The 109,445-nt window shown below is 39.5% G+C and overlaps 1 protein-coding gene across 3 annotated transcripts; it reads left to right on the top strand.

Moving 5' to 3' along the window:
- The first annotated feature begins 14,176 nt into the window (after positions 1-14,176).
- On the top strand, positions 14,177-64,206 carry RNASEH2B (ribonuclease H2 subunit B). 3 transcript variants are annotated; one of them, XM_025364327.1, is made up of 11 exons: positions 14,177-14,561; positions 31,721-31,792; positions 33,805-33,912; positions 35,005-35,081; positions 39,530-39,644; positions 50,730-50,803; positions 52,749-52,854; positions 55,290-55,371; positions 56,758-56,800; positions 61,312-61,392; positions 63,799-64,206. In XM_025364327.1, the coding sequence occupies exons 1-11, from the start codon at positions 14,498-14,500 to the stop codon at positions 63,913-63,915; spliced, it is 939 nt and encodes a 312-aa protein (XP_025220112.1). In that variant the 5' UTR covers positions 14,177-14,497; the 3' UTR covers positions 63,916-64,206. The 3 variants fall into 3 exon arrangements, with proteins under 3 accessions (XP_025220112.1, XP_025220111.1, XP_025220114.1); XM_025364326.1 differs by having other exon boundaries at positions 50,739-50,803; XM_025364329.1 differs by lacking the exon at positions 63,799-64,206 and having other exon boundaries at positions 50,739-50,803; positions 61,312-61,533.
- The last annotated feature ends 45,239 nt before the right edge of the window (positions 64,207-109,445 follow it).

The raw sequence follows: 109,445 nt of genomic DNA on the forward strand, positions 1-109,445 counted from the left end.
TCCAATGTCTCTGAAATGTTCCTAGAATTTAACTACTAATCCCAGGGACTGGGCCAGAAGAAGCTCTGAGTAGTAAACAATATAACTCAATGTTGTCCTCTTTTTCCAGTGCTAGAGCACTGTGGTTGACCCAAGGGTGTGAGCTCAACTCTTTTAGTGGGTTATTCTCCCAAGAGAATTCTTGGGAGAATTATGCAACTAGACTTTTCCTACCCACCTGACAAATAGGCCCTGTTATGCCCTACAATGTCAAGCTAGGCTCATGCTGGAACTCCCAAAACATGAACAAATGTAGTTTTATAAAGTTTGAGCTGAAAAATGTTGTGGTTTTCTTTTAGTTTATTCAGCTTAATCCCCTCTTTTTAGGTAAACCTACAATGGGGAAATGACTAAGAAACAATAGACTAGACCTAGAGATAGGACAGAGCCCAAGGCTTCAGTTCTGTGCTTGACCTGCTGTCCTGGTACACTGAGGCTGCACACTCATTTCCAGCACCTCTTCTCTATGGCACATGAGCATTATATAAACACTGTATTGGGAATCTGAAATAAAACTGTTAAGAGTCTATAGTTAAGACGTCAGAATTTTTTATTTTTGCCATATTAGGTGTTATTACTGTTATTGGTGTTTTCTGAGAAATAACTAGCTCACAGCGCTCAGATGCAGTGAAAATCTAAAGGACAAACCATTTGGGAAAGAGTTTAAAGCTCCAAGTTAAGGTTCAGCATCAGTTGTCCTACTGATGTTGAGTTTATCTGATTATATTTAGGCTTCTTAAGTGTGTTATAAAATAATCAAGTAGCCAGTTAACAAAACACCCTACATTTTAATATGAAAAAGCATAAATAGCAAGGTGAATTTTATTTTATGCAGAATCCATATGAAATAATTGTGAAAGTTGCGGCTAAAGAAGACTTTGAAATGTCATTTTCAATATATCCTTGACCTACTTAAGAACAGACACTTGTTTCTTTTTGCCGTCCTCAAATTTAGAATTCTCTGGCTGATTTTTAAAGTATTTTGTAGATCACATCAAGTTAAAAAGCTTCTGCACAGCAAAGAAAACAATCAACAAAATGAAGAGAAAAACCATAGAAATATTTGCAAACTACCCAACTGACAAGGAATTCATAAGCAGGAAATGTAAGGCACTCAGACAACTTTATAGGAAAAAAAATCGAATAACCCAATTTAAAAATAGACAAAAGATCTGAATAGACATTTCTCAAAAGAAGACATGCAAATGGCAAATAGGCATATGAAAAGGTGCTCAAAATCATGATCATTAGAGAAATGCAAATCAAAACTACAATGAGCTATCATCTCACCCCAGTTAAAGTGGCTTATATCCAAAACACAGGCAATAACAAATGCTGGCGAGGATATGGAGAAAAGGGAACACTCACACATTGTTGGTGGGAATGTAAATTAGTACAACCACTATGGTGAACAGTTTGGAGGTTCCTCAAAAAAACTATAAATAAAGCTGCCATATGATCCAGCAATCTCACTGCTGAGTATAAACCCAACAGAAAGGAAATCAGTATATCAAAGAGATATCTGCACTCCCATATTTATTGCAACACAATTCACAATAGCCAGGATTTGGAAGCAACCTAAGTGTCCATAGACAGATGAATAGATAAAGAAAACGTGGTACATGCACACATTGGAGCATTATTCAACCATAAAAAAGAATGAGATCCTGTCATTTGCAACAACATGGATGGAACCAGAGGTCATTATGTTAAGTGAAATAAGCCAGACACAGAAAGACAAACTTTGCATATTCTCACTTGTTTTTGGGAGGTAAAAATTAAAATCACTGAATTCATGGAGATAGAGAGTAGAAGGATGGCTACTAGAGGCTGTGAAGAGTAGTGGTGGAGGTGGCGGGCAGTGGTGATGGTTAATGGGTAAAAAAAAAATAGTTGGGGCCGGGCGCGGTGGCTCAAGCCTGTAATCCCAGCACTTTGGGAGGCCGAGACAGGTGGATCACGAGGTCAGGAGATCAAGACCATCCTGGCGAACATGGTGAAACCCCGTCTCTACTAAAAAATACAAAAACTAGCCGGGCGAGATGGCGGGCGCCTGTAATCCCAGCTACTCGGGAGGCTGAGGCAGGAGAATGGCGTGGACCTGGGGGGCGGAGCTTGCAGTGAGCTGAGATCTGGCCACTGCACTCCAGCCTGGGCGGCAGAGCGAGACTCCGTCTCAAAAAAAAAAAAAATAGTTGGAAAGAATGAACAAAACCTAGTATTTGACAGCACAACAGCATGACTGTAGTCAATAATGATTTAATCATACATTTAAAAACAACTGAAAAAGGATGATTGGATTGTTTGTAGCACAAAGGATAAATGCTTGAGGTGATAGGTATTCCATTCACCTTGATGTGATTATTACACATAGAATGCCTGTATCAAAATTTCTCATGTACCCCATAAATATATACACCTATGTACCCCCCAAAATTAAAAATTTAAAAACAAATAAATAAAAAGCAATCTGTGACCCCCAATTATTCAGCTATTTCACTTCATCATCTCCTGTATTCTCTAAAACATCTGCACTATAGCCAGAAACTTCCATTTAACAACATGCTCTGATATTCAGAAGTACTCCTCCCTCAGGTTTTAGCCTGTGTTTTATAGGTTTTAGCCTATATCTGAAATGCCCTCTCAACCAACTTTCCCATGACTGTTAAAGTTCCATTCAACCTATGGGGCTCTTTATAAATGCCTTCTCATTCATGATGAGTCTAGCCCATACTGATTGTCCTTACCTTTTCTTGCTTTCACAACTGTGCCACCAATTGTTGTGTTACAGGTTGTTTTTTTCAGTATTTAATGTGTGGATCTTTTCAAATTTGATTATAAGCTGTTTAAGAATAAGCAATGATGTTTTTCTTTCTTACATGCATTCTACAGAGCATCTTGCACATATGGAAGATGAAAGCTCCTCTACAAGCTTACTGATTGATGGATAGAAATAACTGGAGTACAAGTGAAGTGGTGCCCTCTTTGCCTTCCTCCTCTCCCCAGGGCCTTCATTGCCACTGTCCTGTTAGAGTACCATTAGCTTCTAATGTTAGAACAGGCTCTTGATGGCTGAGGACCAAGTTTTTTTGTTTGTTTGTTTTAGTTCTCTTCCACTTCCTTCTTTCTGCCTTGCTGTAGAGTCTGAGTAGATCAGTTAAGATCTTCATGCCTATAGAAATGGCAGACAGAATCTCAAATTTTAAAGGACCACTAGGACACTGATAATCTCTTCTAGTTCCAAGTAGGATAGGGCCTAAGCTGTTTAAGCAAAGTTCTTGTTCTCAAAATCCCCAGGCAGTCTTAAGTGTCTTGCAGAGATATGAAGTTATTTCTAATATCTAATCTAAATCTCTGTCTGCCACTCAAGTCTGTTCCCTTTATCACAGCCCTAAGTGAAAACAGGAACTAGGGCTTTCTTTGCTGAAAACTGTGTCCACACCATATAACTGTTTTTAAAAACATGTATTCCCAGCTTATCTTCTTTACAAGTTAAAGACATGGTGTTGTGTTTTATATCTGGTCTCTGTTTGAAAATAAATGACTATCTACAGTACTGACTATAAGGAAGTAAGCTCTTCTTGAAACATACAGAAAGTAGAGATAAATTTTGTCACATTTGCTTTAAATATTTTCTTTTAAAATTTGAAATATTATAGATAGAGGTGAATGATGCCTTTGTACCATTGCCTGTTTTCCCTTCCAAAGAGTAATGACTATTTGAAGTCAGGGACATTTTTTTTCCTGGCAAGTTTAAAAATAATATATATGTATATTCACAGAAATATATATAATGAACATATCTCATATACACATATATATCATATACATGTTTATGTCATGGGATATCTACATAAATTCCATATACAATATGCACCATTTTTAAGTGTTCATATTCTTTATGTAAATCATACCACAGTTTACGTATCACTCTGGAACTTTCTTATACTTAAGACAGTATGCTTTTAAGGTTTCTCTTATGGATCTACAGTAACGTGTTACTTAACAACAGGGACACATTCTGAGAAATGCATCATTAGGTGATTTTATCGTTGCGTGATTATCATAGAGTGTACTTACACAAACCCAAATAGTGTAGCCTACTACATACCTAGGCTGTATGCTGTAGCCTATTGCTCTTAGGCTACAAATCTGAACAGCATGTTACTGTACTGAATACTGTAGGCAACTGAAACACAATGGTCTTTGTGTATCTAAACATATCAAACATAGAAAAGGTCCAGTAGAAATACAATATTATATTCTTCAGGACTGCTGTCATATATGCAGTTTGTTGTTGATGAAATGTCATCATGTAGTACATGACTGTATTAAAAAACTTGAACCCATCTTATGGTAAATCTAAGAACTTTCTGCAGCAGAAAAAAATATCTAAAACCAGAATCTAGTTGAAAATGAATTTTGAGTTTTGAAAGGGCAATTTAACAGTTTGGAAAAGTACCAATGCTTATACACTCGTAAAATCATGCTGCTTTCAAACATTTTAAGAAACTCTCAAAATATTTTGAGACACGGCTGTAAAGTTTTCACTGTTTTCTAAAAATAAATATATCTAAAGATTGGTGTGGAGATAATGAACCAAAATCTATTAATAAATTTACTAATTAGGGTCATGTCTATGTGTTTATGGAAACATTAAACATTTGTTTATTTGAAGTAAAATCTCTTTAGCCAACTACCATAAATTTGGCTGCCTGTCAGAAATGATGTACCCGAATTTCACATGTTTTACATTTCCTCATGGTAACCCAGCCCACACAATATTTTTACATAATGACAGCTGTCAGGAAAGCAGAATATCTTATATATACATTGTATTTTGATTAATGAGCTAATGGTGGTTCTCTGTTTAAAGTAATTAGCCCCAATGTGGTTTTTAGCCAAAGTGTGCTCAGGGTTGACAATGATGTGATTATGTTATCCAGTTAGCGTATAGCCAAAATGATCACATTGCCTATAGCAATGCTTTTTGAAGTGTCATTACTAGGTTATAAAATCAATTTAATAGATTTTATTAGGGTTGAATAAAGAAAAGAAACCTAATAGATTAGAATAGTACCAAAGATATTAGCATACATTGGGCACAACGTGTGTAGGTTTATGAAACCTTTGTTTTAATAATGTGTGTATCTTTTGTGTGACTGCAAAGTCATCCTAAAAATGTATTTCTGACTGTGGATTACAGTAAAAACATTTTGAGAAACCCCAGGCTTCTTTCGGGTTTTTTATTGCAACTGAAGTTGTTCTAGATTTGGCCCTTGGCTGCATAATGATTGAAGTTGTTCTCCTATACACACATATGCTTTCTTACCATCCCTTGGCCAGCCCGTTGGTGGAGCCCATTTCATCCCTGCCAATGGCACGTGAGGTCCTCACTTCTCCAGCCTTACCTCTTACTGCTCTTTCCCTCTTGTTCAGTTCACAGCCTCCTTTGCCGTCCTTGAACGTGCCATGCAGGCTGCAGCTGCAATGCCTTTCCACTGGCTGTTCCCTCTGCCTGGAACACTCTTCACTCTGGTATTCACACACCTAACTCCTTTTCTTCCTTCAAGTCTTTGCTCAAATGTTAGCTTCTTTATGAAGTTCACTGTGACCACTTTATTTAAAACAGTGACCCTCCCCTTTTTTCTCACAGACCTCCTTTTTCTGCTGTATTTCTTTCCTCCACAGCACCAGCCACCTTCTATCACATTGCAGAATGTATTTATTACGTGTATTGTTTGTCTGGCTCCCTCTACTAGATATAAACTCCAGGAGGGTAGGTATTTTAATATGTTTTATTTATGGATGTAATTCAAGCAACTAGAACAGTGTCTGGCACAAAGTAGGTATTAATAAATATTGATGAGCTAATTCAGATTGGTCCAGATCATGAGAGAGAGAGAAAAAGAGACTGGCCAAGCATCAAATACAAATTTACAGGAGATTCTAGTACATTCTTACGTTATGTCCTACCTTTTATGAAAAACTTCTAACTCTCATTTGAAGTAGCTATTCTTTTTACATTTCCTCCTTATAGGGCCCATTCCCATCTGGCTCTACAAGATATTAGAGCAACAGCTTCTACTGACTTCTAGGAATTCATCCCAGAAGAGTGTATTGAAAGTTTAAAAAAAAAAAAAAGGAGTCTCTTTACAATTTATAGTCTTAATATAGCAAATCTAGGCAAAATCATCAAAACATGTGCTTCTGCTGAACTTACTTATCCAACATGGAAAATGAAATAGTAAAAAAAGATCAGAAAATAAATCTCAGGGATAGTTGGTTTACAACATAAAACTAAGGAAGAAAAGTAACAGGATCAGTGCAATGGGCCCAGAGGTGCCCCTGCCCCTGCTGGAGTTACCACATTTAGTGAATAAACTAAACTGTGGAGTTGGCTCTGCTGCTGAGGCAGGAGTGTTATGTACTTGGGCCATCTCATTATTTCCTGCCTGAAAATGTCCAGCATACCCAGAAAGACAGGCTGCTATTTGCACCTAATGAAGTCAACAATGCCTTTGTGTACTGACTCCAAAAATGATAGCTTGATTTGGACATTGCTATATGAAACATACGTAAAGTAGCTTCTGTTTTTCAAGAGTTTATTATTAAATAAATCATTCCTGGAAAAAATGGTAGAAAATCACTTCTGAGTTGTACATGGTTACCACAGTAATGTCATTTGGATGTTTGCTCAGAGAAGACACATCTGATGTTAGAAATAAGAAACGGAGGCAACTTCAAATACACTGACATCATAAAATAGCAAGCAAACAAACAAAAAATGCTCAAAAGCTCAGCAAGGGATGTCTAAAGATTTGGCCACTCCTTTTAATCATTGTCCTAACCTCTACTGTTCAGATAATGTAAAAAACAAAAAAGTATTTTTTTCTTCTATCCCCAAATTTATACCTTCTTTGTCCCAGTCTATACTTACGGTCTGAGCAATTTGAACATCAATTCAGCAATAAAGCTCCTTTTAACTCAGTGTTTAACTCTGAAACCACAAATGTTACGCCATAGCTTGTTCATACTTCTTAATTTTCTAAATCTTAATCCACATTTTAATTAGATAGCAATGTCTGGAGAGTGCCCATCCACAAGCAGGTGACAAGGAGTCTGTTTCATTATAGGCTTGCCACTTTTTTGTCAATTTAGTTACAATTTAATCAATTACTGCCATTGCTATGGAAATTACTACAGAACGAATATTGTAGTCCTTAAGTACAGAGCAATCCTTTTACATTTTAACTCAAAATTAATCCTACAGAACGAATATTGTAGTCTATAAGTACAGAGCAATCCTTTACATTTTAACTCAATATTAAATCCTTTTTAAATCTCTGGTTTCTTTCCAAATCCAGAAAAAGGATGCTTGCTTTGTTACAATCTTCACCTCTAGTATAATCTTAATAAGAAATACAAAAGACTCATTTACTCTGCCTAAAGGTTTTGATAAAGATATTTTTTTAAATGTGCTGCATGTTTATGCTAAAAATAGAGAAATTATACGGACTTTTAAAGAATAATCTGTTTATTAATTGAATTACATTCTTAAATAATTAGAGATATGTAGTGAACAAATGAAGAAGACTAAGTTTCAGAAATGTTGCTCTTTCAGGATCAACATAATTGCAAAAGTCAACATGAAATTGACATTATTCTGTAGAAGTTACAACACTTTCTCTTTAAATACTCAGTCAATATTACCTGTTTTTGCTCTTAAGCAAAACATTGGGTGAAATGCTCACATTACCAGAAAAATTTGTTAATCTTTGGCAAGCAACAAACCATATTTAGTACTTGCATTTCCTGTTTTACAGATGTTTTATTAGCATGAATTAATAAAATATCTTATTACTATTTGAAGAGTATTTTACTTACAGTGAGAAAGCAGCAGATATGAACAGCTTTGATTTTAGTAATGCGTGTCTCCTTAAGCCTCTTAATTGTAGAGACTGTTGGTAAAAGTAATTAAGATTTGCCAAAAGCGAATCAGGATATCATTGTTTAGGCACCTAAGAGGAAGAACAGGGTAAAATGAAACCAGAAATTAATAGTATTTCCACCATCAAATTAAAAATATTAAAAATGTTAGAAAATATATCACAGTTGAAATGATTCAAGTGCAACTATGGTTAGACTTTAGTAATCACCCTTTTATTCTTATTATTCTTTTTACCTGTGATCATATTTTCTATAAAAGTTTATATCCTGCTTTGAAAAACAATTTTTTTAAAGTAACCAACATTTTGATTTCTCCATTTATTATCATGTTAAAAAATGCATAGCTTGAAAAAAATCTCAAACACACTGCATTGTAGAAAATATTAATAGCATATATAAAAGCAAATTAGGTGAGAATAACTAGGACATCAAGTTATTAAAATTATATGAATTGTATGATGGTTACTAGGGTGCCAGGCAGCAAAATATGTAATTATCTGATTATCTGATTTAATTCTGGTAGTCTGTCTCTACAGATACTTCAGCCAGAAAAGTATACTTTGGAGTTTGAATTGCCTGAATTTCTAGTTACCTTGATTTTATATAAATAAATGTAACACTTATAACTCTATACACACATATACGCATATGGAAATGTGTAAACATAGCATCAATACTCTCCAGCCAAGGAAGCCAGGAAGTCACCTGTAGTTGAACACGTTTGGTTCATTACTTGTTGCAGCGAGGGAGAACACACGTCACGGGAATCACGGGTGTTTCAGTAAGAGGGTGTTAGAAAGGACCTTATAGGATCTGGGCTTTGATTGGGTGATTTGAGGCAGAGTCAAAGGCAGCAGGGATTCCCTCTAGATTGGATGCTGTTAGAAAGCGGAGTAATTCTGTAATAGGGGATCTCACTTACTCTTATAGGAAGGGGAAATTATAGTGAGAATAAAGTTGTCATTGGTAAAGAAGTAGCACTCATTTTGGCCAAGAGATAGGGTGTTTGGTATTTCATGGGTGGTACAGTGACTTGCTTTTGTCTGTGCTTAGACAAAATTATGAATTGGCCTTGCTTGGTCTTATTTAATCATAGTCTCAAAGTAGCCTGGTCAGAGGCTGGTTTTCTGTGAGATGGTTCATGTCTAATAGGAGAATCACAGGGTCTGCCTATGAGAGCCAGGCCAGCTTCTGGGTGTCAGGGGCTGCCCTTTTTCCTTCCTCAATAGCTTCAGTCATTCTTATCCTATAATGGGCAGAGCTCACAGGTTTATGTGTGCCTTTTTGTCACACTGCCAACTACAGTTCAATTTTAGGTTGGGTTGGTTACGAGAGAACAGAAAGGGAATATTCTTCCCAGAAAGAATGATTCAGTGCTACTCATACTCCCTGGTCCCCTTTCTACATAGTAGATGCGCTTGAGAGCGAACTCTTCTCCCAATCTGATGCCTGAGGACTGTGGTGCTTTCTCTGTTGTCACTCGATGAGCATTTGATGGCAGGAAAATTTGGTAAAACAGAACAACCATTTCTCCTGAGAAAAATGGTGATAAACATGGATTTTAATTTTAATTTTGTTTTGAAAGAAGCAATCTTACAGGTTTCTAATAATACAGAGGAGAAAATATTATTCCACTACCTTTGATACAATGTCTGCTCTAATTACCACTAAGCATTCCTAAAGGTTATTTGGCACTGACTTCTTCTCCTGTGCTCCACCCAGTTTTTCTTTTTTCTCTTTTTACTAAAAACCAAACATCTATTGTTTTCAGCATTTAGAAGAGTCGCAAATTTTCTACTCAGAGGTGTTAAAGTTGCTGCTTCCTTTTTATTGTTTGAAGAACAACCTGCTTGTCTCTTGTTAGACTAACTAGTACAGACTAGCACTGCAAGTAATTTACAGACTATTTTATGATCAACTGGATATAATCAATTTGTTTTGATTTATAAAATTGGGAATACCACAAGCCACGACTGCCTAGCTATCTACATAAATATTTACTCAAAAAATATTTGCTGAACACACGCTATGTTTCCATATTACTTTGTCCCAGGCATGGGGACACCAGGGAGGGAAGGAAGGTGAAGAGCTCAATCTCTGGAGTCCTAAGGCCCAGGTTGGAATTCCTGCTCAGCCACTTGCTAGTCATGTCATCATAGGCAGGTACTTGATCTCTCTTGACTCTACATTTTTCCTCTGTAAAATGTGGGTGACTCAATAATACTTACCCTTAATGCTGTTGGAGGGCTGAAAGAGGTCATTTGCATTAACTGCTCAGTCCAGTGCTCAGCATAGTTAGTACTCAGTGAAGCCATTGTTATTTTTTGACAATATAGTGGTGAATTACTAGATGCTATTCTTCCCTCAAGGAACTGACTGGTTCCTCTAGCTGGTGAAATTGGAGGCATCTCACTTATTCTTGGGGAGGGTATTAGGAGGCAGGAAGAGAAGGCATTTAGTGAGACCTGATGGATCAGTGAAAGTTGTCCTGGCAGTGGTAAAGGGTAAGGGAGAAAGGAAGGAACGAGGCTTGTGGAGAACAGAATGGCCTCAGCAGTGGGGACACAATACCAAGTGCTAGATGTGACAGAGGAGAGAACCACAGGCAGTTCCTTGTGGCCACACTGTGGACTGGATGGAGAGCAACGTAGGTAGTGGGAACTGTAGCTGGGGATTCCAGCCAGGACCGGATCTCAAGGGCCATGTGTTCAAAGTTTAGCACCTTAGACTTTACCTTGAAGACAATAGGGATCTGGAGTCAGTCTATCAGTAATGATACCCTTTTCAAAAAGGTACTTACATAATTTTTTTTAATGATAAAGGAAATTATTTACAGAGAGGGCAGAGTTCATTGTTTTCTCATTCACAGAGTATAGTGACCATTACCCGTATGAGCCTGGCCCTCTCATTTAATTTCTCCTGCCCCTCATTCCTTACCTCTTCCTTTCTCCCATTCCTCTCCATATTAAAGACACCCATTTTTTTTTGTTGTTTTTTATTATTTTATTTAAGTCCCAGGGCAGATGTGCAGTATGTGTAAGTTTGTTACATAGGTAAACATGTGCCATGGCGGTTTGCTTCACCTATCACCCTATCACCTAAGCATTAAGCTCAGCACGCATTAGCTCTTTTCCCTAATGATCTCCTCCCCCAACACCCTCCCCCTACAGGCCCCAGTGTGTGATGTTCCCCTCCCTGTGTCCATGTGTTCTCATTGTTCAGCTCCCACTTATAAGTGAGAACATGCGGTGTTTGGTTTTCTGTGTCTGCATTTGTTTGCTGAGGATAATGGCTTCCAGCTTCATCCATGTCTCTGCAAAGGACATGATCTCATTCCTTTTTATGGCTGCATTGTATTCGTGGTGTTTACGTACATTTTCTTTATCCAGTCTATCATTGATGGGCATTTGGGTTGATTCCATGTCTTTGCTATTGTGAATAGTGCTGCAATAAACATATACATGCATGTATCTTTATAATAAAATGATTTCTATTCCTTTAGGTATGTACCCAGTAATGGGATCGCTGGGTCAAATGGTATTTCCAGCTCTATATCTTTGAGGCATTACCACACTGTCTTCCACAATGGTTGGACTAATTTACATTCCCACCAACAGTGTAAAAGCGTTCCTATTTCTCCCCAGTCTTGCCAGCATCTGTTGTTTCTTGACTTTTTAATAACCACCATTCTGACTGCCATGAGATGGTATATAATTGTGGTTTTGATTTGCATTTCTCTAATGATCAGTGATGCTGAACTTTTTTTCATGTTTGTTGGCCACATGTATGTAAAGACACCCATTTCTTTATGTGCTTGACATGGTCTTAAATACACATGTATCCTTGCAAAATACATCATATTGTTCTTTATGCCTTTTAAATTTACCTACATGGTATTCTGCTAAAAATAATTTCCTGCATCTAAATTTTTTTCTTTAGATACAAAGCATCTGTTTGTATATGTACATCAATCACTGTGTCAAACTTCTGTATACATGGCCCATATACAATACACATTGTAGCATTATTTATAATAACAGCTTGAAATAACCTAAATACTGCACACTAGGGAATGGATAACTAATCCTGGTACACCAGCAGTGTTAAATATCATGCCTCCATTAAGAATGATAGCTCTCAATATGAAGGGGCACATGCTTCTGACAATGTTAAGTGAGAAGAGCAGACAAAATAGTCTAAATTGTGACAACAACCACAAAAATACACATTCATATAGCCAAGGGTTGGAAAGGATCAGAGAAAAATGAAAAAGGTATGTATGTCTGAGCAACGGAATAATGGGTAACATTTCTCATGTACAGTTGCTCCCCCTATTCGAAGTTTCGCTTTCCAAGGTGTCAGTTACCCCCAGTTGACCTTGGTCCAAAAATATTACATGGAAAATTCCAGAAACAAACAATTCGTAAGTTTTAAATTGTGCAGTGTTCTGAGTGGTGTGAATTCTTGCACCATCCAGCTTCATCCTGCAAAGGACCTGAATTCTCCCTTCGCCCAGCGGATCCACACTGCAGAAGTCACTTATGAGTCACTGCAGAAGTCACTCCTCATGAGCCACTTAATAGTTGCAAGAGTAGTGATGCTGGCATATTGTGAAAATTCTTCTATTTTATTATTGTTGTTGTTAATCTCTTACTGGGCCTAATTTACAAATTAAACTTCATCATAGATATACATGCAAAGGAAAAAACAGTATATATAGGGTTTGGTACTATCTGCAGTTTTAGGCCTTCACTGGGGGTTTTGGATCCCATCCTGCAGGAATAATGTAGTGCTTCTGTAGGAATAATGGGGTGCTTCTGTAGCTGTTAGTAAGATGATGGTGTACCTGGGGATTTGCGCTATACACCACAGCATCTTCTACCGTAGTTTTGGGGAAGAGGGAAGATCAGAGCGGTACCAATCTGCTGCTCCTTGCCCCAAAACTGGCAAGAGGCGCCTTTCCTCAGCCAGAAAGGCCTCTTCTCCACCAGCTATGTCCTGCAATCAACTGCAGCATATTTGCCTCACCCCATGGGAAACAGGTTTGAAGTTAAAAACCTTTTCAGAGGGCCGAGATAAATTTAGTGCTGCTAAATTTAACTACTTTCAAGATTAAACATGAAAAGCAAAGTGCATGAGTTATGTATATTATTCTTTCAATTGTGCAAAAATAAGATATTGACTCGTTTTTGCATGGAAAAATTCTGCAAGAATAGACAAGAAATGTTAACAGTTACCCCTGGGATCTGGGATAAAAGAGAGACATCATGCTTTTCTTTAAGAAAAAAAAAAGAAAAAGAAATTTAGGTTTTCGTGGATTTTGTGTGTGTGTGGTTTTTTTGACAGAGTCTAGCTCTGTAGCACAGGCCAGAGTGCAGTGATGGGATCTCGGTTTACTGCAACCTCCATCTCCTGGGTTCAAGTGATCCTTGTGCCTCAGTCTCCCTACGTAGTAGTTGGGATTACAGATGTGTACCACTACACCCAACTAATTTTGTATTTTCAGTAGAGACGGGGTTTCACCATGTTGGTTAGGCTGGTCTCGAGCTCCTGACCTCAGGCGATCCGCCTGCCTTGGCCTCCCAAAGAGCTGGGATTACAGGCCTGAGCCTCTGCGCCTGGCCCATGCTTTTCTCTAAAGTATGAAAGGAATATGTACTTTCTTCTTAAAACCCATGTACCAAACAAACATCACTTTTCAATTAAAATGTTATTTTTAAAAGTTTAAACCCCCAAATTTCGTGGTTCTAACTTTTTAAATAAATGTCTAAATTTTTACCTCATCACAGCGTTCTCCAAAACAACAAATTCATATTCTGAGCCTAAAACTGTGCGCCTCTTTTAGTGATGAGGACGGAGTCCAAATTGAGGACATCCCTTATAACTCACAATGCACATATATTCTGACATCAATAGCAACATAGAATGCAACTGATGACCAATATATATTCACAAATAATTGAGGACCATGCCTAAGAGTTGGATTCGGATTCCGACGTGACTGCTAATGTCCCTAACACGGACTAGCTCCAGGAGAGTCCCCCGGCCCTGGGGGTGTGGCGGGCGTCACCCGTTGTCCGGGCCCACACCACGCAGACCCAGTCCTAGCTCGCTCGCTAGACCACGGAGGGCCGCTGGGTGCAGCGACAGAGCGCGGGGCCCCGACGACCCCGCCCCGCGCCGCGTCACTCCGCGCCCTGCGGCGCGCTGTGAGCACCTACCACTAGCGGAGCTGCGAGGGAAAGGCCGCGGCCCCTTCCAGTTGCCGGCGGCCCTGCGCCGGCATTCAGAGCGCCTCGCCTGGCGCTAAATTTAAAAACGTAACACCAGCAGCAGGCTGGTCCCGGAAACGAAACGAAACTCGGCCCCCGGGCCTCCTCCCGGGCGCTGCCGGTCCCTCAGCGCGCAGCGCCACCCGGAACAGACCCTTCTCCCGCCATTTTCGGCGGGGCTGGGAGACTGAGGCCCGCAGCGCTGGGCCTGCGGCGCCCCGGAAGAGGCGGGCGGCATGGCCGCCGGCGTGGACTGCGGGGACGGGGTTGGCGCCCGGCAGCACGTGTTCCTGGTTCCAGGTAAACACGCGCGCCCGGGCGGCGGGGACTGCCCAAGAGCTGGTGAAGCTGCACGCCACCCCGGGCGCGCTGCCCCCCACCGCCGCAGCTCCCATTCCCCGGCCTGGCGCGGGATGGGATTCTCTCTGGGACAGCTGGCCCCGCATCTCGGTCACACGTCATAGCAAACCGCGGTTTTCAAACCCGGAAGCGCCGAAAAGGACCGAGAGTGTTTCCTGGGCCCTGATCCCCGGTAGCTCGGGTGGGCGGGTGGAAGCCGACTCAGCCTGCGGGGAGCCACGCGGGTTCGGGGTCATAGGTGCGCTGCGGGCCCCGGAGGTTTCTGCCCTTGGTGTTCCCCACCTGGCAGCTGGTCCTGCTTCTGTGATCCTACTGGGTTGGAACCAGGGATCCAGTAGGCTCGAAGTGGCCCCAGACGGTGCGCCGTTTTAACAAGAAAGCAGAGGGACAGGCCTGCGGTGGGGAGGCAGGAGGGAAGCGGGGTGGGAGTCGCTGTTAGGCCAAGGGTGGTTCAAAGCGACTCAGCAGGATAATGACCACAGGAGTGCTGGAGCCGGGCCTTTCAGCCCCCGTGTGGATGATGACCGGCCATCCAGGACATGCGAGGGCTTGAGACAATGGACAGCCAGTGCCACACAAGGAAGGATCGATTAAATGACACAGTTAAAAGAATTTGGCCTACGGAATGCAAGCCAGAAAGTTTTGGTCTTTTTATATATGTATAACATTGGAAAAAAGGAAAATCTCCTGTTCCCTGTATTAAATTTTGAGTTTAGCTCAGCAAATGCAGCGTGTTCGTTGCCTAAATATAGTCTGATACCAATATTCTTTCCCAGGAATTCAGAGTTTTATGATGGTTATTGAAAATGTTTACATGACAGGCTGTGAAGAATATTTTTTGCCTCTAAAAAAAATATATAAAGTGTACGAATTTTACGTATGCAACTCATTGAACTTTTCATACGTATACATCACCCTAGTAACCATCCCCCAGTTCGAGATGTAGACTGTTTCCACTAGGTCCTTATGCCTATTCTTAGATAGCCCCAGGAACCTCTATGCTGACCTTTGTCACCAGAGGTTACTTTTGCCTGTTTGGATAAGAGTGTACCCCTTTGTGTCTGGCTTCTTTCACGCTGAAAGATTCATCCATGGTTTGTGAAATTCATTCATGTTGTAGCAGTTGTTTGGTTGGTTAGTTTTTTCATTGCTACTTCTGTTTAATTGTATGAATATCCAAACTATCTGCCCTACTGTGGATGAACATTTGAATTGTTTCCAGTTTGCAACTATTACAAGTTACACTTCTCAGAGCATTCCTTTAGGCGGCTTTTGGTAGACATAGGCACTCATATCTCCAGGGTGTATACCCTGGAGTGGAATGGCTGGTTCTAAGTACTTGCGTGTAGAGCTGTAGTTGACACTGTTAAATGGTTTTCCAAAGTGGTTATACTGATTTATATTCCCACAAGCAGTGTATGAGAGTTCCCATTGCTGCACATCTTCAGTAAAGACGTTTGGGTGGTAAAACAGCCAATGCAAAATTCAGAATTTTGACAATCTCGCAAAGGACTACCCGTATACATGCTTTTCATTAGAAAAATCATCCTTCTCACTTTGTCACTTCAAGACAATTAGATTTTCAGGGTAGGAACTCTAATCATTCTTTCAGAATCAAGTGCATTATTATTATTCAGATATACACAATAGCTGATGATAATTTGAGCTTCTTATTTTGTTGTTCTGTTTAATCAGTATTGACATCGTCGTTTTAAAAGTGTTTGTGTCCTTATTGTATTAAACACAAAACCCTCAAAAGAATTAAATATTGATTGTATCCCTGAAAAATGTAGGTTTTAATATATCTACTGCTGGGTTGTGAGAAGAGTTTCTGTTGAGTTTCTGTTCAAAGCTGAGATCTACTGTGACCTTTTAAGGCATTGGCGGAGGCTGAGCAGCTGTTGGGAACTGCTAGAAAGAGCTGTGTGGTCAGGCGGGCAGGAACTCTTAACAGTTAAAAACTTGGGCTGCCAGCTCCTGCAATTCTTCCTTCTGGCCTTTAGTGCCACCTGCAGGCTCTGAGGGTACAACACGGTTTAATAGCGACTGCAGTGCAACAGTAGTTCTCAAACTTGAAGGCATCACTCACCTAGGGAGGTGGGCCTCAGCCCCCACAGGTTCTGGTTCAGTAGGTCCTGGGCTGCCGCCAGAGAATGTGCATTGGTAACAAGTTCCCAGGAGATGTTGATGCTGCTTGTCCGGAAATCTCGGCCCCACCCCAGGAACCACTGCAGTAAAGACTTTGGGAACTAGATTGGGATATAGGAATGACCAGCCTCATGTTTGGCCCTCTTTGTGGTGGGCCAGAATTGAAATGGTCAGGGAAATGCATGTAAGTGCAGAGTATGAGGTTCATCTTCCCAGTTGTCTTTTCCAGAAGGTGAGAAATCAGCCTGCTTAGTTACACATTTGGGAGTTGGAAACGATATGCCCTCGGCTGAGGGAGCACCATACCCCAGTAAGGTTGGGCCCTTAATAAAGAAACCAAAGATTATTAAACATTTTTCAAAAGTATTTGGTGGAGGCGGCCTGTATTCGGTTTTAGAAAACTTGGGATCTGAAGAACTTACTCTGTGTACTGAAAAGTGAGCACATGAACCCACAGGCCGACAGAACTTTAAAGGGATTTATCCATGAGACAAGGGTAAAGCTGCCTAACCTTGCAATGATACATTTTTTCAACATTTAATTCATGCTGTTCATCGAGTTGCCTGCCACAGCACTGTGTTATATCTTGAAGGATATATTTAAATGTTTGGTTTAGGTATGTTGCCTCTAGTTTTCCATTTGTTTGGAGAAGCTGACTATCTCAGATAAACAAATCTGGGACTTGGAAGAGATACTTGTGAGATATTCAGACTTGGGACGTTGGTTTTCATAGGCTGGTGAAGACAGAACCGTTTCCCATTTCAGCAAAGGCAAGCATTTCTTTTAGTTGGGGTTGTCTTAAATGTTTCTGTAAAATGGCCTGGGAATACTACCCTGTTTGCAGTTTTAATTTCTATAAGAGGCCATTAACATCTTTACTTTTTGGAAAGTAGTATAAGTTTCTATCCCTCATTTTCTGCCCTAAAAGTAAATGTTTGAGTCATATTTTTAATATTTTTCTTAAGTCAATTTTTCTTGTTAATGCTAGTAAGTTGGGATGTACCCAGGTGTGAGAGGTCACCTGATTCACTGTGTATAGAAGACTGCATTTATTGCTATTGGGGGCTGAACAATTAATTGGGTTCATCTCCAAGGAAATGTTAATTGGGAAACCCTAACATTGTGTATGGAAAAAAAGAAAGAAGAAGAAAAATCATTTCAGGCCTATTAAAACAAAACTCATTTGGGTTTACTTAGGCTGATTAAAATGTTCCTTAAACAGCTCCCTGATTAAACAGTCCTGAGGTGAAACTGGACCTCAACTCAGATTTTCAGTTAGAAGCAAGTTTTGCAATAAAGTTATCCCCCTTTATTTCATGAATATATATGTTAAAAAGTATTTTAGGAAAGATTGCACGTATTATTTATTTCCCCACAGAAAGCAGTTTCTTGGAGGTAGAGGATGGGTTGCTTTTTGGGAGATAAGAATCACTGTCTACCTTAGACATTTCAAATACAATAACAGCTTTTTATGTGAGGCATCATGATAATCACAAATGATTATGCCAGAGCTGTCTCTCCAAGTGGAATGCAAAAATAGATGTGGAAGGATTGTATAAATTCGTGCATTAGAACTATGTTCTAATTAAAGGATTTAAAAAATAAATTTAAAAGGAAAAACTAATTTTCTTAATGATGGAGAAAAATTTATTTCTGATTATAGTCTTGAAGCTTTTTTTTTTTTTTTTTTTTTAATCCACCAACTGGCATAATTGTAGCTTTTTATAAGTCCAAAGAAATGCCTCTTGTTTTGGGGGAGAAAAAAAAGTAAAGATTTAAAGTGTATGGCAAAGGAAGAACGACTATAGATTTAACTGACTTTTCAGTGACACTAAAAAAACACTCTTTTCTCTTCTTTACCTAATGGCACATGGTTAATCTCAGAAGAAAAACTTAGCAGGATTTTTGTTCTTTGTCAGAACGGTATGTATGTATATGTTTGTGTTTAGAAATACACCTGAGGGCCAAAAGCTTCCTTATTTTCAGAAGAGATGAACTTCACTTGGCAAATGATGGAGAGCCTGGCCAGTTCAAGTGCTGATTTTAGACAACCTCAGAATAGTTAAGCTCACCTTTTTGGAAGATGTGTCATTTACCGAATAGTCTACTGCAGGCAGTCAGCAATGCAGGAGTCTCAGAGTTTTCCAGCATAGAGCGTGTTTAACATTTTCCACACGAATCCTCAGTCTGGTTTTGTTTTTGCAAAATGTTTTTTGGTGGAACCCAACTGACCTTTCTCAGATGGCCACTGGATCCGCCCCCCTCGCTATCTATCTGAGCACGTTCTGAAGTGGATGGACTTCAGTTGCCAGTTGGTGTAATCAGGCTGTTTCCAGGGTCTGATCTTGTCCTTTTAGTAATTGTTCCAAAATACTTGGGATATTTATGAGTAAGAACTCATGACTCCCACATATTTATTCTCCAGGTCAGGAAAAAATATATTCATTAAAGGAAAGCAAGCAGTGTTCATGATTTTTTATTTGAGTAACAGAATAGGGACTGCATGGATTCTCCCACATCCTCTGAGCTTTAACTGTGATGCTAAAAAACAAACAACTCAGTCAGTGTGCTCCAAAGCCTCGCTATAATGACACACACTTAAAAGCCAGATTTATGCTATTTATTAGCTCTGTGTCCTTGGACGGTTTACCTCCTCACTATAAAGCCTCACTTTCATTATCTCTACAGTGGGGAGAACAATACCAGTCTCGTGGGGTTGTTATCTGTGGTTTGAGTTACTCATAAGATTTCTTACACCTCAGGCTTTTAGCCCTGGGCCTCGGACAGAGTAGATATTTCAATAAATATTTACTGAACGAATAAAAGTCTCACATTCCATTTCTTCCTGCAATGTCTTTGCTTATTCTGCTTTTTCCTCCCCTTCTACTTCTATCCAAATTCTACCCTTTCCTCAAGGTTCTGTTCAACTTTATTTTCCACAAAGCTAAGCCATTTGCTCCAGCTCAACTTCTCTGTCTTGACTTTGTGTCTGCCTGGAATCCTGCCTGCTCTTCACTTTATCTACCTGGCAAATTCCTACTTATCCTTTAAACCCAGCTCAAGTATCACCTCTACCAGGAAGCCTTCTCATGGGTCTCTCCTCTTGTTACTGCCCAGGTTCATGGTACCTCTTTGACCACCTACACATTTCATCATGATTATTCATTTAAGTGCCATTTTTATGTAAATACGTGTTGAACACCTAATACATGCCAGGAGCTAGAGCGAGTCCAAGTGTGTTCTCTCCCTGAGTGGCCATTTCACTTCTCAGTGTGGGCACCTCAGCCTTCAGCTTAGAGCAGAACCTCCAAACAGTAGACCATGTCACGTAGGATTTCCAGGCCTTTGTTCAGCGCTACCTTTATGACTTCCTTGTCTAAAGATGACTGTTTGCTAAAGCAGAATGGGCCACCCCGTGGCAAGGGGATGTAAGGGATTTGGGGCTACATGTTCTGGTCTCTGTTTCATTATCTCTCCCCGAAACAACTAAGCTGGAGGCTGGCTGAGGTCTCCCCAGTCAGTGCTGACTCCTCCGAGGGCCTGGGTCTCAGCATTTGGTGAGGCTCTCCTGCATGCTCGGCTGCCTTTGCCTCATTGTTTTTCAAGTTTTGTGTTGTTGTTGTTGCCCTTTTAACCAGTTAACTCTACATTTACACGTTTTTCTCCTAGAGTTTTTTTTTTTAATAACTTTAAATAATTAGAATAGTAATACTTAACCCAGTATAGAAATTGTAGTAATACAGGAAAAATAATAAAGAATAAAATAATTTGTCCATCATCCTGCCACCCAAAATAAAAATTTTGGAGATTCTTATTTCCAGTCTTTTCATGTTGTTTATATTACAAAATGAATTCCAGTGTTGTTAAATTTTTTTTCTTATTTTTCTATTTTTGCCTTTATTTCATTGTTTACTCTTGCTACTTATTTAATGTAACACTAAAACACTCAGGGAGATTGGGGTTACATAAAAGTTTATATAGTGCTGTTCTACATAAAATCGGAGACAGACAGTTCAGTTGATTTAATAGAGGTAGGGGCTGTTTTTTTTCTCTTGATTTTGGTAAGGACAGAAACTTACACAGTGATATGAACCAAGTTGACAAAAAGAATTTGTATTTTAGGCTTTGAACATTGAAGAGGTGTATTACTTATTGCTTCACACAGTAGACAGTACATATTTGGAATGGGTTATCTTTGAAAGTGGATAAAGATTGAAAATACAAATAGGTGCAAAATAGGTAAAGATACATTTACAGAGCTATGTTGGACACAATGGCAAACTAGGATGTTTCAGAAGTCATTCAAAGCAGGTTGCATTTTTGAGGACAACCATAGCCTCCTGCAAACATCCCTTGGTGTGCTTTCCTGAAAGCGGATACTGGTTTGAATAGCCTGTGAGTCTGCCTTAGTATGGAAATTGCCATTTTTTAATATGGGATCAATGCACCTGGGTTGTGTGTTACAAAACCAGACTTGAACTTCTGTGGGAGTTCCTTAGCAGGTTCACATCTTCCCAGGAAGGAGCAGGGGTGGTGGCGTGGGGGAGAGCATAGGACATCTGGCCCTAGGGTGTTGCAGCACGGGGAGTCCAGGGTTTCTGCCTGAGTGTTAACTTCCTCTTCTCAAACCGACTTCCTCCATTTAGTGGAAAACTGGTTTCACATGATTCCCAAGCCTCAGATCCCCTGGTGTCTGCTGGGAGGGGCCTCTTCTCTTAGTTCCAGTTTGAAACCTTTCAAAACAGCCTCTGACCAGTCCTGCTATGGTCACATGCAGTCCCACCCCCCACCTGCAACCTGTTACTTCAGTAATCACATACCTACTGTAGCCAGGGAGGGCAGGCTTCACTGTAAGCACAAGGTGCGAGAGGAGGACAAAGTGGGCACTTGAGGATAAAGAGTGCTTTTCTGGAAGAAGGAAAGGATCCAGGATAGACAGCAGAGGAACTAGCTACCACGTCATTCACCAGTGGGACTCTGAGCTCTGGCCAGAAACCTCAGTGGGACTCGTGAGCTGTCTTGCCTACGGCCAGCATTAGGGGTTTCTCAGTTGCTGGTTGTCTCTTTGACTGACTTGTGTATAGATATGGCAGAGGTTTATTTGTATGGAGAATTGAGTTCTAGCTGTAACTTATACTTGCCTTCATTTAGTCAAAGTTTGTATAATTTTTAGGAAGCCTAGCTTCTAGGTCTGCATCTTCTAGCTGTTATAACTTTGCAAAACACTTTCATATAATTGTGTTTGACCCTCTTGATGACCTTGGGAAGCAGTTAAGGCAAGCTTTATTATCACCATTTTGCACATCGGGAAACCAAGACTCAGAGAAGTCAAATAATCTGTCAACATACAATAGAAATCCAGTGGCAGAGACTGTCAACTCTCTCAAGTCCTTTTCCAGGACTCCTGCATGTGCCAGAGGCCACTCTGCTGACTGAATAATGATACCTCACCACTGTGGGAGAGGCCAGAGGACCAGGAAAGGCTGGTCTCAAACTGCTCTCAGTTTGATGACTGGGGACTAGATATAGCTCCTTCCCTGGAACCAAACCTGATTGCTCTCAGTCCCCCCAGTCAGGTCTGTCTTTTCTAGCATTCCAGAATTTTTCCTGCTTCCCACATAGTTCATGCTCCATCTCAATATGTTTGCTGGTCTTTGTAGCTCTGAGTTGGCTGTGAACCTGAATTTTTTTACTAGCTTCTTCAGTGCACAGGTCGTTCCTAGAAATATGGTTGTTGATAGGGACAGCCCTGAAAGAATGGAGATTTTGTCTTCTGTGGTCCTGCTGAAGGCTAGTTTTCTAATTTTTTTTTTTTCCAAAGTTTCAAAAGAAAGTTATGCTTAGAGGAACCTATTACTTCAGTAATCACATAATTTTCCTGGTGTATGTCTCTCTTGCTTTCTTGGTTGCCTCTTGTAGTCTTTGAAGAAACAAAGAGCTTCAAAGCCAGGAAAATGACCCAGATGTCTTTGACAGCAGTGCTGATGTTTTGGGAAGGGAAGGCATATAGCTATTACTGAAATTAGTGTTCCTGGAAGCTGCAAGTTACTTGAAAATTATGCTGATTTGTCTTGCATGCATCGTATTTGTGTCCTACCAAAGTGTTTCCAAGGAAGTATCTGGCAAACAGGCAGGACGGTGCCAGGGGTCGGGGGAAGGGGAGGGTCTGAATATGTTCTGATGGCTGAAGTCTAAAGAAAATGAACTGGAACCTATTTAGGACGTAGTATTGCATAAGCATGAGAGTGATAATCTCATCTCTCTTTTTCTTTTTTCTATTGGATCTTCTTAAGAAACCTGACTAGCCTTGATATGGTATCTAAAAATAAAGTGAATGGTGCTTTGATGTCTGTACTTTCTCCTCTATGTAACAGTGGGTGTATGTTTCTCAGAGCTTATCTCCTATGTGCCAAAAATCAGACAGGCTCGGGAACAAATGTCCATTGATTCCAAGTCATAAGAACAATTGGCAAAAATCACTTGTCTTTTGTCTTTGAACTTTAAATGCAGTGAAAAAAACTTGTCTTAACCAAGAGAGGGATAAGAAAGAGCTGCCAAGTTTGACAAACCTGCTTGATAAATAACTTCATATCAACTGTACAACAACCTGTACTGTATAGTCTGTAGATGAAAAATCATGTACCATTTTGGCTTATACAATACTTTGTGACTAACTTTAAAAAATACAGAATGGTTAAGTCTGTGCATTGATACGTGCTGTGTAACCTAATTTTTAAGCATTAAAATGTCACAGATATCTGGGGGTGGTGGGGAGAAGTATATACATCTATGTATAGAATATTGTAAACTCTAATAGGAAGATCAGTTTTCTTTTCTTGCCATTGGTCAAATGTTTCATCTGTTTTTGTCACTAGGTGTTTCTTATATCCCACAACCAGTTTCTCTCCCTTTATCCTTCTTATATGGATTTTTGGATCCCACCCCTTTCTCTTTTTAGCTTTCCCAGCTCTCCCTCCTTTCTCTTGCTTCTGCCCCATGGCTGGGTCTACTGGCTGGATTACAGTAGCTGGATTGCAGCTGATTAGATGACTCTGCTAGTTTTTGAGGATGAGGAGGACAGGACAAGAGAGGGAAAGTTTTAAATGTTTACATCATAGGAGAATAGTCATGTCAGGATCATTGTGTTTCCAAGCTGCAGTTTGTGCTTTTTAAGTTAAGAGGTATGGGACTTCAGAGTAAGAGTTTATTTACAGTATTATAGTTTAAAACGTTGGCTCTGGATAATAGTTGACTGAGTTTAAATCCTGGCTCTATAGTTGACTTGCACTCTGACCTTCAGGCAAGTTTTTCATCCAAAAAAGTGGAAATTAATATGGCACTTATTATGTGACCAATATAAAGGACTTAAACAGTGCCTGGTAGACAGTAAATGGCCAATACATATTAGCTGTTATTTTTGATTTTACATTCATTAGACACAGTTGTCTCTCTGTCACTAGTATGTTTTCTTTAAAGTACAGATGTCAGGAAAGTAGCAATCAGAGATTCCTTGTTTGTTGAGGGTGTTTTGTTTTGTTTTGTTTTGTTTTGACAGAGTCTCGCTCTGTCACCCAGGCTGGAGTGCAGTGGCGTGATCTCAACTCACTGTAACTTCTGCCTCCTGGGTTCAAGCGATTCTTATCAAGCGATTCTCATGCCTCAGCCTCCCAAGTAGCTGGGATTATGGGCATGTGCCACCACACCCGGCTAATTTTTGTATTTTTAGTAGAGATGGGGTTTCACCATATTGGCCGGGCTGGTCTCTTAACTGCTGGACTCAAGTGATCTGCCCATCTCAGCCTTTCAAAGTACTGGGATTACAAGTGTGAGCCACCGTGCCCAGCCTGTGGAAGTATTTAGATCAGGATAGTAAAGAGATGGAAGATTTGCTGCCAGAGTTAATGGTGACCAGTGGGACATACAATTGAATCTTTACAGGGAATATAGAGACCATGAGAATAACTATTGTGGAATCAGTTACTTTTAAGGAACCAGAGGGGCAGAGCTTGAGATAATTGGGAAGTTTAACATATTATTAAACCTAAAATGGCCAGCAAAACCGATAGCTGCTTCTCAGTTGTCTGAGTTTTTTCTTTTTTTGTGAAAATACTTTTTTAGCCAGCACGACTATATCATCTCTTAGATAAAAGAGTAAAAAAAGACAAAGTGTATAGCTACTCTTTTAAAAATAGAGTTGGAAGCATAGTTTTGGAAGAAGGTGTCTCATATGAGTAAATTTTCTAGACAAGTGAAATTTGGCTCTTTTAGTATCAAAACTCGCTTTCATAATTTCTTATTGAGTTTTTTCTAAAACTGAACAATTCATTTATGTTATGTTTATTGAGTATATCTCATGTGCCAGAAATACCGCTGGGAATTTACATTATCTTGATTTTTACATATAAAATGCATTGTGTTCTGGCTTTTAAACAAGATACGCTGGTTCTAATTTAATATTTTCTTGGAAGACTAATTGTTAAGCCCTTATGTAACTCTGTGCTTAGATTTTGTGACTTTTATATTTTGATCTTATTATTCCCTACATGTTCCTGACTTTTTCCACGTAGTTGAAGGAAGGGAAACTGATTGTTAATTGATTGCTTATTATGTGTTCTAGGCACTTTCACATACATTTCATTTCAATCTAACAGAAACATGTAAAATTATTATTATTATACCCATTGTATAGATGAAATAACTGAACCACAGAGAAGTTGAGTATCTTGCACAGAGTCACACTGCTGAGTCAGAAGAGAAACTGAGATTGGAGTATGAACCCATCTGACTCTGGGTCCAATGTTCTTTCTATGCTGACATCATTGAAGAAATAGACATAAGTTAAAAGTAGGTTTATAGATCATGACCCTTCCTCACACTCAATCTCTCTTTTCTAATTCTTTCCCATTACTCTAAAAGCAGAGTTTTCTTCTCTAATTAATTTAGCTATTCTTCACCCGTGCTAGATGCAAGTAAAATATAGCAGAAGTTAGAAAAAGGATGGAGCTTCCAAACCTGTTGGGTGAGAAGCTGGTCCATGAAATGATCCAGGATTTTCTTAGAGTAAATGGAAACTCTTTAACTTTGATAGCGTTAATTTATAGTTACAAGTAATTTTGTATGCCTAATACCAGGTATAGACTAAGGAATTTATCAGAAATATTATAGTAAATGAACTCTTTTTTCTCATACCAAGTCTTCAAAGTTCAGTCAGGGTAAATCCACCCTCCCATAAAAGCAATGAAAAAACTGGCAAAGATAGCGAAAAGCAACTTTTTCAGAACCCCTGAAATTAGCCAAAGGCTTCCAACAGTTTGAGAAGTGTTTATTCAAGAAAATCTTCTGAATCTTATTAGGAACAGCAGGGTTTGTGGGATTGTAACTTGAACTACTCCCATTTCCTCTCCTCAGCTCTGCAGTAGCCTTGAAAACCAGCAGTCTTGCAAACACGGTACTTGTAAAAACCAACAGCCTTCAACCATTGGATAGGATAGGCCTAGATGGAAGATCCTCAAGAAGTCCCATTCCCAGAGCATTGTCCCTATTTGACTTTTCTCACAGCTCCTTGGAAAAGTCTCATTTGCAGGGCATAGTTGTTATTTGACCTACCTTGGAGCTCAGAGCTTGCTCTGTTCCCACAGAGCCCTATCTTCAGGGTATTTGTCAAAAACAATCAGTGACAATCGTTTAATATTGTAGCTTCTGAGGGGTCAATACTAGTTGTGCAAATAAAAACCTGGCCAAAAACTTAAGGGTAAGATATGAGGAACAAGATGTACACAGAGGCTTTAAAAAACTCTGTCATATTCCTAGGGGATTAGAAGGCTACACACATATGCAGGGCTATGTGCATGCTCAGAAGGACCTGAGAGGGCCTCAGTGTCTCACCTCTGACTGACCATGAGGTCCTGAGAAAGCAATAAATACAAGCTAAAGCAGAAGATTAAAGTGCCCAAGTGTTGAAAGTATGCCTCAACCTACACACACAGCACCGCTCAGCAAAGATTGGATCACTTATTGGTTCACAGCATCAGCTAACCACTAAGCTAACTAAACAGAGACATCAGTGGCTGCACACTGCAAGAAATACAGACTTTATGGAATTAGTCCAGAAAGTCACTAAACAAACAAACAGCAACAACTGCAATAACTACAAAAAACAGCAGCAACAAATCCTGGGGAGTTGGGAGAGGAGAGTCTGATTTCCAGAATTGCCACATTTATTATTATCTGAAGTGCTCAGTTTTGTTTTGTTTTGTTTTGTTTTAACAAAAGCATGAGATATACATCCACAAACAAGAAGGTATGACCCATACACAATAGGGAAAGTAGTCAATAGAAACTGTTTCTGAGGGGGCTGAGATGTTGGATTTATTCTACAAAGATTTTATTCAGCTACTATCAACATAGTCAAAGAACTAAAGAACACCATGTCTAAAGAATGAAAGGCAAGTATGACAATGAAGTTTCACCAAATAGAGAATATCAACAGACAGATAAATTGTAAAAGGATCTAAATTCTGGATTTGAAAAGTATAGTAACAAATGAAAAATTCACTAGTGAGCTCAACAGCAGATTTCAGCTGGCAGAGGAAAGAATTAGAAAACTCAAAGACAGGTCAATTGAGATTATCCAGGGTGAGGAACAGAAAGAAGAAGCATAAAGAAAACTGAACCTGGATGTAGTCCCAGAGACCTGTAGGACACCATCAAGCCTACTGTTATATGCATTATGGGAATCCCAGATGAGAAGAGAAGGGTGGGAGAGGAATATTTGAAGAAATAATGCAAATACTTCCCAAATTTGATTTAAAAAATATTTGTCTGCACAACTAATGAGTGCAGGAAACTCTAAATAGGATAAACTCAAGGAGATCCATACCTGCGTGTGTCATAGTCAAACTGTGAAAACACAAGGAGAATCTTGAAAGCAGTAAGAGAAAAATGACTCATCAAATAAAAGGGATCCTCAATAAAATTAACAGCTGACTTCTCATTAGAAGCTATGGTGGCTGGAAGTGAGTGGGATGACATATTTAAGGTGCTGAAATAAAGAGAGTCTCAACAAAGAATTCTATATCTGTCAAAATTATCTTTCAAAACTGAGGAAGGAACCAAGACATTCTAAGATAAAGGGAAACAGAATGTGTCACTAGCAGACCTGTCCCACAAAAATTATGAAGGGAGTCCTTCAGATTGAAAGGATAAGGCACTAGATGATAACTTGAATCCACATGAAGAATAAAGAGCACTAGTAAAGATAAATACAGAAATAGACATAAAAGCACAAATATATTTTTGTAACTCTTTTGGGTGATAACTACATAAAGCAATAATTATAAACTGTGTTAACAGGCTTATAATACATAAAGATGTAGTTTGTATGACAGTAGCACAAAGGAGAGGAGAGGAAAAGGAATATGCAGAAAACTTACTAAATACTCTTGAAACTTAGTTAATACTAATCTGAACTACATTGTGAGTTAAGATACTAACTGTAATTCCCAGGATAACCACTAAGAAAATAACTCCTTTAAATGAAAGAAACAACAAAGGATCAAAAATGGTACCCTAGAAAGCATCTGTTTAACTCAAAATAAGACAGTAATGGGCAATCCAAAGGAATATGACATACAGAAAACAGAGCTAAATGGCAGATATAAATCCTACCTTATCCATAATTATATTAAATATAAATGCACTAAGCACTTCTGTTAAAAGGCAGAGATTGGCAGAATGCAGAGAAGGGGGGGGGAACCTCTTGACCCAACTATATCCTATCTACTAGACACACACACACTTTAAATTTAAAAACAAAAATAGGTTGAAAGTAAATGAATGGGAAAAGATATACAATGCAAACAGTAACTGAAGGAGAGCTGGAGTGGCAATACTAGTATCAGATGAAACCAACTTTATGATAAAAATTATTACTAGGTATGTAACAGTCTATTGGGAAGATACCGCAATTATAAACATATGTACCCAATGACAGAGCCCCAAATTACATGAATCAAAAACTGACAGAACTGAAGGGAGATGTAGACAATTGAACAATAACAGTGTTTTTTTAGAGAAAGAGTCTCACCCTGTCACCCAGGCTGGAGTACAGTGGTGCAATCACAGCTCACTGCAGCTTTAAACTCCTGGGCTCAAGTGACCCTCCCACCTTAGCCTCCCGAGTAGCTGGGACTACAGGCACATGCCACCACACGTGTATTTTTTGTAGAGACAGGGTTTCACCACATTGCCCAGGCTGGTCTTGAACTCCTGGGCTCGAGCAGTCTGCCCACCTTGGCCTCCCAAAGTGCTGGAGTACAGGCATGCACCACCATGCCCAGCCAAGATTTTCTTTTTATTACTGATTTCAAAGTATTATTGTGATGTATAGTTTTATTCCTGTTTCTTATGCTTTGAGTTCATTGAGCTTCTTGGATTTGTAGTTTTCATCAAATTTGGAACGTTTCAGACTTATTTTCTTCAAATTTTTTTTTCATTCCCTCTTCTCCTTTTGGAAACTCCAGTTATACATATATTAAAATGCATAAAGTTGTCCCTTAGTTTACTAATACTCTTTTTTCTTCAAGTTTTTTTCTCTGTGTTCCCATTTTAGATGGTTTCTATTACTGTGTCTTCAAGTTCATTTATCTTTTCTTCAGCTATTAATTTTATCCAGTGTGTTTTTCATCTTTAGAAATTCAGTTTAGGTATTTTTTTTTGCAATCTTCTATGTCTCTAATTAACTTGTCCATGAGGAATGTTGTTTTTAAAGCCTTTGTCTATCAATTCTATTATCTTGTATATTAATACCCCTCTTTCAGTAATTGATTCTGTTTGCTTATTATGGGCCATATTTTTCTGCTTCTTTGAATGCCTCATAGTATTTGATTAGATGGCAGACATTGTGAATTTTGTCCTTTTGGGTGATGAGTATTTTTGTGCTTCTATAACTATTCTTGAACTTCATTCTAGGACACAGTTACTTTGAAAGAATTGGATACTTTTAGGTCTTGCTTTTATAATTAGTTTGGTGGGACCAGAGCAGCAAATAGGGCTGACTGTTCCCTACTACTGAGTACCCTTTTGAGTACTATACCCTTTTGAATTGTGAGGTTTTACAGTGTGTCTGGGACTAGGCACAATTCAAGACCCTGAGGGAGTGTGAGGTACTGTTCCCTCAAATCTGTTTAGATGGGTTTTCTCCTGGCTTTTGGGTAGTTTCATCACATGCATGCACTGATCCTACTTAAGTAGGACCCTCTGCAGATCTTTGGGGTCTTGTTTCTTTTTAGCCCTCTCCTTTCGTGTGTGCTGACCCGGGAACCCTAACCACCTTGGTGTCGCTGGAATTCTCAGCATCATCTCTTCAATTCAGCAAGTCAGCGAGGCTTTACTGTGTTCTCCCTTTTTGCACTGTGGCCTGGAAACTCTTTTAAAGCAGTAAGCTGGGCAATCATAGGGCTCATCTAATTTGTTTCCCACCTCTCAGGGACTCCTGCATGGCTTGTGTGTAGTGCCTTGAGAATAGTTGTTTCATATATTTTGTCTGGTGTTTTGTGGGTTTTTGTTGTTGTTGTTTCAGAGGGTTAATTGAATTCCTGTTATTCCATCTTGGTGGAAAGTAGAAATCTCTTTTTTTTTTTTTTTTTTTTCTGTAGATACTTAATGTCACTATTAGTTTAAGAAAAAAATGGTCGTATTTTAACCATTCATGGGTAAGCCAACTTCTAAAATATGTCTGCTCTATTTAAGCTTATGAAGATCTGAAGTAGAGTAAAGGGAGTGGGGGCCATAGAAAAATAAAAGAGAGTAAAATCTCCTTTCTTTCATCCTTTCTCTTTTGCTCTTTTGGTAAATTGTTGCTATGCCCCCTTACTAATCAGAGCCCCATTGTTCCTTTTGGTAATAGGGACATTTTGAGAGTTCCATGAATATGCCACTCAAAATATATGATGAGTGTTACCAATAAAATAGTCATGGTTATTATGTTTTAATTTGTGTGATAAATACTTGATGGTTTTGGTACAACTGGTTAACTCATTGAAAAAGATATTTAAATTGGATTTCCTCTTAATATCTTATACCCAGATGTAGTCCAGATAAGTTAAAAATATAATTTCTAAATATTAGATAAAAATATAGGCAATTCACATAATCTTAAGAAAAGGCCTTTCTAAGTGTGATATAAAGGATACAACCATAATGAAAAAGATTGATATGATTGCATGAAGATTTTTTATCTTTTATATGGCAAAAGTCATTATGAGCAGGATTAAAAATATAGTTGATATCCTTAGTATATAAAGATACCTCACAAAGTAGTAACAACAACAACAACAAAGCCAAATATCCCACTCGAAAATTAGGCAAAGAAAAAAATATATAAGTTGCCTAAAAAAAAAAAAATTAGGCAACTTATATTTTTAATTGTGTAAAAAATATGTTTCAGGTAAATATGTTTATAATTCTCTACTTCATAATAACAGTAACAATTACAAATGATAGTACTACTAATAATAGCTATCATTTATTTCATGTTTCTATTTGCCTGATTATTTTAATGTTTTCAATAGATTGGTTAATTTGATACTTTGAAGAACAAGTATACTATTATTTTCATTCTATAAATGGCGTTTGAGACAGGAGATTAAGACTCTTGCCCAAGGTGACAAAGCTATCCAAGTGGCTAAGCCAAGATTATCACCCAGGCCTTCTGATTCTAGACCCCTGCTTCTCATTATTCCTCATAGAAATAAATTTAAACTACCTGAAATTCAACTGCAGCTTGCAGAGAAATTGGTAATTTGCTCAAGATCACATCATTTGTAAGTGATAAATTGAGTTAAAAATCTTAGAAAAGTTGTGTAAGTAGAAGAAAGGAAAACAGGATAAAGTAAGGTGAGCAACAAAGCAGTTATGTGTTTTAATTTTAGATATTCATGGTTTATTTTCAGAATATTTAAAAGATTCTTCAAAGAAGATGAAAAGTGGGCTAATGTTTGTAAAACTAGTTAACCCGTGTTCAGGTAAGTTCTCTTCTCGTAACTTGAATGTTCTTAAATGTTGTGGCTACTGAATATATATACTTTTATGTCTTTGTGTCCTTGCTTTTGCTCTTTCTGAATAGCTTTTAAAGTTAAGATGGCACCGTGACGAAAAGAAAACAAGCTGATGACATTACTAGTCTTCCCAGATAATTCATTTGACTTAAACAATTTAAACAATTTCTTCTCATAATTTTAATTCACAGAACTATTCAGCCATCAGAAATACTGGCAAAACAAAAAAGTAGCATGTTTGAGTCTCTTTAAAAACAGATTAATTTTCTTTGGCTTCTTTAAGCCAACTTTTCTTAGAGTAGTTATTCAACATTAGCCTCCATTTTTATTCATTTTATCTTATAAAGTAAAATAAACAACCAGAATTAAACAAACAAAAACAAAAACAGAAGGCTTTTACTTGACATGCCAAGATTTTGATTAGTTTCAGTTTTAGCTATACTTCCCTATTTTCTTCTGACCAAAAAGTAGTACATTTTTTTCTCTGTCAGGGGATGATTTTTTTTAATGATAAGCATTGTATATTGAAGAGATTCATATTTTATTGAAAAACAATTTTATTTTAACTTTATATTCAGTGCATTTTCAGTTTTGTCTTCACATTTTTTAGGCAAAAATATTAAAATGTATTCTAAATATGGAGTGATATGGGTGATAGCGTTTATCTCTGTGTGTAATTGTTTTTCCATTAATTTATAAGGTTTTGCATAGACACTTGATACTTGCCATATTAGAGGTTTCTCCTGGTGACAGTAATACTGAATAGTAAAAGTACGGGAGGGCCAATGGGTAGTGCCTTGTTGTTATAGAGACATGTAAATAGAAGCAACAAGAGAAGAAACACATTCCTGACTTTCTCCAGTGTTCTTTTCTTCAAAATGAAATTGACTGTAATTGGTCAGCTATATTTAGAATTCTTAGTTATATATCAGACTAAGTTGAGGTGAGAAATATTTCTTGAAGAGAAGTTTTAGGTAGCAGGAAAGGTTCTAAAGCATTTAAGAAAAGTACAGGTACAGAAGAAAGCCAGCCCTCTTTTAAAATTTCTGTTTTATCTAAATGCTCATAGACCACAGAGGAACAAATGTTTTTATTTGCTACATTGGCAGTGGGAAAGTAAAGGCTAACATTTGCTGAGTTCTTACCATGTGCCAAGTATTGGTTCAGGAAATTTACATGTGTTCTTTTTTTAATTCTTATAAAAAACCCTATGAGGAGGTTCAGTATTGTCCCCATTTTACAGATGTGGAAACAGCCACAGGAAGGTTTATGTAACTTCCCCAAGGGCATGTGCCCAGCATATGGTGAAGATAGAGTTAAACGCAGCATCCTTGTCTCCAGAGATTGTGCTATGGTTAAAAGAATTTTTTTTCATTAGTTGAAGTGATAAAACATGCAGATGTGCACAGTCTTCACCCTCTTCTGCCTCCTCCCTTTTTTTTTTTTTTTTTTTTGGTTAAGAAAGAAAAGGAAAAAATTCATTCAGTTGAATAAAGCTTTACTCACTCCCTACGGCTTCAAGCATGTCTGTCTTTCTCACTTAGGGTTGGCCTGTGGGGTCCATGGGCTTGGTCCCTGTCTTAGACCCTGTGTGGGGAGAGCCACGCACTGCCCAGAGGCAGGGACCCATGTGCCAGCTCATGTCATATGGCTGAACTATTGTGTTTTGATAGTTTAGGAATGGATATTCCCTCTTGATCTGATGGAGGATTTAAGGACAGGCTTTGTAGCAGTTAAGATAAATGACTTGCACTTTCTGATTTTTTGGTTTAAGTCCAGTGAGGATTATGGAGCTGGAAAATTGCCATCTATGTATAATAGCTATAAGCTTTCCTTGGAATCAAGGAAATTTTAGAATAGACCTGTGTATGTTTATGTTCATGTTCATATTAGGAACATTCCTCAGAGATACTGGATAGTCTTTTGGGGTGTGTGTGTGTGAGAAAACTTACAAATAAAAGACAGATTTGTCTTAACAGGAGAAGGAGCCATTTACTTGTTCAATATGTGTCTACAGCAGCTGTTTGAAGTAAAAGTTTTCAAGGAAAAACACCATTCTTGGTTTATAAATCAGTCAGTTCAATCAGGTAGGTGTAAGCATTTCCAATAACTAAACACATACTGCAGCTCTTCTATTCTTCACACGTGGGGTTGTGGGTCTGTCACGGGGTTTGGAGTCTGGTCACTGATTTAGCCTTCCTTGGCATCAGAGCAGGTTTAATCAAGAGAAAGGAAAGCTCATTTGAGCACTAAGGTTAGGTCATCTCCTGTGTGTCTTAGACGGTAGGAAATTTTAAGCTAGCAACTCTGATTTGTCTCCTAAAACGGTGACACGTCCTGAGTTAGAAGTTAGGTTTGTACATGGGGCACATACCATGTTGATTGGAAACTCTTTTGAGGATCTTTGTGTTTTTAACATGTTATTTCCTTGAAACTGAATACTGATATGGCTTCTAACATAGGCTCGAACTTAACAAAGTTTCTTTAAAATGCTTTGTCATATACCTGCCTGCCCACGTGCTACCCCACCCCCATACACACATACACCCCCCAGCACCAAAGTTCTGTTTCTTGTGGTGTTCCCTTAATTTGGGGACAGTGCTGACTAAAGGAAGAGTAGGCCAATAGAACTGTTCTGCCTCCTGTTCTGGGGTGGGGGCAGTTAGTGGGTATTCAAAGCATCCCACATCCTGCTGCCCACAGACTACAGAAGGGACTGTGTATAGAGAGAATGGCACTGCTTTCCCATGGCTTTGTCCTCAAAAGCACAGGAAATTACATTTTACTGCAGCTTTATAGATAGACTGACTATACAGGTTTCCTAACATTGCTGTGTTCTCATTCTGTCTGTGCTTCCTCCTAACCCCTCTTTTTGCAGGGGGTTGGGAGGCTGTGTTAAAAATGATTTCTAAAGAAGAAATGGAAAGTTAAAGATCGACTTCAGGGTCTTGATTCTCCTCTCCACACAGGGATTTGAAGCTCTTTGGAGTAAAATCTCATAGAGCACATTCTGCCTTTTGAGAGAATCACATAGACTCTCAGACCTGTATAAGAAGAGATTTGAATTTGGAATTTCACATATATTTTTCAACACTGTTTTTCACTTTGAGATTAAGGTGAAATAGCCACATTGTCTTTCCAAGACGTTTAATTCCCTTCGTCCTTTTTGTAATCTGCAGGAGGTCTTCTCCACTTCGCCACACCTGTGGATCCTCTCTTTCTGCTTCTCCACTACCTCATAAAGGCTGATAAGGAGGTGAGTTTCCAGTTTGGGGCATCCACAGTGAGGAAACAGAATCAACTATTTTTGCTTGATCTCCTCTGTCTGCTTTTAATGATCCAAAGGTGGATTCTATCTTCAGATCTAATACAGTAATTAGAAAAAAACATGAGTCATATATGGCCAGTGCAGGACAGAGCACTACTGCACAGGCCAGAGAAGCAGCACCTTACTCTTGATCCAGTCTGCCCCTGGCTTGCTTGTGACCTCTGACTTGCCTGACTCACTGTGCTGTGCACCTTACTGCTTGACAAAGCCTAGCAACTAACACTTCTTTATCATTAAGTATTCCTTACCCTTGAAATACAAAACAGGTATTTAAAAATTGACCACATGTCTTAGGAGAGGAAAAATGTATCTTCTTTAGTGAGAGACTGTGGGATAGGTAACCTGGGGCAGGTCCAGTAGAAGCTTATTAATGGGGATGTGCTAGTTGAGACTTAAGGAATCCCAGATGGATAAAATTTACCTTTGGAATAGAAATAAAGACACAGCTTACTAATAGTAATAATTTTAGCCAGAATTTCTGTAATATTTTGGTCTCAGGATATATTTACAATTAAAATTATTAAGGGTTCCAAAGAGCTTATGTTTCTGTGGGTTCTAGCAATACTCACTCTTAGAAATTAAAACTGAGAAATTTAAAAATTATTTATTTAAAAGTTAAAAATAATAAGACCATTACATGTTAACATAAATAACACATTTTTTATTGAAACAACCAAATTTAATGAGGCATGTGACATTTTTGCATTTTTGCGAATCTGTTTAGTGTTTGGCTTAACTAGAAGACAACTGGATTCTTATACCTGATTCTGCATTCAGTCTGTTTCCGTATGTTATTTTGGTGAGATTATATGAAAAATAGGCGGCCCCGTACATCTTTGTAGTTAGAAAAGGAAGAAATAATGTTACAGCCTTTTTAGATTATTGTGGATATTTTTCTTTAATACTACCTAAAAAATCAACAAGTGGTAGTTTTTTAAAGTTTAGTTGCAATGTGGAATCTGAAACTTTGTCAGTTAACTTTTTATGCTCTGTTACATTAAAATCCATTGGTCTATCTTGCACTTAAAATGGATCTTTCTTGGCCGGGTGCGGTTGCACACACCTGTAATCTCAGCACTTTGGGAGGCCGAGGCCGGTGGATCTCGAGGTCAGGAGATCGAGACCATCCTGGCTAACACGGTGAAACCCCGTCTCTACTAAAAATACAAAAAATTAGCCGGGTGTGGTGGCAGGCACCTGTAGTCCCAGCTATTCAGGAGGCTGAGGCAGGAGAATGGTGTGAACCTGGGAGACTCAGCTTGCAGTGAGCTGAAATCACACCACTGTACTCCAGCCTGGGCGACAGAGCGAGACTCCGTCTCAAAAAAAAAAAAATAAAGGATCTTTTTACCCATGTATGATTTTGTAACATCATGCTTTGGTCATTTGGAAAATATTGATTTGTTGAGTTATGCATGTCTTCCAAATGTTGACACATCTCATTTTATACACACACACACACACACACACACACTCCCTTTTGTTAATGTTACCACTGATCTCATCAGAAAGCTCTTTAGGTATTGAGAAGCTGTCATAGTGGCAGATAGAAATATTCTACAATTCTGATTTTTGCTTGAAAGCTCAAATTTTATTATTGGCTGCAAATACTGTCAATCTTTCCCTTGAAATGACAGGCTCACTTCATTCCTATTCTGCCTAATACCGGGCCTGAATCACCATAATTCATAGTGGGTTTTTCAAATAAAAATGGTATCCGTGAAAAAGCAGCTGGTTCTGCTTGCAACTAAGCCAGCCCTAGGAGAACATGCTCTTCCTGGTAATCAGCTTACCTTTGGTTAAGCATCCAAAGGCCTTTAGCCATACCTCACTTTCATCACAGATAATTTACAAGACTTGTGTTCAAGATTCAAGATTTAAGTAAAATTAATTGCTTTTACTACTTACTCAAGGATATTCTTAAGTGATACTGGCATTTTTTAAACTGCACATAAATGGCAATGAGGATCCAAATGATGACTAGGACAGTCTGGTGCCACCAGCAGACTCGGGCTAAGGAGCCAGCAGTTTTACCCACCATTGCATTTGAATCATCAGTGCAGATGTCCACACAGTGAAAATGCAGATAGCATCTTAGCAGTATTAGGAAAATAGCTTTGAGCTTGGGTACTTCATGACCCAGGAATCCATCAACCATAGTTGGAAAATCTTTTAATTAATAATTTTAAGTGATAAGTGTTACTCAAACTGCTTAGAAAAATCTGGTTTTTTTGGACTCTCATGTTTGCATAAAGTTTGAACACTTATAAATTTCTTGCTTAATCCTTAGACCAAATTCCTGAAACCTCCATTTGGTAGGTAAATTAATTTAAGTTGCTATAAATGCTGAAAGTCATAAAGTATCAATGCATGCTTTCTCTTGATGCAGCTTAGCCTCTTTTAGCCTCCTCCTTCCCTGCCCTCTGCCCTTCACTGTGGATTAGTGAAGTTTTGTCACTTCGTTTAATCATGTGTCCCTTGATCTGGAAGCTACTGTGATGGCCAGTATAACGAGGGCACACAAGCTGTGAGGCTGGTAAGCCTCATGTCTCTAAGGAACAGAAATGGTCCTAATCACCACCAGGAAGGCCCTGGGGAATATTCAGTGAGGAATTTGAAAACCTCAGTGGCTCACCTATGTGGTGTTTTCTGGGATAAATTAATGAGCAGAAAGACACCAACCAGCCTCAGCACATGTATTGATCTGCACTTAAGGCTCCCCTCCCCTTTTTGATAGCATTTCTCCATCTCCCATTAGGACCATGACTCTTGGGGATTAACCCTATCCTGGCACTCTGGGTGCCTCTGGGGTGCTATGGAACTCACGTTGACAGGTGCAGAATGAAGCAGAAATGCTGTTCAGGATGGTCTTTGGCTTTCATTTTAAACTGTCGTACTTCCCAAACACGTCTTCCCAAGTGCCAGAAATGCCCTTTAAAGTAATACTTGAGATGTTTGGGTATTTCCTTCTCTGCATTTTAGATATGATCATTTCCTATTAAGTTAAAAATTATGATACACACTTTTGAAATGTGACCTTTTCTTTTAAACTTTATTTTAACATCAGTAAAAATAACTTTTTTTCTGGGCATCCCACTGCTACTAGCTTTACAGTCAAGGCAGGTTGCTTATTGCATTTCCTTCAGTGTGTATACGGTAAATAAAAATAAGAATGAAACGCTAGTTAATTATGAAATTATTTTATATCATGACTGTGTGGTAGTCCATTACATATGAATATTGTTTTAGAGTAGTCAAATATTTAACATATCGATTGATCATGGAAGACTAAAGATTTAAGGTAGAAATCTAAAGACAGTAAGACTTGGGAAAAATCTATGCATTATTCTTACTATTTGAAGGAAAAAGAATATTTAAATTGAGATAGTTCATGGCACTAGTTAACCTAAGAGAAAGTATGGCAAGCTATCACATGTGCTCCCAAATGATTGAAAAGATTTTACCCTTAAAACCCAAGAAAGCTGCATTTGCAGAAATTGATCAGACACAGTTTTTGTGTCTTCAGGAGGAGTTGTCAGTACACGAGAGATAGAGCGAGCTAGAAGTGGGGCATGGGCAAGGCCATACATCTGGTACAGTCTGGTGTCCCCAAATCAGGGGGCTAATACCTTAATTTAGACGAACTTCACCTCTACTTGCTACTAGTACAGTTAAGAAAAACTGGACCTAATTCCGAAGAATGATGTTGTGAATCCATATGGTCTGCACTTCTGGCCCACTGGCAACCAGGCCGTATAAACTTCTGTGGCTGAGCCTGATTCAGCCTGTCTGCAGCTTCCCAGGACTTCTCCCTCTGGCTGTCTTTTCTTTTATTCTGGTCTAAATTTGGAAGCATTGTCAGGCAGCTCTGACAGGGGTAGATTCACTTTTGTATTTTCTTTTTGTGGTGGGTGCTTCTTTCATCATCCCTAGAGTGACGATGGGGAGGCAGATGTATGTCTGAGCCTGGTCTGGGCTTGTTCCAATGTGATAGTCAGGACTCTTGCTCTGTGACCACAGCTGGTTCTTCAAATTGAATGGGTTGGACCAGCCCCAGGCAGTCTCCACCATCTTTGCAAGCTTCTGTGGCTTCCAGTGCTTTTATTGATTGATTTTGTTCCCCGTTTCATTTGAGGACTGCACACCTGAGGTAGATGGTGTGCTGCGTGTGACGGCGGTGCTCACAGGCACTTCCTAAAGGGAGCTGGGGTCCGTCCTAGAGCCTGTCCCATTGTAGGGATTCCTTAGATGGAATAGGTGGCTCTGCACTAAGTTTAAAGGCCCAGTCATGAGTAAATGTGTCTTTTTCTCTTTTTTTCTGAATGTCTTTGTTGAATGAAATGCTTGCTTTCCAACTAACTAAAGTGTTTTTTCAGGGGAAGTTTCAGCCCCTTGATCAAGTTGTGGTGGATAACATGTTTCCAAATTGCATCTTGTTGCTGAAACTTCCTGGACTTGAGAAGTTACTTCACCATGTGACGGAGGAAAAAGGTATGGTATAACTTAAAGATTTATGACTGGTAGAAAGGATGGACCTTGCCTAAGAATGTGGCTGCTTACAGGCCCACTGAATGTAAGGCTTATTCTGTGTCCACCATAGGGAAAGTTGCCATTCAGATTTGCTAACACTGCCAGCACCGTTCCTCTATTGCTTTAGAGTGTTTAGTCTTTGAAACTACAACCATAGCAGTCTAGTGCTATGTCCCACAGGGCAGGAATCACAAGGTGTGCCTTCAGTCTCACCTCTTCTTTGAACTAGTTCTGTGACATCAGGCAAGTCACTCAGCTGCCTTCTGCCTCAGATTTCTCATTGTAAAATTACATAAAACCTGTACCTTAATAGATGGAAGCATTTATCGAGCACCTTCCAAAAGCACATGTTGCACATTAGTGCTAAGCTCTAGGTACTTATGAATAAGACATAATCCTTTTCTTCACTTTGCGCCCAGTCTGACAGGGGTCAATGACAAGCTGAGCAGTGCCTGCACAGTGTAACGGAAGTGAACTCTGAATTTGCTGGGGATGCACAGGACAGGTTTCTAATCTGGCGGGGTTGGGTGGGGGGTGCAGGTGGATAGATGTTGTGTTGCTTCCCTGGGGGAAATGACCGCTTTATGGAGTACTGAAGGATAGTCAGAGAAACAGTTTAACAGAAGCTTAGATGTATGGAAAAGTTTGTCAGGTTCAAGAAGTTCCAAGAAGTTCAAAGTATAGGATGCTAGGGAAGGATTTAGGTTGGTAAGGAATGAGGCGGGAATGCTGGGCATGAGTCCAGATGGTAAAGGGCACTGTGTGTGTTTGAACTTTGCTTAATGTTAGTGGAGTGTGTGTGAAGTTTTAAGCATGGCAGTCTGCAGTGTGGAGAGTATATTGGAGAAGCCAGGTCCACCGAGGCTGTTGCAGTGATCCAGACAGGAGATAATGGTGGCCTTGATCTTAGGAGACAGAACAAGAAAAAAGTAGCCATGTAGAGATGGATCCAACTGCATCTGGTGGTTGGGTGATGGTCAAGGAGAAGGAGGAGTCAAGAGTGACTTCTGGGTTTGTGCCTGACCCAAAGGATGTGTAGTGGTGGGATCCTGGACACAGGGAACATGGGCTGGAGAAGCAGGGTAGGGTAATGAAGAGATGCATTTTAACTGTCATTCATTTAATTTTTCAGAAGGGAAAGTAAGGCAGTGTGTGTGAATGTGTTTTGACAGGTTGGAAATAGTGTAAAAACTTGACTTCAGTGTCTCGAAAAATCATCCAAGTAGTTTCAGAGTTAATATGGAAGCAAAGTGTGGGAACCAGAATGTTGGGCTGATAAGTAGTGGCTGTTTTGGGTCATAGATGGTTTGGCCAACTATAACAGTTCTTCTGGGACCACGAAAGTGGTGATGCCAAGAGGAGAACCTATTGATTACATTTTATGTTTAAGGGGTCCAGTAAATTCATACTTGGCCACACTTGGAGCTCCAGTTTGGAACTGAGGGATGTGTGGTGCCAAGGTTTTATCAAAGCAGTTCCATTAAAGATATTCTCTGATGCTGAATTTGGCAGAGGACAGCAATCTTTTTGTGGGTGACAAATGAAGTAACCCATAACCACTTTTAAAAGATAAAGTAATGAAGAATAATTTAATTAAGCCATGTTAATTTTTGTCAACTTAACACAAGCTGAAAATGCAGTTAACTCATTGTCCAGAATTCTATTAGCTGTATAAGAACAATCATCTTAAAACCCAGAAATCTGGGTTTAGAAACAGTGTTAGTGCCTCAGCATTTGTTTCCTTACAGTCTGCAGCCGAGAGCAAGAAGCTGTCTCTGTCTCATCCCTTCCCTCTTGTACACTGAACCCCTGACCATTTATTGCATCATTATCTGAACTTCTGTCTTCGTCTCCTTTGCTTCTCAATATTGCCTAACTTTTGGAAGTTCTGCACTTCCATTTTCAAAGTAGCTATATTATTGGCCTTTATATTTGCCAGATTTCGAAAACTCTAGGCGTCAATTTTTTTTTCTTTATTTTTAAGTGATGGGCAAAACATAAAATATGTTAGAATAAATTTCACGCAGTAAAAGATGTATTCAATCTCTAGAGGTTTGGCAGTTTCTTTTTATCAAATTCTTCCCTTAATAAACTGCAGCCTGTGAATCTCAAAATAATGGAAGGTTTAAAAACAGAACCAAAAAGATTTTTAGTTTTATTTTTTATTTTTTTAAGACAAGGTCTTGCTCTATTGCCCAGGCTGTAATGCAGTGGCACAATCACGGCTCACTGCAGCCTCAATCTCTGGGGCTCAGGCAATCCTCCCACCTCAGCCTCCTGAGTAGCTAAGACCACAGGTGCAAGTCACCATGCCTAGCTAATTTTTTCAGGTTTTTTTTGTAGAGATGAGGGGGTCTCTCTGTGTCACCCAGGCTGGTCTTGAACTCCTGGACTCAAGGGATTCTCCCGCCTCAGCCTCCTAAAGTGCTGAGATTATAGGTATGAGTCACCATGCCCATTCTCAAAAAGGTTTTTAAATGAGGGGAAAAAATAAGTAAGATTCTCAAATGCCTCATCCTCAAAAAGACCTTTTCATCAAAATACATACAAGCATTTTCACGTTACTTGCTTTACCCCTTGACCCAAAACATAAATATGTGAAATATGTTTCTTTATGGAAGATCTGTGTACAGGGACAGTGTACTGAGATAAACATCTTTTTCCATGAAGATCTACACGGATCGGCATTCGGAAGTTTACCACTGCCATAGAGTCCAAGACAAGTGCAGTACATGCACTTGTATGATGGCAAAACTTCTGTGGTTACTGGTTTACATATGTTATGTAGTCCTTGCAGTAATTTTCTTTCATTATATATTATAACCTGCATTCTCACAAATGAGGAAACTGAGGCTTAAAGAGTTGAAGTAACTTGACTGACACTATAGAACTTGAAGTGGTAGAACCAGGATTTGAACCTATGTCTGTCTGACAGCAACTCTTTTGCCTTCCTTCTTATAGCTGTGTATGTAACACTTCCAAAGTACTCTATATATAAGCGTTTGTGTGTGTGTATGTGTGGTGTTTCATATGAAAATAAAAACTTGACTCTTTTTTTTTTCTTTTTTTTTGAGACGGGGTCTCACTGTGTTGCCCAGGCTGGAATGCAGTGTCATAATCTTGGCTTACTACAACCTCTGCCTCCTGGGCTCAAGTGATCCTCGCACCTCCGCCTCCCGAGTAGCTGGGACTACAGGCGGGTGCCACCACGCCTGGCTAATTTTTGTATTTTTAGTAGAGACAGTGTTTCACTATGTTGGCCAGGCTAGTCTCGAACTCCTGACCTCAGGTGATCCACCTACCTTGACCTCCTAAAGTGCTGGGATTACAGGTGTGAGCCACTGCACCCAGCCAAAAACTTGACTCTTTTAAAATTTATTTTTCTTTAATTTTTTTTAGAGACAGAGTCTCACTCTGTCACCCAGGCTGGAATGCAGTGGTGTCATCATGGCTCACTGCATCTTTCAACTCCTGGGCTCAAGTGATCCTCGCACCTCAGCCTCCAGAGTAACTGGGACTACAGGTGTGCACCACCATGCCCAACTAAGTTTTTTTATCTTTAGCAGAGACAAGGTCTTATATGTTGCCCAGGCCAGTCTCCAACTTCTAGGCTCAAGCAATCCTCCCACCTCAGCCTCCCAAACTGCTGGAATTACAGGCATGAGCCACCATGCCTCGCTTTGATTTTTCTTTTTTAATCTCACATATTCCCTCTTAATATTTTCCCTTTGTGTGGCAAAAGGAGAGAGAGACAGGGAAGGAGACAGAAAAAACTTCCATAGCTTAAGGAAATGTCCATTCTTATCCCTCCAGGGAACTTCCTAGAGCTTCTAGGCACTATGTGACCCCACAGGCCTTCTTCTAGTGATTGCGTTGGGTACTGGCTACTTATTTGAATGTGGATTATTGTCCATTTATAAATTAGTGTTTGCTTCCATTCTCTGTAATTTATTTCTAGATTTCTAAATAAGAAAGACGACTACTAAAGAGTGGTCAGTTACTATCCATGATGGGGAGTAAAGGTAAAGAAGAAAGCGATGTTTTCTAACTTCCATTCTCTCCATAGGCACTTGTGCAGATAGAGTAAAGCCTGAAATACTCAAATTCCCCAGCTAGCTGTTTTGATATTAAACTCCAGATGCTGTCTTAAACATCTGTGGCATTAAAGACCTGGTAAAGGCTGCTAGGCCTGTGAGAATCTTCCCCTTTTGCCTTCTCTCTGGTGAATGAACCTAGCCACGGTTGTTTGTACCCTGAATGATGATGGCTGTGACTTTAGCCCTGCCTACTTTATTAGTGAAAGAAATGATGTGTCTCTGTTTGCTCGTTGTGGGGCTCAGAGCAGGTTTCTTGCCAAAGAAGTGCACATTCAGTGGAGAGATGGTATGGGAAAGGACTAATGAAGGGTCACGAACCTTATCTTGAATGTAACCCTTTGTTTCATATTGCCAGCACAAGCTGCAGTGCACTGTCTGAGGTGATTAACAGGAAGAGCCAGGAAAACTTACCTGATTAAAATATCCCAAGTACAATTGCCAAGTTTCTTTCCCTAGGAAGCAGGGGAAGAAAGCGATCATATGAGTTTCTCAGTTATGGAAAACATTGAGAAAGTAGAAGTGAAAATGTGCTCGAGGCAGTTCAACAATACGTCAGGGAAATTCAAGTTTGTGAGCCGATTACCCAATTGCTGAACATGTTACTTAACTGTGAACTCACTTTTATTCCATCTTTATTTTGTAAACCCAGTCTTTCCAGATGTTTGAAATCCGTTTTATAGGCACCAGGCACATAAGGGAAAAAAAACCTTTCCAGCATATGCATGTTTTATCAAACTCACTGACTCTCACAAATATTAAATTTAGGACACAAATGAATATGCTTTGGTATTTTTCATAATTATGGGTAGTCTGTGGCCTTCATGAATATTTTAAACCTCCTTGTTTTTCAAAATTTGTAAATTTCAAAAATAAGCAGTAATTTATACACTGGGTCCGTGTGTAGCCTTCTGGGATATAGTAATCATCTTGCCAGGGAGTGTTAACTTCCTGGCAAGTGTCAACTTTCTATGAAAGTTGAGGAAAAAACCTCCAGACCCAGCTAGCTTCACTAATAAATTTTACTACACTTTAAGGAAGAATGATAGTCAAAGAAATAACACTTGCTCAAACTCTTTCAGAAAATAGATGAGGAAGGAATGTTTCCCAACTAATTTTATGCAACTGGAATTGCCCTAGTACCAAATCAAAATTATTACCAAAAAAATTAGACCATTATCCCTTATGATTATAGACTGAAAAATCCTAAGAAAATATTGGAAAATCAAATATCTAAAAATTAAATATGTAAAACCTAAGTGGGGTTTATTGCAGGAATTCACAATTGGTTGAGCATTAGAAAATCAATTAGTGTAATTTACCATATTTATGCATTACAAAATTGTATGATTATCTGAAAAGACACAGAAAAGGTATTTGATAAAATTCAGTCATGATATAAATTATCAGCAAATGAAGAATAAAAGGGAACTTCCAAGGCATCTATGGCAAACTCACAGCTAACATCATCTTCATTGTAAGAGACTGAACACAATCTTCCCCCAAGACTGGGTACAAGAGAAGGATGCCTGCTCTTACCACTTCTATTCACCATGTGGTGGATGTCCTAGCATGTGCAATATGATAAGAAAAAGGCATACAGATTGGAAAGTCAGTAGTACAACTGTCTTTATTCATAGACAATATTGTCATGTATGAAAAAATCCAGAAGAATCTACAAAAGAAGTTACTAGAATTGATAAACAAACTTTCAGGATACAAGCTCAATATACAAATATTAGTTGTGTTTCTATATACTGGCAGTGAACAATTGGATAATAGAATAAAAACATACCATTTATACTACCATTAAAAATAACATTCTAGTGCTAAATGTAACACAATATGTACAAGACCAATATGCTGAACATTACAAAATATTGCTGAGAGAAATTAAAGAAAAATTAACTAAATGGAGAAATAGGCCATGTTCATGGATTGGAAGACTCAATATTTTTAAGGTGTCTATTTTCCCCAAGTTGTTCTATAGATTCAATGTAATGCTTAGCCAGCTTCTTTTTTTTTCTTTTTTTGGTAAGTATTGATAAACTGATTCTAGAATTTATATGACTACATAAAGCAGTAGAAGCAGCAGTCTCCAACCTTTTTGGCAGCAGGAACTGGTTTTGTGGAAGACAATTTTTCCATGGATGGGGTGGGGAAGGGGATGGTTTTGGGATGAAACTTCCACCTCAGATCATCAGGCATTAGATTCTCATAAGGAGCACACAACCTAGATCCCTCGCATGCGCAGTTGACAATAGGGTTCTCTCTCCTATGAGAATCTAATACCATCACTGATCTGACAGGAGGCGGAGCTTAGCCAGTAATGCTTGCTTGCCCGACACTCACCTCCTGCTATGTGGTTTAGTTCCTTACAGGCCACAGATCAGTACCAGTCGATGGCTTGGGGATTGGGGAGCCCTGATGTAAAGGACCTATAATAGTCAAAACAATTTTGAAAAAGAAGAATAAATTTGGAGAACTTATACAAACTGAATTAAAGACTTACCATAATCAGGAAAATGTGGGGGCCAGGCACAATGACTCATGCCTGTAATCCTATCAGTTTGGGAGGCCGAGGCAGGAGGATTGCTTGAGGCTGAGAGTTCGAGACAAGCCTGAGCAACATAGCAAAACCCTATTTCTACAGAAAGTTTAAAAATTAGGCAGCTGTGGGCCGGGCATGGTGTCTTACGCCTGTAATCCCAGCACTTTGGGAGGCTGAGGCAGGCGGATCATGAGGTCAGGAGATCGAGACCATCCTGGCTAACACAGTGAAACCCCATCTCTACTAAAAATACAAAAAAATTAGTCAGGTGTGGTGGCAAGCACCTGTAGTCCCAGCTACTCGGGAGGCTGAGGCAGGAGAATGGCATGAACCCAGGAGATGGAGCTTGCAGTGAGCCAAGATCGTGCCACTGTACTCCAGCCTTGGTGACAGACTGAGACTCTGTCTCAAAAAAAATAATAATAAAAATATAAAATAAAATAAGTTAGCCAGCTGTGGTGGTATGTACCTGTAGTTCCAACTATTTGGGAGGCTGGGGAGGGAAGATCACTTGAGCCCAGGAGGTCAGGGTTACAGTGAACAATGATCACACAATTGCACTCCAACTTGGGTAACACAGTGACACCCTGTCCCTAAATTTAAAAAATAAATAAAAATAAAATGAATGTGGTATTGGTATAAGATAAACGTATAGATAAATGGAATAGAATAGAGAATCTAGAAATAAACCCACACTTATATGGTCAATTGATTTTTTTTTCCAAAGGTGTGAAGATAATTCAATGGGAGAAAGGATAGTCTTTTCAACAAATGTTGATGGAAGAATTTGGTATACATATGAAAAATAACATTGATCCTCGCCTCATAGAGAAAAATTAAATCAAAATGGATCACTATGTTAAATTCAAAAATGAAAATTATTGAGCTTCTAGAAGAAAGCATAGGATAAAATCCTTGTTGCCTTGGGAATGAGGCAAAGATTTCTTAGGACACAAAACCCACTAACTGTAAAAAAAATTATAAATTGTATTTTATCAAAAGTATTATCTTTTGTTTTTGAAAAATGCCATTAAGAAAAAAAGGGGATTGTGAGTTGTGGGATAGTTGGAACTCACCTACCTGGCTGTCCAAGGCTTACAATGATAAAGCCACTTGACAGTTTCTTACATCTCAGGAGTTCTACTACTCCCTAGTACAATGGAAGGAACTACTGCTAGCTGCAACAAAATGGATAAATCTCACAGAAATAATGTTGAGCAAAAGAAGTTGGACACAGAAAGTGTATACTGTATCATTTCATTTCTATGGTGTTCCAGAATAAAGCAAGAATTACGCTGTGATGATGGATGAGTGGTGACCTGCGGTCTGGGTAGCCATGGGAGAATTTACTACCTAAGGGTTCCAGGGAACTTTGAGGATGATGCTTACATGACTGCATACATTTCTCCAGACTCCTCGAATTGTACATTTAAAATGGGTGTGTCTATTGTGTGAACATGAACATTGTGTGAACATCTAAATAAAATTCATTTTTAAAACAATATTTACGGATCCAGCACTAGAAGCTAAGCCTCCTGATTTCTAACACACTATTTTTTTTAATTCCCCCTTTCCCCAAAAATAATATTGGCTCCTTTTCTCTCCACACTTGCTACCTCCCATGGGATGGAGAGATGGAATGTGGGAGGCAAGGCCGGTGTGAGCACTGGCTCTGAGGTTTAGGCCTTGATATCCCGGAGAGTGGTGTGGGAGGAAGATGAACCACTGGGTTTTAGACACATGGAGCCTCAGTTCAGGGCTTTGGGCTTCCCGGTTAGTTTGTTTAGTCTTGTTGAGCCAGGAGGAGATCACACCAGATGAAAGGATACAGTTGGCTTTGGAGGAGGGTGAAGCAGAGCTGGGAAAAGAATCAGACAAGTCATTAGAGACATAAAAAAATAGCAATTTTATATATGCCATGGAGGAGAGGTTTTTCCCACAAACCGGTTGTTAGGAGGTACTGAAGAAAGTGTAGACCTAGTGATCTTGGTAAAGTGAACATCAGATCCACAGCTTTGATGTCAGTGTGGGTGGGAGTTGGGTGCTCTTGCCTACTTCCTCAGTGACTTAGGACAGTTTACTTCATGTCGCTCAGACCCAGTCTTCAAAGATGGGGATAAATCATGGTTTTTTAATTGATTCTGAGATTCATTCTGACCATTCAATGAGAAAATGTGTATTATGTACCTAGCACAGACCTGAATAAACATTAGTTTCTTATGTTTTATTAATAAATCATCTTTTGCATCATGATATCTTTGCTAATATTATGTATTTGCTAAGTGGCAGGTGTTGTGCTATAGGATTTGTATGGATTATCACATTTCATGCTCAGAATAGCCCAGTGAGAAAAAAGCCTCTCTTTACACATGGGGAAACAGGCTTTGAGAGCGAGGCAGCTTCCCAAGGAGACAGCATGTGCTGGGGTATGCATGAGCCCTGGTAGCATGGCTCGGTCTGTGCTCTCTGCCCCTTCTTAGAGAACAATTCCCAGAGGTAGAGGAGAAGCCTCCCGGTGGGGCTCAGGGAGTGGGAGACGTTCTTTCAGAAAATTTGGAGGTAGATGCAAGAAAGAAGTGAGATGCCAGATCAGGGTAGGATTTTCAGGAGAACCTTGAGCAGTGAGCTTCTTTTGGAGTTGCTTTTTTCATTCCTCAGTTATATTCATTCCTCAGGCAATGAATATAACTTCTAAAAGCCATTCAACAGCATATATTTATTTAGTGATTGCTGTATGCTCTTAGAATTCCCCTGGTTTGTACATAGGTTGGGGCATAGCCTCCAAGTAAGTTGAGTTCAGTCTCATTGGCTTTGGTTTACAGTAGGCTGTTTGCCCAGGTAGTCCTGGCTTCAAAACAGCAGACATTGCACCTTGGAATTCTCACACTCCTGACAATGCTATTTGCACCTGTCCCTCTTTTTTGTTACTGTAGTGACATGTCCCGAGGAGATGGCTATAGATGTCCAGCCCTCAATCCAGCCTGCCTCATCTTGCCTACAGCATTGACAACCATAGGCTGACACAGGGAGAAAATTCACAGGAACTAAGGCCAGGGACCTCCCAACCCCTCTCCCATACAATTTAACAGACTGCAGAAAATGACCCCTGAATGGACAGTTTCCATTTCCCATCACAAGGGGAAGGGAGAAAGAGCCTCATTCTATATAACTCAGAGGTGGTGAATTCACATCAGACCCAAGGGTTACTAGTGGTCATAAAGATAAATCCTGCGTGGACAGAGGAGGCTGGAGTGGAAGTGCTGCCCTTGCTAATTGCACAGAAAGGAGAAATCCCATGAATGAAAAAGGTTGCAGAGGAGATCATGGTCTAATGGCATGGTATATAAGGCTGGGTGGATTGTGAAGAGAGTAAGTGTAATTTATAAGAGGTGAAACTTTTATCCCCATAAAGGGCCAGGTTGAGCCTACCATAAATCTAAATCTTCTGAAAGAGCTATGATTATGTTGGTAATATGTTAAAAGATAGATAGATCTTTTTTTAATGCTCCCCCAATCCCACCAGGCCACTACTGAGTAGTTACCAAGATTTTTTTCCTGAATGTATATAGTGAACTTCATAGATACCTGCATTTAGTTTCAATTTTCTTTATTGGGATTTTCATTTTTATTTTAAGAAAAAAAAAGTGTTTCATTGAAAACATTGAGATGAGCTTAAAATTATTCAAAACAGTTAAGACTGCTTAGTATGCTAGTGTGAACACAAAGTATCTGAGACAAGTCCCAGTCAATTTAGAAAGTTTATTTTGCCAAGGTCAAGGACGCACCCATGACACAGCCTTGGGAAGTCCTGAGACCTGTGCCCAAGGTGGTTGGGGGTACAGTTTGCTTTTATATGTTTTAGGGAGACATGAGCCATCAATCAATATGTGTCAGGTGTACACTGGTTTAGTCCAGTAAGGCAGCAACAACTCAAAGTGGGGGCTTCCACATTAGACATAGAGAAGAGACAAAAGGTTGCATTTTTTTGATCAGCCTTCCACTGAATACACAATTTAGTCTGGCTTGAGGGTGGGGCCGTGGCTGGGGACTGGCCCTCTTCTGCCCAGAATTTCCCTGCCTCCTGTCCCTATCACCAAGATTTATTTTCCTTTCACATTTGTTTGCTGAGGTTTTAAAATTACCTTTTCTACAGAGTTGTGTGTATAATTGGAAGGTGTCCTTAAATTCTTACTCATTTAGTGGTTGATGACTCCTGAGGTAGCCACACTACTACTAACATTTAAAAAAACATTTCAAGTATGTTCTCAGGTTTGTAAATTAAGTTTTTCAAGAATATAAACTTATGAAATATTTTTAAATGGTTAACTTGTATATGATAGAACCTTATGAGTTTATTTTTTAAATTCATTGTACTGAGTCTTTTTTTTTTTTTCTTTTAATGTAATCCAGAAATAGACAACAAGAAATATTACAAGTACAGCAAAGAGAAGACATTAAAGTGGCTGGGAAAAAAGGTATAGTTCCTCTCTAGTGCCTTGTGGTAAAAGAAAAAAATTCAGTTCTCTAAGAAATTTTCAAAGAAGGCAGTAAGTCTGAATCCAGAGACCATCCTGTATATTCAGTGAAAAGAGGAAAATTGTGTAGAGATACCAAGTATGAGAAGAAGGCTTTGACTTTTCAATCCTCCCTAACTTGTGTATCTCTGAAGTTAACTTTATGTTTTCTCATGACCTGCATTCTCATTTCTCCCTGATCCTACTACGGAATGAAATAATTTGTTGGTGTAGATTTGAGTCTTCCAAGTAAGAGGATACTAGGCCTGGCACTTGTTGGCCATTGTCAGTCCTACAGGTGTCTCCAAGGGTGATGTTGCTCCCACACAGCCAGGCAAAGGGACCCAGGGACACAGCCAGGCAAAGGTGTTCAGGTTTAGAGGACGTATGTCCCACTTTCAGGGTCTGGATGCTGAGGAGGGGTCGTCTTACAGGCAAAGCCTGTATCTTAGTGATTCTAAGAATCTTGACCTAATGGAAGGACTGGGGCAGGGAATGGCAAATCAATTTAGTAGGTCACAACCAGTATTTCTCTTGCAATGAAACAGATTGGATGGGATGGGATGTATTAAAATATAGCAGAGGAAGGGCAAGTATTAAGTATGGCTCTATGAAACATATTTATATGTGTTTAAGTATTGGATTGCTGTATATTTCTTACCATGGGGTTGTGATTTAAAAAAAAACTTTGAAAGCCACTGGTCTAAGGATAATATGTACTCTCACGTTGATTAAGAATCTCACTAAACCAGATAGAATAATGATAAAGTTTTTGCAAGATCAGTGCATACCAGTAGTTATAGTACTGTTTCCTAAGATTCTCTTCCGTCTTTTGTGTGAAAAATCATGTTTGTCCACATGTGCTCTCTCATAAGTGGGAGTTGAACAATGAGAACACATGAACACAGGGAGGGGAACATCACACACTGGGGCCGTTTCAGGGGTCAGGGGCAAGGGGAGGGAGAACATTAGGACAAATATCTAATGCATGTGGGGCTTAAAACCTAGATGACGGGTTGATGGGTGCAGCAAACCGCTATGGTACTTGTATACCTATGTAACAAACCTGCATGTTCTGCACATGTATCCCAGAACTTAAAGTATAATAAATAATAATAAATAATAAATTAATCGTGTTTATTTGTCATATCATGTTACCAGGCTCATTGGAAGCCTGAGAAGCTGGAAATGAGTCCAGTAGAATAATCAGGCTCCTAATGTGCAAAGTAGTGGAGAGATTTAGAGTGCCGTGTTTCACTTTTCATTTGTGATATAGTAGTAGTAGTATTCCATGTAGACGAAGAATGAGCATCAATGCAGAGCAGAATCCTTGATGTTTACTTTTGCTCTTAGCCAGGGAAAAGGATATGAATAGCGAAGAGGAGTTTATACTTACTGATTATATTTCCTAGGAAGTGGGAAATTTATATTATTCTATTTAGGAAATTATTACATATAAATTTTATGCCAGGTTCTATTCTAAGGGCTTTATTTACATATATTATCTTATTTAATTTTCACAGTAGTCCTGTGAAGTAGATGTTATTTTTTTCCCCATTTCACAGATAGAGCCACAGAAAGGTTAAGTAACTAGCCGTGGTTACAGAGCCAAGCCCAGCGGCCTGACTCCAGAGTCAGAGCTCTCAGTTATCACAATATGTTGCCTCTCATACTGTGTAGGCCATGGCAGTCCATGTAGTGAGATCATCCAGAGATCCTGCTGCCACTCAGCCTTTCTTCAAATGGGCAGCCATTTCTCATCTTCTGGTGTCTGGTGAAGATACTTCTAGGTTCTCAAATACATCTTTGCAGATCTCTTAAGTGGTTTGAAGGCCACCTATGAAGTCATAGATTTCTAAAGTTAAGTTGAAAATACGCTGCTTTTCCCCTTTTGGTTGCTTTGTAGGTTAACCAAACTACAGCAGCATTAAAAACCAATAATGTGAATGTCAGTTGCCGGGTACAGTCAACTGCATTTTTCTCTGGTGACCAAGTTTCCACTGACAAGGAAGGTAAGTAAAGCATTTTATCAGAAATGATTTTTGTCTGGAGTAAGTTGCTTTTGTGTAAATGCCTATCTTAAGATTTAAAAATCTTAATGTCACAGAAGCCTCATATTCCTACCAATGCCTGGTATACATTGTGGCAGGTGTGCATCTTGTTTCAGAAGCAAAGAATATTTCTACGATAGGTTACTTCTGTTATTCATTGATACTTAAGTTATTTATTCAGCAAATATTTCTTTTACACTGATAGTAGTAACAACCCTGGCTATCATTTATTGAGGGTGTATTGTGTGCCAGGCCCTTTGCTAAGTTGCCACTATACAAACATGATCTCATCCAACCTTCCCAGTAAATTTCATAATGAGCGTCTTGAGGCCCTGTCCAAAGTCTCGCAACTAGTAAATGGCAAAGCTGAGCTATTTATGGAGCTTGTCTCTCAAGCCCACACTCATAACCTTTTTGTGATACTGTTCCTGCGACACAGTTGTACTGTTCCAGTGGCTGCATCTGTTTGCATTTTCTTCTCAAGACGCATGTTTCCTGATACAGGGATCAATATACTTTGATTTTAGATGAAAATTGATTTGCTTGGCAATTTTTCTTTTAGGTTATTCTTTCATAATCTCAAAAAGGTATATTATTTTCTTTTCCAAGTAGAGTCCTCTTATTTCTATATGTATTGTTGAATAAGAACAGCTATATAATACAGTTAACAATCTCAAATAGTGAGACAGAAATTATTCTGACGTTAAACTCCAATTCGTTGTTCCCTTGTTCAGGGTATACATATGGCTTTAGTCATTACATAAATAAAAATTAGGAATAGTGGCCTGTTTGTGATTGATAGTAATTCAGGCAATCTGATTTGCAGGAATCTGCCTTGCATGTATAGCTAGTTGGCTACTGCTATTCCGGGAGTGGTGGACAGCACCTTTGCCATACTGAGTTACCAGCTGTCAGTGTCTTTAATTGGCTTTAACAATAGAAGATGAGGGATTGAGATAGATGATTAATGGATAGATAGGTGGGTGGATAGATGCATCCATGGATGGATGGATGAAACCATAGATTTTGTTTTAAAAGTAGAAGAAGAGATGTTAGAGGTTATTTAGACAGATCATCTCATTTTTTAAATGGAGAGATAGTAACTTATCCTCAAGATCTTCTGTTCTAAGTCTAGTGCTTTTACCAGTACTCTATATATTAAGGTTCTGGGCTTGGCTATATATTGCCATTTAGTGTCCTGGCCGTAAAGTAAGCTTTACATATTGTACATTATTTCCTTTTTTAGATATTTAGCTTGGTTTGGTACCAGAGGAAGCAAATGAACTATATGTTGACTTTCTTAAAATAGTTTTCTTTGTCTAGTCATGACTGGTTGGATAATGACTATCCCAGAACCATGAGCAATTTTAAGAAGGGTCAAATGATAACTTTCAGTTCTACGTTGACAATGAAAATCTCTTACTGAAGACTTTTTGACGTCAGGTGGTCACCAGACGGCAGTCATTTTCTATGTAATACTAAGGCAAATTGTTACTTTCACTTGAGAGCAGAGAAGAATGGAAAAAAGGAAGTGAATGAACATCCCAGCAGCAAACCTGGGGTCTGCTTTTGGTGGTTTATATCCCCGCATGGTTATCCCATCTTATGATTAAGTTTGATTATCTGCTTGTATTCTACATAAAATATTGAATTCAGGAACAGAGTTTTGAAACAGTTTTTGTTGTCTTCTTATGTAACTGTGTTTCTAATTGCTGCCAGAGCTGCATTTTAGTACTGAGAATCCAGATGCTTTAGAACTAATGATGACAAATTCTGAGTTAGTTGGGTTTTTTTTAAGTGTTTTATTAGTTTGGGAGTGTGTGTGTGTGTGTGTGTGTAGAACTATATATAGAACAATATGTACATATAGAACTATATATATATTTTTTTTTCAGGGTTCTTATAAAGCAAATACCTAGTAGTAGAGACATACGATATTTTATTTCTCTTAAATGAGTATGCTCATTACTGTTGAATAATTAGATTTATTCTTTATTGAAACAGGCTTAGAAAAGATTACCCTTTTAACAAAGACATGACTATTTCATATTGTTATAGCTGATTTTTAAACTTTATTTGTATTCAATGGTTTCGACTAAGAAAGCAACCCTGAGTTTTTGTTTTTACTGTCATTTAGGGAGCATCTACTGTATTATACTTGTTTTATCTTATATCTTTGGTATCATCCCATGTCATATCTCATCCATCATATCTTCCCACTAGTCTGACAGATAGATATTACTATCCCCATTCTACAAATGAGAAAACTGAGGCTAGAGCTTAAGTGAGTTCCCTTTATCCAGATAGGGTCAGAATTTGAACTCAGGTCAATTTGACTGTAAAACCACCATAATTACTATTTTTTTTACTTTCACTCCTCCTTCTGTTTCTTTCAGAGGATTATATTCGTTATGCCCATGGTCTGATATCTGATTACATCCCTAAAGAATTAAGTGATGACTTATCTAAATACTTAAAGTAAGTATTGATTATCTTCAGTCATAATGAAGTACCATCTGCTTCTTGGTTTCCCCAGCAGTGGGGTTTCCTTATGGCTTATCATATCACTGTTTATGATACAAGATTATTCTTGAGCTGTGTCATATTACTTTGTGCCTTGGAGGTGATTTTTAATGGATGATTGGAATGAACTGATTTGATGGATACAGATTGCAGGAACTAGTTAATGTCAAGATTGGAATTATGGCTTGGTCTGATTTTAGAGGATTAACTATGTTAAAATTTTATCCTCAATTATACTTAACTAATTTGGTTCTTTATGATCATTTTAAGAGGTAGAAAAGAGGGATGGAAAGAGTAGATGGAATATAGAATTTTTTTAATTTATAAAATATTTGTATCATTTGCACTATTATCACTAGATGTTCACTAAAGGGACTTTACTATGCCTAAGACTTGGAAGTCAAAGTAATATGAAACCCAAGCTGTGTCTTTGAGGGGCAGAAGAAGGGTTTTAAGAATGGTTTAATGTATGTTCCTTTCTTTATAAAGAGTTTATACATTTAGACTTTAAGTTGAAAAAGAAGTGTTTATTTTCTAGATTTTTGCAAAATCGTTACTTAATTTTGTTGTTAAGATTTTATGCGTGTGATGATTTAATAGCTTTTCCTGATCCTTATAAATCCTTTTTATCCTCTGAGTCATGAAGATAAAATGACTTTTTAATAGATATAGTTACTGGTTTTAGCAAATTCCAGAGGTCCTACTTTAAAAAACAATGATTGGAAGCTGGTTTCTATAATAGTTAAAGTGTGTTGAAAGCCTGCTTCAAATTGATAATCATATCCCTCTGCTTAATATCCCCAGATTTCTATGCTGCTTGTCTTGTTAGAGACCTCATGTCTTTGTACTCCGTTATTTGTATAGATTCCTTTCTTTCCACTAACATTTTTAAGTTTTGGTTGAAGAGTTCAGAAGAAAGGTATGCCAATTAAACTGCTTTCTAATGGAAGAAAAGTTGAAATTTATGTGGCTTTTTGTGAACAGTTAAAATAATTTTCACCTTTAAATATATGTTAGCATCTTTATTATGAAGAAAAAATACTCCAACACCCAAACACAAATTTATAGAGGCTAAAGAAAAGTAACTCTGTTCCAACAGATGGGTTCTAATTTTATTTTTTAGTTCAGACAATGCCAAAACAAGGAATTACATATCAAAATAAAGACTCTTTTATTGAGAAAACTTTCGTTCTTTACACTGAGGTAATTGAACAGGAAGATATATGGAGGTAAAGCTGTAAGTTGAAAAGTAGGACTTACTAAGTCTTAAGTTGGCCCTGTCTTTCTGTTTGTTTGTCTATGAAAAACCATGACTTTGATTCTTATGTTTAACTTCCTTAGGCTTCCAGAACCTTCAGCCTCGTTGCCAAATCCTCCATCAAAGGTAAGAAGCTGTGACTAAGATATCTTTGGGGGACTTAGAAAAATATTACACTCTTACCACATGAGTTTAGTTTTTTCTAATATATTTTAAAACATACTAAATCCATTTTGCATGGAGTGATGCCATGTGGAATAAAGATTGTAGTGGGCTGTCCATCACTATTTTTTATTTTTGTAGATTCCACCTGAATGGTAAATAAAGTGCCATGAAAACCCAAGAAGAGTTGGTTTTAGCAAGGTACCCCATGACAATATTAAAGACATATAGTTAAAATTAAATCTTCCTGCATTAGTTAGATCACTTAATTAAATTTAGTAATCACTAATCATACTCTATATATAACTAAAATTCATTTTGCCAAATCTAATTGTCACTGGCACACAAAGGTGAACAGAAAATGATTTCCATAACACAAAGAATCCTTTGAGAAAGGATGATCACTTTTTTTCTGAGTTTGAAATGATTGATGAATTTACGTGTAATCTTTGTTAGTGGAAAATCTTTCCCTCGTTCATTCTCAGGCTGCTACCCACAGCTCCTCTGCAGCTGGTGTGTTTATCTCCTAGATCAAGAGAATGGACAAGCCAATCATAAACCACACCTGACTGCAAATTGCAGCGTTCCTTCAGCCCAGACCAGATCTCAGATGAGTTAAATGCTGCTCCAAGACAGGGAAATAAGCATGCGCACCAGCTTGTCAGTGAGGTCATTTCTTCAGCCAGCAAAGTAAAGAATGCCTTGAGAATGTAAAATGGACATATTGCGGATGTTACAAACTTTCCTTCTCCCTTGCATTCATTCCTTGGCCTATAAGGTAGCCAACATGCTCAGAAATTTTTATATCATTCCCTTTATAGAGGTGGTGGTGGCTCCAAAAACATTGTCCTTAGAAAAGGACAGAAAATTGAAAGTACAGCAGTGTTTGTCTGGGGCTATGTTCAGCATGTTGTCAAAAAAAAAAATGCATTTTTTACTCTGTTGGAGAATGCACTGGGCAGAAGCCTGTTCCTGTAAGATCTAAGGACTGCTCTAGGCCAGACCCATGCTTCTTTCATTCCAGTTGTTAATCTCTGACAGTAGCTCTAGAGGACCTAGACAGGCACAATTGTGTTGCTGAAACTAAGAGGGTAGGTTCTCTGAGAGTGTTTCTTATTTTTCTTCATCCAAGACTTAAGCAGATTTTTTTCTCCCAAATATCTATCTTCCTTAGTAACTTGAGAGATCATTCATGAATTGATCTAAACCTATTCTTGAAAGCTTTAGCCTTGGGTACCTTTTGGAGTAATATGTTTCATAACTTTATTCTTCTCTGCTCCTGATTTCTGTTTTCTTATTTTAATTTTCAGAATTTAAGTTGTTTGTGACTTCATCATTTATGATTTAGATCAGGGATCAGCAAACTTTTTCTTCTAAAGCCCGATAGTAAATATTTTAGGCTCCATGAAGCAGATGGACTCTGTTGCAACTACTCAACTCTGCTGTTTTATTGTGAAAACAGCCACAGATAATACATAAACGAATGAGCATGGCTGTGTTCCAGTAAAACTTCATTTATAAAAGCAGGCAGCCAGCTGGATTTGGCCCCTGGGCCTTCATTTGCCAAGCCCTGATTTCGATTTTGGCATCTTGCTCTTCCTAAACCCCAGCCTTGTCTTCTATATTATTTGAGTTGCTTTTCGAGGTCTTCTACTCTGTGTCTTTCTGGGGTTCCAGTGTACACATTATAAACTATACTGGATGATGTACCATCATTTAAACAAGCGTAGGACATATCTTCTGCTAGCTTTCCTGTCTGTATCCAGGATTTGATTGATTTTTACAGTAATATAGTTGACTGTTTGCAGGAAATATATTCCAGTAGCTGTTAGGTATCTTTGTATCTATGTTGTAATCGATAGCATGGAGCCTGTCATCCTTAATATGTTTTATGTTATTTTCCTTTACTATCATATGTCTGCCTTTGTTGAAACTCAGCTTCCAACCCTCACTCGCTCCAGTCTTTTCAGTTTGTCACTGTCAGCAAGCAGAGTTGAATACAACCAGTGGGTTTGGAGATGTTCCCGAGTTTCTTCTTGCAAATCATTTGTAAGAAGGCCTAACATTAATCCCTGTGGTACTCTGTACTTTGTTCTCTTTCCAGAACTGTATCCATCTAGTCATTTGTTACTGTCTTTCTGAGCCACTTTTCTGCTGAAACAATCTCCCAAATCCATAGTGATTTGGTCTTTTAAATAACAAAAATTTTAGTAAATGCTTCAATCATCTTTTTTTCCAATATATTCAACAGTGCACTATGAATAACATAAAAACTAGTTCTGTGTAGAGACTACCACAATCATTTTCTTTTTTTAAATACTTATAACTGGTATCTTGTTTTGTTGTGAGCTATTAAAACACCTGAACAAATCATTTCTCCAATTAAACATTTTATGTCCATACAAAAGTACTTTTCATCTTAAGTTCTTGTAATGAACACTTTTTATTTGAATTATCAGTGAAAAGTGAACCTCACCAGTGCAGTGGCACACACTTGTAGTTTTAGCTACTCAGGAGGCTAAGGCAGAAGGTCACTTGAGCCCAACAGTTCAAGGCTATAGTATGTAATGATCGCAACTATGAATAGCCACTGCACTCCAGCCTGGGCAACACAGTGAAACCCTGTCTCTAAAGAAAAAAAGGGAATGATGCCTAAGTGTTTATAATGACATCTATGTTAGGAACATTTTGCCACAGCATCCTCATAACTTCAAGCTTTTTGTGTTTTGAAAGTATTTTGGCCTTCAGCATTATTAGCTGTGAGTTCCACACTCCTAGCTGAAGATCCCTTTCTAGAAAAAATGTGCATCACCTAAACACCCTTTACTGTCTTAATTTAAATAGAAACATATGTTCTTTTTTTTCTTTTCTTTTCGTTTTTTTTTTTTTTTTTTTTTTTTTTTTTTTTTTTTTTTTTTTTTTTGAGACAGAGTCTTGCTGTGTCATCTAGGCTGGAGTACAGTGGCACAATCTCAGCTTACTGCAGCCTCTGCTCAGGTTCAGGCAATTCTCGTGCCTCAGTCTCCCGAGTAGCTGGGACTACAGGCACATGCCACCATGCGCAGCTAATTTTTATCTTTTTATTAGAGATGGGGTTTTGCCATGTTGGCCAGGCTGGTCTCGAACTCCTGACCTCAAGTGACCGCCCACCTCGGCCTCCCAAAGTACTGGGATTACCGGCATGAGTCACTGCACCCAGCCAAAACATATATTCTTAACAAAGTTGCAAATATACATTCACTTGGTGCTGATAGGTGGTTCATTTGTGATGGATTAGTCTTTGTCTTTTAATGATTAATTTGCTAGAGGTTGCTGTGTGACCAACAGGTTTTCCTATAGTATGTGGTATATTCCCAGGATGAGCCTCTGTTTTTTACAGCAAACAATTTCAAGACATGGTGTTTTATTCTCTTGGGTTATGGGATAAAACACCATGGGCTGTGGAATCTTTTAGCACCAATTCTACCAGTTCTTTGTTTAGCCAAGCAGGGGCATGAAGAATGAAGTTGGGAAGAAGTCTGTTTCCTAGGGTAGATCCATGTTGGGTCTGGTCAGCCTGGTGTCTCCACAGCCAGCCTGAAAATTATAAAAATCTGACTTGTGATTACCATGCAGTCAATTCTCCATGTTCAACAGCAAGACTTGTCTTCCCTGCTATTGTACCTTTTACATAATAAGTGTGGCATGATTTCTTCTATATTGTGATCATTAAGGCTAAAGGCTAGCCCTTGACAAGATTCTCACATTCACTGGTGTAAAATGTTCATGTGAAAGGAGAAAATGTTAAGTAAAGGTCTGACTTACTTGCATTGGGCCTAATGGAAAGAACATTGTATCAAAATTGAAACCTTGGCCGAAGTCCTCTACTTGGTGACCTTAAGCTATTCATTTAGCCTCTCTGTGCTTCCCTCTCTTGCTGGCTGCTTGCTTGTGCAAGGTTGTTCTTGCATGGATAAAGTAAGATAATTGAATTGAAAGGAGGGAAGGACATGAAGCTGTACAAAGATAGTGATTATAGAATAATATTGTCCCTTCATTCGTAAGTGAACATTAAACCAGCCCAGAAGGTAAATGAAATAGGGATTCTGGCTGGACACCTGGCCTCCTTCGAGAGACTATTCTCATTTTGACTTCTGTGCTTTGCATTCATCTGGTAATTAGCAATCCCCTCGTGCCCACCATACCTGGCACCTACAAAGCCTGTGTTTGCTAGACCAGCTAAGGACCTCAGCCATGTACTTACCCAATCATACCCACCATCACCAAGGCTGCTTCTTAGAAGTGATGTGTGACTTGATTCCCTAAATGATTGACAAAATGTAAAGGAGCCTGTAAAAAGTAAGCCCTTTGCTGTGTCTTCTCTTCCATTTGCCTCTGTGGAGGTCTAAATTATACATGTTGTTTTTTTTTTTTTAATGGATTGATGTTAGTGTCAAGGTGACATTTGACACCACTTCACTGCTCTAATGTTGCAGAAAATAAAGTTATCAGATGAGCCTGTAGAAGCAAAAGAAGATTACACTAAGTTTAATACTAAAGATTTGAAGACTGAAAAGGTATGTGGGTTCAGGTGTAGTGGCGTATCGTTGGTACTCATTGGGTGATGTACATGAATACACGCGGAACAGTTGCACACTTGATCGTGATTGCAGTTTTGACCAGGAAGAATTATTAACTTGCATTTCTGTGACTTAATAATTAATTCAGAATTGTGTATGACAATGAAAATGTTAAGCATTTATGATTTATTAAGTTACTAGTTAATTAAGACTTATAATGAGTGAAAGAAAAACAATATACTACTTATCAAGAGTGTGCCTAAATTTTGCTATGTATTCATAGAGTGATAGGGTGCGAAAGGAAGGAGGAAGCTCTACAGGTAATTTTTTATGAACCCTGCTGCCCAGAAGCAGAAATTATGATGATGATGATAAAAATTATCAACAATTTCACCATTCAGCACTCACCCTGGCAAATGGCATTTTGGTGACATTCCTTACTGAGTTTTATACATGCCTTGTAAATACATATGTGGCCTTTAACACTGGCATTATAATACTCAGTTCTGCCCTTTTTAGTTAGCATTAAATTGTGAAAATGTTCACATGTCATTAAACATTCTTTGAAAAATTATTCATGTTTTTATGATATTCAGCCATGGGTGTTTATTTCACCATATGGAATGTAATTTAATAATTCCCCTATATTTGGACATATAGGTTACTTCTGATTTTTTTATTTTTTGTTTTTATTGAAGTGATAGACATTCTTACTTATAGACTGTATCTCCAATCATTTCATTAGACACAACTTTGAACTAAGAGCTTGGAGAACATGAACTCTTTCATGATAATTGAAATATATATAGCTAAAGTGCTTTTCAAAACTGTAGAAATTTGTGCTCCCAAACATGATTGCCAATGAGTATTTATCTTGCATTTTTGACAGCATTGAGTATCACTTTTATTCTTGAACATTGCTGCCTGTCAAATTAGGCTACATTTCTTTAACTGGAAAGGTTGTCTTTCCAAATGCTTATGGCCCATTTGCATTTTTGCAAATTGTTGGTTCCTGTCCCTTGACTATTTTTATGTTGAGATAGTAATGTTTCTCTGTTGCTTTGTATGAGCTCCTTCTAAATTAAGGCTATTATACACTTTTCGTGAAATACAGGATACAAACTTGTTTTAACTTTTTCATTTGATTTTTTAACAGTGTTAAATTTTTCTGAGGATTAAGTACAGAAATTGTTTCCCTTTATGATTTTTCCATTGTTTTTATGCTTAGAAAGGCATTGCCCATCTCAAGATAAGTTAACTTTCACTTAGATTTTAAAAATACTAACTCCCCTTTGAGTTTAATGTTTTTTAGAACTGTTATTCTTAAATCAATGTGTAATTTATTTGGGCATATGGTATTGGGGATAGTTCGACTTAAGATCTGTCCAAATAGCTAGTTATCCCGATGCTGTGTCAGCAGGGACATTGTCAGTTTCTCTGAGAGAAATCTTTGTGCCCCGCCCTTCTGTGTGAGTGCCACTTACTGTATCCACTTGGGCACAGCATGGGGAATGTCTTAAACACAGAGATAAGTCTGAAGCAGACTGTTGCTTTGCACCATTGAGTCAAAAATAAGCCTACTAAATTATAAGTGACTGAATGTGAAAAGCAGAATTGTGGGAATCATACACTGTGCCTCTAAAAAATACTGTGGCAATGACTTTGTCTTACAATTCCCAGGTAGACAGGTGGTTTTTTGTTTTTTGATTCCCATCATTTATGCTTCTTCCAAACAAGCTGTGGTGCATCTGCATCAAAGTTAAATCAGCTGCTACTTACCTTCTGCAGTGCTTTATATAAGACATGGAAGAAAAAAATTCAGTGACCAGAGAGAGAGAGAAATGTACAGGGCAGAATTATTTGGAGTCAGCTTTTTGGAAAGTATTGCTTTGTTGGAGGAAAAATAAGGCAGCTATCCTGCTGGTCTGGGATGCTTTGCAACACGAGTCATCTTTTGAATATCATGGGGTTGTCCTTGGTTTCCCATGGAGCAAATGAATGAAATCAGATGGTAAATTGGTGTGAATTATTCATCAAGTGGTAATACAAGGCTGTAATTCCTACCTCTGACAATTGCGGCCTGTGTCAGTTCCATTGTTTGTGTTATTGCACTTTATGCGCCCTCCAGAATTATCCACCCCCTCTCCAATGTAAACCATTGATTGGAACATTCTGCTTCTTAGAAGGCGGCAGTTTTGTCTTCCACCTCTTTTAACATATTCTGTCTCTGAGGTCTGAATTCTGAATAGAAATCAGAACTTTTTCACTCCCTTATGAAGCATGTTAGTGGGGGACGCTTACCTTCCTTAATGAAACTTGAGACATGCAGTCTCCTTTGATTTGCATGTATGATTAATAAATGTTACATTCATAACAATTTTTCTCTCTTATTTTCATTAACAGAAAAATAGCAAAATGACTGCAGCTCAGAAGGCTTTGGCTAAAGTTGACAAGAGTGGAATGAAAAGTATTGATACCTTTTTTGTTGTAAAAAATAAAAAAACAATTGGAAAGGTTTGAAACTTTGATAATAAAATCTAGCAAAAATATTTGCTTTTTACATGTTTCAATTTGTGCTTCCTGACCATTAATAACTACCTTTGATGGGGGGAAGGAAGAGGCCAATTTCATGTTCTCTTAAACATTTCTTTGCATTTGGTTTTTGTGTTCCTGAACGAAATATGGGAAAGTAATTGTGTAACTTCATGGCTATGGCCTTTTGGAGTCTCATCTGACATAATGAAAAGTAATCACGTGAAGAGAATTAACATATAGCATCAGGATTTTCTCAATAAACTGACCTGTGACAATGTTAGAGTGTATGACTGTTTTTTAATGCAACTTTGCACCCAGTAGGTATAGTAATAATATTTTTAGTATACTGAGGGAAACTGGATTACAAAACTGTCAGGTAAATTATTACTTTTAAAAAGGCTTTAGTTTTTGGTAAATTTTTTTAATGGTGTTTCTCTGTCTTTATGAATAGATATTCTTTGTAGAAAATAGAGAAAGTAATAAAATAAGAATTTCAATCTCCCATTTCTTCATTACCCAGAGATAATATATTTTCTTATAACAATTTTTAGAAGGGAATTATAGTAATTTTATGACTTTTTTTTTTCAACTTTTATTTTAGACTCAGGGGGTACATATGCAGGTTTGTTACAGAGCGATACTGTGTGATGCTGAGGTTTGGGATGTGATTGAACCTGTCACCCAGGTAGTGAGCATGGTACCCGATGGGTAATTTTTCAAACCTGGCTCCTCTCCCACTCTCCCTCCCCTTGAAGTCCCCAGTGTCTATCTTTGCCATCTTTATATCCATTTGTACCCAACGTTTGGCTGTTACTTATAAGTGAGAACATGTGGTATTTGGTTTTCTGGGTTTTATTTGTTTGTTTGTTTTTTGCATTAATTCGTTCAGGATAATGGCCTCCAGCTGCATCCATGTTGCTGCAAAGGACATGATTTCATTCTCTTTTAGGGCTGTGTAGTATTCCTTGGTGCATATATACCATGTTTTCTTTATCCATTCCACCGTTGATGGACTCCTGGGTTGATCCCATATCTTTGCTATTGTAAGGAGTGCGGTGATGAACATACAGGTGCATGTATCTTTTTGGTAGAATAAGAATAGTTTATTTTTCTTTGAGTACATAGCCAGTAGTGGCCAATAGTGGGATTTCTGGGTCGAATGGTAGTTCTGTTTCTAGTTCTTTGAGAAATCTCCAAACTGCTTTCCATAGTGGCTAAACTAATTCACATTCTCACCAAAAGTGTTCCCTTTTCTCTGCAGCCCTGCCAACATCATCTGTTATTTTTTTACTTTTAAATAATACCTGCTCTGACTGGTGGGAGATGGTATCTCATTGTGGTTTTCATTTGCTTTGCTCTGATGATTAGTGATGATGGGCATTTTTTAATATGTTTGTGATCACTTGTATGTCTTCTTTTGAGAAGTGTCTGTTTATGTCTTTTGCCTACTTTTTAATGGGGCTATTTGTATCTTACTGATTTGTGTAAAGTTCCTTATAGATTCTGGATGTTAGTCTTTTGTCAGATGCATAGTTTTTCTCACTCTGTAGGTTGTCTGTTTACTCTGTTGATACTTTGTTTTGCTGTGCAGAAGCTCTTTAGTTTAATTAGGCCCCCAGTTGTCAATTTTTATTTTTGTTGTAATTACTTTTGAGCAGTTAGTCATAAATTGTTTGCCAAGACTGATGTTGAAAAGGGTATTTCCTAGGTTTTCTTCTAGGATTTTTACAGCTTGAGGTCTTACAGTTTTTAATCCATCTTGAGTTAATTTTTGTATATGGTGATAGGTAGGAGTCCAGTTTTATTCCTCTGCATATAGCTGGTCATGTATCCCAGCACCATTTATTGAACAGGGAGTCCTTTCCCCATTGCTTATTTTTGTTGACTTTGTTGAAGATCTGATAGCTATAGGTGTGTGGCTTTATTTCTGGGTTCTCTATTCTCTTCCTTTGACCTATGTATCTGTTTTTATATCAGTACTATATTGTCTTGATTACTGTAGCCTCGTAGTATAGTTTGCATGGGTAATATGGATGCCTTGGATAATGTGGATAATGTTGGATAATGTGATGCCTCTGGCTTTGTTCTTTTTGCTTAGGATTGCTTTGACTATCTAAGCTCTTTTTTGGTTCCATATGAATTTTAGAATAGTTATTTTCTAATTCTGTGAAGAATCACGTTAGTTACTTTTTTATAAACTTTATTTTGTTACTATTTTCCCAGACTACTAACTCTTCTTTGTAAATATGGGTTTTTTTAATGACAGTGTAATTTTTGATTATTTGAATATTTGATTGTTTAACAACCATGATCCTGTTTGGACATTTGGATTATTCACAAATGTTCAGCGTTTGAAGAATCAGATTATAAGTAAATATTTGTCCACATCTTTTATTGTTTCCTTATAATGGATTTTTGGATGTGGGCTTATTAGATTTTCAAATATATATTTGTGGGAATATATTTCATGGAAAGCTTATAGACTCTTGCACTCTAACAAACAGTGGGTGTGAAAGCTTAATGCCGCCTTGTTAGCACTGGTTGTTACCTTTGGAAATAAGTGAAAAAAACATTTTATTGTAGTTTTAATTCATTAGTAGTGATTTTGAACATTTTTTCGTACTTACTAATCAATTGTCATCTTATAGAGAATTGTCTTTTATATTCTTTGCTACATTATTAGAGTATCAATATTTTTCTTATTGACTAAAAGTATTCTATAGCTTAAGGACATTAATTTTGTCTACTGTGTTTGTTGTAAATTTCTTTTCTTGGTTTATACTTTGCCTTTAATTTTGCTTATGATTTTTGACATGCAGGTATTTTTAGTTTTTATGTAGACATATATACATAAACTTTTCCTTTACACGATATTGTGCTTAGAAAGATATTTCACTTTACAGGAAATTTAACTAGACACTTTTATTTTCTTCTGATTTTTTAATAGTTATATTTTTGGTTCTTTTTTGGTTTTTTTTTAGATGGAGTTTCGCTCTTATTGCCCAGGCTGGAGTACAATGGTGCGATCTCAGCTCACCACAACCTCCGCCTTCTGAGTTTAAGTGATTCTCCTGCCTCAGCCTCCTGAGTAGCTGGGATTATAGGCATGTGCCACCATGCCCAGCTAATTTTGTATTTTCAGTAGAGACAGGGTTTCTCCATGTTGGTCAGGCTAGTCTTGAACTCCCAACCTCAGGTGATCTGCCCGCCTTGGCCTCCCAAAGTGCTGGGATTACAGGTGTGAGCCACCACACCTGGCCTCTTTTTGTTTTATATTTAATTACTTAAATCATCTAGAGAATGTATAATTATGTTTAAATATGTTGCGAGGTAAAGCTGTAATTTAATTATTTTCTCACCAGTTTAGTTTTTCATTTAATCTGTAGGGTTATTTTGTCAAATTCTCAGAGTAAGTTCCAATGGAATTTTTATTGAGATTTTGTTAGATGCATAACTTACTTTGGGAAAACAAACATCTTTACAAACTTAAATATTCTTATTTGGGAATATAGTATTTATTTTTATTTACTCAAATCTTAAGCATACCTTTCACTAACATTTGGTTCTTCATCTTCAATAGGTTCTAGACATCTCTTTGTAGGAGTATGTGTAGATATTTTCATTGCTATTAATGAAATCTGGTTTTTTCCAGCTAGGTCTATCAACTGGTCATTTTGTGGTAAAGTTTTATATTTTTATATATTTATCTTTTAAATAACCAGTTTACTAAACTATTAATGGAAAAATTTTCCATTTTATTTATTTTGGGTTTCAGTACATAATATAGTATGTAATTTAGTTTTTAAAAATTGCATGCAATTCTTTCTAATAGTTACACCTCTTTTATTATATTTTTTACATTATATTACATGGGCTAGAATATCCGGAACAGTATTAAAGAGTAATAATAGCTGTCTGTGTCTAATTGGTGATTTTATTGATGTGCTTTACCATTAATTCTGACACTAGCTGTTGCTAATATGATAAGGAATATCCATCCTTTTATACTTAGTTTCCTTAAGGTTTAAATTAGTAATTGGTGTTGGTTGTTATCAGATATCTTTTTGGCATCTATTGAAGTGTCCATAAAGTTTTTACTACCATCAAACTGTATCTGAGTGTCTGATAAACTCCCCCTGGCAGTAAAGGATCAATAACACAGTGGATGCATCCTATCTTTCTTAGCCTTTGTCAAATATAGTTTTCAGTTAGACTTTCTACGCTTTTATTAAGGAATTTTGCAGCCATATTCATAAGCAATGCTGCTGTTAGGCTTCAGCATTAGAATTAGGCTAGCTTTCCTTTTTTTCCAATATTCTGGAAGGATTCATTTTGCATTATGATATTTTATTGCTGGAAAATGTTTAAGAATATTAGAGGTAAAACTATCTAGCACTGGAGCCTTTTTGTTGTTGTTACAGTTTTTTTTAATCTGCAAGAATTTCTCATCTGTTCTTTGTCTTACTCGACATTTTTGAGGAGTACAGGGTAAATATTTGCTGGAATATTTCTCATTCTAATGTTTCTTTCTGATTAAATTCAGGTCATACTCTTAGGGCACCTACAGAAGCAATATGTCTTTCTCAGTATACCATGGCAGGAATCACAGTCTATCCCAATATCAGTGTTGTTGATTTTGATCACTTGATTAAGGTGCTGCCTACAAGTTTTTCATTGTGAATTATTGTTGATTATTTTTGTAATTAATAAGCAATTTGTGGGTAAGTATTCTGGGACTTTGTAAGTATCCTATTTCTTATCAGATGTTTGCCCACTAGTTGTAGGATCTGATGATTTTCTAACTTTCATATCTTCTATATTTATCAATTGGTATTCTTCTGTAAGGAAGAACTTTCCCTTTTCCTTGCTTCCTCACTCATTTATGAATTCTTAACAGTATGGCTTTATAGATTTTTATTTTGTCCAGTGGGCTATATTACATTATTATTATTAATTTTAATGCTCATGTTGTTTCAGAAGAGCTAGTGGGAGACCCTTCAAGCTGACTTCTGTATCTTTTGAGTATATTTCTATCATTCTTTAATACATTCCTACTTCTGTGACTGGAGTTTCAGCCTCTTGTACTTTCCCTGTGCAAGCCCTGAATCCACCTTTTTTTTTCAAGGAACGCTGGTTCTTTTCAGGGAAGAATGGAGTTTAGAAACCAATATCTAGGCAATAGGTATGCTCATTGCTATTGGTATGTCATTGCTTAGGAGCCAACACTAGGAAATGTGTGTGTGTGTGTACAACATGTACACACATATATATACACTATATACTCATATCAACATTTCTAAATCTATCCATGTATCTATCAGTATTTATCTACGTATGTGGTTTTTTGGTAGATTCCCTTTATCAGGCTGAGAAAGTTTCCTTCCATGCCTAGTTCACTGTAAGTTTTTATCATATATGGGTATTGAATATATAGGTATTATCATATGTAGATATTGTCAAATAATTTGTATCTATTGAGATGATCAAGTAGTTGTCTTTTTAATAAAGGAATGTCTTTTAATATATGAATTATAATTATTGATTTTTGAATGTTAAACTAACTTTGCATTCCTGAGATAATCCCTACTTGGTCACAGTACATTATTCTTTTTATATGTAGTATGAGGGGTTTTTTTCCTAATATTTTGTTAAGTACTTTCGTATCTCTGTTCATGAGGGATATTGGTCTGTGGTTTTCTTTACTTGTAATGATTTTGTCTGATTTTGATGTCAGGGTAAAACTGGGCTTATAAAATGAGTTGGGAAGTATTCTTTTATCACTTACTTTCTGAAAGAGTTTGTGTGAGGTTGGTGTTGTTGCTTCCTTATATGTTGGACAGAATTCACCAGTGAAGCCATTTGGATTTAGAATTTTCTTTGGGGAAAACTTTTAAATTACTAATTCAATTTCTGTAATAGATGAAGAGCTATTCTAATTTTCATTTTTTTTCTTGTGCCAGTTTTGGTAATTTATATCTTTCAAGGAATGTATCCATTTGATCTAGGTTGTCAAATTTATTGGCATAAGTTGTTCATCATATTTTTATTATCCTTTTAATGTCTGTGGATCTGTAGTGATGTTCCCTTTTTCATACCTGATGTTGGTCATCTGTGTCTTCTTTTTGCTTTCTCTATTAGTATAGCTAAAGGTTTATCAATTTCATTGATCCTTTCAAAGAACCATTGTCTTCTGGCTTGCATAATCTCTGATGAGACATCTATGATATTTCTTATATTTCCTCTCCTTTACATAATGTATCTCCTCCTCATGGCTTCTTTTAAAATTTTCTTCTTTATTACTAGTTTTCAGCAAGTTGACTATGATGTGTTGATGTGATTTTCTTTTTGTTTATCTCATTTGGGAGTTTATTAAGCTCCTTGAACTTTTGAGTTTTTTAATTTTCATCAAATACGGAAAATTTCTGGCCAGTATTTCTTTAAATACTTTTTTCTGTTCTTTCCTCCCTTTTCTCCCTATCCCCTCAGCTTCTGGGCCTCCAATTTCATGTATGCTGGAACACTTGGTATTGTCCTCCAGGTCCTATCACTGAGTTTCTGTTTTGTTGTTTGTTTATGTTCAATTTTTAGACAGTTTCTCTTGGTGTATTTTCAAGTTTACTTTGATTTATAATATTTCATCTTCTGTTAACCTTATTTAATTTTTACTTTAAATATTGTAAATTTGTTTTCTTCTTTTTTTTTTTTTTTTTGTGATGGAGTTTCGCTCCTGTTGCCCAGGCTGGAGTGCAATGGCGCGATCTCAGCTCACTGCAGCTTCTGCCTCCCGGGTTCAAGTGATGCTCCTGCCTCAGCCTCCCGAGTAGCTGGGATTACAGTCATGTGCCACCACACCTGGCTAATTTTGTATTTTTAGTAAAGATAGGGTTTCTCCATGTTGTTCAGGCTGGTCTTGAACTCCCAACCTCAGGTGATCTGCCCACCTTGGCCTCCCAAAGTCCTGGGATTACAAGCCTGAGCTACCACGCCCGGCCTTAAATATTGTAATTTTTAGTTCTAGATGTTCCATTTGATTCTTCTTTATGTCTTCCCAGATCTCTTATTATGGTTGCGGTTTTCTTTAAATGCTTCAATGTAGTTTAAAAAGCTACTTAAATGTCCTCATCTGCTAGTTCTATTATCTTTGTTATTTTCTATCTTCTAGGTCTGTTTTTTTTCTCTCTCTCTTTTACTTTTTTATTTTGAAATCATTTTATACTTATAGAAAAGTCACAAAAATAGTAGAGTTTAGATATGACGTTTACCCAGCTTCCCTCAATGTTAGCATACATAACCATACTACAAGAATCAAAACCAGAAAATTTACAACCTTATTGTACTTTCACCTATCTTTCCACTAATACTTTTTTAATTTCAGAATTCAGTCTGTGATTCTACATTGCATTTAGCTGCCACATCTCTTCAGTGTTTTCTAACTTGTAAGAGTCCCAGCCGGGCACGGTGGCTCACTCTTGTAATCCCAGCATTTTGAGAGGCCAAGGTGGGCAGATCACCTGAGATTGGGAGTTTGAGATCAGCCTGACCAACATGGAGAAATCCTGTCTCTACTAAAAATACAAAAAATTAGCCGGGCATGGTGGCACATGCCTGTAGTCCCAGCTACTTGGGAGGCTGAGGCAGGAGAATCGCTTGAACCCGGGAGGCAGAGGCTGCAGTGAGCCGAGATCGTGCTATTGCACTCTAGCTTGGGCAATAAGAGGAAACTCCATCTCAAAAAAAGGAGAAAGAGTCCCTCAATATTCCTTTGTCTTTCAATGACCTTGACACTTTTGCGAGTACTAGCCAGTTATTTTATAAATGCCCCTCAATTTTTGAGATACTTTGAAACTATGTTAATATCCTATTTCTCTTATGATCATTTCACTATACTACTAACTAATAATACTAATAGTAACAAGCACTGCATAGCATTTATGTGCTTGGCATTGACCTAAGCACTTTACATATAATAACTCATTTAATCCATACAAAAACTATAATCGTACAGTGCCATACGAGCCAGAATATTGACACCCACCCAAAAGGCAAAAGATGAGAGGAGGAGCTGCTTAAACACCTGCATCATTATCCCTGTTGAAAGTAAGCTTCTTAACAACAGGAACTCTGTGCCATTCAAGCTTGCGTCTTGCATGGTGCTGAGCACACAGTATGCGATTGGTAAAGGATGAGTACATGATAGTCAGATAGGTTGAATAATCTCAGCAATATTCTCACTAATTGAGACTTGATTTTTCCAGTGAAGTCGAGATCTTTATCTACCTTTAAAGTGCCTAAGCTGTTTTCTGGCTTTCTTTTGGGTCCTCGAATATGCCAAGCTGTTTCCACACTGGTGCCTTTGGATGACTGGTTTGTCTCTATGTGCCTTTTTCTGAGTCTTCACAGGACTGGCTCCATCTTGTTATTATCACTTATCTTAATCACTCTTCCAGAGACCCAATCCTTGACCTTCCTCCCCTACCTCCACCCAGCTCCTACTCAGTACTCTCCAAACCATTTTCCTGCATTACTCTCTGCATAGGACCTTGCCTGACTGCTTCACATACAGTCATGCCTGGCACAGCAATGTTTTGGTTGATGACAGACTGCATATGTGATGGCGGTCCCATAAGATTATAACAGAGCTGAAAAACTCCTATCACCTAATGAGTTGTAGCCATCACAACCTAAGTTGTAGCACAATGCATTACCTTTTCTATGTTTAAATAAGTTTAGATATACAAGTACTTACTATTGTTTTACAGTTATTTACAGTATTCAGTACACTAACATGCTATACAGGTTTGTAGCCCAGGAGCAATCGGCTGTCCCATATAGCCTAGGTGTGTAGCAGACTACACCATAGGTCTGTATAAGTTGTATAAGTACACTCTGTGATGTTCACACAACAACGAAATTGCTCAACAACACTGTTCCCATAACGTATCCCATCAATAAGCAACACATGACTGTACATACACAGCACCTAACTTGGGGTTGTATACAGTAGACCCTCAAAGATGTTTGCTGCATCAGAGAATTAACCAACCAACCAATCCATCAATCCGTTCTGGACACCCCAGACAGGTGTTCAGCAATACAGTGTTGGAGTCGTTGACAGCCTTATTGCTAACCCTTGAACTTCAAGAGTCATTCTGAGAATGAGTTTTCTGTGATGCGTTAGTATTTGAAGTCCAAGGACTTATTAATAAACTCACTCATAAACTTGTATGGGCCTTAAATTTGTGTGTTAATGTTGCTGGTAATGAATGAAATAGATACAGTCTTTAATCTCTCTGGATAAAGGGCTGTGAATTTGCTTCTGTCAGTTGATTGAACTGCACTTGCTGGAGTCATTTTACGTAGCACTTAGAGATTATTTATATTAAGCCCACAACCTAAATTATTGCAGTTTGAGAATATGTGTGGTCTTTATAAACTCCTTGTATTCACAGGAGCTTGAATAAGAGCTCATGTTATGATTTAGCTACAAATTATTTGGGAATTTGGGAAACTGGCAATTTTTTTTTCTTGCCTATTTGACTTTACCTTTGATGCCAAGTTGAAGATCTCACTGGCAATGTACAACATTAACTGAGTTGAATAATAATTGAAAAGTGAAAAACAAAAGGTGTTACACATACCAGGTGCTGTTTTGGGGAATAATATTAGGAACAAATCCATGTGGGTTTATATTTGTACATAAAATGTTCATAAGCACACATATATACACACAGACATAAATGCATACCCACATATGCACAGATACAGACTTATATCTACATATCCTGTCCTTTAAAATAATTTAAGGAATTTCAAACTAGAGCCTTTTTAGACTCTCTTGTACTAAACGTTAGGATACGCTAGCCTACTCGAATCCTTTGGCCCTTTGCTTCTGTTACTTAGATCATTTTTCTTTTTGATTAATGTGCCAAGTTTGGGAAAACTTCAAAATATTTCTACAAACTGCAAAACCACTTGGGTACACAGACAAGAGCCTCCATCTTTTTCATCAAACCATAAATTTTTTTTTTTTTTTTTCTGAAAGAGATCCCAGGTTACCAACATTCTTTCCTTTTTTATGACTAGTTTATCTTCAATTTAAATTTTTCTTGTACTCTCAGATCTTGTCATCTTTCAAGGTTTGTGCTTCTCGGTTCTGCACTGCCAAAGAGACTCTCCTCTGTAAGGCTTAAATTGGATGTCAAGTGGAATTGTCTTTTGTTTGTTCAAATCTATTTCATATTGTGCTGCTGTCCGTTCCCAAAATCACAGTTCTCTTATTTGAGGCCTAGCAAGACACAAAGGCAAGCTCGAAGTGAGAACCTAAAGTGTACCCATTTACTTACTAAATGTACAGTGTTGTTTATATTGCATGCAAACTTCTGACAACAGTAAACAGATATCTTAATCTTTAAAAACACAAATAAAGTGAAAAAAGGACTTCACATTAACCATGTTTCAGTACTAAACAGACTAATTAATACAACGTGGCAGGATTGGTCCTGGTTGTAGTCTCAGTTCCGCCTCAATTCTATGAGGCGTGGAGGAGGTCACTGGTATCGCTGGGCCCCAGTCACCTCTCAGCATGAGATAGGACTACATCATCAAGATTTTTTATGTCTTTCCCTCTAGTCACTGGTGCTTGGGGAGCCTCATCTCCTTTATACCTGGGAGGAAAGTGCTTTTAAAGTTCGCTTTCATGCAGTGCTTACCATATACTAGGCACTCCCCTAAACTCTTTAGATGAACTAGCTCATGTGTTTTGCTGGAAGAAAGCCTGGAAGAAAATACAACAAAATGCTCATGCTGGGTTTTGGGGTGTCCATGATGCATGTATATGTATATTTCTTTTCTTCATTTTCCAAAGATTATTTCACTTTGCAATAGAAAGAAATACAAAGAACACAATTGTTGGAAAGTAATAACAAAGACTGGCAAAGTGCTTTGTGATTTTTTTAAAGCACCTTTGACATGAATTTATGTGTTTAATCTTTCCAGGAGCCATATGGCACAAAGGGTATTATTTCTCTTGTTTTGCAGTTGAAAAAGGGAAGGTCAGCTCGTTTGTCCAACATCACACAGCTAATGAATCACTGAGCCAGAACTTGAATTCAGGACCTCTCACATCCAGACTCCACCACATCAAATTCCCTTTCCCCAGGGGCCCTAACTTTGACGCTGTTACATTCTAGACCATCAGCTCTTCACCAGATAGGAAAGACAGCCTTTTCACATAGTTTAGGAGTTGACTTTCTCTGTTCTTAAAGCTAATCTAACTTGACTAGCTGCCTTGTATTACATATTTTCTCCCAAACACCCCTTTCTCTAGGACTAATCCAAAATTTGGCAGTCTTGGGAGTTAGCTATGTCATAGTCTGATCTCTTGGAAGACAAAGAGCTCCAGGTCTAGAGAAACAAGTGGGAGGGTGTTTTCCAAGTGTGCTTAGAAAATGTTTATGGGCTTTGTCCTCATCTGAATAATCAGAAGAAATGATTTGATTTTTACACCTTGGTATACACTCTGAGATTACACAGTCCTGAGGTTTACATATTCCTCAGAGCCATTAGACTGACCAAAAGGACTCCTCCCTATGTTTCATAGTATTTTTACAGTTCTCACAGCAATCATTTATCAGTATTTGAATTAATATTAGCTGGGCACAGTCACTCACTTCTGTAATCCCAGTACTTCGGGAAGCTGAGGCCAGAAGTTCAAGTCCAGCCTGGACAACATAGCAAGACTCTGTTTCTACAAAAAAAAAAAAATTAAAAAATTAGGCAGGTGTGGTGGCACACACCTGTAATTCTAGCTACTTGGGAGGCTGAGGAAGGAGAATTGCTTGAGCCCAGGAATTCACGGTTACAGTGGGCTCTGACTGTAACACTCCACTTCAGCTTGGGTGGCAGAGCAAGACCCTGTCTCTTAAAAAAGTAAAATAAAATAAATTAATTTATACAACAACCCTCCGAGCTAGACTGGAAGGAGGTGGTATCCCTGTTTTATTGATGGTTCATGTGAGGTCATACAGACGATAGGTGGCCAAGCCCAGATGCCCAAGCTTAGGCCTCATTCCTTTTGTTTACCCAAGGTTCCTATTCATACCATTGTCTGTGTAGTTTATGACCATTTAGCCTTAAGTAATCTGTTTTAATTGCAAATTTTACTTGAAGAAAGGAAAAAAAATCACATTTATTCTGCTACATCTTCTTGCTTTATTCATAATGAATTCTGCAGGTCAATTTATCCTCAAGCCAGAATTTAAGTAAAGCTTCTACTTAGCTGGTACATTTGCATGTCAAATCTTTAATTCAGCTGTCAGTGTTTTAGCATTTACTGTACTTTCATTAATAAATGTTATTTTGATGGTCTCAGGCTAATCAAGACTATTTGAAATGGGGGACAGCACCAAATGAAATTTACAGAGAAATCAGAGCTTCTTCATGGACTTTAAAAGAATTGTTACTTTACACGTGTTTGATTCAGAATGCATGTAAAATTAAAGTTAGACATGTTGTTAGTTCTTGCATAAACAAGCAAAAGAAGCTAAGGAATCAACTTAGATTTATTTGTTCCTTTAAGAGCATGTACTGAGCACCTCCTGTGTGCTAGACATGTTCTAGATGGTAGAAACGCAGATATCAACATGGCAGGCAAAAATACCTGCCCTCAAGAATTTCCATTCTAGAGTGAGTAGACAGATGATATCTCAAGTAGTGCCAGGACCTATGGAAAAAGCTGACCAGGCAGGGCACTGAGTTCTGAGGAGTGAGTGGTCAGAGAAGGCCTTGCTTCCTTCTTATCCACATTCTGGCATAGGAATTTAATTTCCGTGTACATTTTTTTTGGTAACATATAGCTCCAAAATAAGTTATTTTTAATTTTGCACTCAATAAAAACCAACTTGTAGTAATTAAACTTGTTCAGTACATTCCTCACAGGGACATGAGGTGCTATTACTTCTATCAGCAACAAGTATCTGCTTATCTATTTTTTATACATTGGAGTCCACATAAGGCTTCCTGCTTTTTATAAAAGGAACTGCCTCTTAAAAAAAAAAAAAGAAAAGAAAAGAAAAATGGTTTAAGAAGTACTCATCTCCGAACGTTATTTTCATGCATTTCTTGTATTTTGTTTTTCCTATAAGATGGTGCCCATCCCATAAGTTTGGGCCACCCCAACATTATATTTCCCTCCCTTTGAACATTTAAAGAAAAATATACTTCCTGATGTGCTCTCCAGGAGCCTGCTATGAACTCTAGAATGAGATCTCGGAGGCTGGCCATGATGGGAGCCCCTTCTTGTATCTGAGGTCATCTCTTAGAAGCAAAAATGCTCAGCTCCCCTCAGGACTAAACCCGCCAGCCCTGCGTTCTGTTCTAGGAGCTGCAGATGGTGCTTGGGATTTCAGGTGACTGTTTCTCCTCACCAGGACACAACACATGTTTTCCTTTCCTCTCTAGATGGCAGCACAAAGACAGAAAAGGGGCAAGTGACGGTGGTGGCTCCACGCAAGGCTTGGCGGTTTTCCCTGCAACTTCAGACACTCCCAGAGGGCTCGGACTTTTTCTTCTGCACTTTCTGGAAAATTGCCAAGTGCCAAAAGGTGTATTTTAAAGCGCTGACTGTAAATGCTTTATTTCTTTGATGAGTCCCGCTGGTCTATGTGGCAGCAGCATTCCTCCCTGGAGCGCTCAGCTAGGCGGTTCTGTCCGGGAGCTTCAAAGCATCCCAGCTGTGCACCTGTTCATAGTCTGAGGACCTCAAGCTTGGGTCAGGCCAGCATGTTTTAGGTATGGATGTGGTGACTTAAAGTACTTGATTATCTTGATTTCACCCTGAAAGCTTTGGCAAACCAAGTTTCAACCCTTACTTTAAAAACCTGACACTTCTTTACTCCATGTCAATTTGGAAGCTTCTAATTCATAAATATGCCTAAACATTGGCATTTTATCTCTCCAGGAGTTATTAAACATTTCTTCCTTTTTAAAAGATTTGTCTAGTATGTGTATTATTTTATTTTTCAGACTAAGGACATAGGAGATGAGGGAAGGTTGGAAGTAGATGCCAAAAAATGATTTGGTGGGGAATCTGGTGCGTCGTGAATATGTTTTAGCAGGCAGTGGGAGGTTTTGTGCAAAAATGTCTGCGGATTTGAGCTGGCTTGTCCACTTGACATGCAAGAGGAATGTGTGGGTGCTGCTCAGCTGATCTTCCCGCATTCACACAGGACCCCGATCTGCTTCTTCAGGAAATAATTTTGTTTCCGAATCTCTGGCTACAAAGATTATTAATAATTAGACCCTAGTTCTGGGACATAGTTTACCATTTTTCCACACCTCCCTTCACATGTAGAAATTTTTGTTAACCTCAAGGGACTTTCAAAATTCCTGCCCTTCTGTAGTGGACAAGTGAATCTTCCTTCTGCAAAAACCAAAGCCACTAGATTCTGATGATGTTCAAGTTTGTCACTAGAGACCCTGCTGTCTTACCTGTGCCCCGAGTTTCTGTTCCAACACTTTAAATTCAAACACCTAACATTACAAGATTTCATTCGGTTGTTTTTTTTCCCTTTAAATCACAAGTAATTCATGATACATTCTCACAAAAAGCGAAGGCAGAAGTGATCCCCACCTCCCACTGCCAGCAGTGCTCAGGCTTCCCGGGGTGACTGCGTCCTGGGCCCTGACTCAGGTCCGTTTCTTAGTTATCCACTTTCCCACTTCCAGTTTCTATCTGTTTCCTCGCAGCCCGAGCAGCCCTACAGTCACTGTTCATACAGTCCATTTCATCGTTTCCTCTAAGAATCCAATCCTCTTGAGCTCTCCTTCAGAAATACCTCATGGGAAAATTAAAATTCAGACAAATCAAGACATAGAAAACTCTGGCACTTGAATAAGCCCTTTTCTCTATTTTTTGAGACAGAGTCTTGCTCTGTTGCCCAGATTGGAGTGCAGTGGTACAATCTTGGCTCATTGCAGCCTCTGCTTCCAGATTCAAGCGATTCTTCTGCCTCAGCCTCCCAATTAGCTGGGATTACAGGCACGCACCACCATGCCCGGCTAACTTTTTTTTTTTAATTATTTTTTAGTAGAGATGGGGTTTCACCATTAGCCAGGCTGGTCTTGAACTCCTGACCTCAAGTGATCTACCCGCCTCAGTCTCCCAAAGTGCTGGGATTACAGGCGTGAGCCGCCGTGCCCAGCTAGCCCTTTCTTCTTCATGCCCACTGCCACCAAGCATAAGGCTGTTCTCTTGAGGGCAGAGACCATATGGCCCATGTCTCAAATAGAGACACACCCGCGTTGCTAAAAACACCAGGATAGCACTGAGCATGCCGCATGTATCCCCCACTCAGCGCGTGAGTCACAGACACACAAGGTGACATACTCCTTCCCTATCAAGTTGTCAAGGACTTAGAAAACAGCCATGCTCAGAGCTAGAGAGGAGGTGGAAAGTGGGCCTTGCTGGTAAGAATAGAAAATGGTACAACTTTTGGAGGCCAACTTGGAAGTAAATATGAAAAGCCTGAATGTGTTGCATTGTCTTTGTTTCAGCAATATCCATTGTTAGAAAGACAGCCTTAGGAAATAATCAGGAATGTGTGCAAAGATTTAGCTACAAGAATATTCACTGTGGTTCTGTTTAAATAGTAAGTAATTAGAAAAAAACTAAATTAGGAGGCTGAAATTATTTTTTAAACTTTTTTATTGGGCTGTGTGTGGTGGCTCATGCCTGTAATCCCAGCACTTTGGGAGGCCAAGGCGAGAGGATCACATGTGCCAAGGAGTTTGAGACCAGCCTGGGCAACATAATGAGACCTCCATCTCTAGAAAAAAGAAAAATTAAAAGAAAAATTAGCCGGTCATGGTGGCATGTGCTTATATTCTCAGGTACTCAGGAGGCTGAGGTGGGAGAATGGTTTGAGTCTGGGAGGTCGAGGCTGCAATGAGCTATTGATCACACCGCTGCAATCCAGCCTGGGTTACAGAGTGAGATTCTGCCTCAGACAAACAAACAACAACAACAAAAACAAATTTGTACTGCAAGTATAAGTAATACCTCTTTTTCCCTCTCTTTCCCCTCTTCTTTCCTTCTTTTCTCTCCTTCTTTCTTTTTTCTTGTCTGCCTTTGTAGAAATTTTCTAGATAAACATTTTACTATTATGTTAATACAAAAATAAAAATACTCAGTTTGTTATTTTATATATCGGTCACTCATCATTTTCCTCTCCAGATTATAATCTCTTTTCAAATTTTTGTGTCTCATTTGGTAAGTTTCTTGGAGGAAGAACCATACTATATATGTTTCACCGTTCTTTGCTTAGCATTCAAGTAGATCATAGCAAATCCTACCAGTAATCAAATAATTGCCCTTCTTCTGTCCCCACACCTTTAGAGTTTCAGGTCTCTACTATCTGATTCCTTGACTTCCCAACCTGGTCAGCGATATATGATTTGCTCGGAATTGTGTGTTTTGGGCATGTACACACACGCTGAAATTAATTAATTTTGCTTTGAAGATTTCCTAAGAGCCCTAGAAATAATTGCAAATGCTCTGGAGTGTATCACAACCAGGACTGATAACTACCGTTTCTGTCTACAAAACTAAGGGGAGGGAGAAAAACATACTACTGAACGAGCAGAGCACAGAAGCCAGTGCATGTTTCACACTTGGTGACATGCAGTTTTTGCTGTTGTTTTTTTTTTTTTTTTTTTTTGCCCTAGCAGATTGTAACCAAATTGCTCAGCTTCACAGCAAGAACTTTAGAGACTCAATTTCTAAGTGCTGGTACTTGGCTTTTCAAAAGAACTTTATAGCGATAAATTAATTGCTACTATGCTTTTAATGGTTTTGAAGTTACTTAGGCCACTTCTGGAAATATGTAAAATTGTACGAGCCTAACTTAATGTTTCATTTCTCCCTCAGTTTTTACGTGATTTGATGATATAATAAAGGGAATTATAAAAATTTGATATTGTTGAGGCATTTTTAGAAAATTGAGATACATTTTTCTTTGTGTCACTGTTGCTAAAAGAGGTTAGATATTGATACATGTTACCTAGGAGAAAGAACAGCATTTTGTGGCAAAATAAGTATGTTATACCGAATTTGACAGGCTTCTCTCCTGACCGATTTTGGAGCAAATATCTTCATGTGCCTTGTAAAACTAGAGATGCATTCAGTTTTCAGTACTCCCAGATATATTTTACCACTCTTAACTATTTTTCCCATATAGTATCTCAATAAGCTGCTATTTCATAAAACTCCTTTGGGACTTTTCCTTGCACCTTCTTTAGTCACTTTATAGCAAGAGCGTTATCCACAATATTTAACATAAATAAAATAGCATAGCACAGACCGCAGAACAGTCTAGCTAGATTGCCAGTCTAGTGATACGGACGCCCTCCAGCTGCATAACACCCAAGCTTTAACCTAAAAATTAAAGCAGAAAAGCCTTCCAGATGAATCGTGTTCCAGAATCCTATCCGTCTAGGAACCCTTGGGTGTGTGTTTATTGTTTGGGTGTTGTGTTGTTTTACATTTGTTTGTTCCCTTGTTCATGCTTACATCATTTCAATCCATCACGATACAGCTGTTAAGAACTTAGTATCACCAGCCTTTGGAAAACCTAGTTCTATTTGATTAAATGTTATCTATGAAGGTGTTAAATATTTTTTCTGTAAGGTTGTCCAGGCTGAATACCACCTTTTCATTATTATTTCAAATCTCAAGACTCAGCTACTCCACAAATGTAGACCTCCATCCAGACTTCCCATCTGAGCTCCATGCTTGAATGTCTAGTAGTCCTTTGACATCACAGTCACACTTGGGTATCTTAAGGACTGTCTCAACTCATGATCTCCTTAATTGAAAAAGAAGAAGGAATAAAGGGAAGGAAAAAGAGAGAGAGACAGGAGGGAGGGAGGGACGTAGGGAGGAAGGAAGGGAAGAAAGGAAGGAAGGAGGGAGGGAAGACAAGGAAAGGGAAGGGAGGAAGGAAGGAGAGAGAAGAAAGGAAAAAGAAAGGAAAGGAGGAAAGGAAGGAAGGAGAGAAGAAAGAAAAAAGAAAAGGAAGTAGAGAAGGAAAGTGTTTAAAACCAAGCATGGTGGACAAAGTTTTTCCTAGCTTTACCTGTTGATAACAAGCCACAAATCTTAGAGTCATCCTTGGCCTCCCTCGCTATTTTAACCCCGACACCCCATGCATGATCTTTCAGTTTATCCTGTTAAAATCTCACCAAGCCAGATACTTTGCTCCGTTCCTATCACCTTCCTGCTGGTTCAAACCACTGTCATCTCCCAGAGCACAACTGTGTCCTCCCTACCTGGAGGACCAGCATCCAACTCTAGAACCCTCCTGTGCACTCTCCATGCCTTTCAAACACAAAGTTCACTATCATCCCTGCCTCTCCCATGCCCTCGCACATACCCAGCTCCACTATAAAGCTTTTATTGCTCTTTGGATGAAGCCCCACATCATGACCTGCAAGGCCTTGCATGCCAGAGCTGAAGCCCTTCCCTCTGCAGCCACACTTCCTCTGCAGACCCTGAGTCGTGCTGTGCTTACTCTGGCTATGTGGCCTTTAGCTGTGCTGTCTCCTCACCTGAAATGTTCTGCCAGCTTCCTCTGATGACCTAAGTCCCAATCTTCCTTCAGATCTGCTCTACCGTGGTCAGCCATAGGGAAGCCTTAGGAAGGCTCCCCTGACCCCCAGAGCAGGTCAGATCTTCCCATCACAGCTGTCACAGCGCCCTTGACCTCCCCTTCATGGAACTATCACAGAGACAATTTTATATTTTTAGGCCTAATAATTACATTAATGTGTATCTCTTGGATTACACCGAGCTTCATGAAGGCAGAGACCATTTAACTAACCACTCATGTGAAGAGTTAACATGGCAGGCCTGAGACTGCTATGCTTAGAATGGCCTGCTTGCAAGGTTGGCCTTTGGCTGGCATCTGGGAGCTTGAGTGGTAAATGGTTCCTTACATTGGTATGAAACAGTGATAGGATCAGAGGGGCTGGCCGTGCCTAAACTGTGGGTAGCAGCATGTGCTTTATATTGAACATGCGACTTTCTTTCCGGGGTTCTGGGATTTTGGTACGCACCAAGCAGAGGAAGCCCACGTGACCAGCCCCAACATTAGTCATGGAATCCATAATGGACTTCCCTAGGCAGAATTGTTGCAGGCGTGGTGCTGCATTTCCATTGCTGAGGTGCACCCCACGTGACCTCACTTGGGAGGGAGAGAGCATAAGGAAGCCTGTACGTGGATTTCTGCAGACTCTGCCCATGTCTTTTTTCCGGGCTTGGCTGTGTATCCTCACCACACCACTGTCATAAGTCCTAGCTGTGAACACAGCTATGTGCCAACTCCGGTGAGTCCTCATTGCAAATACTCAAACATCGGGGTGTCTTGGGGACTCTCAACTCACCACAGTATCCCCAGAATCTTGCTCAGTATTTGACATTTAATGAATTGCTTAATACATAATTTTTCTAATGAAAAGAAAACGACCTCAGAGGAGTAGAACGAAGTCTATCCTGCGGAAATTCTCTAAAGAACTAAGGAATTTTGTGATTTATCAATTATATCCTAATGACCCAAATAGAGAAGGCACATCTTTCTGGAAAAGGCAGAATAAAAAATGATTCAGGAAATGTAGCCTGGTCAAAGCCCGTTAGAATTGTTTTCTCATGAAGATGAATTTTCTGTATCTGAAGTGACAGCAGGGCAGAGATGAGCCAGCAGCTCCTCTCGGGCCCTGATGTTGTTCTGCTGCCTTCACCATCTCCGCCCCCTTTCTTGTGTGTTTAGATTGTCGGCCAGCTCATCATGGAGAGTGACGCCCCAGCATCAGGGGAGCAAGAGCGTCTCCACGTTGGCTGTACGTTGGAATCACCTGGGAAGCTTGAAGAAATACTGATGCCGGGCCCCACTCCTACAGATGCTGCAAATAATCAGCCCGAGGTGTGGTCCAGGCACTGGGATTTTAATGTGCAGCCTCTTCTAACACCACAGTCTCTTTTCCTTCCTCCCTCACACATCCCCTTTGACAATCAGATTTCACAAGGTCCATCCTTCTATCAAAACGAATTCTTATTTTGTAAATGCTTCTTAAAATTTCTGGTTTCTGGTTTTCGAACTCACAGCCAATTAGCAGGCACGCTGATAAGAGGAAGAAATACGACCTTTTGCCTCCACCACATGAGAAGATTGGAGCAACTAAGACAAGCAGGTGGAACTCGAAACTACACAAATCAGGACTATGGCGGACTGGGTCACTCCTAAGGACGTGGCTGGGGTGCAGAACAGAATCGTTCAGGAGAGCATGGTTTTCAATAATGACCAGTAGTCTACACCGCCGGTTGCCCACTAAGGAATATATATCTCACTTTACATATAAGATGATGTGAATTAATTTATTTTGAATATTTGGTAACAGTTCATCATCAGTAATGAGGAGGCATATGTTATTTCCTATACTGGGAAGCTCGTTCCTCCACTAAATGTAAATCTATCCATTTGCCATTTTTTAACCCTTCTCTAGGCAAGACAGCAGACCATGAGATGCATGAGCTGTTAATTGGTGGAGCTGTGATTTATCTTTCCTTTGTAACACCCAGGTAGATTTCTCAGGGAATGGAATCTGTGTCTAGAAGCAGTGTGTAATAAATTGGGTGATGTAAGGCTATTCATGTCTTGTAGTCAGATAGAGGAGTTTGGCTTTGAAGGGATGGAAATGTAGGTTCTCACACAGAATAAGGAACCATAAAAAGGGAGCTACAGGGTTGCCAGGTGTAGATGGGAGGCTCTGTGGAGAAGGTGGAACTGAGCTGGAATGAATGGGATTCAGGCAGGTGCAGCCCAAGGCAAGCCCCAAGGGAAAGAAAGGAATTAACAACACATCATAGTCCCACCTTCCCTGTCTTCAGAATCAGAAGCAGTGAGAATTCAGCAAGGAAGCAGTCTTAGCTCTTTGGGTTTGAAGAATCTCTTTGGGATATAATTTCACTTTTTCTCTGCCTGGTGCTATAGTCTAAAGCTGGCGGTGGAAATTCCAAGATAAGTTGTTCTTAGAATCATAAGGGCTGGCTAACAGGCCAGTGGGGACACAGCCTAGAGGGCCATCAGCTATCTGAGGGCCCTAGGGTTGGACAGGCCCAGGCAAGGTGAGGGCAAAGTCAGGAGACTTCATTTACCCAGGTGCAAAGAAAGGTGTCAGCCTTCAAAGGCTTTCCACTGTTAACCAGCAGACCAGAGGCAACTAATCACTAAATGGAAACTGATAATTGTGCTGCTCATTTATTTTCCCAGTTAATGCTTTTCAACACAACCCTTTATATTTCCGAAGAATAAAGACTTGTAAAAGAGAGGGAGTATGGCTGCAGAAAACCGGCCCTTACTTTGCTCTGCTGACGGTTTTATAAGGCCAAGGAAGTTCAAAAAGTAGAAAGAATTTCTAAGCAATTCCACAGAAATTCTAAGCATTTTCAGGAAACTTATTCTTAACTTTTAAAAAATAGTAATATAAGATTAATTGCAGTGATTTAATAAGTAAACCATGACAGATGGTCAACATGCAGCTTTTTTTTTTTTAAATGTGAACAAAATTACCAATTTTTTTTTTCAGTTTGTTTTTTCTTGTTAACCTTGGGTCTTCAAAGATACCTACTCAGTCTACTTTTTAAATGGATAACTTGCCTGAATAATTTTGTTAAAGCTTTAGTAAATGAATACTCTCTTGTTTGGAGTGTAATTTCCAGAGTGCAGGCTGAATGCAGTGACCCCTAACACAGCCTGGATCTGGTCACCATGGACTGATGGCAGAAGGGATCCAGATATTTTGGTTGGATTCATGATTAGAGACTAAATCAGTATGATGCATATGAAAAGGTCTGGTTTTTAAATATTTGCCATGGAGCTAGAGTGGAAGGCAGGGCGACAGAGGCAGCAGTGGCTGGAGTGTAACCAGCCCATGAATCTCAGGCAGGACAGGTCTGCATGCCTCTGTATATTTCTCTAGGAGAGAACACTGGGCTTCAAGGCTAGAAAGGCCAGGATTTCCATCCTGGCTCTACCATCTTGAATAGGTCCTTTAACTTCTTAGAACCTCATTTTCTATGGCATTAAAGTAGAGGTGATCATAATATCTCCCCAAAATATTGTTCTTTCCAGTTTCTCATCTCCCCAGAATATTCACATATTTAATTCCTAGCACAGAGCCAGGCACATAATCATGTCTCAATACAAGTTAGTTCTCTTTCTACTCCAAGGCCCCAAACTTCTCCTCAATCCAGGTATCCCTGAGCCTATATTCTACCACCAGTTATTCATTTCTTGGAATTAAACCTTGGGTTTTGGCTGTTCTGTCTTCAGGCTCTAGGAATCTTCTTGTCGAACCCCTTCATTGGAAAAATGGGGCCTAGAAAGATTAGATGACTTTCCCAAGTGATAAGTTAAGAAAATACCCTGAATGCTTTAAATCCACCTTGAGGTTTCAATGTCCATGTGCTCTATAAAATGAATCCCATATTGTTTTTCTTTGAAAGATTTTCAGAAATAGCTGCCTTTTACCCATTAGATTACTCACACTGAAGTTTTGAAATACTAATATTTCTGATTTGAAGATGGATGTGGGAAGTTCATCCCCTGTCCCCACCTCCCACCCCCAATCTCTTCTTTGAAATCATCCAAAGCAAAAGGAAAATAAGAAATGGAAACCAAAAAATCAATTTTCAGTAAAACTAGGGGATATTTTAAGCTATGAACAAGAAATAGATGGATGGAAGGGCTGCAAAAAGCAGGGGAGCTTCCAGGAGAAAGAGAAAGGAAGAGTTCATGGCTGTGGAAATGAGACCGAGTCAGCAGAAATACATTTGTAAACAGGGACGGCAGAGGTGAAGAATAAAGTCTAAGTCACATGTTTATGACAGAAGGAACCAGTATACACACCAGAGTAGCAAGAACTCTCCAAGAGGGGGGGCAGAGCAAGATGGCCGAATAGGAACAGCTCCAGTCTCCAACTCCCAGCACGAGCGACACAGAAGACCGGTGATTTCTGCATTTTCAACTGAGGTACTGGGTTCATCTCACTGGGGAGTGCCGGACGATCGGTGCTGGTCAGCTGCTGCAGCCCAACCAGCGAGAGCTGAAGCAGGGCGAGGCATTGCCTCACCTGGGAAGCAAGGGGGAAGGGAATCCCTTTTCCTAGCCAGGGGAACTGAGACACACAACACCTGGAAAATCGGGTAACTCCCACCCCAATACTGCGCTTTAAGCAAACAGGCACACCAGGAGATCATATCCCACACCTGGCCGGGAGGGTCCCACACCCACGGAGCCTCCCTCATTGCTAGCACAGCAGTCTGTGATCTACCGGCAAGGCAGCAGCGAGGCTGGGGGAGGGGCACCCGCCATTGCTGAGGCTTAAGTAGGTAAACAAAGCTGCTGGGAAGCTCGAACTGGGTGGAGCTCACAGCAGCTCAAGGAAACCTGCCTGTCTCTGTAGACTCCACCTCTGGGGTCAGGGCACAGTAAACAATAACAAACCCAGCAGAAACCTCTACAGATGCAAACGACTCTGTCTGACAGCTTTGAAGAGAGCAGTGGATCTCCCAACACGGAGGTTGAGATCTGAGAAGGGACAGACTCCCTGCTCAAGTGGGTCCCTGACCCCTGAGTAGCCTAACTGGGAGATATCCCCCACTAGGGGCAGTCTGACACCCCATACCTCACAGGGTGGAGTACACCCCTGAGAGGAAGCTTCCAAAGCAAGAATCAGACAGGTACACTCATTGTTCAGAAATATTCTATCTTCTGCAGCCTCTGCTGCTGATACCCAGGCAAACAGGGTCTGGAGTGGACCTCAAGCAATCTCCAACAGACCTGCAGCTGAGGGTCCTGACTGTTAGAAGGAAAACTATCAAACAGGAAGGACACCTACACCAAAACCCCATCAGTACATCACCATCATCAAAGACCAGAGGCAGATAAAACCACAAAGATGGGGAAAAAGCAGGGCAGAAAAGCTGGAAATTCAAAAAATAAGAGCGCATCTCCCCCGGCAAAGGAGCGCAGCTCATCGCCAGCAACGGATCAAAGCTGGATGGAGAATGACTTTGACGAGATGAGAGAAGAAGGCTTCAGTCCATCAAATTTCTCAGAGCTAAAGGAGGAATTACGTACCCAGCGCAAAGAAACTAAAAATCTTGAAAAAAAAGTGGAAGAATTGACGGCTAGAGTAATTAATGCAGAGAAGGTCATAAACGAAATGAAAGAGATGAAAACCATGACACGAGAAATACGTGACAAATGCACAAGCTTCAGTAACCGACTCGATCAACTGGAAGAAAGAGTATCAGCGATTGAGGATCAAATGAATGAAATGAAGCGAGAAGAGAAACCAAAAGACAAAAGAAGAAAAAGAAATGAACAAAGCCTGCAAGAAGTATGGGATTATGTAAAAAGACCAAATCTACGTCTGATTGGGGTGCCTGAAAGTGAGGGGGAAAATGGAACCAAGTTGGAAAACACTCTTCAGGATATCATCCAGGAGAACTTCCCCAACCTAGTAGGGCAGGCCAACATTCAAATCCAGGAAATACAGAGAACGCCACAAAGATACTCCTCGAGAAGAGCAACTCCAAGACACATAATTGCCAGATTCACCAAAGTTGAAATGAAGGAAAAAATCTTAAGGGCAGCCAGAGAGAAAGGTCGGGTTACCCACAAAGGGAAGCCCATCAGACTAACAGCAGATCTCTCGGCAGAAACTCTACAAGCCAGAAGAGAGTGGGGGCCAATATTCAACATTCTGAAAGAAAAGAATTTTCAACCCAAAATTTCATATCCAGCCAAACTAAGTTTCATAAGTGAAGGAGAAATAAAATCCTTTACAGATAAGCAAATGCTTAGAGATTTTGTCACCACTAGGCCTGCCTTACAAGAGACCCTGAAGGAAGCACTCAACATGGAAAGGAACAACCGGTACCAGCCATTGCAAAAACATGCCAAAATGTAAAGACCATCGAGGCTAGGAAGAAACTGCATCAACTAACAAGCAAAATAACCAGTTAATATCATAATGGCAGGATCAAGTTCACACATAACAATCTTAACCTTAAATGTAAATGGACTAAATGCTCCAATTAAAAGACACAGACTGGCAAACTGGATAAAGAGTCAAGACCCATCAGTCTGCTGTATTCAGGAGACCCATCTCACACGCAGAGACATACATAGGCTCAAAATAAAGGGGTGGAGGAAGATTTACCAAGCAAATGGAGAACAAAAAAAAGCAGGGGTTGCAATCCTAGTCTCTGATAAAACAGACTTTAAACCATCAAAGATCAAAAGAGACAAAGAAGGCCATTACATAATGGTAAAGGGATCAATTCAACAGGAAGAGCTAACTATCCTAAATATATATGCACCCAATACAGGAGCACCCAGATTCATAAAGCAAGTCCTTAGAGACTTACAAAGAGACTTAGACTCCCATACAATAATAATGGGAGACTTCAACACTCCATTGTCAACATTAGACAGATCAACGAGACAGAAAGTTAACAAGGATATCCAGGAATTGAACTCATCTCTGCAGCAAGCAGACCTAATAGACATCTATAGAACTCTCCACCCCAAATCAACAGAATATACATTCTTCTCAGCACCACATCGTACTTACTCCAAAATTGACCATGTAATTGGAAGTAAAGCACTCCTCAGCAAATGTACAAGAACAGAAATTATAACAAACTGTCTTTCAGACCACAGTGCAATCAAACTAGAACTCAGGACTAAGAAACTCAATCAAAACCGCTCAACTACATGGAAACTGAACAACCTGCTCCTGAATGACTACTGGGTACATAACGAAATGAAGGCAGAAATAAAGATGTTCTTTGAAACCAATGAGAACAAAGATACAACATACCAGAATCTCTGGGACACATTTAAAGCAGTGTGTAGAGGGAAATTCATAGCACTAAATGCCCACAAGAGAAAGCAGGAAAGATCTAAAATTGACACTCTAACATCGCAATTAAAAGAACTAGAGGAGCAAGAGCAAACACATTCGAAAGCTAGCAGAAGGCAAGAAATAACTAAGATCAGAGCAGAACTGAAGGAGATAGAGACACAAAAAACCCTCCAAAAAATCAATGAATCCAGGAGTTGGTTTTTTGAAAAGATCAACAAAATTGACAAACCACTAGCAAGACTAATAAAGAAGAAAAGAGAGAAGAATCAAATCGACGCAATTAAAAATGATAAAGGGGATATCACCACCGACCCCACAGAAATACAAACTACCATCAGAGAATACTATAAACACCTCTATGCAAATAAACTAGAAAATCTAGAAGAAATGGATAATTTCCTGGACACTTACACTCTTCCAAGACTAAACCAGGAAGAAGTTGAATCCCTGAATAGACCAATAGCAGGCTCTGAAATTGAGGCAATAATTAATAGCCTACCAACCAAAAAAAGTCCAGGACCAGATGGATTCACAGCTGAATTCTACCAGAGGTACAAGGAGGAGTTGGTACCATTACTTCTGAAACTATTCCAATCAATAGAAAAAGAGGGAATCCTCCCTAACTCATTTTATGAGGCCAACATCATCCTGATACCAAAGCCTGGCAGAGACACAACAAAAAAAGAGAATTTTAGACCAATATCCCTGATGAACATCAATGCAAAAATCCCCAATAAAATACTGGCAAACCGGATTCAGCAACACATCAAAAAGCTTATCCACCATGATCAAGTGGGCTTCATCCCTGGGATGCAAGGCTGGTTCAACATTCGCAAATCAATAAACATAATCCAGCATATAAACAGAACCAAAGACAAGAACCACATGATTATCTCAATAGATGCAGAAAAGGCTTTTGACAAAATTCAACAGCCTTTCATGCTAAAAACGCTCAATAAATTCGGTATTGATGGAACGTACCTCAAAATAATAAGAGCTATTTATGACAAACCCACAGACAATATCATACTGAATGGGCAAAAACTGGAAAAATTCCCTTTGAAGACTGGCACAAGACAGGGATGCCCTCTCTCACCACTCCTATTCAACATAGTGTTGGAAGTTCTGGCTAGGGCAATCAGGCAAGAGAAAGAAATCAAGGGTATTCAGTTAGGAAAAGAAGAAGTCAAATTGTCCCTGTTTGCAGATGACATGATTGTATATTTAGAAAACCCCATTGTCTCAGCCCAAAATCTCCTTAAGCTGATAAGCAACTTCAGCAAAGTCTCAGGATACAAAATTAATGTGCAAAAATCACAAGCATTCTTATACACCAGTAACAGACAAACAGAGAGCCAAATCAGGAATGAACTTCCATTCACAATTGCTTCAAAGAGAATAAAATACCTAGGAATCCAACTTACAAGGGATGTAAAGGACCTCTTCAAGGAGAACTACAAACCACTGCTCAGTGAAATAAAAGAGGACACAAACAAATGGAAGAACATACCATGCTCATGGATAGGAAGAATCAATATCGTGAAAATGGCCATACTGCCCAAGGTAATTTATAGATTAAATGCCATCCCCATCAAGCTACCAATGAGTTTCCTCACAGAATTGGAAAAAACTACATTAAAGTTCATATGGAACCAAAAAAGAGCCCGCATCTCCAGGACAATCCCAAGTCAAAAGAACAAAGCTGGAGGCATCATGCTACCTGACTTCAAACTATACTACAAGGCTACAGTCACCAAAACAGCATGGTACTGGTACCAAAACAGAGATATAGACCAATGGAACAGAACAGAGTCCTCAGAAATAATACCACACATCTACAGCCATCTGATCTTTGACAAACCTGAGAAAAACAAGAAATGGGGAAAGGATTCCCTATTTAATAAATGGTGCTGGGAAAATTGGCTAGCCATAAGTAGAAAGCTGAAAGTGGATCCTTTCCTTACTCCTTATACGAAAATTAATTCAAGATGGATTAGAGACTTAAATGTTAGACCTAATACCATAAAAACCCTAGAGGAAAACCTAGGTACCATTGAGGACATAGGCATGGGCAAAGACTTCATGTCTAAAACACCAAAAGCAACGGCAGCAAAAGCCAAAATTGACAAATGGGATCTCATTAAACTAAAGAGCTTCTGCACAGCAAAAGAAACTACCATCAGAGTGAACAGGCAACCTACAGAATGGGAGAAAATTTTTGCAATCTACTCATCTGACAAAGGGCTAATATCCAGAACCTACAAAGAACTCAAACAAATTTACAAGAAAAAAACAAACAACCCCATCAAAAAGTGGGCAAAGGATATGAACAGACATTTCTCAAAAGAAGACATTCATACAGCCAACAGACACATGAAAAAATGCTCATCATCACTGGCCATCAGAGAAATGCAAATCAAAACCACAATGAGATACCATCTCACACCAGTTAGAATGGTGATCATTAAAAAGTCAGGAAACAACAGGTGCTGGAGAGGATGTGGAGAAATAGGAACACTTTTACACTGTTGGTGGGACTGTAAACTAGTTCAACCATTATGGAAAACAGTATGGCGATTCCTCAAGGATCTAGAACTAGATGTACCATATGACCCAGCCATCCCATTACTGGGTATATACCCAAAGGATTATAAATTATGCTGCTATAAAGACACATGCACACGTATGTTTATTGCAGCACTATTCACAATAGCAAAGACTTGGAATCAACCCAAATGTCCATCAGTGACAGATTGGATTAAGAAAATGTGGCACATATACACCATGGAATACTATGCAGCCATAAAAAAGGATGAGTTTGTGTCCTTTGTAGGGACATGGATGCAGCTGGAAACCATCATTCTTAGCAAACTATCACAAGAACAGAAAACCAAACACCGCATGTTCTCACTCATAGGTGGGAACTGAACAATGAGATCACTTGGACTCAGGAAGGGGAACATCACACACCGGGGCCTATCATGGGGAGGGGGGAGGGGGGAGGGATTGCATTGGGAGTTATACCTGATGTAAATGACGAATTGATGGGTGCAGCACACCAACATGGCACAAGTATACATATGTAACAAACCTGCACGTTATGCACATGTACCCTACAACTTAAAGTATAATAATAATAATAATAAAAAATAAAAATAAAAAAATAAAAAGTCAAAAAAAAAAAAAAAAAAAAAAAAAACTCTCCAAGAACCAATTTAGTTGTGAAATGAAGAGATGATGGGGTTAAAAAAAAAATCTCACATCCACAACACATTTGCAGGAACTATCTATCTCAGTGGCAGAGGGAAAGAAGAGAGACGTTGGCTTTTTTTAAAAACCCCATAGCTGCCTGTCTTTATTGATCAGGGAGAAATAGATCTAAAACTTGCATGCAAAACCCTGACTTATAAAGAAAATTCCTACTAGGCTGGGATGTGGCCCTGTAAATATTTGGCCCAAGGAAAACTCTTGTGCCTCAAAGATGAGAAACCAAAAAGAACAAACCCAAGTTATTTCAAAGATACAAAATATAAAACAAGAAAAAAAAGACCAGAAAAAGTAAATGGCAGATAAAATGTTGCCAAAGAGCAGATAAAAATAGTAAAAAGTATTTTACTACAAACATAAAATAATTAATGAAACAATTACCTCTATGAAGTTTGGGCACAAAGTAGAGAGGGAAGAATCATGGACGTGATAGAAAGACAAGTGACGTTGTTCGAGCTGGTGCACTACAGGGTAGACATGGGGGAAGAAGTAAACCATCAAAGAAACAAAGATGTGTTTGAAGGAAGATAGACAATAATAATAGCACAAGAGCTTAGAGGTTAAAAATAAGAAAACCAAGCAAAATGAAACCGATATGGGTACAGGAAAGATTTATTAAACAGGACAAAAAAGTGAGCAAAATACTGATTTTTTAAAACCTGGTGATTGTACAATTCAATAAAAACAAGCTTACTTGTAAATATTAATGCAAAAATATTAAATAAAATATTACCAAGTAGGCTCAAATAATTCATTAAAAGAATAATACAATGTGACAAAGTGGGGTCTACTCATAATTTAGAGATGGTTCAATATTAGGAAGTCTTACCATATTTGCTATCTGAGAAAGAAATAAGGTATTAATCTCCTTAAATACTTAAAAGATACTTGTTAGCACTTTTTCTTGTCACCATGTGAAGAAGGACGTGTTTGCTTCCCCTTCCACCACGATTGTAAGTTTCCGGAGGCCTCGCTAGCCCTGTGGAACTGTGAGTCAATTAAACCCCTTCCTGTATTTAAAAAAAAAAGATACCTGGTAAAATTCAACTTCCTTTATTGATCTCAAAATAATTCAGTGAAATAGGAATAGATGTGTACTTCCCTAATATATACAAAATAAAAGTTAACATTATGTTTAGTGGAGAAATATCAGTAGCATTACCATTAAAGTCAGGAGTACGATAAGAATGTTCTAAACAGTTAGATAAGAGAGAGAAAATAGGCATATACAAATTGAAAAGAAGTAAAATTATCATTATTTGCAGATTTTATATTTGAATACCCAAGAGGATCATCTGAAAAAGATTATAAAAATTATAATTCAGTAAGGTAGCTTAATATAAAATCAATATATAAATATCAAAAGGTTTTATACATTTAAGCAACTGCTGGATAGAAGATGTCATGGGAAAAAAGACCCTTTTACACTTTCAAGAACAAAAAAGCTTAAATAACCAGAAATAAATCTAAGAAATATTCCATACATATATCAGGAAACTTTAATCCTGAAAGACAACAAAGCACAGAGAAGGAATTAGAGGGGCTTCTCGCTCAGACCAGGTGACCAGGCGATGTGGCAATAGGAAGGCATATTGACTTCACCACTAAGATTTAGGATTTCCACTTATTCTATAAAAACCCTTACAGACTTCATCTGTAGACGGAATTTTTCTCTTAGTTAACATTTATTGCAGAGTTACATGTGCAAGGCACTATATGTTTTGCCAGCACCATGTCACTCATCACTGTAACAACTTTTTGCAGTAGGCACTATGATAGTTTCCCTCCCACAGAAAGGACCTTCAGGGTCCAAAGGCGACAAATGGTTTGCACGAGCCAAGCAGCTGCAGAATCAGGCTGAAAAGCCATCACACTATACTTTGGAAAACTCAGAAAAGAATGAAGAAGAAAAATAAAGTCACCCATAATTCTCATTCCTAAATATGACCACTCTTAATATGTTAATCTAAATCAGCAGCTTTCTACCATTTCTCCAACCCGGTCCATCTGAGTTCTGTGACTCTTTTATCCTGAGGAACCCCATGGGGCTCGCTCTGAAATGAGTTTTCTTAGAGGTATGAAGGTGTCATCTGAAAAGTTCCACATGTTTTTCATGTGGTCTGTCCATTGTGCTGTTTTAGTCTCCTTCTAATAAATGACATGGTTTTTCAAAGTTCACGTTGTCCGTGATCAGGTGTGAAGAAGTTTGATTTTTATGTATTACTAATGGAAAGCCTTCCCATACTGTTGCAACCCTACTGATTTACCTGTACCCTCTCTGGCCAGTCGCTTGCTTTACTTTTCTTAAGATGCTTAGGTATTATGGTGATAGGCATACACAGTCACCTGTATTGTCACAGTGCATATGTCACCTGAGAGGTGGGCTAATATTAAAATACACACACACATAAACACACACACATGCACATACATATACATTTTTTCTTTTTGGAAGAGCTGGGTCAAAATCAATTTTGATTTTGCCAATCACAAGCATTTTTTAAAAAGTCATAATCACAAGATTATTTTAATCAATGAAAATTATTAAAATTTTATTTCCTAAAATAAGTTGATGGCCAAAAGCTTTTGAATGGCTTTCTAAATGATTTTCTCTACTTGGGAAGGTAAACTGACTAATGATTGTGTGTCTGTTTCTGGTGTTCATTAATCACAGGTAAATTAGCAGACACCTCAGGTTCTGTTAATAAATCATCCCTGCAATTGCACATCTTGAACTTCACAATAGCACTTGTTGAATCTAGGGAAGTGTTCGAGATTCCTCTGTAAATGAATCTTAATTTTTGTTTAATGCTTAATTTAAAATAGTTTTTGCTATGTAAAAATCTTATCATGAAGATGTTAACCAAACTTATTTGTGGAAAGCTATTATATGAAAATAATTGATTATGGACATTAACCAATTGAATGACATCAGCTATGACATGTATTTTGAGGACTGTTGACCTCTATTTTTGTTCTTCAGAATTTTTTTTTTTTTTTGAGACGGAGTTTTGCTCTTGTCACCCAGGCTGGAGTGCAATGGTGCGATCTCGGCTCATCGCATCCTCCATCTCCTGAGTTCAAGCGATTCTCCTGCCTCAGAATCTCGAGTAGCTGGGATTACAGGCATGCGCCACCACACCCAGCTAATTTTTTGTATTTTTAGTAGAGACGGAGTTTCTCCATGTTGGTCAGGCTGGTCTCGAACTCTCAACTTCAGGTGATCTGCCCACCTCATCTTCCCAAAGTGTTGGGATTACAGGCGTGAGCCACCGCTCCCAGCCTCTTCAGACGTTTTAAGGCTGGCTTTGAATTGGTTTTCCCATTTTCTTCTCTCTGTTTTGAGTCCCTTCATCTTTAGTGTTTGGTCTCAGTGGAACAAGAGTTGTTCATTCTGACTGTCCCAGACCTTGCATCAGCCCTCCCATGACACGATGTGCCTGTTGTTTTCTTGAGCTCTTGAGTGATCCATTCTTGAGTGAGCTATGACTTTGTCTCTTTCGTGTTTTCCCCTAGTATTTGAATCCTTTTAATTAAGGTGTTTATTGAAAGGCTACTTTAATAGTACTTTTTGTTTTTGTAATGCAAGCTTATTATGCTAATGTTTTCAAACCAATGTGTTCAATAGAGATGAAAAAAGAAAACTAATTCCTCTGTAAGCATAAGTTTATTCTTTTTTCCCTCACTTAAGACAAAGCTAATGTTCTAAAAGGTTGTGAGTCTCCTTACATGTGTCTTTACCCTTGGACATGGTAAAACAAGTTATAATGGTGGGTGTGACTGATGCTTATTAGTCCCTAGCAAATTAGTAGACGTTTTGTCTCCTGATAACTCTGGCTTTGATTAATGTTTGCTCGCTGCAGTGGGGCCTCATGGACTTTCAAGATGGCGCTCATTCATTGGAGAAAGCATTGGAGATTCTTACGTAAACCTGTTGTGTTTATTTTATCATTTGTTTAAAACATACTTTTCCTGAGAGATAAAACGTCCTCCCTTGTTTCTGAGTTCTAATTGGCATCAGCTTCCGTGTATTTCAAGGCAGCTGCTTAGTGGGGAGATGCAGGGGGCGCTGGAATCCAAACACACCCTCTCCTGCTCCCTGACTCTTTCTTCCACAACAGAAGAGAGCAATGACCAGTAGTTGGAGGTACTTTACTTTTTCATAAAATAGACTAATGTAAACCCAGCTTTGGAGACATTGAATGATGACTCTTTTTCAGGCTCCAAATGAACTATCTGTTTAAACAGCAGGATATGTCAGGGAAAAAATCAAGCTCTAACTTTTATTAGATCTCTCCTGTTTAGTTCACTCCAACTCTATGTGTCTGACATTATGAGAGTGTTTATACAGGGTGTGAATGAGTAGTTACCTTTCTTCCTGTTGAAACATTAGGGAGGACTGGGGCCCAGTGGCTGAGAGCTAAGGTCAGAGTTGGGCAGAGCTAGGTCTGAAGGCCACTTCTTCCACTTAGCCCATGCCTCAGTTTCCCCTCTGTGAAACATGGATAATAATACTATGTACATCACACTCACAGGACTATAGGAGGCCACATATGGAGAATATTTAGCTGGGTGCTTGACGCAAAACAAGCATCAACCAACAATAGCCACAATGATATTGTCGCCATGTTTTTCAGCTTGAGTTCCCAGGCGGATACCTCTGATATTAGATAACACTGATATTACACACCATTGGTATCTGTAGATACCACTGTGATTAGCTAACAATAAATGTAGACATGACAGTGCTTCATCAGGTAGACATCAGGCTTCAGGCATGCCTCCATCTCCTTTCTCCAACCAGAACGCCTGCGAGGGGGAAACAGCAAGTGAAAATACTGCAAAGCTTTGCATTTAGAAACCGGAAAACAGATGCACAGAGCAGTCTGCCTCTGTGTAAATGCACATTGTAATCAGTTTTCTAACTCTGCCTTTACAAGGATGAGTTAAGCGGTTCGTTGACATATCATTATCACATTCTGAAGATAAACAGCCACAGGATCTATGAACTCTCATCAGGCAGTTAATTATTCTTGAATTTTTCTGCACTCTTGAAACATATTCTATTTATTTAACCGTCCCCTGGGAGCCCTGGTCGCTTTTGTCCCTGCCACACGGCCAGTGGTGTAAAACCTCTGCATCTGTCAGATTTCTCCATGTGGAGCATAATTGCCTGATTTCCATTTGAAAGTACAGCCCTGACATTAAAACGACATAGACACACCAATGATAACAATGGCTTCCTGACACCTACCAGAGGAGAGGGGGCGAGGGGGCATAATGCAGGAATAAATAAATGCACAAATGAACACTCGCCTTCACGGGGCCAGGTCTGAATTTACAGCTGCAGATGAAGTGTTCCTCGGGAGCAAACAAAAAGAAAGAATGAAAGAATAAAAGAAAAAGAAACCAATAGATTAGCATCCGCATGAGTCTGTTGGAGCCAGATGGCTCTCTGTGGAGAGCGAGCTGTCCTGCTTTCTCCCAGTAACCCCGACCAGCAGACAGCAAGCCCGCTACACGGGGAGAGAAATGATCTCATTCCTCAGCCGGGCACGTGAGCCGCCTTCTTTCTCTCACACACAACTTGAGCTGAAGGGAAGTTGGAAAAGAGAGAAAGGGTGAAAAGGAAGGGGTGGGGGAAAACGGGTGATTGTAAAGAACAAGCAGGTCCTCGTAGCCCAGAGGAAGAGAGACACCAGGCCAGCCCTGAACGTTGAAGAACTGTCTCCAGATGTCCACGAAGGAGAAGACAGGGAGACAGGGGACACCCGACACATTGTTATCTCCTCCACACACATCCATGAACTTCACCTCCACGATCCAGTGTTGCCTGGAAGGCTTGGTGTGTAGAGACTGGGAGGAGGGGTGCAGGCTGCTGTAGAGGCCATGGGGTTAAGTTCTGTGCCCCACTGGAAAGGGGCAGTGAGCAATGTTTTCATTTCTTCCTAATGACAATGTCTGCCTGTCTCTGTGGGCCACAGGCCAAAGAGTCTGTCAGTCCTCAGCCTGCAGGACCAGCCATCTGCTGGGATCCTGGTCTGCCATGCTCCTGAACAGGTGCCTGAGGTGGAGGCAGCTGGAGTGGGGGGGCAGTCAAATGGAACCGACAGGTTGTAGGTGTGGGAGGGCTCCTATGCTTGAAGATTCTGAGACTGAGAGGGCCCTGGTCTGGGGTCATTCTGCCTGCCCTGCTGAGCAAAGCATTCACTGCTCATAAACAAGTCTGTTGTCTGGAGTGACAGCCACATGTGGGGGCTGGTGGACATCAGACAGACCACCAGATGCTGGTGTTAGGGCCTAGCACTTGCAGGTGTGTGCAGAGGTGCAGGCCTCCTTCGAGCGAATCTGCCCGCTTAGTGAGTGTTTACATACCCAGCTCGGTACCGGGGCTCCTGAGGCCTCCCACCCAGAGAAGCAGACCAAGAGAGAATGAAGGTGCCTGTGGGAGTGAGTGCAGGGGGCTCACGGAGTACTTTGTCAGCCTGGCTAGGTTGCCTGGGCACCTGAAGCTTGTCTCCAGCAGTGTTTACCCAAAAGAATAAATAGTAGTTTCCAGGGTGACATCAAATGCGGGGAGATGTAGTCATTCATTTACAGCTGGAAACTATTATTTAACTCCTAATAAATATTGAGCACAATTCTCTTCATTTTCAGCCCAGGATGGGGGCACCTGCTTCACAATTCCTGGCAGTTGTCGGTAAAACTGAACATTAAGCTGGTGTATTCTGTCAGGGCCAAGGAAGCAAAGCAAGCTGCCAGCTGGGGGCTAAAACCATAGGCTCTGGCTTTTCTTCTTTCTAAAAATGAAACGGAAAGCCAGCACCCCATCAAAAAACTGTTCTGCTCTTTATCTCCCAGGCAATGCCACCACATAACAGGTTCTTCGTTCTGTACAGGATTCTCACTCACAGCAGAGCTAAGGATTTCGAAGGAAACCATATCACTAAAGTAACAAGAGTGTGAGCTCCATCATCGTTCCTTGCCTCCACTTAAGCAGGGAGATCAGTCACTCAGTAGGAGCATTTAAGAAAATTGTAAAATGCTAGCGTTTAAGGAGCGCTTACCAAAGTGTCGGCCCTGCTTCTAAGTGTTTTGTGTACATTTCATGTAATCTTCATGACAACCCTATGCGGCAGGTTCTCTGATTATCCTTGTTTTACAAATGGAATGCGAAGTCCTAGAGATGTTAAGCAACTTTGCCAAAGTTGCACAGCTAGTCCCGGGTCCATACCACCAGGCTTTCCCGCCTCTTTTGATGGTATAATAACTGAGCTTTAGGCTCCCTGTTTTGGCTGCTCACCAGTGGTGCCATCTTGGGCTACTAAGTCTCCCTGAATTCCCATTTCTTTATCTGTCAAGGAAGGACTGGGATAGTGGTCTTATAGGGTTGCTGTCAGGAGCAGAAGTAATGTGTAACATACATGCATGCAAGGCCAGTGCCCGGCATGTGGTTGAGGCTCCATAAATGTTAGTACAGGTGGTACACTGATGGTTTAACAGTTTTTCAACTCTACAGTGGGTTTGTTGGGAAGTAATCCTGTCGTGTGTCAAGGAGCATCTGAGTTAAGATAGTTTGATTTACAGTTTCAACTTTACCATGGGTTTATCAGGATATAAACATTTTATCAGGATATAAACCTGATGCATTTTTGTATTTTCAGCTTACGATGGGTTTATCTGGACAGAATCCTCATCATAAGTTGAGAAGCATCTGTGGTTACTACTACTGTGAGCATTGTCATTATCTTTGTGCTCTTGTATTTCACTGAATTCTCACACACACACATGCACACATAAAACTGTGAGGTAGGTGGGGCAGCTGTCACTAACCCCATTGTATAGCTGGTGTATCAGGTGGTAAAGCTTGAGCAAGAACCCCCATCTCTTGACTCTGCACTTTGTCTAATCTGAGCTTGCCGTTTCCTGCTGGACTGCAGGTCACACCTGTCCATTTCTAGACACAAGACACAGTTGCTCTCTAGAAAGACTGGAGCAAGGAATTCAACTCTTGCCACTTTCCCTTTGTCTCCAGGCCCCGGGATTGGCTGAAGATGGAGCTAGGTCCTGCCTGTGCCCTCCTGGGAACTGCTGAGACAGTCAATGCCTCTTAGGACAAGTAAGGTACTAGCTTAAATGGATCATAAGCTCCTGTGTGCCCTTAAGATTTTCTTTAATGTCTAGGTCAAAAAAATACTTCTTTTCTTATCATCAAGAAATGCAGATGCACAGCCCCATCTCAGGCCTCTCCTCCCCTTGTTCGGGTGGCCTCTGAGAACATTTCCAACGCTCCTCTTTGCAGAAGGCATTCTGTACCTACAGCTGGAAGCAGGAGAGGAACCGGCCAAAGGACCTGGGTGTCTTGGCTGTACTCTGCCTTCTTTCCTTAGCTTTCCTAAGTCTGCCTTTCCGGTGATTTTCATGTTTTCCCTTTCATTTTACTTTCAGAAAATCTCTGGGGAATGCAGCTTTTGTTCTGTTGCTTCACGAAATTCCCAGGGCTGGGAATGAAAATTATTTCCTTTCACAACTTCTGGCTGAGTGCCTTTCACAGCCCGGCTGTGTTCTGGGGTGATTTATAAACTGCAGAGCCTGGGTGTCTTTCCTCCTCCTCCTCCTCCTCCCCCTACCCCTACCCCTACCCCTTCCTCTCCTCCTCCCTTTCTCCTTCCCACCACCCTTTAAAACGAGGTGAGCCTCCAGAGTCAGGGTGTCTTGTTCAGGCAAAGGCTCACTGGAACCATAGTGATGAGAACTTGAAGCCATTCATTCCTGTTAGAAGAAGACAGAAATAGGCCTCAAGGCCGAACTTACATCTCTGAGAACAAATTTGACCCAAAATCTCAAAGTTTAGAGTTGGCTTTGAACTAAGACTATAAAAGCACATTTTCCAAACTTGTCGGGATTGTGTTTCATTTCTAGACTTTTATTCTCAAAGGGGTGATGAGGAAGAGACACAGCTTAAGAAGTTTTGAGCTGAGAAATGAAAAGAAGTCACTTTTCTTTGCTGCCACAGAACTAAGTAGGGGGAAAATTAAGCCCAGGGGTTCATTTAACCTGTTACAACAAAACACAGAAACCAGACGGCAGAGTGTCATTTGCAAGGTGATGTGTCTTTGTCGGAACTGAAGGCTGTCGCAGGTCGGCTGCCTCCATGGAGTCCCCATCTGCCCCTGCACTCCCCACAGGGATGGTTTCATCAGGAGCTGAAAGAACACAGAGGGGTGAGCAAGTGATCGAGCCTCAGACTGTCTGTCTGGGCCAGACCCCGGGGAACACGTGTGGACACTATGTGCCTCCTTTTCTACTCAGCGTGACCCTGGACAGGAAGAAGTCTTCACAGCCAAGGCCAAACAGCCCAGACAGACCACTGCCTTGTGGCTCTATGATTTCTTTGAACGGCCCTGTGCCATCTTTTTGGTCATGCCCAAATCTTTGCTTCTACATAAGTCACACAATAGCACCAAGCCTCCTTGTCTTCTGGCCTGTGACTGTCTGTGAGTTCTGAGCAGCAGACACGGAGGCTGAAGGTCAGAGCCAGGGTTGCCACTACTTGCCCTGTAACCCTGGATGAGTTACTGAAGCTCTCTGGGCCTCAGTTTTCCTCATCTGAAAAATGGGGAAATAACACCTACCTCCCAGGGCTGTTAGGATCATTAAACTAGATGATTTACACCAAGTGATTCACACAATGCCCCACAAAGCACAAACTCAAAGATGCCAATTAGTATTTCTAAGCATGGGAGGGAACCCTGGGAGAAGGCCCTGGAGAAAAACTGCCTCCGGGACTGTGAACCAAGGCAAGAGAGAGAGAGAGTGGGATCAGAGAAGGAATGGGATGGAGGCTGGGTGGAGGACACTGAATCTATCTCCTCCCGTGTTCCCTGCAGTTTCATTTGGAAGGGCAGCGTCTAAGATTTTAAAGTCATATATCATTCCCATTTCCTTTTTAAAATTATAAATCATTGTCACAGAGACATTCAAGTTCAGAAAGTCGCATGTGTTAGGTCTGAGGCTCATGTATATCTAGTGTTATAGAAAGTGAGAAATCAAGAGGGGCTCCTGTCTTCGGCCTTATCTTCCCAAAATAATGGATGACTTTTTTTTCACTATTAGAGGCTGTTAGCACCTCAGACTTCTTCCTGAACCTGGATTAGTGATCAGTTTTGTTTTAAGATCCTAAGAGCACAAACGATGAGACTGAAACAGGCCCCATTCGCTAACGCACTACTCGTTGAGGAATGTCAGTGATGACGTACATGTGGAAAATTTGGGGCACCAGACCTCTCCCCAGTCTCATCTCAGTCTCAGGCCCAGAATGAGGTGAAAATTGGAGAGAGGGCCCTGGAGCAGAGAAAGGGGGGTTCCTGGAACATGTAGGGCCATGTCACTGAGGCAATTTCCAGCAATGATTTACAGGAAGCGTTTAGCTTATGCATAGATTGGGGCCAATCTGAAAAGGAATCAAGGTTCATGAAACTCTCAATTGTGACATCTTATAGGGTGTGGCCCAACCAGAGTTAGCTAAGTACAGATGTCATTAGCTATAGATTCATTTGATTGCTATTACGTATTCTCTGTCTCTCTCTGACACACACACACACACACACACACACACACACACACAACTGAATTATATTCAGCAGTATTTTATGCTCTTTGGAAATTGTTACTTACTCAGATACAGGGTGTTTTGTTTTTGCTTTTTGCTGATTCTCTACTAATTTTGTTATTCCCAATACCCTTATCTCATTTTGAATTATGGAGTTTACTGCAGTATTGTATTTTTGAGATGTAAAAACTATTATAATTAGAACTAAGATTTTCAAAAATGGGAACATGCAGGTTAAATGATAAGGATAGTGTATTTGTGAAATTTGGGTTCCATTTTGTTTTGTCATCGTAGCAAACAGAGAAAAAATGAGTTGATTACAGATGGAAGTGTAATTTTTTTCTATTGAGAAGACTTGGTCATCTGCCTCCACATCCGTCACCACCCATCAGCACTACAAAGGGCAGCTGAACTCCCCCTCAATACTCCTCTGTGCCCCAGTTTCTCCAGATGTAAAACAACACCACTCAACAGATCTGTCTCCCCCTCAACTCAAAGAAATGTTATAAGAATCTTTGAGAGAAAAGAATCTCCACGAAAGTGTTGTGATCCCAGAACTTATTTGTTTTGTATCTTTGTAATTGTATGAAAAGTGGAGGTTACTCTAGTAAAAACTGAAAACTGAGCTGGAAAGGGCTGGAATTGCTAAAATGAGTGGAAATACGATAAAGGAAACCATTCCCTGTACCCAGCAGCTGTCAGGCTATGTTCATGATCTGCTCTTGCTTCCTGAGAGCACCATGATTTCTTTGTAACCAAGAGGAATAATCTATTTTCTGGCCTAACCTCTCATAAGGTATTTTGGAAGTAAGCTGAACACTAGGAAATAATATTTTACAGATCTCTTCGTCTCCTCTTTATTCAACACTCTTTAATTTTTCCCCCTTGCAATTTCTCTTCTCAGAAATGTCGCTTTTTAGCGTTGATTCATCTCTCCTGCCTCATAGCACATTTTTCTCTCTTCTAGCCTGTCCATTTTTCATTTTTCTCACTTGTATCTTAACTGGATCTTCCATCTCCTCCATTTCTACTCCTATTTCCTTTAAATTCATTTTCCTCTTCCCCTTTTCTCTCCCTAAAGAGTGAACAGACAACAGATAGGACAATCAGCTAGGATTGTGCTGAGAAAATGAACTGACACAGCACAGTGAAAGCTGGACAAGCCAAACCTGACTCCATCAATTTGAGTTGACACCTCTGACAATTCAAACAAGACTTGGTCAGCACAGAACCGCAAGGCTGTCTTGGAATTTTCACACATATATGTTTGACATTCTACTCCAATTCAGTTCCACAGCCCAGATGGTAGAAGAATTTTGTTTACTTGAGACAAATTCTCATCCATCATCTTTCGCTCCCACAAGACCATTGCTCACAACCCCCAAGGACTGCCTATGAGCACCATCATTTTGTTATAGTTAATGCTCACTGTTGTGCACAGCTGGGAAATGTAGCCTTCTGGTTAATTACATTTTCCCATTAATAGAACTTACAAGGTACATCTTCCATGGGTTGCTGACATCTAGACACCTGGGATACTCTAAACACCAAAGCTAACTTGAACAAGTTTAGTCATTCTTGGAAATTTTAGAGGAAACTTCAGGACTCATGGAACATCAAGGGTACCAAAGATGTGTTGTAGATGTGGGTAGTATAAGATAATTGGGATTTTCATTTGGTACAATGTAAAAGTGGTTTGGGGGTATGCAATAGCACAAGTCACATGGGAAATAAGGGTACCATGTGAAGCACATTATATCTTTTTAAAATTTTTCTCCTCGTATTAATGTGTGTTTAAATATTCAAAGGAAAGAAATTCATGACCTTCCAGATTACAAAACAGTATATGCATGACAATTCCATTTTTGTAAGAAAAAACATGTATGTATACACATACACACAGCCTCCCATACACAAGTCAGGGAAGATATGACCCATATTTTAATAGTAGTCTCTCTGGGTGATGTAATTATAAGTGCTTTTGTTTTCTTCTTTTGGTTTATCCATACTTATTAAAAATTAAATATTTCTTCTATAACACAAATAAACAAATAGTCTTTAATTGGACAAATCACATAGCTCAGTATTAAAATCAGCACAGAAATCTATCTCAATATAGATCCATAACAGATTAAATGAAAAGAATGGTTGCAGAAGAAATCTTCCCATTTGGAAAACACCTATCACGTGAGATTGTCAAACACAAACTTGGAGGCTGGGGAGTTGGGGGTGGTAGTGGCTGCAGCGATAGCAACATGGAATGTGAGGCAATGCTGTTGCCTTGGGGAATAGAGGTGGGATGTGGATCATCACCTGTTATCACAGGCAGGCTCTATGAGTCATACACGATATGACATGGGGTTACAAGAAGGATTCTTGCATTTTCCATTAAGATAATCCCTTCATAGCATTTCTGCATCTGTTTCTAACCTTCTAAACAGAATAAGATATGGAAGACCACATCTTGGTTTCAACACTGATTCTCCATGACTGTGGTGGAGGGTTTGGCCTGAGCCTGAAATCAGACGCTCAGTTGTCTCCAGGGCCCCGCACCACCATGGCTTCACCCCACCCATGGCTTCACCCAATCCTGGTCCTTGACAGCACAGGGCCTGTGCCACCGTCCCACCTCTCTCCTCACCCTGGACTGGCCTTTGCTCAGTGTGGTCTCCACTTGTACAGAGCTCTGTACCCCTCCCGCTTGCTTCCATCTCAGTTTTCCCAGCATTCACCGTCATCCCAGAGGAAGGACAGGGGAAGTGTGAACAGAGAAAAGAGACACAAATTTCAAAAATGAAATTTTAGGGGAAACTCTACCAGTGAGTGTAGACTTCTTCCTAGTGATACGAAGAGTGCAATGGCATTTCCAGGATGAGGGGAGGGGTGGCTGTTCTGGGATCACCCTACCTGGTTGCCTCTTTCTATCCATGGGCAAAAGAGGCCATGCTGTGCAGGAAATAAATTCCCAGCTTCCAGAAGTCCCCACATTTTCCAGAGACCAGAGCAGATCCTTGCCTATTCTCATTTCTGCTGTTGCATGCACCTTGTCTAAGAGGTTTTCCAAATCCCAGTGTGTGTTTCAGCATCGCTTGTGCACACTGCCACGCTGGAGCGCCCTGCACAAGGCTGAGATCCTGACTTCCCATGTGGATTCCTCTGTCCCATTTATCTGAAGCTCTTTGCAGGCAACAGATCGTACTTTAAAAAACAAAAAGCAAACAAACAAACAAACAAAAAACACCTCTGCAGTACCTCTTACAGTTTTGTGTTAAGACCCATATATTTGTTAAGCGAACAAATGCGCAAGTGACTCAGCAGTCCGCACACCTGATGCTCTGCTGTTTTCAGATGCTACATAGTATCTCATCTATTTCTCAAAGCAACCCTGTGAAGAAGGCCCTCCATTACCCTTGCATTCAGGATAAGAAAAATGGCTTGAAGAGGACTTGCCCATAGTAACACACAGGTCACTCAGTGCCAGGACCTGGAATTCTGATTTTAGTCTAATGCTCTTTCCATCACGATGGTGATCCCCAAGCCAGTTGGCTCATTAGAATCCCCCATAAAGTTGGTTAACGAACCAGTCACAGCCCTACTGCAGACCTGCCAAATCCCTCTCAGGTGAGGCTCAGCCATCTATACTGTCAACGGGTTGTTCCACAGATGATCTGGTTGCCCTCCCACCCATGCTGCCTGTGCTGACCAGCTCTGATTTGACATCTGGTCGATGTTATCAAGGGTGTCAATGCAAAACTTCAAGGCTAGCCCTGACACTGAAAATCCTATGTTCCTCCATTAGTCACCTCCTTGTGTGTGAAGAGTTCACTTATACCTCCCAGGATCCTCCTGTAGGAGCTAGGTTAACGGCTCAACTTCTAGAAAACCCAAGGTTAAAAATAGCTGTGACACTCATTAGCCCCAAGGGGGAAAGATCAGCAAAGTTTGACAGCCGCACTTAGGAAGGCCTGAGAGAGGCTGCAGAAAGGCCTCGGAGCTGAGAACAGGGACTCAGCCTTCCTTGGAAGCCTGGCTCCAAACCAGCTGGGTCCCCGCTAATTGGCCACGTCTGGGAAAGGTGCTCGTATAGTCACGTCTCTGTAAAGCAAGGGGCAAGGGCCCTGGCAATTAAGTGACCACAAACCCATCCAATAATTACTCATCAGGGGGACTGCAAATGGTGGGAAAGTTCTTCCTGTTTGGAAGAGTGAGTAAAATTTGGAGGGAATCAGCAACCCGCCCCCCTCCAGCAGCAGACCACTAAAGCCTAACCCCATCACGAGAGAGACCCTCACCACTCAAGTTCTCCAGAGGAACAATTAGGAGGTGCTTGAGAAGTCCCCCAAGCTGACTTAACCTGCCACGAACCCAGTAAGCAGCCGCCCTCGGACTGTGATGTATAAGGAAGGGGCCGCCTCCAGAGAGCGGCCTGGGCTACTTGCCTAAGTGCTGTGTTGCAGGTCAGCCTGGAAACCATTATTATCATCATCAGGAGGATCAGTTAGGAGACAAGTCGAAGCAAGTTGAAATTTGAAAAACACATTAACAGAGGCCTGACGAGATGCCAGAAGAGTCTGCCAGCAGGGACAGCTGGAAGGCCAATTTCTGAGTCAATACTGAAAGGTGGTTGCTTAAATATCTGAGTCAACACACACTGATTTCTCTCCGGCTCAATACTCCCGTTTAATTGCACTGGGGAGTCTCTCCACTGACACATCTAACACCAAGATACATAGTTAAGTGAAAGAAAAGCACGTTATTGAAGTGCAAATGAGGTCCTTCGTGCAGCCTGCAGGCCTGGGTCCCGCTGAGCGCTCCCTACTGCCCTGGCAGAAGGTGGCTGGGCCTTGCAGGGACTCCATGTGGCCCCCTTTTTAAAGAGGGTCGAGAGACGGTGAGGCCCAGGCCTCAGCTGGCCAGCAGAGAGAAGTCTAGGTGCACTGCAGCTGCACAAGCTACCAAGACTCTAAGATATTTTGTCAGGATCCACGGTCCTCTCCGGGGAGAGGAGGCCAGGAGTGCCTGTTTCCCACCCGAGAGAGCCAAGTCAGATGGAAGGATGTGCAACTGGAGAGCTATCCTGTTTGGCAGCCAGGTGACCACCTGACGAGGTTGGTGGCAGAGACGAGGAATGAAGCAAGTCTTGAATGTCTGCCCAGCTGCCTGGAGCCTGGGAAGCAGGCTGGTCTCTGAGGAGTCCTGACAGGTCATGGCTACTGATGGAGATGCTTCCCCATCATGATGCCCACACAGGGACTGAGCAGGATGGCCCAGGGGTAGTGGCGAGGGTGGGGGCTCCCACAGTGACCCTCTGGCAGCCTTCACTGACTTCAGAGCTAAGCATGATATAGGAGACCTACCTGGACCTGAAAACCCATGAGAACCAGGACCCGAACCACAGTGAAGAGGCAGGGCCCATGAGCAGGTGGCATGAGTCCTCCATTGCTAAATTCTATGTCTGCTGCCAACTGTCGGAGATAAGGAAGAAACCCATGTCGGTGGTAAACTCAAACTCAAATTACTGGGGCACATTGTGAAAGAGCAGTTTCTGGTTCAATACATCTGGGTGTAGGTAGCTTTGGGTCCAATGGCATTCTGGTGCACACCAGTCTGTCATGCACCCACAGTGTGGGAGTGCTTCCTCATTAAAACA

The sequence above is a fragment of the Theropithecus gelada genome, chromosome 17, assembly GCF_003255815.1.
Source record: "Theropithecus gelada isolate Dixy chromosome 17, Tgel_1.0, whole genome shotgun sequence".
Lineage (NCBI taxonomy): Eukaryota > Metazoa > Chordata > Mammalia > Primates > Cercopithecidae > Theropithecus > Theropithecus gelada.

What these genes read in the sequence shown, in the direction of transcription:
- RNASEH2B (XM_025364327.1), top strand. Translation starts at nt 14,498, where the DNA reads ATGGCCGCCGGCGTGGACTGCGGGGACGGGGTTGGCGCCCGGCAGCAC. An exon ending in CCATGTGACGGAGGAAAAAG is followed by an intron (nt 39,645 to 50,729) that starts GTATGGTATAAC and finishes TTTTCTTTTAAT; the next exon opens with GTAATCCAGAAATAGACAAC. An exon ending in TGCCAAATCCTCCATCAAAG is followed by an intron (nt 56,801 to 61,311) that starts GTAAGAAGCTGT and finishes CTAATGTTGCAG; the next exon opens with AAAATAAAGTTATCAGATGA.